This window comes from Callospermophilus lateralis, unplaced genomic scaffold (genome assembly GCF_048772815.1).
Source record: "Callospermophilus lateralis isolate mCalLat2 unplaced genomic scaffold, mCalLat2.hap1 Scaffold_137, whole genome shotgun sequence".
Classification (NCBI taxonomy): Eukaryota; Metazoa; Chordata; class Mammalia; order Rodentia; family Sciuridae; genus Callospermophilus; species Callospermophilus lateralis.
The window spans coordinates 41,008-185,186 of NW_027512527.1; the positions used below are offsets into that span (position 1 = coordinate 41,008).

The 144,179-nt window shown below is 35.0% G+C and overlaps 1 protein-coding gene and 1 pseudogene across 1 annotated transcript; both read left to right on the top strand.

Moving 5' to 3' along the window:
• Window positions 1-36,891: 36,891 nt before the first annotated feature.
• On the top strand, window positions 36,892-86,514 carry LOC143387461 (integrin beta-6-like). The gene is made up of 9 exons (XM_076841863.2): window positions 36,892-37,131; window positions 58,372-58,461; window positions 62,126-62,260; window positions 62,465-62,879; window positions 68,714-68,936; window positions 71,301-71,456; window positions 72,474-72,501; window positions 80,447-80,647; window positions 86,416-86,514. Exons 1-9 carry the CDS (start codon window positions 36,892-36,894, stop codon window positions 86,512-86,514), a joined length of 1,587 nt encoding a protein of 528 aa, XP_076697978.2.
• A 20,153-nt stretch (window positions 86,515-106,667) lies between these two features.
• Window positions 106,668-108,588, top strand: LOC143387567 (antizyme inhibitor 1 pseudogene; annotated as a pseudogene).
• Window positions 108,589-144,179: the final 35,591 nt, after the last annotated feature.

Below are 144,179 nucleotides of genomic sequence, written 5' to 3' on the forward strand. Positions count from 1 at the left end.
TAAGAGTAGCCAAAGAATCATTTACTTAATCCAGAATTTTTTAAAGTATTTAAATGTTTTTTAAAGTATTTAAAATATTTTTGTTTTGATCCTTTAAGATAAAAGATCTTTAAGTGATAATTATAGATTTCTTGTGTGTTGTCAATTTCTCTTCACATTCTTAATCTCTCCTAGAATAACTCTTCAGTATTCTATTTTAATTTTTTGTGTTTATACCTTATCTATTTATTTTTCAGGTCTAACACAAAGCTATCAATAATCAAATGTCTTTCAATTACTTCTAACTCAGAAATATAAAAACTGAATAATGTCATATATATATATATATATATATATATATATATTCTAATTTATTTAATTGGTATTCTTACCCATCTACTTATCTAACTCAAAACTGTGGGTAAATCTTGCCACTTGTTCTTCAACTTCCTCAACAATTATCTCCCAGGATATATTCAGCTATTATATTTTTCCTAAATAGCTCCCTTCTGTTCACCATTGCTAGTTCTCACTAGGAGGACATTTGCCACCTCTTGACTTTAGTAATTTATTGATAAGTTTTCCTGGTTTTTATCTCAGGCCCCTTTGAATTTTTACCTCATAGGAATAGAATTAAATTAGGCTCTATCTCTGTCTTTAAATTAATAGGCAAAAATCTAATATGTCAGCATGATACAAAACCCTTTAGCTTGATCCCTAACAACCTATCCAGCCTTACCATCTCCATTCTACATCTCCATAATATTTTGTGTATAAGGAATATTGAACCATACAAATATACATGCATAGGATGAAGTTTCAAAACTTGCACTTCCAATAATGCCTTCTTTGTCATCGGAAAGAATTTGTTAACCTGTTTGGGTTAGTCCTCTCAAGACAAAACTCAGGCATTAACTCCTCCAGGAAGTCTTCTGTAAACCTCTGCAGGCAGGTAAAGACATAATCTTCTGTGTTTTCCTATCACATTCTGTGCATTTATCTATCTCAGTGGATGCCATGGTGTATTGTAATTACCTGACTTCCTAGCTATCTAAATCTATAAACTCCTTGAGCATATCTTCCTCACCATTCCCAGTTTCTTGTTTAATCTCAAATTCAAAGATTACTCAGTAGGAATTGGTTTAACTTTTGTTTTGAATTCAGTTTTCTCAACTATGATGTATGGCTAATATTTCTATCTATCTATTATTATTTTTTAAATTTTTTTATTTTTTTAAATTAGTTAAACATGACAGTAGAATGCACTTATATACTTTGATATATCATACATAGATGGGATATAATTTCTCATTTTTCTGAGTATACATATTGTAGAATCACATTGGTCATGCAGTCACATAAATTCATAAAGTAATAATGTCTGTTTCATTCTACTATCTTTCTTACCCACACATCACCTGGCTTCCCCTCCTTTTACTCCCCTCTACCTAATCTAAGGTAATGCTATTCTTTTTTTTCTTTCTTTCTTTTTCTTTTGCCTTTATACATGTAGGTTTTTAAATTGCATTACAGTTCTTAATACACATATATACCACAATTTTTGTATCTCTGTTTATATATAAAGTATGTTGAATCCCAATTCAAGTCTTCATACATGTACATTGTATAATGATGTCCATTGTTTTGTAAAGTAAAATTGATCACGTAAATATTGTGAAAGAAAACTGACAAAAAATATTAGCTTTCCTTCTCATCTCTCATAAACAAATGAAAAAGAAAGCCAAAAGTTACAACGAAAGGGGGAAAACTAGGCACTCAGCTTCCTAGATAGAAGAACAGACTAATAATTTAAAAGAATGCAGGTGGTATATGCTCCCATGGGCACTATGATGTCTCAGGGACAGTAGACAAATGGAAACAGATTATTTTGATACTCCTAACTTTTGTAGTGAGGTTGCAGGTCTCGTGCATCAAGAGCCAACATTCTACATAACTATGATAAGATTGGGTTTTTTAAAGGAGACCAAGAAAGGTTATTCTAAGTCATATAGTTTTTTGGCTATTGGATTTTCTTTCTCTGCTTTCTCTCTTATATGTAGTACCTTCCTATTTCCTGTTATATAATTCAGATCTTGTGTCTCTCAAATTTTTAGATTTTGATTATATTTTTTAGATTTTGATTGTATTTTTAGATCTTGATTATATTTATTTTACTTTTGGTTCTATTTTATTTTTAATTGACAAAAATTATATGAGCAAATTATATATACATATAATGTATAATATATAATATTATAATATATAACATATATTATAATATATAATATACATAAATTATAAATATATAATTTAGGAAGTACAATGTGATATTCTAATTCATGTATACATGTATACATGGTGGCATGATCAAATCAGGCTAATTAACACATTTATCACCAGTCATATTTATTTTTTTGTAGTAAGAACATTTAAGATCCATATTAGTTATTTTGAAATACAAACAAAAATATTATTAACCGTAATCACCATGCTGTGCAATAGAATAATAGAATTATTTTGTCTAACTGAAACTTTTTATGTTTTCCCCACCCAGCCCCAATCCCCAGTTTCTAGCAACCAATCACCTTTGACTCTCAGCTTTTATGGGTCTGGGATTTGGAGATTCTATACCTTAGCGGACTCATTTGGTATCTGTCTCTGTGCTTGGGTGAGGAAGAATTGCTTCAAACAACTTTTTTTTTTAAGTTTTTTGTTTTTTTAGTTGTAGATGAACACAATACTATTATTTATTTATCTTTGTGTGGTGCTGAGGATCAAACCCAGGGCCTCACAAATGCTAGGTGAGTGCTCCACCACTGAGCCATAACCGCAGCTCCTCAAACAACTTTTAATGTGTATCATCCTTAGCCTTGGAGGATCACATCTGGAGTTTTCCTCAGCGTTGGAAATCACATTCTAAGAGGAATCAAGAGTAACAAGAATATATGCGAGTAAATATGCCTAGAGTAAAAAATTAAATCACTTTATTCACTAATTTCATAAATGTATTTCCTTTCTTTTTTATAAAAATATTGAACAGGATGGAATCAAGAACTGAGCCATGCAGGTGCCGATTCAGAGACCATTTTCCTGGTCTGATAACTTTTCTTAATATTCTTGATAACAGATTTTTAAAAATACTTACTAATTAACATGATTAGTAGTAAATCTTGCCCATTCTCCTCCATGTACATTTTTTTCCTACAGTTATATCATGAAAAAACTTAATCCTATATTAAATCCCATTAATAGCTGAAGTGCCGTTTATTATTTTTAATCAGTAATCTTTTTGAAATAAAAGAATAAAAATGTCTTATTATATGAAGATAGTTAGCTTGCTTACTTACTAAATCATTCTTGAATATCAGATATATGCTTTTCACTGATATGGATACTGATGACATAAAAATTTGGTCTTTTTTCTCAACTTGTCCTATTCATGCAGCACTCAATTACATACAGAGTAATTGTTTCTGGGAAAAGCATTATAAATTAAAAAATAAAAACAACAACATTTTACCCATTGCAAATAAAAGCAAATGAGATAATTATTTTAGATAAGTTAGGGAAATTTGAAAATCTAAGTGATAATAACTAAATACTACTGCATGCACACAGGTACACATACAGGAACATGAGCACACACACACACACAGGATAGGGAGAATGAGCAGTCGAGTTGGTGCTGGGAAAACATAGTGTTGAGCATCTGTCTTAGACTTGTCTTATTGATAGTTGAGTATTAATTGTCTAGTATCTTCTTTTTCATGTAAGGCTTTATGAACTTTTAAAATAACAAAAAGAAATTAGCAGTGTTATGTAACATTCAGATGTTAATATGATCAGCATATGTGGACCTTTTTTGGTAAAGAATTTTCTCACTTTCCCATTTTTAGCTCATCTTATTATCCATGAATTTTCAAAGTTTGTGTGAAATGAGTTATAATAGTAGTAAATAATTACCTGCAACTTTAACATCCATTTAAATCAATAGATCATTATTTTGGAATTTTAAAGACTATGTATAAATATTTCATCAAGATACTGAATATATTTCTAATACCTTAAATTTAATAATTCTGTATTTTTAAATCATCTTGGTAAAAACTGGGGTTTCAATTTGTAAGACATTGGGAAGTAAGCAAAAGCAAGTAGAGAAACAGAGAAATATAATTTTTTGTTTCTAAAAAAATTTTACCAATAACATGAAGACATATGTCTTTTTATAAGACAACATAGGCGGGTACACCACTACAGTTTAAAAACATCGAAGAACATTTGTTATTAGCATGTTTTTTGAAATTGTTTGAAGAAATTGCATACAGTTGTCTGTATGAGGAAAAATAAAATTTCCTCTTCTATTTTCACCTGAAAATTAGATTCTCATATCATTCTGAACATAAAATGAATTGTTATTAATTTTTCTTGCTTTAGAAAATTATATTATTTTTTTGTAAATCAACAAAAAAAAAACAGGAGCCAAGGAAGATTAGTGCTAAATAAGTAAGCCAGTTATCTTACATTAAGTTTGTATTTTAATTAGTTTCCATTTAGTAGATGTTTCAAGCTATAAAAAACTTTTTCTCCATGTAATTACATTCAGCTTTGTTTTTACAGAAATTTAAGTGCACCTTTCTCCTTAGTGTTTCCCTAGTTACAAATGTTATCAAACCATTGCCCTTTAAGCAACCACTGAAAAATTGGCAACACTCCAACCTAATTTTGAACGTTTTAATTATTTTCTAATAATGTGAAAAGAGTTACTATTTCTGAATTAAAGGGAATATAGGTTCTATATCTAAAATGTGCTTTAGTGAGGCATCTAAACCTGGAGTCAAGGGAACTGAGAGCAAAAACTTGCCACAAGCAACAGAAACTGAAGCAACAAAATCAGGATTTTCTAGGAGGGGAGAACTCATCTCCAATTTGCTTGTTATTAACACACCCAAGATATAATACATTTCCAAACATTCTCTGGATTTTTATCTGATTGCTCCCACCTTTTATATTGATTTAATTCCTACTCTCAAGAGAAAGGGTTTTCTCAGCCATCATTGTTATTACCCATCATGATTTTGAAATTTTATAAACAATTTCATTTTATAAGCAATGGTATTGCTACAGGTTGTAAAGAAAGGCAAAATTAAATGAGATCAAGATAGCAATCATGACAATCATATAAGGACACAATCTAAGTTCCATTACTCCTAGGGTAGAGTAACATCAGTTACTAAAGATACAGAATTTACTATTTTTGTCTAAAATAAAATCACGTTTCAGAGTAATATATACTTCTCCCAAATAGTCATTCTTGTAAAATAAAAAGACAAGATAGAATTTTAAACACCTTTAAAGCTTGAAATAATACCCCCGTTTTAAAAAATATTTTGGAATGATCACTACCAGTGTTAATTATAATTTTAACATCACTGTTAAAAATGGATGTACATGAAATTTTTTTAGTTTTTACCAAGAAATGCCATTTAATATTAGTAATCAGATACTCTACTCATTTTGAAATGTTTTTATTATTGCTTTATAGTTATATATAATAGTGGGGCTCATTTTGACATAATCATATATTCATGGCATATAATTTGCTCCACTTCAGTCCCCAGTACTTCCTCTTTCCATCCCCCTTTCCCTTTCCTCTATTCTATTGATATATAGACTTTAAATTAGTGCTTTAGAGATAAATATAAATGTGAAATTCACTGTGATATATTCATGCATGTACACAGCAAAATGCAGTTGATTTCATTCTACACTTCCTCTCTTTTCTCCTCTCCCCCTCCCTCAATTCCCTTTCTCTGCTCCACTGATCTCCCTTCTGGTTTCATGGGATTTCTCCGTCCCCCATTCTTTCCTTATTTTGATCTAGCTTCTGCAGTGTTTTTAAAAGTTGGAACTGCATTAGTTGAATATAATTAAACTATAAATAAACATACCTAAACTGAATGTTAAGAGAAAATGCAGTTTCTTAAAATGAAATGATGTCAGAAAAACAAAGATTATAAATGAGGAGATTGATATTATTCCTAAAAACAAAGCAATATAATTGAGTTTGAAAATTGCCAGAATAAAGATAATTCTCATTTCTGATGTGAGAGTGGAAGAGACCAAGGAAAGGAGTACTTGTTCCATTTGTTTGAATGGTAAGTAGTCTTAGTCCTCCTTGAGACCACCATCAAAATGTAGTTATTTGATTGTAGCACAGGAAAATGAAACAATGATTTTACTATTAGAAAATGTGACTATATTAAATATATTCAAATAAAATCATAACCAAAAAAATATGTTCCAGAAAAAAAATAACTTTCATATAAGCATGGTGACTGGTTCCAGTTTTTCTATGAATATTTTCTTGCTTCTTGCTCATTCCCTTTTACCATCTGCTAGAACTCGCTATCAGGAAACTGGCAGAAGTAGCCATTTTTTTTTTCTATACAGTTAACATTTTAATTGTGTATAAAGGATAAATAAGACTTAAATAGAAAGATTAGGGGATAGAGTAGTTGAATGGAGATCAGAAAAAGCATCATGAGAAAATGTATTAATTGAATCAAGACAACATTCTGTAAAAGTAAACAAAAAGTAAATTATAAAGGTAGAAAATAAAACCATGTGGAGAGGTTGACATTTTTTAAGATGAAAATTTAAGTAGAAAAAACTGAAACATTAAGGTATTCTCTTCACTAAATATAATTACTGTGAATAGCCAAAGAATGCCATCATTAGATTTATTGACAGGTACATAAACATATTCTACATTTATTTTGACTTATAACTGTTACTAGGTAATCCCAAAATTTCTTAATTAACATTCAAAATTCATAGACCATTAAGATTAAAGTTGAAAAACTATTGTAATTTTACTTTTATATTATGTTAACAAATCTTTGACTTTAAATAAATACTTCATAGGTATTGTAAGGAACTGGAGATGAATTTGCATTCTAGCTCTTCCATTTGCTAGCTAATTGTTTTGAGACCATTATGTAACATTTGTGAGATTCTGTGTCCTTTATCTGTATAATTATAATAATATCACACTTTGTAATGCTTCCAAGTTCCCAACATTCTTGCTTAGGCACAAAAGCAGAATTCCCATGAAGCTAATTAAGAACTTCAAAGGAATCTTTCTCTAAAATTACTCCCACAAAAAGTGTTCACAAATTATATATTTTTGTAAAATTTTTGTAAGTAGAAAAACTTGTATTTTTTCATAATAAGAATTCTTAAATTTATGTTTCAGTTTGAGAATTAATATGGTTTTTATTGCAGTCTTATTATAGCAATATGTTTCCTATTTTGCTAATCTGTGTTATTTATGTTTTTTGAGTATGAAATGCTATCTTGTTATGGTGGTGGTGTGGTCAATGGTTTTGTGTCTTCCTATTTTGCAGGGGGTTGGATACCCTGTCATATCATGTCTAATTCTTGGACATTTGAGTTATCTTTTCTGTGATTTTCTTGTTCAGAACCTCTGAATCTTTTCTCCTTTGAGTGTCAGCATTAGAGTTAATAAAATCTTGGTGCAAATTATCCATTTATGATAGTTACATTATCTTTTATAATCTAAGAGTTATGATTTATCTTTATGGAATCAAATGTATTGATTTTGAAAACTAAACTATCTTTTTCTTACTGTTTTACATGTGTTATTTATGTTTTCTGTGTAGAAATCTTTTTTAGGTTTGTGCATTTATAATATTCTTCCAATATTGGACTTATTTCTTCATCATTTCTTTTTTCTTTTGATATATTATCAATAGACATTTTAATACTGATAGATAAGAAGTGTATATATTTCTGGTACATGTGGTTTTGAGATATGAGTGAATATGGTGGGTGGTAATTCTCCGTAGTATTTTTACACACCTGAAATAAACCTTTATTTTAAATTTTATTTTCAAGAGTGGATGGGAAACCACTCTGGGAGATGGAGCCAGTGCTTTCCTTTGGTGCAGAGGGATGATGTGCTTTCTGTCCAGGATAATAATAAATGTCTTCTTCTGGATAAAAGGTTGGTTACATGTGTTGTGGGGGGCCTTCTTAGAAGATCAGAAGCTTTCTTACTTGGGTATCCATTCTTGTAATGCATCCTACTGCTTATACATACTTCGTTCTATGAGACACATTGTTCTGCAGAACTGGGTAGCAGAGAATTGCTACAGTGATATTTTTCTATTGCTATGGTAGTAAATAATAAACTGTCTTCCCTTTTTGACCCAGAAGCTTCTTGCCTACTGAGAGTTCTATTCATTTCTATTTTTAATATTTTGAGACCTGGTTGTTTGATATATTCATATTTGAAATAAATAATTTGAGTTGATTGATTCTGTTATTTTTTAAATGACTTTTTATCTCTTGCAATTTTTTTCATCTTTTTTTTCTGTTTAGATATAACACCATATAGTTGACTTTTTAATCAAGCACAATCATTTTATTTATTTTTATATTAGTATATTAATACTGTTGACTTTGAATACAATCAATTTTTTATTTAACTAATGATGTTACTTTTTTGCCTGTTTTTCTTTTATTTTATCAAATTTTAAATTATGTCTTTATTTTACAAATACAGGATAAAAATGGCTATCTTTTGACTGGTACATTGAGTAGAATACCTCATTAAGTTAAATCTGCCATTTTACTTTCTGCTTTTTTATATTTCATTTTATTCTTTTATGCATTTTTTGAAAAATTTGATCATTTTGATATTAATCTTTTCATCTATAATATTTTAAAAATAACATTTGGGTGTTTACATGAAAAATTACTATAAGTGATTTAATGAAATCCATTTAACTTAGTTCTTTTAACACTCTCAACAATACAAGAACTTCAAAATGCTTTAATTTTTTGTTGCTTTCTTTTTAATTCTATGGTGGTCAGTTATTTTAATTATTCACAATTTTTAAATGCATACAAGACATTAATATTATTGTTAAATATGCTCTGTTAATTTAGATCTACCAAAAGGTTAAATATTTGTCATTATTCCTTTCTAATTTCCAGTCTTCTACATAAGATCATTTTCCCTCTACCTTAAGTATTCCTGAAACATCTTTGTTAGTATTAATCCTTTAGTGACAAATTCCCCTAATTTTTATACATCTGAAAAGACCTTTATTTTATCTTCATTTATGCAGTACATTTTCACTGGGAACAGCATCCTATGCCCATGCCTTGTAACAGTTGAAAATTAAATTGTATTTTCTATTTCCAAAATTTCTGTAGAAAAATCAGCTCTTGGTTCTGTATTTTTACTTGTTGATAATTGGTACATTTATTCATTCCTACTTGCTTTTAAGATTTTCTTTTTATTTTTGGTGTGCCTATGGTTTACATAGGAGTTTTCTTTTTATTCATTTTGCTTGAGTCTTATTGTACTTTTTGAATCCGTGTTTAATGTGTTTATCATTTGTGGAAGATCATCTGCTATTTTCTTTCTTGTGTGGCTGACACATTTTTTTTCTTTTTTTGTACTTCCCTTGTGAGACTCCATGTTACAGGTCACATTAAGTATGGTGTAACACATCTTGTATGCCTCTTCTGTGCCTCAGTGTATTTTCCATTGATTCCACCCCCATCACAGCCTCTAAGGAACCATCTTCAATTTCATTAATCTTTTTATTTTTTTAAAAAAAAACTTTAGAGGGAGGGAAAATATTCTGTGAAATCTGTTACTAAACTAATAATTCACTGACTTGTTTGATTTAGTTAATACTTCTGTTCGTATTTTTTAAATGAAAGTATTCTTTGCTGAATTTCTATGTTTTATGCATTATAGTCAACATATTAGTTACTCTTATTATAAAGGATGCATCTGGTATTTCAATATCTGGACTGCTCTGGGTTTGTTTTTATTATCAGTTTTCTTTCTTTTTCCAATTTATTCTTAGTTCTCTGTTGAGTCTTTCCTAGGACACCACTGAAAAACCAGAGTACTTAATAAGGATGTCCTCCTTAGACCCCTGAGCTCCTCTTTTTGTCTTATGCAAGTGTGATAATGCCTGTTCTGCTCAGCTTATGAGCAATTGCTAAGGCAAAGGCAGATATTTGATTTGGATTAGAAATAATCAGTCTTGACATATCTGCTATCTCTTTGCACACTTATACCTGAAATCTGTAAAAAGTATAACCACATTCTAAAAGAGAAAAAGAGAACAATGAGTTATGCTTGAAACTTGGATTAGCTTTCCTTCAAAGATACAGTTTTAGAAATGTTGTCTTAGGTTTGGCATGATTCTATTAATTATACATTTTATTTCTATTATTATCATCATAACTCCAACATGCAAAACCACTATTGCTTGTAAAATGTTTTAACAACAATCTTATAGGGGGTAATACAAATGTAAAAATGGGGAAAAATCTGGAACAGTCTATATTACTACCTCAACTCATACAGATTTTTTTAAAAGAATAAATTTGCTTTTGACCTAGTTCTTAATAAAGTGAAAATTGCCTCTTGCTGCTCTGTGCATTTTACTGGAAAGATACTCAAATATTCAAAACACAGCATTGTTTCCTTGGTTCCCAAAAAGGAAGTAATGTGATAGACCCATATAATGTTAAAGATAAAATCAGAAAACATAAAGCATATTTTTAAAATTTCTCTTTTAATACAGAATATGCAACTGTATTTACACAAACCATCTCCTGCAGAAGTTTTCCTTAAACTATATGATAAGGATTTGCCAGAAGTCTCCAACCATAAGAAACTACTTTAGATGCTCAATAAATACCTGCTGAAATAATAAATGACAAATGGACACAGAGTATTGAATGTCAGCCACCAATGTCTAAGACTACATTATTATTGAAAGGAAAGTCAAAATAATTAACCATCACATATTGTAATTTCTAGTGGCTGACTGTATCTTGGTCAATACGCTTATAAGTCAATGATTAAATATCAGTGTAACAACAAACTCTTATAGAAAGTTTTAGTATCCAATAGTGAGCAAGACCATGTTATTCATGAATATTGATAGAGTGAAAATATTAAATAAGACCTTCCATTGTATTAATTAGCAAAACAGATTTGAGATTATAGACCACTAACATGCAGTATTAATGAAACATTGGCATGATCTGAAACACTTCTTCAGGCAATACCTCAGGCTCAAAAGCAGTGGCTGGAGTGTCAGCACTGTGTATCAAGAGCGGATTCATTCCAAAGTGGATAGACACCAAAGTACACTTTTCTTTGACTTTCTGTTCATAGAGTAGCCTTATTAGTCTTTGATAATTTTACAAAAAAAAAAAAAGCCGACACAATAGTTATGATACCTTTGCAAACTTAGAAAGCTATCTGCCATAGTTAACAATACACCTTATCTATGTGCCATATGTACTGCTGCGACCTGTAGTACCATATGAGGAATTATGTTTTCTCTGGACAGAGGTTGCTTCTCAAAAGTATTCTGCCTGCATATTTAACAGTGCATAGTGGTAGACTTTGGTTCTGATTCCAGCCCAACTATGCACTAGCTATGTGAATTCACAAAGCTCAGAAAGGAAGTATATGATCTTTCTTGTCAAAATTTTAAATTTCCAGTTTCTCTTTTCAGTACAGACTATGAATGTGCACTCATATTTCCTTATTTTTATGATAGCACAAATATTTTTCACGGGCATGTGTTTGTATTCCTTTTAGATTGGCCAGTGATCACTATAGAACTCTAGTAACACTGAATTAATGAATGAAAAATGGACATAGAGTATTGAATGCTAGCCATTGATGTCTGAGACTACATTATTATTGAAAGGAAAGTCAAAATAGTTAACCACCACATAGTGTTATTTCCAGTGGCTGCCTTTATCTTAGTCAATATTTTTATAGTTAAAGACTAAATGTCAATGCAATTTTATGTACCTAAATATCTGCAGATTCCTAAACAATTCCTCAGGGGATGTGTTTTGTTCTGTCAATGCTGAAACATGTCCTTGTTCTCATTCTACCCTATAATATTGCAGTTTATCAGATTTCTTATTTTTTTCTAACTTTAAGAAAAATTTATGGGCTGTGATCAGGGACGAGACATTGAGAGATCAGAGGAAACACAAATGTTGCTATTTAACAATGCTTTAGTAATAATTTCTTAAATCTTGTCAGCATTTGGAAAAATTTTAAAACCATTATTTGTACTGTACAAAATGTGGTAAATTAAGAACAAAAAACAATGAATATATTTAGATATACTCATAGCAGTTAACATTGTAGTGTATAATTATTGGGAAAAATGATATAAACTATGAAGTAAATTGCTGTGTTACTTATAAGAAAGTCACAGTTTTGGTTACATTCAAATATTGAGAAATCATCAGTAATAATGTTAATGCAAATGTAGGATAGAAATGAAAGATCAGATACTTTCATTTCATTTACAAATAAATTTCTTTCTTTTTCTCCCAGTTATCTTCTGGGCCTGCGTCATAGCTATGAGCAGCATTATAATTGTGGGAAATAGTAATGCTAATGCATTTTTTTCTTGATTTTATGAGGACAGTAAGGAGAAAAGGAAGTGATCATTTTTAAAACATTGATTTGAATAATTTTAAAACTTTTAAATTGCTTTCTAATAAAAAATCAAGCTATAGATTAGTCTGTTAATCCAATAAAATTAAATTATAATGGAAAATAAGGTTTCTGTTATTATTGATAATCTTATCTCACTGATATTAATCTAACTCACATGACCATTTCATGACAGCATTCACATAAACTTCAAGGCTTAGCAATTGATATTGATCATGGAAAGGCCAATTTAGCTACAGTGATTTGTACTGACTGCTAAAATAGTTGAAATCCTGTACTAGTCATGAATCTGATCAATTTTGCCTCTCTTCAGGCATAAAAAAAAAGATGAGCTTGTCAGTATTTTTGAAATAATAGGAAGCCAATGACATCTTGATATTTTGGAGTAAAAATAAATAAAATTTAATAATACTATTTAAGTCTTGTTTTCGTCATCAATTTTCACCTTATTCCACATCACTTTACTTTTATAAATCACAGCTTCTAGCATACAGAGATATTGCAAGTATCAGTCTAGCATCTCATGAAGATCCCCCCATGAGCCAAAATTCCAGATTCCTATTTGGAAAATATTAATGAAAAAAATATCTTCTTGATGTATATGTGCACATGCATGTTTCTTTCTGGTATTACATGGAAGAAGAAAAGAACTTCCACATAGCAATCGTGGTAGTGTTGTTGGTAGAGCTCTCAAGAACTGAATCTGGCCTAGAGATCATTATTCTGCTCTGTCCATGCCAGGAGGTCTTGGAGCTCAGATAGAGTTCTACAGGAAATAAGGAAGGTGACAAAATTATTTAGGAATGAGGTAGATATGAATGTTAATTAAGCCAGAGGAATCTTAGACTAAGATCCCATGTGACTTCAAGATACCATCTGATCAGTATGGTTAGAAGTACAAAATATCATCAGTTCTGTAGCATTTTTATATCATATTGAAATCTTGGTAACTTCACATTTGCTTTTCCTTTCAGTTTCTCAGTGTTGTTTAACTGACAACTTTTGGAAGCAGTAAAGTGGTGGTAGAAGTTAGCTGTGAAATACAAAGAGCTCCACAGCCATTCTCAAGAAAAGGGGAGCTCTGAGACACAGGGAAATACCAAAATTGAAGTTTTGAGGAATAAAGCAAGGAAACCATCCATCTTGAGAGCAAGGAAACCATCTATTTCTAACCAAAAAACATCCAACAAGCCTAGAAAGAAAAGACACGGGACATATCAAGATAAAAATACACACAAAACTAATGAATCATCAGGGAAACTGCAAAATGAAAAGGGAACAAATCACAACCTCAAAACTAATTTCCAGATACAAGATGCTATATATAGATGATTAGGTGGAGCACTTGGAAGTCATGCACTCCTTCCTTTCAGAGGACAGCATTCTGGTTTTTTTTTAATTTCTTATAACTTTATTTATTTACTTATTTGCTTTTATTTGGTGCCACAGGATCGAACCCAGGGCCTTGCACATGCGAAGCAAGTGCTCTACCACTGAGCTATAACCCTGGGCCTGCATTCTGGTTTTTCAGGAAAGGAATTAGGGAAAGTTTGGTGTGTTCCATCAACACTCACTGATTTGAAAGGATTTGTGAAGGATGCAAAAGTGGCCACAGAATAAATGGACTATGTCAAACCTGGAGTTCCTTCTCACACCATGGAAAAGCAGAATTTACCAGTTCAGGAGGCCTCTAAGGTAAAACATCAGATGGTTTATTGCCATTTTTCCTCTAAAGCATGTTCCTAAAAGCAGCAAGGTTTTACTTCAAGATAGAATATTACTGTCTAGTCCAGAGGAGTGCGGTCTGGAGACAAGAGCTCACCACCAACAGGATAATCTACTTATTCTGGGAGAAATCAATGAAGCTGAATTCAATCTCTCCAATGACAATTTTACTTTATGGACTTATTTATTATAGCTATTATTATTTGCAGATATCATGATCATGTGCATTTAAAATACAGGAATATAAGATATGGAAATTAATGAATATTTCTTGGTTGAGGTTAAAGGCAAAATAAAAGCATAATCATAAAGAATTTAAAAAATTTTCACCAATAATAGCATAGAAATATACATATAAGATATTGTGTTGTTTTATAGTAATTGTAATGATAGATCTGGAAATATCTTTTAATAAAAATTTGCATGAAAAGAAAGTATATACATTTCTTCCAAGGAAGAAGAAAAGAATAAATATAAATATGTTTTATTTGCCAGTTACACATATTGTAACTGGCAAATAAAACATATTCTAAACTGGGTTTTGTGGCACATGCCTGTGATTCCAGCAATTTGGGAGGCTAAGGCAGGAGGATACATATGTCTATTATCTCCTAAACAAGAGATATATATTGCTAAATGGAAATTAAACTTTTGGATAATAGGTTTGGGAATATAGATCAGATCTCTTGCCAAATATGTGTAAAGTCCTCAGAGAGAGAGAGAGCAAAAAGAGAATTTTAAATTACCTTAATTTGACAAAAATTCAAATTGTTTTCATTTTTGTACTATATAATTATTTGAGACATCATCTACAAAATAAAACATGTCAAAATGCCTACAAAGTTTAATACAAAAAATAGTAGAGGAGAATTGACCTTGTTAAATTTTGAGGCATTTAAAACATTTATTTTACACAAGTCAGCCAGATGAAAAGTAGACTCATAAATAAAACTAAGTATAGAAAAGACTTGAATATATTTGAAATCTTAGGAAATAGGAGTTTTTCAGGATAGTGGGATGTTGAGAAATAAGTCAATAAATTTCACCTAGATAAGTGATTTACCATATGTAAGTTAAAAAGTTATACCCTTTTCCTGTGTCACATGGAATATTCCCAGATAATGTCAAAGATATAATTTTTTAAAAATAAATAATTTCTATAATTGTGGTTGAAAAATAAGATACAAAACTCAGAACAGAAGAAATTTTTATTATCTTTTCATTCTAAACCATTCCCTTCCATAATCTTTAGCTTTACCAAGAATGACAGCAATAATCTTTCTATGGAACTTAATAAAATCTAATAATTAAAAGACAGATTCCTATCTCTTATATGTAAAGATTTCTTAAAATGTAAAAAATAAATAAATAAAAGCACATGTTCAATCTCATTTTTAAAAAACAAAATATTGCTTTATAGTAGATGTGGAAGTATTCAAAACATTGACACAGCAGTGATATTGAAAAGAAACTTATATTTTTTTAATGCCATTCAAGATAGCCATTATGCTTATGTGGTTATTGAGATTTTGACATGTGAGAGTTGTGACTAAATAACTAAATTTTAATATTGTTTAATTTTTATTAATTAAATGTTAAATGTGAACAGTACTCTATAGCTATTTCTACTTTACTGAACAGGGCAATTTTAATGTTTGTAATATCAGATTTTCAGTAAGAGTTAAACATACTATTGTTCAAGACATTTGGCCATGTGCCCCAAATTTTCTAAGTATATTCTGGTCTGAACCTTTCACAAGTAAATTTTTATTGTATGAAAATAGAATGGAAAGTACAAAAGCTTATATACTAGAAGATTGATTATTGGGTTGGAAAAATTGGAGGTCATATAAACATCCAAAGTAGAGAAAACTTTAAATTGATCTGGTTCAACCAAGTCATAGTGGTGTCCACATAACATAATTTCCATTTTTTTTTCTGTCCTGAGTCATTGTCCTCCAGTTTTGATACACCAGGATGCAGTGACTAAGGGGCAATGTCCAGAAAAATCATGTTATCTTTTATTTTATTCTGGAAACCACTCTGCTATTATTCATAACTCCTAAATGAATTCTTCTTCTGAATGAAAGCCAATCATAAATATGACTAAGTGATTATGATCTAAGTAATAACTAAAATTTGTAAGCTTTTATGTACATAATAAAGCAGTGAAATTCTGAATTTCATCATATCATGACATTAGACAAAAATTTTTATTTCTTTTCTGCCACTGAGTTCTAAATTCATTAAGAGTTTCTTAATTGCATTCCCCATCATTAGAGTACACGTAGTAGTCACACAATATGTGTTGAGTTGCATAAATAATGATATATTCCCTTAGAGACTGCTTGTGTTTCAATGATCACCTAATTTCATGGGTAAACATTTCTATACATCTGACCAATTACTTACTCAAATCTTATATGATATGAGTATATGTGGTCATTGGACATTTGATGTTGGAATTGTGACTCATAGGTATGAAAAGAGAGTGATATATTTAAACATTTATTAAAACATTAAATGAATTAAATCAATGCCTTATTCTAAATCTTGGCTTATATATCTTCTTAATTATCATGAACCATGCTTGGCCTTATGTTTATGAGAATAACAATAATTTTAAGAACATGCATTGCTCAAAAGTAAATATATAAGACAAAGAGAATGTAGGCTTCATTAACATTGCAAAATTTTATAATCTATTCTGATAATTTACCAGTAATTGCTTGTACAGTTTTATTGGTTAAGGTATACATCAGTCTATCAAAAAATTTCACTTGATGTTTTACTTGTGGGTTGCACATCCTTAAAACAGAAAAAAAGTATCTCTTACAAAATTCTTATATCTTTGGAAATATTTGTAAAAAAAAACCCCTATTTTTAAATTAGTTTAAAAACTAATTTTTAAATAAGTTTTAAATGTTTTACTTGCCTTTCTTACCTGCTGATATTTTAATAACACTAATATTTGTAACCACATTGAAGTCATCAGAAAAATATGCCTTTTTTCAGAGGGAAAAACAGACAAAACAAAGACAAAATTAAAATGTAAGAAACATGAAGAAAGAAATCAGGCAAATCATTTTAGAACAGCTGCCACAGAAGGTTGAATGGAGCTCCCTCAGAGGGAGATTTAGACCGTTCATTTCATCTCCTCTTTTATTTTCTTTATATGTTTTCAACAACAGATGGATTAGGACTAGCTGTGTCCCCATGCATGAATGTTTTATATAGGAATGTGATACTCATTTTGGTGTGGTACAACTGAGCCTGCCAGGTGTTCTTTAAAGTGACTTTTAAGTTTGACTTTTAAGTTGTCATGTTCTTGCCTATAATCGGAATCTGGGGTTATGAAAGGAAAAAATCACTTTCCCTTGAAATTCAGTCTTGCCCTTGAACTCACTGTCTAAAGACTTATTGTTACCAGAATGTTGGCCTCGCTTCCCCATTCCCTTAAAAATTTAAAGAATTTAACTCTTAAAAGTATCAGGGAACCAGTATTGCCTCTTCACAAAACTGAAGTTGCTGGGGGAACTAACTAGCCAGCATTGTGTATTCTTTCTAAATGTACAGTTTCATAGTCACCAATGTAGTAACAATTTGATATTTTCAAAATAGATGTCCTTTTAAGTATTTCCCTTCCTAGAGCCTTTTATTTTTTTATTTTTACCTTCATTTTGTTTATTTATTTATTTTTGTATGTGGTGCTGAGGATGGAACCCAGTGCCTTACATGTTCCAGGTAAGCGCTGTATTGCTAAGCCACAACCCCAGTCTCCTAGTGCTTTTTATAACACTGTTTTTATTGATTATTTTGGAGGTCAATGGTGGTATTGTTTTTTCTGTTTGTGACTGAGAGTCACATTGTTTTTTATATTGTTTTCCTAATAAATTTATATCTAATTTGTTCCAAATAATTATCTTAGCTCCCACTTTTAAAAGGTTGTTATCTGAAAAAACAAAAACAAAAAGCAAAACAGCTTTATTTTTGACTTTCAGAACTCAGAAATTTTTCAGAACTTGGAAGGAGCACAGTGGAACTGTAGCTTAAATAAGTCAAATGGAGTTTAATCTGAGAATCTCTTGCCCAGGTATAGTAGAGTCTTCATGATAAAACCCAAACACCTGGGAAGTCATTCCATATGGTCCTTCACTATCTGTTGTGGAACTCAGTTATTGACAACTTACATGGTCACAAGTATTTTCAGCTGCACTCTATCTTAAATGTTATCTTTAGCTTATATTAAAAGGTTTACACATATAAACAGTCAACTGCTAAATCTTTTATTTTGCTTCCCTGTTATGCTTTTGCCTGGATAGTTTTAACTCTTGTATTTAGGCATCTCTAGTAGTGTGCATATTGTGGCATATACATCCTAAGGTGATGTCCAGAAAATCCTATCCTTGAATATGATTGAAACCTGCAACTTGCTTCTACCCAACAGAACATACCAGTGGCAGTGGAGAGCCAGTTCCTTGATATCATTGCTTTATATGACAGAGACTGTGATGCCCTTGATTGTGTTTCATTGTACAAGACTCTGTGAGCCCACCACTGGGAGATACATTCTCCTGATGACCTTGAGTGGGCACATCATCTCAGGGAACACAGTGAGTGTCTTTCCAACCTGATAGAGCCTTCTATCTGACACTAAGAAGCAGGTACTTCAGTCATAGGATCAAAAGGAAATGAATTCTGGCACTAACCTAAATATGCTTGGAAGCAGATTGTTGTGTAGTCATCCTCCCAGTGAAAAGATAGTCAAAATGATACCTCAGCCTTGCAAGACGTGAGAAGAATTCAGCCAGATCCTGTTCAGATCTCACAAGTCTGGGAATTAATGTTTGTATTTTATTAAGGTAGCTAAGTCTCTGGAAATTTCTTGTACAATGAGACAAAACTAATAAAAAAATTACACCATTTTCCATATGACACTGAGCATATTTCACTAGGTTTTTCAATACTTTGACATTTTTATTGGAATCATATGTAAGATACAAGTTATTTTTACATAAGTATTGGGGATTTTTCTTAAATCCTAAACTACATTTTTTTGATTCTAGTGATTTCTTTAGTAAAAAAAAATTTAGTTGATCAGATGATTATGTCATCTTTTCATATTAATGTATTGAAATTATTTATTAGATTAATAATATTAAATAAATACATCATTCTTACATAGAGTGCAAAAAAGTCATATTGTGTCACTCTTAAAATATATGACCAAAGTCAGTTAACTCATATTTCACTTTATTATTTTTGCATTTAATTGGAAAATATCATTAGTAAATACTATTGTTTTTCTTAACTTGGCCAGTTTTAGTATCTATTGAACTAAATTACTGTTTTTTTTTTTTAATATTAAAGCACAGCTATTGTAACATAAGAATTAACTTCTTTTAACATTTGATTTAATTGTAAAAGGTTACCTTACAACATCTAATCCCATTGCTTTTCTTTCAGAAAATTTAACATTCTTTGTTTATTTAACTCTTGTTTTTATATCTGATCAGATTTGATTAATTACAATTTGTTATGGTTTGAATGTGATGTGTCTCCCAAAAGCTCATGTGTGAGACAATTCAAGAAAGGTTAGAGGAAAAATAATTGGGTTATGATAGCCTTAACCCAATCAGTGAATTAATCCCCTTGATGAGTTTAATTCAGCTGGAGGAGATGGGGTATGGGGGTATGTCTTTAGGGAATATATTTTTTTTAACTGGTGAGTGGATTCTCTCTGCCACTGATCATGATGTGAGCTGCTTCCCTTGGCCATGATGTTCTGCCTCAGTTAAAGCCCCAAGGCATGTAGGCAACTGTCCTATGGACTGAGACCTCTGAAACCGTGAATCCCCAAATAAACTTCCTCCTCTGTGTGGTTCTGGTCAGAACTTTTAGTCACAGCAGCAAAAAGCTGACTAAAATTATAGAAAAATGTTAACTTAATGGAGAGTATCAACTATATTAGAATAGATATAAATTGCAATCCTTTTTTTTATTTGAAAACTTCTCCATATTTGAGAATATGTTGACTGATTTATTTATATTTCATATATTTTGGCTTTCTTCTTTTTTCATTTAAATACATTGTCTCAGTTTTTTCTTTCTTTGAGTGTGTGAGCATATGTATTTAAAAAGCAGATTGCTTGAACTGTATTTAACCTTTTCTATTTATTTCCTGTCTTTAAATTTATGCATATTAATAGTTTCTCTCTCTTTTGCTTGTTTATAATGATTAATATCTGCTTTTTTTTTGGTAGTGGCAATTAGATCCAGGGGCTCTTCACCTCTGAGTTGCACCCCCAGCATCCCCAGTCCTTTTTTAAAAAAATTATTTTAGTTTAAATTTTTATGATGAGACAGGGCCTTGCTAAGTTGCTAAGGCTAGCCTTGAACTTGCAATCCTCCTGACTCAGCCTCCATAGTCACTGGGATTACAGATATGTGCTACCACATGAAGCCTGATTAATTACATATTTGATTGCTACCTAAAGAATGCTTATAACCTTGAATTAATAGAAACATAATGAATTTTTAGCTAACTTTAATTAATCTCAAATTTTATTGCATTGTATTTTATTTGTTGTGATTTGCAGACTGTAGCTGACAATGCTAAATGTGCATTCATGCAGATTTACTTTAATTGACTGACTTTGGGATGTGATGAACCATTTCTTCTGACTATAAAACCATATTTTTTTTCTTTTTAGAGATCTTTGTTTCTATTTGAATTTTAGCTATACCTTTCTTCCAATTGTCTGACATTTTGGCACGTTAATTAATTGTTTTCTGATTCTCTAGTACCCTTTCTTGAAAATGAATCTTATTTAGTCCTGTGTTTGTATTTTTGTAATCTTTCCTTTGGTTCCTATAAGAATGACTTCAAGTGGCACTTCGCACAAAAACGACATTTTTTTATTTATTTGATTTTTCCTCTCATATTATTTATGATATTCTCTATCACTACTACCATTAAGTATTGGTGACTAGTTTATTCCCACTTCTCATAGTGATAGATCAGCTGGTTAGAACAGACTCTCCTGTGGAGATTAAAGCCCCCCAAAGAACTTCCAAGTCACTAAGGACAAGGACATGGAGTGATTGGAAGCACCAGAAAAAATACCAAGGAATAGGATCAACTCTTTTCTTCCTGTAAGTTGCTGATTTTGGAACAAATGACTAAGAGCAGATGTTTTGATTGACAAATAGATCTGCACAGAGAAGAATATGGGCTTAGTGTCAGTCAAGTAGGACAAACCCTGGCAAAAAAACAAAAATAAACAAACAAACAAAACAACCAAAAAAAAAAAAACCAAAAAAACAAAAACAAAAACAAAACAAGACTTTCTGTTGGTAGCTTAAAAACCAAACAAATGAGAGTGAATATTAAATAGATCATCGTTCAAAAGAACTGAAACTCAACTTTATATTATCTCAATCCCTGACAGAATTAAGAGACTATGCGTTTGATAAAGCCGTAAGAAATGTTAAGAGCAGCATTATTTTTAGTAGCCCAATTCATTGCTTACAGGTCAATATGAAATAGTTAATAATCAAAAGTCATTATGCCAATATCATCTAAAAGCAAAGATTGCAATACGATTTCTATATTGCCAAAAAATAAAGGCTTAAAATGAGACCTAACTTCTAGTCTCCATTTTGTATTGAGAATTTAAGGATAACTCTTATTTTGGGCATCATCAGACCCTACAGGAATATTGTTTCATCTACCACTGATCAGAAGACCCTTCCTAGCTGTTTTAATTTGCTTCAATTTCTTTGTATTTGGCATGCGGGAGGCTTAGTCTATCTTTGAACAAGTCTGTCTTTACAATCATAATTCTCTTGTTTTTTTTTTTTTTTTCTTGTTTTACATTAAATGGCAAGAGTTCTAAATCCAAATGGCTTGGACTCAAATCTCAGATCTAATACTTACTAGTTGTTTGACCTTAGACATAATATATAAGATTACTGTTTCAATTTCTTCATCTGAAAACTGAGGATGATCATCAAATTTACCATATAAAGTTGCTGCAAGGTTTGAAACAGATATATGTGTAATGTGTTTAAAGTTATACCTCATATATACTGTCATTTGTGTGTTAGTCATTAATAATAACTAATATTGTTATTTAACTATTAGTCTGTTAGTCTATTCCCTTTGATCAGAGGTGTCTTAGCCATTTTGTATTGCTCTTAGATTCCCCCTGAGCCAGTTTCCTTTGTAGTTTCCACTATAAATCTGTTCCTTCTTTTTATTCTTATTATAATGTGAATGGGTGAAAAATACACATGTCTCTCTGTCATATTTTTCTCCTCACCTTTTTATTAGGTACTTAGTGTGGAGCATAAGAACAGTTGGAATGTGGAAAGAAAATATACAGAAATAATTTTTCCTATAATGAAAATCAGTAGTTTTATTTTACACTATAATGGATGAAGTTTTTAACTAATCTGTGGAATGTGATTAAACTTCCTTATAAATCACAGATAGCATAACACAGATAGAAATCCTAAGTTCTAGTGTTCTACAGCACAGAGGGATGATACAGTTCACAGTAGCTATCATCTATTTTATAAAGATCTAGAACAGCTTGAAGGATCCAGAAATAAAGAAATGATATGGAGATGGAAATATTAGTTATTTTGATTTGATCAGTACATCTTGTATTCATGTATTGAAATACCACACCATACTCCATAAATATGTGTACAGATACTACATGTTAATCATATGTAAATACATACAATATGCATAATTTTTTTGGAATGAGGTCCATGAATTTCAGCGTGTGCTGGAGAAGTCCTCACACAGTGCCAGTCCAGTCCCTCCTAACAACTCCTTTTTCACTATCTTTCCAAAAATCATACATCCATCTTTGGTGGCCTGAGCAGTATCCACCTGGTTAATTGGGACAATGTGGTATTGTCCTGGTGTGATGATTAAACAACATTACTTTCCCATCTCAAAACTGTCTGAGCTTGGATGATATTGATTTGTTCACACTAGTCAAAGTGAAATCTCCAACTCATTGTCTTCTAAGTCCAATAAAACCTAGTTGGAAGAAGAAACAGGGTTTCCTACTTTCTTATTGTTACTTGGATTTTTTTTTTAATTTGTTTCTTTCTCCTTCCCAGAACTTTTGAGTCAGTGTCACTTCCCTATCTTACTGCAACTCTGTCTGCATACTCTGAAGAGAGTTCCTCCTTATGATCTAGCAGGAGACATCAGCATTGCAAATGTAGTATTACAGGTATGTACACATTTTTAAATAAATTCTCAAACATTTACAATATTTCACTGTGATTAGGATACTGTTTAACTTTTACTATATTCTTACTCTTAAAAACATTGTCTCTTAGATCTGATATCTTTAATAAAGATGCATGTATAGAAATTTTGAGAATTAGAATTTTTATCGACAGGATATAGTTTGTTTGCTACAAAACTTTTTGAAAAAATAAATTTTAACAATGATCTGAATCACACATTAGTTGACTTACATTCATCATACTAGGGCCAACTTTGAAATTTTGTGATATCACCATAGAGAATATGAGAAATATATCTTTTCTAGCTGAGAAATGTCAGAAGTCAGTAAACATTAAAATAGAAGACACTATGATGTCAGTAAGAAACAGGTCAGAAGTTCCCTTAATAAAGAAAATATATTTTATAGTACATTATTTCAATATTTAAAAATAAGTGGGGAATAGTGTTATAAAAGGAGATTGAAGCAATGCCACTGATAGAGATGTAAAAGATTTACAATGTTGAAAAATTAAAACTTGTGTTAAGAATAAAGAATGGAAAACACATCTGATTTTGTAGCCAATGATTTTGTTGAACATTTGTAGAATTGATTTTAGGGAAAAGATGACTTTTTATTCCTACCTTGTAGCTTGAAATGACTTCATCACTAAGCCATGTGATGAAAGTACTTTCATAAGATGCATTCAAAAATAGCAGCTCTTACAAAAATATAAGAACCAGTAATGGAGAATGTAGTACACAACACAGCTGTCCCAGTTCTCATTTCTGGCTCTCAAAGAGATATGGAATATATGCTTTCTATCCCCCAAATAATGATCAGTGTGCATTTAAGATTTAGGCACCAATTGAAGGTAGTATAACAAAGTGAGGAAATCAAACACTTACAATATTGAAATAAAAGAATATATAAGTGACTATTTTAGATCAGTAATAGTTAGAATTTAGTTAAATAGCATTTAACAAATACAGTATCCTCTACCGAGTTAACTAGACAAGACTCAAAACGACAGAAGGAGGCAGAATCTATATTTGAACCTAAAATATACAGCCCAGGAGAACATCCTGTCAAATATAAGATGACAGATAATTTCTCTTCCACCAAGTGAATGTAGTAATGAGTTTAAATCTGACTGAAATAGGGCCATATCCCAAAATAGTTATAAAATCTGTAGCAAGAAATGGGGGCAGCAACAATATCTTATACCTGCTATTTAACAGAAAACTGGATCTACAATGTTATACTAATGAACTGCTAAACCTCTTTTTATTTCTAAAGTATAATTTTATAAGTGTATATTTTAAAGATTTATTTTCTACCTAAAACATAATAATTCTAAAGAATAAATATAAATAACCTAAAATATTTGTTCTCATATATGATATACATTAATTTTAAATTTCTTCCTATTTGAAACTGCTCAAGTTTTTCATGTTTAGAAAGGTTTTTTCAATTGCCAACTAAAAGAGATGCCTTTTGAAAATTGAATATGCCCATTCATTTAGTAGAACTTAATGATTACCATTATTTGGGTTGATCTGCATTAGGTTCTTATTGTTAGGGTTTTACATAAATCTTTATAAGAACAAAATTATTAGTTTTGTTTTTATAAGAACTCAGACCACATTACTAAATGCATTACATATCTAGTTTTGCAAATACTTCCAGAGGATTTTTGTTTGGAATTAATTCAATTTCTTCCCTTTAGGCATCTATTTGAGCTCTTAGTCAGGAAGGACATTTCGACGCTGTTCTTTCATAAGACTGGTTCAGTCTCACCCTTTTCCTCTGTTAATCCCACATTGATTTGTGTCCATTCATGATGGAATGACTCTTTGTAATAAGTGAAAGATTTGCTGTGGAGATCTTAGTATTTTAAGCTATAATTGCTCAATATTTTTAAAACATTAGGTAAAGACTGGGTCCAGAATGTTGGTCAGTTTCTTCTTCCTCCTTTTGTACTTACTTCATTCTTCTTCCTTCTTCTTTGTTCTTTCTTCCTTCTTCTTCTTCTTTTAGCAATATTTCATTCTTTCTATTTTCTTTTTAAAAAAGCAGAACTAAGAAAAATGCTAGAGATTAGGAAAATGCAGGCTATCAACCAACATTTGCACTTTAATTATGCAGTGCAGCTGCTTGGGAATGTATTCATCTCCAGGATTCAGCATTATATATGGGCTAACTAGCTAATTTGGCTATTTTTTTTTCAGAGAAGATAATTTTTGACCTGATGGGTATTTACACAGTCTTCACCTGCTGTAAATATTAAGCAAACAATAAAATTACATCCATGCTGTGATTACTCTTGAATTTTTAACATGTGATATTAACCAATTAATTCATATTTAGATGCCAAATAAGGTAGGGTGCCTCCATGTGTAATATGTTTACCATAATTCACTCTGGGAATCAGAATTGGTCAATAAAGATCAGAAGAAATTAATGAATTACCTGCTACTTTTCTTTACATATATGTTCACTAAGTATAATAGCTATCGATTGTCTGTCTTATATATGGCAGTAGCATTTATTCATGTATTATTTCTAATTCTAGCAATTTTTAAAATTAATTTCTATTATGTTTTTATGAGAGAACTGAGAGATAGTGGGATTAAGTGACTCCAACTCCCTTATTCATTTGACAAGTATCAGTTACCCCGTTTATATCAGGAACGTTAATTGGTGCTGGATACATGGTAGGCCCTGGCCCTTCTGGAGCTCCAATTGTAATATTGTATGTGATTGTATCAACAAAAGTGAGTCCATCTCTATCCCTGCTCTTCTCTAATTTAATTTTTCTAGTTTAATTTTTCTAGTTATATACCAATTTCCAGTTGGGTGCAGTTTACTAGGTGGTCAAGTTTAAGTTTGTAAATAATCAGTTTATGCACCTGTAAAATGAGTATTGCATTATAAAGATTTCATGAGATTTGATGGAGTTAATGAACCTTCATCATTTAGTAAGTAACTGGCCCATTATCATGCTCAATAAAATAAAAATGTATATCTTCTGAAATCCTATATAATTTTGGAGACCATGAAACCTAGCTTATTGTACAATCTTGAATGGAGTGTATTCCTCAACTTACACTGTGTTCCCTAATGGGCTCTGAAACTTCCAGAGCCCAGTAGAAAAACTTTCTAATTTCAAGTATATACCATGAATGTAACAAAGCAATTCCATTGAAGCCCCACTTGTCAAAAGCTGTTTATGTGGCCATTCCATAACTGCAGAAAATTTGATAAATATAGTCTAAAAATTAGAAACTATGTGAGATTTGAAAATAGCTGCAATCTAACCACTGAGCTTGCCATAGTTTCATAAGTGCTGGCAGAAAACAAGAGACTATGGAAAAAGACAAAGTATTTTATTACATGTAGCAGAGCAGCAGCATAGCCTAATGCACATGTTCACTTTTCTCCTTTCCCAACCCCCTGGGCTCACATAGATTTGGGTCCAGGTGGATGCCATGTACACAGTGGGTCCTGGTCACAGCTGAGGAAACCTGAGCTTAGGACACTCCATGCCTTTTAAGGGGACTTGCAGCAGGCCAGCACAAAGATTGCCCTGGAGGAAGACATTACTTTTATTATCTTGGGAAACAAATCTGTCCTTTATTTGGAGGGAGATACTATGTCTATTTTCTAGTTATTGGCTACACAAACATCTGGACACTGAAAAATAATATAAATAATTATCACATGCCTCACCTCATTTTACTTTTTAAATTTTGCACTTTCATTAGGACACAAAATGTTATCCTGGAACAAAAGATGTTCATAAATATGTACATGTAAGAAACATGGCAAATTGTATTTTGGGGAATTATGTGTTCAACAAAAAAATAAGGATCATCTGATTAAAATGCTAAGGAAGATTGGAAAAGTTGTTCTTGGGGAAAACTGATAGAAAATGCCATGTCCCAACAAGAAGGTTTAAGTCATGTCTGTATAAATCTGTTTCAGAAAAAATTGATCTTTTTATTGTATATATTTCTCCAGTTCTTGCATGCATTCCTACTTTTGCATCAGACTTTATGTCTTTTCCTAATTTGGAATTTCTATCTAAGGATCATGTACCAAATACCTGCAAGTTCCCAGAAAGTTCAATATTTAGGTTTAGAAAATCATAATAAATGAAATATAGGCTTATTATCTGTCTGAAGCAATATAATTTGGTCAATAGAATTTGCTTAGATGCACAATTAGAAATTATTTCAATTGTGGTCTCTAGTTCTGGTCTATTCATGCCTTTCCTTGACAGTCATTTGCATGCTGGATCTTTTTACAGTTAAGACCTACATATCTCATTTCCATTTTGTTGTTGTTGTTCAGTTTCTTTGTACACATTATCTCCTAACAAAATTCATTCTTACCTCTGCCTGTTCCTGATGAGGGAGCTTGGACAAACCTATTCCCTTTACATATGCAGCTGGTGCAGCTCTTATTTGACAACATAGTAAGGAAGTTGTGGGCTCCATTTGGACAATACTTAAAAATTGAAACCTGTTTCTTCCATATGTATTTAAGGTTTGTTCACTATTTCCTATTTATCATTTAATTTATTGACAAAACATCTTTCTAGATTATGTGCTATATATTCTAATTTCTGTGCCTCTTCCTAGGTCACATTTTATTGGTTCAACCCTTTCTTCTGGTGTAGCTGACTATTTCTGACTCTGGGCTCTTCTTCTCTTTTCTTCTAGTATGGTCTCAGTTTCTCCTGCTCTCCTGCTCCTACCAACTCACACCTTTGACGTTTTGAAAGAATATCTAGACACTGAAAAATAATATGAATAATTCTCACATGCCCCACCTTATTTTACTTTTTAAATTTTGCACTTTCATTAGGACACAAAATTTGAAGTCAGATTGAATAACATTTCAGAGAAAAATGTAATTTTTTAAGTGTTTTTTGATAAACTTGGAATAGGAAAATATTTAAGAGAAAAATAAGCCTATAGCTTTGGGCTCTACGAAAAGATATGCTACTGGGAGTATTAGATTCCCCAGTCTTAGATAGGAGCAAGTGACATGCCCATTGGGAAAGAGGTGGGGCTCCTCCTTCCACCCTTTTCACCATTTGTTCCAAATATTTCTGTGTAAGCCCTGCAGGTAAGACAAAAACTGGATGGTTTGTAAGAAAAACTGGAAAGAAAAAGAAATGGGAGCCTTTAATTACTTCAATAGGAAAATACATATTTTAATTTGTTTATCCAAAAGTTTACAAAGCAGTTTTAATGTAGCATATATCTATAAATACAGTAAAATAGGCATGACCATCATTAAGGGATTAAATTAAGAACAATGGAGTTCTGACATCTTCATGTTACTTATGGAAAGAAGATGGATTTTCAAATCAAAGCAGGTTGTCAAGAAGTATATTACTCAAAAAGGAACTCAAGGAATGGGACTCCCTGATGCCAGCCAGCTGGAACAATGTTGCTCTAGATTTGAACAATGGCTGAAGATATTGCTCTGACTGGGCAAGAGACTCAATCTTGTGGTTCTGACTATTTGAACCACTTTCAATCACACTACTCTTTGTTTCTGTTTTATTTGGCTCAGAACAAACTCCAGTTAATTTCCCTTTAGGTTTAAATAAAATTTTGTCTATGTAAGCTTTCGACTGCTTGTTATTATTTTGCATTGTAAATTTATAATGAAATTTTAAAAGAAAGCATGTATATTAATGTATTTTTAAAAAATCGAGCCAACTCAAATCTCTTTTCTTAGCAACTCAAGTATGTTTCAATATAAAAAAAAAAACTCAGAACGTTGTGGAAACCTGAGTATTAATTTAATGAAACTAACAAAATATACCTTTGAAATACTTTGACTTAATACTATTTAAAAGTAGAAAAGATTTATTTTAGCTCCTGGTTTCAGAGGTTTTAGTCCATGGTCACTTAGACCTTGCTTTGGGCCTCTGGTAAGATCACGGCCTGTAGCAACGGTGACAGAGGTCTGTTCACCATACAGTGGTCAGGGCAGAGAAAGAAGAGGGGGTTAGGGTTCCAGTATAACCTTCCAGAGCACACCTTGATGTTCCAACTTCCTTTCACTAAGACCCATCCCCCAAACCTGCTAACACTGCAATCAGCTGGGGATCAAGCCTTTGACACATAGGCCATTGGAAAAACATTTAAGATCTAACCATAACATGGATATAGGAAAATTTAACTGTTTTAAAAATCAAAAATTTGGGAAATTATTCAAAATGCTAATAATTTCTAATTCATTATTTTAAATATAGATGTTGCTATATTGTGTAAACATTTAGGACCTGGGTGTATTCATCTTACTTTGGGTAATTCATGACAGGTGAGTTAACTTCTGAATAGTGTAATCTTTTAAAATTTAATATGTATTACTTTAAAACTAAACTTCTGCATGGTTAAAATTAGACTCATCCTTAATCTATAATTTATCCATGGTACTACAGTACTCCATCAAGGGGCTAATTATTTCATTTCTAGTGGCTGGTCAGGAGCAGATGTATAAATTCTTAGCTAGAGGGTAGAAATTAGATTGTTCATTTTATTTACTTAATATTTCCACATACTAAACAAGCCTCTTCTTTGAAATCCTTTGAGGGCACATGCACAAATAAATTCAATCTAAATGACATTTAATCTACAAAACTAATTTAAAATCCTTCCCCTCTAGTAGGAAGATTGAGGCAGAGACAAAGAGCTAAAAAATTATCCTCCTACACTGGCACAGGACGGTTGTTCTTGGTGGTGGTATACTGAGGAGGTGGGGAGCCCTGTACACTCTTATTTGAGCTTGCATCTGCAGTTTTCTTTAGCCCCTCCTCATTACCTGGGTGGCGAAATTCTGTAATTCTCTGACCATACACCTCCAGCTTAATCTATCTTTGCCAGACTCTTGCTGGAAAAGTTTAGACTGACTAATAACCATAATGACTCTCCTTGAGCAATTGTTGCACATATTTCTATTTACCACCTGCTAACATTGTCATTAAACCTTTGAGGATCTCCTCAAAAGAGAAGCTGACTTTTCCCCCTAGGAGATACTTTGGTATAGGCAAAAGTGTTGTGTCAGTGAACTTGCCCAAACAAGTAAGCTTTACACACACAGACAATGCACCAGTATTTTGGGGAGTGAATTTTTCTTTTGCTTTCTGTATTTTCCTCCCTCCCTCCCTTTCTTCTTTTATTTTTTCTTATTCTATAAATAAACAAATTAAAAATCCAAATAATATAACTATTCTTCATTTAAAAATATTTATTGAGTACTTACCATGTGCAGTGCTGGACAGTAAAGGTACCAGTAGTGAATACAACATGGTATTTCCTGTGTACAGAGAATGAGGAAGAAAAATGACTAAATAATTATATTAACTTTCATCATTCATGTGGGGCCATTTAATAAGTAATAAATTAGGCTCTTTATAATATTAATGTGCCATTTATATTCAAGAAAGAAAGCCATTGCTTTGCTTTTGTGTTGCCAGTACACATAATTCAACAGGAGAACTGAGGCACAAATGTGAAGTTTTAACCTGTAAGAATATTTAATTATGTACAGTTTCTGAATTAATAGCAGGATTTCAGTAAGTGACAGTATGGCAGTAAACAGTAGCTATTTTGATTTCTCCAGAGCTGTGTAGCACTCTGCAGCACGATCTCCCACTAAGCCACTGTACCACCTTCCCATCGTGTATGACAGACCAGAAGCTTCAATAGTAAACTTACTGTTGTTGGTAGCTAGCTAGCACTCAAAAGAACGTCCAAAATCCTTCTATGATTGAAAAACAACTGATAAATCTATCTTTGGGTATGACTAAAAGACCTGGATATTATCTAATTTTTACTTTAATGAAAAATATATTAAGCATAATTAGGCAGAAATGCTGTATGTGTCTGATGTGAGAGTTGGAACTGGTATCTGAACAAAATGAACATCTAATCAGATTCATTCATGATGAGTTTTCTTTCTTTAATGGAAGAGGAAATTTTCTCCAGTAGGTAGATAAATTGTCTTAATTTTCCATTTCACTTTGCCTATTTAGACATACCTATGTTTGTAATACCCTGGCAGTTTTGGGAGTGCAAAAATCCTATCTTTCTTTTATTAATTTCTTATAATTTTAAGCATGACAGCCCTTTCTACAAGAGAATATTTAATAAAAATATATCTGTCTGAATCTAGATCCTATGAGGTCTCTGTGGCAAAAGGTAAAGAATCTGCAGTGCAGACTCCTTACTGATTTGTGTATGTCCTGTCTCCTGTTTCCATCGCTGCTTTAGGATTTCCACACTCACAGCATTAGTAAGAAAAAAAGCATAGCACTGGGCATTCAACCAAAGCTCACGTGCTATTATTGCAGCTGAACCTCCTGTGAAAAATGATTTTTTTTTTAACCTCAGCGCAGATGCTTAAATTGTCAAGCTGTCTTTTTACATTGGTTGATTACTTATGCTCTTTAAATTTAATTGTAACAAGGGCTGGGATGTGGTTCAGTGGCAAAGCATCTGCCTTGAATTGGAAGAGCCCTGGGTTTGACCCCCAGTTCCAAAAAAGACAAAAAAAAAAAAAAGAACCCCACCCCAAAAAATAAGATTAAATTTATTTGTAACAATATGTATAATCATCAATGGTGTGTGACTATTTATTTATTTATTCATTTATTAAGGTAGAAAAATAACTTATTGAGTGAGATGATGTTACTTTTGTATTGAATCAACCTCTTTAACTTCATGCACTAAGCTCATAATGACTGTTTTCCTTTGACCTTTATGTTTAGCCATGTAACCAGTTTTCTTAGGAGGAAACAAAAAGCAATCAGTAAAACTGTACATCTCCCTGCTCTGTATGAACTAAATTTCTTTTCTAATTAAAATACGGTGTCTCATAGATTTCTTCAGATGAGAAAAGTGTTAGAAAAACTCCATTTAGAATATAAAACTGAGAAAATGTGACTCATTTAGTGAGGCATTTTTCACCCCAGTAATCTTTATATGATGTCAGAAACCAATAAAAAGATGACTTGCTATTCATTTCATATTGGGATAAATATTAAAATAATCTTTCAGGTCTTCTTAAAGTAACACATTAATTAGCTTCAAACACACACACACACACACACACACACACACACACACACACACCTTGAAGAATCACAGGTGTCTGCCAAGCTCTACCCTCTGAAGTTTTCAAAGGCATTCAATGATGTCAGCTTTAACTTCTAAGGTCATTGTATACCTACTAGGAAGGAATAGTTGGTTGAATTATAAAATGACAAAAAATTGTATTATGTTTCTCAAAAATCTTAATGAAATCTTTCTGGCAATTTGACAATTTTTCAAGATGTTTCATTTTTCAAGATGAAATTCTTTAGACTGATTTATATGCTATTTCATTGCTGGAACACAGGACCCCTCTCTGCATTTTAGTCTGCCATTACTGATTTGGAGAATCTTTCCATCTTTTTATTGTCTGATGTAGTTCTTTTTTTATCTTTACAGAAATGACTTGTGATACTATATTCTAATTAATAAAAACTCAAAGACAAGACCTTTGCTTAAATGGATTTTTTTTTTGCTTTTTTACCTTGTTCATTTTTAATAATCCTCTGGGCAGAATTGGTTTACTTCCCATGTTTTCATACATTTCTTTATCCTGCTTTCCCACTTTGAAACTCTTACTTAAGGAAATAGCCACCTTTTGGTTATAAAGAATCTTGTAACATAATCATTCAATACTGACACTGTGCACTGATTCTTCTTTCCTGTTCTTATAAATTACTGACTAATTCTTTAGGTCCTAATCAGCTTTTCTTAATTTTTCTACTTGACTTTATATAAAAAGCACTGCTGCCTAGCTGTACAACTAAATTATATTTTTCATCATAGTGTATCATTTTATATTCTTAAATGCAAACAGTAAATGAGATTTCTATTGTTTTTATTCAGACAAAATGACCATAACATTTCTATTTTATAAATATCCATCTCATTATTGTTATTCTTTCTTTTGACCCACATAATATTCTTCTCATTTACAATTTCTTGAGAATCTGCTTATTTGACATGCACATAGAGTAAAATAAACCTGTAAAATTTAAAAATATCAATCCTTTACAATTAATAATAAGTCATAAAGTTGAAAAACTACAATCTTATTTTTGCTCTGTGAGTCATCCTTATCAGCAACTGAACGGTTATGGTCCAAGAATAAAGTAATTTTCAGTATGAAAATACAAAGCTTGTTTCTTTACTGTCTTTCATTCACTATAATGTGTGATTATTGAAGTGGAGACACCTTCCTACTCTGCTCTCAGGGGTTTCTCTCTTATTGGAAAGGGGGAAAAGTACATAACAAAAAGAAGAAAGGATCTTTTGTCTTACTTTGTTCTGTGGACATTACTCTGATACTCATCACAGAATGAGAGCCAGTAACACCTTACTTACAAAGAAAAGAGAGGCAGCTGAGCTACAAACATCCCTATGTGACATGCAATTGAGACCGGCACTTGTGAATAATTTCATGAACGAATCCTCTTTCTCATGCAGTTATTTAAAAAGCCAAGACTTTTACTTCATTCTAATAAATGAATGGAATGCCTGCTATTGTAAGTTGATGACCATGCTGCTGAGATACCAGGGTGAGTCAAGGAGCAGATGTAGTTGAGATGGAGTGGATGCATAAACCCATTTCTGACCCCCTAACTGTGTTAATGGGATCTGTCATTGGTCATATGACCTATATGTTCTTAAGCCATTAAAGTGCCAATGTCAGTGGATTCTGGCTTAGCTAGAGGCTTCTGCAAGACTTCCATAGAAAGCAAGTACTCAACCAGGCAAATTATGCAAATTTGCTTATATATGCTTTTGTTTTTCTTAATATCTCTATAAGTTCAAATCTTCTTTTGCTTAATGGTAATACTGAAAGTGTTTATAGATTTCTTTTAGGGATAAATAAGGTAATAAGGGAGTTCTTCCTAGGATATATAAGACATTGGGAATATTATTAATATTATCTAAAATATGGATTGAAATTAGAAATAGATGATTTTTGTGTGACATTTCAATTAAGGAGAAAATATAAGAAATTTCTACCCAGGATTATGGTATTATCATTGTCCCAAAATTTATCCCACACTTTACTTTTTTGTTGTTGTTGTGGTTTAATTTGCTTATATTTGTTACTTTCCTACTGTGTCACTGATACTATTTCATTAGAAATAAAATGTCAAATTTAAAAAATCTCCTAAAAGCATGAATTATATTTGTTAATATTCCATTCTATTCTGCTTTAACCTGAATAAACTTTACATATTTCACACAAAATATATTTTACAAAAATGACTGGTGATACTGTATTCTAATTAATAAAATCCTAAAGTCAAGACCTTTGCTTAAATGGATGTTTTCTACTTTATTACCTTGTACATATTTATGTATATCTAGAATCATATTACACTTTCAAATATATGTGTTTGTGTTTAGATATCTTTAATAACTCATTTCTACTAACATACTTTACTAATTTACCTTAGTATTATTCATACTTTTATAAATTTAATTAATTTCTGGTATATATAGCTTTTTTGTGTGTGATACTAGGGATTGAACTACCTCCTCAACCCCTATTATGTTTTATTTTGAGAGATAGGCCTCACTCATTTTCTGAGGCTGGCCTCAAACTTGTGATTTTCCTGCCTCAGCCTCATGAGTCAGTGGCATTACAGGCTCTCTAAAATATACTTTAAAAATAAGATATGCCTAAGCATAATGAAAGAGGGAATTAAAACAAGAGAAAAGATGCAGTAATTCTATGAACAACTGGATGCCACTTAATTAAATAACTCAAATAAAATAAATTCCTAGAAAAGCAAAAATTATTCAAGAAAATATAGAATGTTTGAATAGACCCACAAAAACAAACAGATTGAATTAAAAATTTTAAAGTTTTCCACAAGTAAAAGCCTATGTCCAGATGACTTTATTGATAAATTCTTTTAAATATTTAAGTAAGAGTTCATGCCAATTTTTCATGTATATCTGAAATAAATAAATAAATAAATAAAAATAAAAAGAAAGAAAGCAAAGATGAGGAAAAGATACTTTCTAACTCATTCTGTGAGACCAGTATTATTATGATCCCAAAAGGCTCAGCGTTACAGGCAATGCGATGCTTTTATAAAAACAGACATATACATGCAGCCTATGCTGGAACACCCGAATAAAGTGTATATTAACCAAACTGAAGGGAGAAACTGACAGCAATACAACAATAGCAGGGGATTTCAATAACCCACTTTCAACAAAGTATAGATCATCCAGGCAGAAAATCAATAGTGAAACAGTGAACTTGACTAACACTATAGACAAAGTGGATCTCACAGACATATTCAGAACATTCCCACCAACAGCAGCAGATTACATAACATCTCAAACACTCTGGAAATATTCTACAGGGTCAGGCATATGTTGGGTTGCAAGCAAAACTTAAGAAATTTCAGAGGATAGAAATTGAAAAGAGGAACACTTTGGAAAGTTCACAAACACATGGAAATCAATGATACGCTACTACTCAACCAGTATTTTAGATAGATTAAAATATATATGGAGGCAGATAAAATAAAAAGACAATATTCTCAAACTTATGAGATGCAGCAAAAATTGTTAGAACTAATAAATGGATTCAGTAATATTCCCTCAAAGAATATCAATACACTAAAACCAGTTGCATTTCTTTTCAATAAGAATCTGAAAAAGAATTTAAGAAAATAATTCCACTTACATAGCATAAAAAGGAGTAGAATACTTAGGAACAGGAGAGTTTCAAGATGGCAGAACAGAGGGAGGCAGCTTTCTGTGTTGCTCTGTGATCCAGATCTCATCTAGTCAAAATACTGCAACTCTGAGAGTGTTAGAGGACCCCTAACAGCTACTTTCTGCAGAAATCATGAGCACTGTGACCCCAGGTAGGGCTCTAGGCCTTGGTGTTTGAGCAGGACCCAAAGCCTGAAGTTTTCAGTTTAGGCAAGACTTGGCGAGCACCTCAGCAGAATCACCTATCAACCACATCTGCAGATCATCAAGACTTCACTCCACTCCCACACAGGTCACTCAGCTGCTACCTACCCATAGTCCAACACCATTGCCTGGCTCCCCCTCCTCACCAGACACTCGGGTGCTGAAAACAGACCATCGCCATCTTGGCTCAACAATCTCACCATATTAGGTGGGGGCAGCTCCCAGATTGGATCTCCAGGGGCTGGTGTATTTTTGCAGAAATCACCAACACTGTAACCACCCGTGCAGAAATCAGAGTCTCTGAGCTTGAGTAGTCTCTGGACTCCGAACCCAAAGCCCGCAGTTCTAGCTCATGCATGGCTCCCAAGCAGCTTTGCAGAAACACCTATGGACAGCTCTGCAGAACTCCATACTGTGCTCTGCTCCCACACAGGTCACTCGCAACTACCTACCCACAGCACAAAGCCATCACCCAGCTCCCTCCACATCATCAGACACCCAGGCTCTAGAAGCAGACCGACTCCATCTTGGGAAAACTTCCTTGACATTTTGTGGTTGGCGTGGCTATCAGATCAAATCACCATTTGACCAGGTAACTTATTTCCAATTCCTCCCCCTTCCCCAATGGCATTAACTTGGCACAGTGACCACCCAACACAGGAACAGCTCTCAGTTGGACAGGAGTGCAGTGTGAACAGGGCACCGCCTACCTGGTGTTAGCCTGGAAGTGAGAGGTCCCGCAATTGGGACCTGATAAATAAGAGAGGGGAGGGGACTAAAGTCTAGAGCATAACAGAGAGATCAAGATTTGGGAAATCTCCAGGCAATAGAGGGAGACATTACCCGTGGCTCAAGCCAGATGAGTGGTCACAAAAACAAAACAAAAACAACAACAACAAAAAAAATCTGTGAGGCACTATTTCCCTGCTGGGACTGGTGGGAGGCACTCCCTGATTCCAGATACTCCACACCAGGTCCAGTCTTCACACCCTGGTTGCCTACACCATCCTGAGGGCAGAGACACCTACTGAATGGGCCAACCCCACCTACTGAGTGAGAAGAGAAAGAAATGGATTTCTAAGAGTCTTTTTTCTACTTCTTCTTTTTCTTCTACCCTTCTATCCTCTGGCCATCACATCCCCAACATATGTATGAAACTTTGAATGAAATAGGACTTTGAGGACTGAGTCACCTGAATAATATAATGTAGAGAAATTGCATAAGCCCTTTTTTGTTTTCTTTCTTTTTCTTCTCTTTTTTTTCTTTCTTTCTTTCCTTTTTTCTCTTTCTTCTTCCTTCACCCTCCAAATTATACTATTTTAACATCCTGTATTTTTCTAAAACCATATATGTGTTTGTTTTATGTACTGCACTGTCTTCCCACATAATTGTCTACCCCAAATTACCTTCTATGTATTCTCCTGCTACTAACCCTCTTCACTAGATTCGTCCTTCATATTTCCTAAGATATATTAACTATATACCCTCACATCTTCTCCCCTCAACATATTGTCCTACACCTGACCCCCAGTTCATTGTCCACTGGCAGAAACTGTGAACAATTTTATGAAACCACTGATTATATTTTAAATAATAATAGAATCCAACATTTCTGGACATTAAGACTAAACTCTAAATGTCTTAACAACAACAATTTGTTTATAGGTGATGTATTGTTGATATTGGGATCTGTTAACATTGTCCTTCCCCACAAAGGAGAGATCTTGGAACCCTATAAGAGCTGTATAAATCTATAGGGTAAAACAATAAAACACCAGATCCACAGAGCTAGAAAGGAAGACACATGAGCAACATGAAAATATAAGGGAATAAAGTACCACAAGCAAATCAAAACAACACATCATTAGAAGCATTGGCAGCTATAGCAGAAAAAATGACAGAGAAAGATTTCAGGATATACATGGCTTAAATGTTTTGGGATCACAAAGAAGACATAAGAGAACAAACACAGGCAATGAAAGATCACTTCGACAATGAGCTACATAAACAAATCCATGAAGCAAAAGATCACCTCAACAGGGAGATAGAGGTTATACAAAAACCCAAACAGAAATCCTTGAAATGAAAGAAAGAAAAAACAAAATAAAAAACTCAAAGCATCACCAACAGAGTACACCACTAAAAAGATAGGACATTAGACAATAAAGATAAAGTAAATCATCTTGAAATGAACATAGGCCATATAGCAAAAATGATAAAAAACCACGAGCAGAACATTCAAGAAATATGGATAGAATAAAAAGACCAAATTTAAGAGTTATTGGGATAGAAGAAGGCATAGAGGTCCAAAACAAAGAAATGAACAATATATTCAATGAAATAATATCAGGAAAACATGAAGAATGAATTGGAAATCCAAATTCAAGAAGCCTACAGGATGCTGAATGTACAAAATCAAAACATACCCACACCCAGTCACATTATAATGAAAATGCCCAACATACAGAATAAGGAGAGAATTTTAAAAGCCACAAGAGAAAGGAATCCGATTACATATAAGGGAAAACCAATTAGGATAATGGCAGATTTTTCAAAACAGACTCTGAAAGCTAGAAAATCCTGGAACAACATATATCAAGTGCTGAAAGATAACGGGTGCCAACCAAGAATCTTGTATCCAGCAAAATTAAGCTTTAGATTTGAAGATGAAATAAAAACCTTCCACGATAAACAAAAGTTAAAAGAATTTATAGCTAGGAAACCAGCACTATAAAACATCCTTCCAAAATATTTCATGAAGAGGAAATGAAAAACAGCAATGAAAATTAGCAGAGGGAGGTAGTACACTAAAGTAAAAACTAATCAAAGAGGAAAACCAATTCAAGTAAAATAACAAAAATAAACAAATATGGCTGGAAATACAAACCTTGTCTCAATAGTAACCTAAATGTTAATGTCTTAAACACACCAATAAAAAGATATAGGCTAGCAGATTGGATTTAAAAAAGACCCCAAAATATGCTGCGTTCAGGAGACTCATCTGATAGAAAAAGACATACACAGACTGAAGGTGAAATGTTGGGAAAAATCATACCACTCACATGAACTGCAAATGCAAGCAGGGGTTTCCATACTCATCTCAAATAAAGTAGACTTAAAGCCAAAGTTAATCAAAAGGGATAAAGATGGACTTTGCATACTGCTCAAGTAAACCATACACCAACAAGACATAACAATCATAAATATATATGCCCCAAACAATGGTGCAGCTATGTTCATCAAATAAACTCTTCTCATGTTCAAGAGTAAAATTGAACACAACACAATAATCTTGGATGACTTTAACACACCTCTCTCACCACTGGATAGATCTTCCAAATGAAAGTTGAATAAACTATAGAACTCAATAACACAATCAATAACTTAGTCTTAACTTACATATATAGAATATTTCAACCTGCATCAAGCAGATACACTTTCTTCTCAGCAGCATATGGATCCTTCTGTAAAATAGACCATATATTTTGCCATTAAGCAACTCTAAGCAAATAAAAAAAGTAGAGATACTACCATGCATTTTATCAGAACATAATGGAATGAAATTGGAAATTAATGACAAAATAAAAAAATAAAAATTTCTCCATCACCTGGAGACTAAAAAATAAGCTACTGAATGAACAATGGGTCACAGAAGACATCAAGGAGGAGATTTAAATATTTCTAGAGGTAAATGAGAACATAGACACAACATATCAAAATCTCTGAGACACTATGAAAGCAATACTAAGAGGAAAATTCATTGCATGGAGTTCATGCCTTAAAAGAATAAAAAGTCAACAAATAAATGACCTCACACTATATCTCAAAGCCCTAGAAAAAGAAGAACAAACCAGCAACAAAAGCAGTAGAAGGCAAGAAATCATTAAAATTAGAGCTGAAATCAATGAGATAGAAACAAAAGAAATAATTGAAAAAATTGATTAAAAAAGTTGGTTCTTTGAAAAAATAAATAAAATTGACAGACCCTGGGCCACGCTAACAAAAAGAAGAGAGAGAGAACTCAAATTACCAGCATACATGATAGAAAAAGTAATATCACAACAGACACTACAGAAATACAGAGGATAATTAGAAATTATTTTGAAATCTTATACTCCAAAAAATTGAAGACATTGACAAATTTCTGAAGTCATACGATTTGCCCAGATTGAGTCAGGAAGATATACTCAATTTAAACAGACCAATATCAAGTGAGGAAATAGAAGAAGCCATCAAAAGCTTACCAACCAAGAGATGCCCAGGACTGGATGGACAAACACCTGAGTTCTACAAGACTTTTAAAGAAGAACTAATAACAATGCTCTTCAATTTATTTGAGGAAATAGAAAAAGAGGCAGTAATTCCAAACTCATTCTATGAGGCCAATAGCACCCTGATCCCCAAACCAGGCATAGACACATCAAAGAAAGAAAACGTCAGACCAATAACTCTAATGAACATAGATGCAAAAATTCTCAATAAAATTCTGGAAAATCGAATACAAAAACATATCAAAAAAGATTGTGCACCATAATTAAGTGGGATTCATCCCAGGGATGCAAGTTTTGTTCAACATATAGAATATTGAATTAATAAATATAATTCATCACATCAATAGACTTAAATATAAGAATCATATGATCATCTCAATACATTCAGAAAAAGAATTTGACAAAATACAGCACCCTTTTATGTTCAAAACACTATAAAAACTAGGAATAACAGGAATATATCTCAATATTACAAATGCTATCTAAGCGAAGCCTCAGGGCAACATCATTCTAAATGAAGAAAAATTGAAGGCATTTTTTCTAACAACTGGAACAAGACAGGGATGCCCTCATTCATCACTTCTATTCAACATAGTTCTTGAAATACTTGCCAGAGCAATTAGATGAAAGAAATCAAAGGGATATATATAGGAAAAGAACTTAAATTAGCAATATTTGTTGATAATGATTCTATACCTAAAAGACCCAAAAAAACTCCACCAGAAAGCTTCTAGAACTTATAAATGAATTCAGCAAAGCAGCAGTTTATAAAATAAACACCCATAAATCAAAGGCATTTCTGTATATCAGTGACAAACCCTGTGAGAAGGAAATGAGGAAAACTACCCCATTCACAATAACCTCAAAAAAAAAAAAAAGATACTTGGGAATCAACAAAAGAGGTGAAAGATCTATACAATGAAAACTATAGAACCCTAAAGAGAGAAATCAAATAAGACTTCAAAAGATGAAAACATCTAACTTGCTCTTTGATAGGCAGAATTAATACAATCAAATGACCATGCTACCAAAAGCACTATGAAGATTTAATGCAATTCTGATCAAAATCCTGATGGCATTCCTCATACAAATTGAAAATGCAATTATGAAATTCATCTGGAAAAATAAGAGATCCAGAATAGCTAAAGCAATCCTTAGCAGGAAGAATAAAGCAGATAGCATCCCTAAACCAGTCCATAAACTATACTACTGAGCAATAGTAACAAAAACAGCATGGTATTGGCACCAAAAAAGACTGGTAAACCAATGGTAAAGAATAGAGGATACAGTGACTAACCCACAAAATCACAATTATCTTCTTTTAGACAAAGGTGCCAAGAAGAAAAGATAGCATTTTCAACAAATGGTACTGGGAAAATTGGAAATCCATATGCAACAAAATTAAATTAAACTCATATCTCTCACCATGCACAAAACTCAACTCAAAATGGATCGAGGACCTGGGAATTAAACCAGAGACTCTGCATCTAATAGAAGAAAAAAGTAGGCCCTAATCTCCATCATGTGAGATTAGGCCCCAACTTCCTTAATAGGACTCCTATAGAGCAAGAATTAAAATCAAGAATCAATAAATGGGATGGAATCAAACTAAAAAGGTTTTTCTCAGCAAAAGAAACAATCTGTGAGGTGAACAGAGAGCCTACATCCTGGGAGAAAATCTTTACCCCTCACACATCAAATAGAGCACTAGTCTATAGGGTATATAAAGAACTCAAAAATCTAAGCAATGAAAAAACAAATAACCCAATCAACAAATGGGTCAAAGACCTGAACAGACACTTCTCAGAAGAGGATATACAATCAATCAATCAACAAATATATGAAAAAATGCTCATGATCTCTAGCAATTAGAGAAATGCAAATCAAAACTACTCTAAGATATCATCTCATTCCAGTCAGAATGGCAGTTATTATGAAGACAAACAACAATAAGTGTTGGCGAGGATGCAGGGAAAAAGGTACATTCATACATTGCTGGTGGGACTGCAAAATTGGTACAGCCAATATGGAGATTCCTTAAAAATCTAGGAATGGAACCACCATTTGACCCAGCTATCCCCTCTCCTCATACTATATCCAAAGGACTTAAAAACAGAATACCTCAAGGACACAGCCACATCAATTATAGCAGCAAAATTCACAATAGCTAAACTGTGGAGCCAACCTAGATGACCTTCAGTGGATGAATGGATAAAAAGATTGTGGTATATATACACAATGGAATTGTACTCAACAATAAAAGAGAATAAAATCACTCAATTTGCAGGTAAATGGATGGCATTGGAGAAGATAATGTTAAGTGAATATAGCCAATCCCCCAAAACAAATGCTGAATGTTTTCTCTGATATAAAGAGGATGACTCATAGTGGCATAGGGAGGGGGATCATGGGAGGAATAGATGAATTCTAGATAGGGAAGAGGGGAGAGAGAAAAGGAGAAGGCAGGGGATTAGCAAGGATGGTGGAATATGATGGATATAATTATCCAAAGTACATGTATGAAAACACGAATTGGGTGTCCACCTAATTTATATACAAACAGAGATATGAACAATTGTGCTCTATGTGAAATAAGAATTGTAATACATTCCACTGTTATGTATTTAAAAAAATAAAATCAATTAAAACAAAAGGAAGTACTGGGGAATGAATTAGAACAAATTATATATTTTATGCTTTTATAATTATGTCATAATGAATCCTATTTTATATAAAAATAAAAAGAACCAATAAAAATTTAATAATAATATTAAAATAAAAATGGACAAAGACAAAAAAGTACTTAGGAATAAAGTTAAAATGGAGAAAAATCTTTACATTGATGAGTATAACATTGATAAAGGAAATTGTAGAGCACACAAAGATATCTCAAGTTCGTGAACTGGGAAAATTAACCCTGTTAAAATGATAATCTTCTCTTATACTATAAGCAAAAATTCAAGGTGAATTAAAGACAAATGTAAATTCTGGAACCTTGAAAATTCTAACAGAACATATAAGGAACAAACTCCTTGGCCTCAATCTTGTCAATTTTTTTTTTGTATATCATATCAAAAGCACAGTCAACAGAAGAAAAATAAACAGCAGGACCTCAAATTAAAAATCTTTTCCTGAGCAGAATGATAATACCTCAAGAAATAATAGCAAGCCTCAATAAATTAAATGGTATCGATTTTTAAAAAAGCTTTTGCATAGCACAGGAAACAATTAACATAATAAAGAAAAGATCAACAGAATGGGGAAAAAAATCTATGCCAGTTACCTCTTTGACAGAGGATTAATGTCCAGAATGTAAAAAAACTAAACAACAACAACAACAACAAAAACCTTAACGGTAATAAAACAACCCTATCAATAAAGGAGAAAATGAACTGAACATAAATTTTCAGGAAGTACAAATGGCCAACAACTATATGAAAAATGTTCAATACCTTTAGTCACCAGGGAAATGCAGCATCAAAACTATAAAGATATTCCACCTGAGTCCAGCTGGAATGGTAACCATCAAGAATACAAACAACAGTAAATGCTGGTGAGAACGTAGGGGAAAAAGTAACTCTTACATACTATTGGTTGGAATATAAGTTAGCACAGCCATTATGGATATCAATATGGAAGGTCCTTAAAAAGCTGAAAATAGAGCTACCATGTAATCAAGCAATACTTCTAGTTTTTTACCACAAGGATTAAAGTCAGCAAATTTAGATTCTTTCATATCCATGTTTATCACAGAACAACTCACAAGGCCAAGTTATGGAACTAACCTAGGTCCTTAGATAGATGAATGGAAATGAAAAGTTGGTCTATATACATGGGAGTTTTATTAACCATAAAGAAAATGAAATTATGTCATTCATAAGAAAATAAATGGAACTGGAGACCATATAATTTTGAGCTTAATAAGTCAAGACTTAGAAAGGAATTATTATGTTTTCTCTTATATGTGGAAGGTACAGGGAACAAATAGGGGGGAAAAAGGTTGTCTTTTCCATTTATGTAACCATGTATTGATTTGGTTATTTGTTTTTTAATATTAACTTAGTTTCGTTCTTTGTATATTTGCTGTTAGCCCTCTGTTAGAGGAGTAGCTGGCAAAAGATTTTCTCCCATTCTGTGGGTTGTCTCTTCGCTCTGTTAATTGTTTCCCTTGCAGTGCAGAGGCTTTTTAATTCGATGCTATCCTGTTTGTTGATTCTAGTTCTTATTCTCTGAGCTACAGGGGTTCTATTCAGGAAATCCTTGACTGTGACTGTATGTTGAAATGCTCCCCCAATATGCAAAGATTCTAGTTTTATTTTTAGGTCTTTTATCCAATTTGAGTTGACTTTTGCAGGGTGGGAGAACAAGTATCAGTTCTCTCTTCTCTTTTAGATGGATTCTAGGAGAAGAAAGCAAGGAAATCACTTAGTGTTTGCATTATGGAACCTAAAAATACATCATATCAAAGCTCTTACCTTGGGCATTTTCTATAAGAATGTAGGCTAAATTTAGAGCTAAAAGAAGGGAACATTTTCTTTCTGAAAATACTGGAGTTTTATGCATATCTTCTCAGATAAGGTAGCAGAGGAAGCTCCTCTGCACCCCTGGAGCAGGGCTGGGTCTCCACAATGATGCCCAGTGGCAGGAAAAGGGATGTGGGTAGACAGATCAGACTTGAGGGCTCAACCCTGTAGCTTTAGACCTCGGACCTGCATTCCCCTTCCTGTTTTGTTGGGTTATTTCAGAATTGCCTCGAACAGAAAACTTGAACTTACTGTGAGGCTTCAAGGAATTCACTGAAAAAGTGAAATACTGCTAACTCAATGTATACCCTGAGTTCATGGAGATTATTCATTCTGGTTATAGAAACAAAATATATATTTTTAAATGTCTAATTCAAGTAAAATAATAGATGAAAAATATATTGTAAGCAGTAATCATTTTAACAAGGGGAAGTTTAAAAGACAGTATTCTTTCTTATTTCACTTAAAACCCTATTATTAATCATTTTTTCCCTCAACTTCTTCACCAAGTTTACATGAAGCAGATAGTTTCATCCTGAAGAAGAGTGATATAAAAAAGGACTTAGCTCACAGTTATTGTTTTAATTGTTTGTATTTGGATGGACTCTACCACTGTTTCTTGTTCTTAAGAAATATGAACTAGAAATAGGCTGGGTGTGTAATAAGAGATACTCTAGAAACTGAGGCCGGAGGAAGCACAACCTTGAGGCCAGCTTCGGCAACTTAGTGAGGTCCTGCCTCAAAATAAAAATCAAAAAGATCTGGGGATGTAGTTCAGTGGTAAAGCAAACCTCAATTCAATCCTCAGTACAAAAAAAAAGTTATTGACTATTATAAGCAAATCTCTATAACTCAGGAACTAATAATTAATAATTTTGTCCAGATTTTTCCATAAAAGCTATGTATGTAGCCCTTTTTAAATTTTTTATTTTGATACATGCTATCGCTAAATTACTAAGGATGGCCTTAAATTTGAAATGCTCCTGCTTTAGCCCCCCAAATTGCTAGAATTATGTGTACACTACCAAACCTGGTATCTCTTGGAGCTGAGTTTTAACTCTTCATGCTTGGGATCTCAAAATGTAGGATTTAATTTTTTTTTACAATTTAAAATTAAATATGATTTTAAAATGTTTAAAAGTAACTACTTCGTAGCCAAAAAAATTAAAAACCTTACAGTTCAGCCATTCAGTATCACTAGAGCACTGTGTGTATTAACACCACCTACAGTAGTTTCTAGGATGTGGAAAAATTACATATCTGAAAACTGATGCAAAAGACATAAATTTAAATATAGCTCTTCAATTCTTCTTTAGGAATATTTTGTAGCAACAACTTTATGATGCTCATGCCGATAATTAAGAATTTATATTAAGAATATTTTTGAAAATATTTGGTGTCAAATATAAAGTACTATATTTGACTAATTGCATGTTTGTGTGCTGTTCCTCAGAATATTCTCTATTTTCCACACGAAAATCTAATCATATTCTCAGCTTTCAGCCCTGAGTTTGCAATTTTAAAGGGCCTTCAAAATGTGGATATTTTTTCTCAGAAAACCACTTCCTAAATAGAGTCATTTCAGCTGCAAATTACCTATTATGAACAAATGAATACACCCTTTTGAGCAAATGATGAGCTCCATAGAAATAGATATTTCTAAGTAAGAATATTTGCTTTATACAACATGTAAGCACCACCATCAAATTACATGTGTATATATAATACTTTTTCATATCTAATTTCTTTTTCTATACTTAAAATTTACTTTCATTGGAGGTCAATGCCCAAATTTGCTTTGTATGTGGGTTCCAAAAAGAGATGTGTGTCTAATTCATTATTCTAGAATATTGTATCATTTCATAGTTCACAGAGTAACGAATTTGATATTATAGCTCAAGAAACCATAATTCCTTTCAGGTTGTAGCTTTGACTTCTTTGTGACTTGTCTGTTGAGATATTTCAAACTCTTTCAGTCTTTTGCTATGATTTATGAAGTGTATAGAGCATTGACATATCATGTGCAATATTAATTATATTTTGATACAGACTAAAATACTATTGAGATAATAATGCCTGTTTTAAGTTTGAAACAAATGAAATAATAAAATACAAAATGTATTAGGAAAAATGTTACATAAGTGTTACATTTTTTAACTTGTAAAAAATTAGTAAAGCTGTATGTATAGAAACTGAGCTGTAGAGGCCATTTGAGAGTGTGTGTGTGTGTGTGTGTGTGTGTGTGTGCGTGAGTGCATGCAAGTGTGCAAGAATGTGTGCACATGTGTTTCTAGACAAAGGAAGTGTTTTATAAAATCAAATCATTTGCGGTGACAAAGTAGCCCCTTCAAATACTGCCTGACTTTGGCCAATTTATTTGATGATTCTCTTCTTCAGACTGTTAATTCTTAAAACATTAAGAATAGTACCTGTTTTTTACAGTTGTATTAAGACTTAAGCAGTATAAATATTTCCAAACGCATGTTTTTATGGAAACCTACATTTTAATACAGAAATACAACATCTGTGCATCTCCATACTTTTCTCAAGTAAAGGATCTCAAAAGTGGTGAATATTCCATTTCATGGAAATTAGTGATGAAAGGAAATGAGCTACCAAGCCATGGAGAGACAGGGAGGAACCTCAATCCTTCCAAAGAAGATTCCCCTTCCTTTTATCTCAATTGTCACTGCCTAAGTTGGACTTTCCTTGGACTATAGGAATATCCTTCTAATAAGCTGTTAACTGGTCTGTCTTCAAAGAATCTTTCACCAAATAGGTAGAAATCAGATTACTTATTTAAAAATACTGTAATGATTTTCCCTTAATATTGAGCACAATAGCTACAATTATTAACAATGTATTATTTTCTCAATGATCTGGCTCAAACCCATGTGTTCAACTTTTTTTTCCCTTTCTTCCCTGCTTCTTAAATCCCATATGTCAGCCAAAGCTCAAAAGTTTCATTCTTTTCTTAATATTTATTCTGTACTTTCAAATGTCTATTTCACAACAACAGATTGACATTCATTTGGAATGATTTTCTCCAACACTCGATCTGATCTGTTGAATCCAACCATTCCTAAAAAACTTATTGAAATTCTCCTAGCAATATCTGGTTCCAGTCCATGTCCTCCCAGCTCAGTCCTTAGTGCCCACACCATCTTCCCTTACAGCGCTGCTGTCTCTGGAGGCTAACATCATATATTGGTGAAGTATCATGTTCCTCCTGATACCTTCTCTGAACCTCCTCCTAAACATCCTGTGTGTACCACTATCTTGTTATCCTCTATTTTGGTGCCCTCCCTTAGAAGACTGAACTCTTTGAAAAGAAGAAATTACTATTTATCTCCTTGTTGAGGGGAGGAGATGTACCTTTTGGCCCACTTTTTGGTCACTAGTCTCATGGGCAGGATTGGGGGGAGGAGAGAACATGATAACAAAGGGAATCTAAAATCTATAAAAGGGGAAGGACATCTCTGCTTCCTCTGGCACCAACTTCCAACTTGGACCCTCTCCTCTGCCTCTGTGGAGGAGGAGGAATCTCTCTCTGTTTTATCCTTAAAATAAAATTTTTTCTCCTTCTCTTCTCCGGTGCTCAATCTTTACACTGGGACTTGGCCCTGATTCTCATCACTAGTATCATCTCCCTAGTGCTTGAATCTCAGTGCTTGTACCTGGCACACAGTAATAACTCAGTAAGTTTTACTGGATGTGTTATTTTAGCTGTATTTTTAAAATTTGTTAATTTCTAAATTTTAATTTTATTAAACCTTTATTTAAAAGCAGGTGAATATTTGCCTATCGTTCTTTGGATAAACTAACAATAATGCGACATTTGACCTGAATTTGTCCCTGATTACCACTCCAGTTAAAATTCTTACCACTTTCAGTTTCTCTTATTGAGTCATATCATACTGTTCATGTCTTTATTTGATCCAGAAATTACTATTTGAAGTTACTATTACATTTGTTAAGGACAATGTTCCTGTTTATATTTCTGAATGTAGGCTGGGAATTGTTTCCTAACCCCCTGTCCATCTCCATCTAAGTTATTATTTTACCTCCACATGCACCAAAAGTACCTTAGGTTATCTTACCCTAAGATAGCATTTACCTTTATTCTGTAAATGTTAATTTACTTCTCTTTAACTTGATACCTTCTTGAAGCTTGGTCCTCAATGAAGTTGCATACATCTCAAGCAATTTCATGTAAATTAGCTTATTATTGTATTATTACTAGACTCTATCATAGTGCCTGATAAACACAGGGTGTTGAATAATAATTAAATGAATGGCAGCAATTCAAAGATTTCATATATTGTAGATAAAAAAGAAATCCAAAGAGAGAACACAAATGAAAAATAATAAGCTCCCTGAGTATGAAATCCACTGGGCACATGTCTTTTTTATCTTTGTATTTACCTCAAAGAACCCAGTACACAGAAGATGCTAAATAATTATTTTTAGACTTGAATCAGAATGACTATTCCATCAATAGAGAAAACTCAAGTACACCTTGGAAATAAAAGAGGATTCTAGCTGCTGTTTCCCTTGCAGGTTTGACTGGAGCTTTGATCAACTATCTAAGGGGAGGTGCAGTCACAGGAGTAGTGCAATTAAAGGCCCCAGGCAAGAATTCAAGGCTTCCAGTTCCTGGCCCTGCAATGATACTAGGTTATGTTTCATGGTTTCAAGTTCTATGAACAATAGAGCCATAAACAGGGTCAGCATAAGACCTCACAAGGCTTGAACAGATTGTGTCCCCAGAAAACTTGAGCCTGGAAAATACAGCTAGAGGATCCATTAGATGACTATATGATCTAAAATCAGCTTTCAACTTCTTTTAATTTTCTCCTTGCTATTTCTGAACATCAAACATGCAGGAGTCCTGCCATCCTGTTTTCTGATCTACACATTTACATGCATGATACATTTTATTTCTAATCTTAAACTTGCTGTTCCTTCTTTCTACTTGTCTCTCCTTGAATTACTCTGCCTCCCCCACCCACCCCAGAAAGATATAGTTATTTTGTCTTAACTTCTATGCTTTCTGGCTTTCATGTTTCCTATCCTCACTTTCTTTAGTACATTCTTTTTTTAAACTCTATTGGTGCTTAAAGCACCCTCTTTCCTCAAAGGCTGGGGAATAGCTGGAGGCCCTGAACAAGAGAGATATCATAGAATGATACCTTTACAGACTGCATCACAAGGTAAAATGTGTGTGTGTGTGTGTGTGTGTAATGAGCTAGAGAACATATGTCTATCTTTTCTATAATTGCTATTTTCAAGACATTTATGGTTTGAATTGCAATTTGTATGGTTTTTCCAACCACAGGAATGACTGGTGCAGACCTCTGATACACAGAAGCTTGAGGTGAGTGCAGATGATATACAGCATGCACCACTGTAAGGGTGGTCCTATCTTCAGTGAAATTTAATTGGAATATGGGTCTTCTTGTGTTCATGTTGTTAGGTATCATTAAATTAGAGCTACTAGAGTCCAGCAATATAGAACTTACTGATATACACATAGAGACCATGCAGAACAATCTGTCAGATTAAACCATCAATGTCCTCCTTACTTTTTGACTAACAGAAACCTCTGTGGAAATGACACTTCATTTTCTCTAAAATGGTTGCTTTGAAAATGATCTCAACAGTGAATTTTGTGTGATGAAATGATGGCTTTAATGCTCATATGTATGTTTCACAAGGGACCACGTTGTTCACAAGAATCTTCTCTCTTTAAAGAAGAGGGTTTTCTCAGGTTCACACTGAATTTATCAAGAAGTCAAAGTAAGCAGCACCAGCATATGAATCTTTATCTTCTTGGGAGAAAATCTGAACTCGTTCATAGTGTTCTCTAAAACAAAGAGTCAAACAAATATATATTTTCCACGTGCTATTTTTGCTCATTTGTTTGAAGAGCTTGCCCAATAGAGTGCAAATTAATTGAGGGTAAGTATTTTCTCTGCATATTAATATAACTAATTCCCAATAATAGCTGAATAAAAACAAAATCATATGTATATATGTAAAGAGCCATTATAAAAAACTATCATGAAAAATTAATAATCTGTATACCTTACTTTTTAGGGAGCTGCTGAAAATACTTCTGTACCTATAGTAGAAAATGTTCAAAGGCAAGGAGTGGTGTATAGATCTGAGCTCTATTTATATCTATAGGAATTATATAATACTGCATATGTAAATCTTTAATTTTGGTTATCAGTTGAAGCGTATCTTTATGCATGTAATAATTTCTCAAAAACTAAAAGTCAAGAATTGACTTTAAAGATGCATTTACTTTGCATTCTTCCTTAGTATCTACACGAATTTTAATATATTACTCATTGCGCACTATTGCAATACAAATTTTGGAAAGTTACTTAGAGAAATGTAAAAAAATATTCTGATTTCCCCTGATCTTACATTTACAATATTCATCAACTAGATTATTAAAGGGTTCTGCTGTTTTTTCTATTTACTTATAATAGCTAATCATAAATATCATAGGCTGTCATTACTGGACACTGGACACCTGCATTACCTTTCACACCCACACATTAATCCCACCCAGTAGATAACTGTTATTGCCACTGTATAACCCAGTCTCAACTGCCTGAATATCTCTTCTATATTACTTTTCAGGTAATATTCAGTTTTACTGTCTTGACTTTCCATTTTATAATTCTCTTCCTCCAGTGATTCTGAAGCAGGTGGGAGTGAGTGCCTATGTAAGAGGCCACTTGTGCTGCTAACTACTGTCTTCTCTGGAATTCTTTCCCTTTTCTATCACAGATTATGGCTGTTCTTATACTTCTGCCTCACTGATTCTTTCTGAGATCACTCACAGGTGATTGTATGCAGCCTGTTTTTACTAACAGAGACAGGGAGAAGCTTCTTCTAGAATTGCAAACCATTTACACTTTACCTGCCTATCAAAGTCCTCTGTCCTTCCTGCTGCCAGCAATTTCTCACTGACCACTGATTTCTTTAGGCTCCCTACTCCTTTCAAGGAACTGCTCTGTTTTCCTATGATTTTCTTTCTTTTTCAAAATTATCTTTCTCTCTTCCAGCCTGTGAAGTATCAATTGAATACTTATTTAATGACACAAACGTTTTTTGTTCTTATTTGAATCTTTGCAAAGTTTGTTCATTCATACTAGTGTCTTCAGTTTATTGATAAGCTTATCAAGATTTTTTGTTTTGTAAAATAAAATAAAATAATTCAGAAAAACTTATCAAGACATTTTATTTTGTAAAAAAAAATTGTTACTTGGAGAGAAATGCTGCCTCTGCCTTTAACTTTTTTCTTCCATTTTTGTGATGATGAAACTGCTGTAGATGCAAGTGGCAGAGCCTGGTTGATAACAAGCAATTCCCCACACTTTGTGTACCCTATGGAAATAGTCATCCTTGCTATTAGTGACAGGGTCCTTAGTAATCTGGGAGCTAATCATTTTGCTTTATATAGGACAAAGACTGGCTAAACATTTCCCTCAGCTTTACCGAAATTAAAGCAGGTTTCTTCCTGATACTAGGTGATTGGTCTCCCTTTTATTACCACATTTATAGTAGAAATCATTTTGTTGTATATTCTTTCTCCTCTTTTCTAAGATATAAATCTTATACCATTCTCTTGGGAGTTTCACAAACAAGGAATGTCTTTCTTAAGGACCTGGGAACTGCTACTTTAAAATGTAATCCTTAAAAATGATGGAGCCTCATTCTCCCAGTCTCTGGAGGAACATAGGGACCTAAGTGTGAATCTCAGAGACATAGAAACACAGATTGTTAAATCACATTGACCAACTTCTTCCTTAATGTTCTCCAGCAAGTTTCCACTGGATGATCTCAGTGCTTACAAATGCTCACACTTTTTTAATTTTTATTTTTTTCAGCAGAGTTGAGGTCAACCTCTCTCCCCCTATTGCAACAGTCTTGAATGTTATCTTCCTTACCTCTTTAATCTCTCTCCAGTGTGATGTATCTTTGATGTATCTCAAGCTCAAGTATCATTGCATTGCTGAAAATGAAAAAGTGCATGTTTGATATCATAAACACTTTCAAAAGCTTTGTTCCTAGAGAATTGTACTGGAGAGGTAAAACACTTCTAGTGATTAACCAGTCAGTGCTGCTTTTCCATTCTAATGAAGAAAACATACCTTGTGAAGATTGGGTTTTAATGGCATAATGTGTCCTTTAGTAAGACATGGTTAAGGGTAAACATCATTGTCTTTTGAAAGAAGGAGTCATTTATATGGTGCTTGGATTATTTTGCAAACTGCTAATAGTTTTCAAGTTATTTGTACTGAGTTCTCAAGTATTTTGATTTGATTTTATTTTTTGTGTAAAATAGAATCTGCTTCTTAATATTTGAAAAATGAACTTTTATCAGATATTCTATACTTTGGATTCTCTCTGGAAATGGTATCCAAATGCTTTCTGTACTATCTAAAATGTTTTGGAACAATCTCTATTATCCAGTCAGTTTTGAGATAGCTGCTGACAGCAACAACGAAAACAAAACAAAATACTTTCCTATTCTATTGAATTAGAATCTATTTCTGGAGACCTGTTTCTGTGCGAAATAAAGCTATCAATCCATCAGTTTATCCATATGTATTTTCCTTTCAGCTAGTGTCAGGCAATAGAAATCCAAAGCTTTCTGCTAATGGGTTCTTTAGTAAAAGTTTGTCTACCTGCAGTGCTAATCTCTAGCTTTAAATTCAGGATGAGATCTACTTTATTTGGAATTTGTTTCCTTCTGTGTCTTTTCTATTTTTATTTTAACAATGTGATGGAAAAATATAAATAATCCTGTTATGACAGCATGCTCTCATATCTACTTTGTGTCTACAGGGCCTCTTTTAAATCACACTTCACAGCAGTCTTATTCTGAAACTATTTTAGCTCTATGATTAGTGAGAATCAAAAATACCAGAATGAATTATACAATCAGGTTCTTCCAGTATGTGTGTGTATGTATACACATGTCTTGTTTTGTGTATAACTACTTATCTATAGAGCAATATACCCCTCTAAAGATAGACATTCTTATTTTCATGTTTTCTCCCTTGATTGATTTGTGTGGGTTATTAATTAATAATCTTTAATTGCATCTTCCAGATATAAACCTGAATTGTTTAATAAATTATGGCTGATTAAATTTTACCATTTTGAAATATTAGAAATTTGAAGTCATTTAACTTGGATTCATGAAATGAGATAGACTGGTATTGTATTCTTTTACTATTTTAATTTTTCTGGATTAGGCACTCTATCAGGGACTAAAGTTTCAAAGACTGAAGAAACATACTCTTCTCCTTGACTTCTAACAGCAGAGGTTCTCTACCCTCTCTGAAGATTAGTGTCACCCGAAGAGCTTTGAAACCACACTGTATCCCATCCCAGTATGGTATCCAGTGTAGTTATTGAAGATATTGATTGGCTCAAATCTATAAGCTCTCCAAATGATTTTTTTGGTTGCATATACTTTATTTTTTTATTTGTACTTTTTAGAAATACATGACAGTAGAGTATATTTTGACATATTATATATACATGGAGTATAACTTGTTCTAATTGGGATCCCATTTTTGTGGTTGTACATGATGTGGAGTTACAAAGGAGAATGAAGGGAAGGGAAAGGAATATGGGAAGAGAGTAGAATGAATGAGACAAAACTCTTCAAATGATTTCAATGTGCATCCATTATTAGACCCACCATCCTACACTCTAAAAGAGATAACCAGTCATCGTATGTGGTTGGAACCTTGAACAAAGTTACATAGGCAATGTGGGGGATAGAAGATACACATTAAGGTTAATTCAATCCTCATTATTATTTTTTTGTTGCTGTTGTTTGGTTAATTTTTCAAAATTTGTTTTTATCAAAATGTACACTTCTGGATCAGAGTGGCAACTTGGAATACACATTTTACACCTTTTTTCCTTCCAAAGATGGCACTGAGATGACATTAATGGAATTAAAAAATCACCTACAAAGAAAAAAACTTAAACTGGCTTCAAATATTTAGGAACAACAGTGGACTTCAGAGGAGGGCAATGGAATATCACTTCCACATTTTTTATGTATTGACTGATGAGTTTATGCCCAGCAGAATTCTTAATCATATGTGGAGAAACAATTATGAACTTTTTGGACATTTACACATTCATAATGGTTACTTACCATGCATCCTATCTGATCATGTAACTAGAAAATAAGGGTATGTGTTTTTTGTCTAAATATTTTTATTAGTTATGGATAGACCTTTTTATTTATTTGTTTATATGTTGTGCTGAGAATCAAACCCAGTTTCACACATGCTAGGCAAGCACTCTACAACTGAGCCATGACCCTACCCCCTAAGGGCATGTGATTTAAAAGTGAATTTAAACTAGTAAACCAATGAAGGAAAATACAGAATGAAATTGGAGCACATGTTAAAGCATAAAGGACGAGTCAAAAGAATTGCACTAGAAAGATGATCTTCATGAATTTGAATAGTATGATAATGCAGTCTGAAACTATAGAGTCTATGAATAAATAAAAGAGATCAAGTTTTTACTAGAAGCACTTCAAGAAAAGCAAAACTTTCTAAGAAGTGAATTAAACTAGCACAACTTTTGAGATTACAATAACATATATTTTAATACTAATATGTATTTTGATACTCCCAAAGCATGACCAATATCTCAAATTTTAAAATCTATAAAGAGGATAGGATCTCACATTTACAATTGAATGAAATTAACCTTGACAATATAAAAATAAAAATACACATGATAGAATGGAATAGAAAAACAAGAGCAAAAATTAGGAGGTAAGTAACACTCATATATAGATATCATAATGCTTAGAGTTACAAATATTGCATTCATAAGGAAACAATAAATAAATGGGCTAAGGAACTTCACAGAAGAAGAAATACAATCAATCAACAAACATGAAAAAAATTCAATCATCTCTAGCAATTAGAGAATTGAAAACCAAAACTACTCTAAGATTTCATCTCACTCCAGTCAGAATGGGAGCTATCAAGAATCCAAGCAACAAAGGGGTTGGTGAGGATGTGGGGGGGAAAAGGCACACTCATGCGTTCATGATGGGACTGCAAATTGGTGCAATCACTCTGGAAAGCAGTATGGAAATCCCTGACAAAAACTTGGAGTGGGACCACCATTTGACCTGGCTATCCCACTCCTTGGTTTATACCCAAAGGAAAACAGCATACTATAGTGACACAGCCACATAATGTTTATAGCAGCTCAATTCAAACTAAGGAACCAATCTTCCCTGAAGAATGGATGAAAAAATGTGTAACATATACACAATGGAATATTACTCATCCTTAAAGCAGTGCCACCCACATCCCGCATGGGCAAGGGAGTAGGTAACCTTGGGAGGTATGGGCAGACTGTGAAATAAAGTTATGAAAGTAGTATTCCGAATTAAACACAGAAAACCAGACTTATTTTAGAAGCAAGGGTGTGATGGATTGAGCTGATCAGAGGATTCTGACTTCTAACAAACAAAAGCCTGCACTTGCTTTATTTACAGAGGTACAGATCAAAGGGGATTGGTAGGTATAAGGTTTCGGTGTAGCAGGAGATCTTGGGTAAACAGGTTGTTTGTGCTTGGCAGGTTACTGACCATCTCCAGCTGCTGTGTTTAAACTTGGAGCTGTGAGCTATGTCAGGGTACCAGCATAATCTGGTGGTTCTTGAATCGGGGAATTTCACCCAGGAGTTCCTGGAAGAGCGTCTCCCTGCCTTAATGGTTCCAACATTGCCCATAGTTCACATATGGCCCCTAACAAAGAAATGAAATTATGCTATTTACAGGTCAATGGATGGAACTAGAGATTATCATGATAAGTGAAATAAGCCAATCCCCAAAGCCAAATATTTTATCTGATAAGTGGATGCTGATTCATAGTTGGGGGGAGGTAGGGAAGAATGAAGGAACTTTGGATTGTGCAGAGTGGAGTGGGGAGGGGTAGGGCTGTGGAAATGGGAAGGATGGTAGAATGCGCCAGACATTATTACCCTATATACATGTATGATTACATTACTGTTGTGACTCAGCACCATGAACAGCCAGAGAAATAAGAAGCTATGCTCCATTTGTGTACAATGTGTCAAAATGAATTCTATTGCCATATATAACTAATTAGATCAAATAAAAAATATTGCATTTATACTACAGAATAAGAAATGAAAATACAAGCAATATTTTTTAAATTTAACAAAACTAAGCAATGAAACATTCTATTTTGTAGGATACAAAAGATGGACTGAGTTTGGTTGGCCACACCATAACAAAAAATTTAACTTTGCTCAAGAAGAGAATAAAGGCAAAAATAGCAGTATAAACATTGTACTTAAAAATATCCAGTAAACACCCAGGGCAGTGGTTCCTTTGCCCATTTCTGCAGCAACTCCTATTCCTAATAGGATGGCTAAAGTGAGAAATACAGGTTCCCAGCAGAACTGGGTTGTATGCCCTCCTATTTGATCTTTAAATGGACCTGCGTCAAGATAGAGCACTCTGGGAAACATCTGCAACATTACATAATTAATCACATCTGTTGACCATTTCATGAAAACATAAACAATGTTTAACAAGGTTCCTAAATGAGAAGGAAGTTCCTGGATGTGTGCTCAAAATTTTTTTGGACAACAGATGCTATAGGAGTGGAAGTTATTATATAAATGTTATTATTATTATTTGAGACTTGACTCCTGTCGTGATACAAATCACAGCCCTAGACAAAGGCAACCACAAACCCTAGGTTTCCCAGTAGCAACTCTGGCCAATCCATTTCCCACAGAGCCCAGTAAGCAGCAGCATGTAGGGGCACCAGTTTCGGGAGAAACACCCCTTTATTATCAGGAGTCTGTTTTCACCAGCCAGTTAAATAGAGGTGATCACAGTCTGAGAGCTGAACCCCACACTTATCACTTCTCAATTACGGAGAACAGAGATTGACTGACTTTTGTTGTTGCTGCTGCTGCTATTTACAGAATTATGCAAAACTTATTCCTGGAGCCACAGTGGGACTGCTTCAGAAGGACTCTGGAAACATTCTCCAGCTCATTATCTCAGCTTATGAAGTATGTATGATACTTTGTAAGAAGTTGGCTTCTTGTTTTGTATTTCTTTAGTATTCACAAACTCAGATGTGTTTTAGGCAATGAACTGCATTCTCATTTGTTGGTAAGAGTCTTGATCCAAAGAAAATCTCTTTGTATGAATGTAGCCAAAATATTAAAATTGGTTTACTTCATTTGAAAAGTGGAGCATCAGGTAGAAAATCACAAACCTGGACAGAAAGTTGAGATAGTTGAGGTTGTTTTCATAATAACCCACAGCAGCACTGTTCCCAGCAAAATTTTTAAGTTGACTAGAAAGACTCCATGAGTCATACAATCAAGCTCTCTTCGGTCTCCAAAAAGAAAAAAAAAAATCTACTTGTAAATTGCCATTGATTGAAGAAGTTATGTAGGGAACCAACTCCAGGGGTTTAATGAGACAAGATCATTTATTCAAGCAAGAATACAGACTCTTGGCTACACACCAAAATACCAAAAGCACACCTGCATGCCACATTCAAGGCTCTCAACTTTAGTGAACCAGGGAAATTTCTATTGGTTTAACAAGTATGTAGGTAATTTTTTTGTGTGTGTGTGTGTGTGTGCCTTGACGGTGAGTTAGTACTGAGGACAGAATTCCTCCCTTAAAATGGGATATATACCTACAGGGTTATTGTTTTCCTGTTTTGCCCCCATTTTCTAACTCAGTCAACCATGCCCAGTTGCCAAATCTTCTTTATTTTGGTTCCTAAATATCATTCCCCTTTATTTGCTTTTAATGTAAAAAAAAAAAAAAAGCAAAACACCACAAAGAGGTAGATGAAGCTCTAAATTAGGACGGGCATAGAAAAAGTAAATTTTTAGGAAGCAGTAAAGCTCTAGCATTTGCTTTAAGCAGCGTTTCCATAATAATGAACGAATAAAATTATCCTATTTTTGGATGTTTTAAAATTGCAAATAAATGACCCTAGTGAGTATACAATACTCAGCATATACTGAACCAGTGTTCCCTAACTAATGACATATCAGAATCATCTGAGAAGATTTTTTAAAAAACAGGCATACTCAGATTCCTTTGTTTCTAACTTTGAAGAAGTTGAGGGGAAGGTGGAAGCTACACATTTTGGAAAAAAACAACCTCCACAATGATTTTTCTGAAAAAAAAAAACACCTCCATTTCACCCCACCAATTTTGAAACTCACTTGAAGGGGAAGGAAGCAACAAATTCCTTTTCAAATATTTCATTTCCTCAGAGAATAAAATAAAGATGTGTCCATTTAAATTCTAACAGGATGGGTTTTTTCTCACTGATTATCCTCAGAAATTTCTGTTTTCTTAGCTCACATCAAAAATTAATCACCACATTAGCTCATGCTTGAAATTCTTTCAGACAGGAAAGCACATCAACAAAACACTATAAAAATCTTCCTCCCTCTCATGCAGTAATTAAAGTTTTAATGTGTAGAATCAAATAAAATTACAAAGCAATCCTTCACTGGATTATAGCATTCTCTGTTTTCTTTAACCCAATACTTTCCAAAGTGTTGGCCACTAACATCTCCAAAGAAATCAAGCAAATTAAAAAACAGTGAATAGTCAAAAATATTTCCCCCTCCCGCCTGACGAGTCTATCCATGTCCCTGCTTGCTCTGCCAGAGGTTACGTCCCGCTTTATGGTCCCAAGTCACCACATAAGTTACAGTGCAGTTGAACTCAAAGCATTAAACATTTGAATTGAATCTGTGTCCTCATTTTACTCTCCCCAAAATACCAGTAAGTATCCATTATTCTTCTACTGAACAATCTTGGTCTAGAGTTATTGGAACTTTATGATTCAGGGTGAATGAAGTATGTGATCAATCATGACAAAAGCAGAAACTATTTTTCTACTATGTTATTTTTAAATGTATTCTAAAAAAGACTTTAAAATATAGAGACCTACAGACTGAATTTCTTTTTCAGTATATAAAAAAAGGAAAGACTATATTGAGAGAAAACATAAAATCCATCTGTTTGACTTCTTATAGGGCAGAGGCAGATGTGTTTATAGTTTGTGGCTATAAACATTAGCTGAGTATTTTATGGTGCCATATTGATATTTTTTAAAATTTTAAATACTGGGTGTATACTCATCTGCCTATCTCTTACTAATTTCCTCCCTTTCCAAACCACATAATAAAGGCTCCTGAAATACCAGTGATCCAAAGTACAAGCTCCTCTACTGGAATTCAAACCCTGGGAAGGAATCCACTGGTTTATTTTGGTTGTCCTGACTCCTAGGAGATGTTCAATCAGCAAATGAATGAAATAATAAAAGATACAAATTAACATGTATGCCCTTTCCTTGGGAAATTTACACTAAAATATTCCTGGTCAAATTTGCAATGATTCTCAATCATACCAATGCTGAGACTTCCTTCAGTTAGGTCAGATGATGTCACTTACTGATCCTCATTATGGATGTCACCTATAGACACATCCCTCATTTCTCATTTAGCTCCTGGAGATTCACTATGCATCTCCAATGCTACTTTTGTCTTGATGATTTCAAAATAAACAGAATTTGGAGAAGGTAGGGTCATCTGATTCTGAAGTTAGCAAAATTAAGTTTGAAGCTAAATATGCTTATAAAATGCTATCAATGAAATGAGTATATGAACTCAAAACCTTTTAGATGAATTGAAGTTTAAGTTACTTCATAATATTTTTAAATTCATTTTATTCTGTTTTTTATCTTTAATAATTTGGTTTTATCCCCCAAAATATGTACATTGATGTTGTAAGTTTATAAGAAATAGGAAAAGTAAAAATGATAAGCTTCTGAGAACAGAAATCCAGTCTCATCCTAGACTTGACTCTACATTAAATGTACAATAGGCACTCAATGAATTCTAATAATGACTTTAAGGCAGTTTCCCCTACATTTTGCACCTCTAAATCTTGGATCAATTTGTTAATTCATGGTGCCTTACAACCACTGCATGCCAGGTGGAAGTCATGACATGGTTTTATTGACAGTTGTGATCACTGTCACTTCAACTCCTAGAATGCATTGTTGCTATGTAAGTGCTAAGTTTAATTGCCATTTTAAATATCTTTGAAAACTTTGTCCTATGAGTTGATATCAAGATGAAAGTTATTATGTATGCAGAAATGTACCAAAACAGAGCAGCAGGGTGTAAATCTGATATCAGTGAAGCAAATATTTCTCGTTGGAGGAATGGCTGTAATTCTGAATTTCTTACCAAATCGACAGTTACTGTATGGGACCTAAGAAATGAAGGCACTTACAAGTAAAGGAAACTGTTATAATATTTTATTATCAAGATACAAGCAAAAAAATTTGTCTTTTATATGCCAAACTATGCAATGCAGGAGAATTTGCTAAATGCTTCAGAATGGATGGAATTATTTTCAGAGCTTTGATAGACTAATGACTATCATAGGTTGTGCAGAACCACATGAGTTATTTTTATCATAGTTTATCATGTGATAATAGCATATCTTATGATTAATGGTGTCTTAAATTCAATATTGATTGTCATTTCCTTGCTTGATTAATTATATGGTAAATTTCTTTTAGATCCAATTTAATTTTATTCATTTATAGTTTAATGACTCGGTTTCCTCTTCTGGTTGTACTTTCTGTTGTGACTTATTTAACCCTTTATGTCTTAATTCAAGGAACTGCAGTCTGAGGTGGAACTGGAGGTATTAGGAGACACCAAAGGACTCAACCTGTCCTTCACAACTGTCTGTAACAATGGCACCCTCTTCCCACACCAAAAGAAATGCTTGCACATGAAGGTGGGAGACATAGTAAGTAGATGGACAATGCAGCTGTATGAAAAAAATATTCAGATGGTCAGAGGTTAGCTTAGCATACTGGAGCTGGGCTCCTTTCAAGAATTTCAAAGATTTCCTAATAGACACTTTTGGCAAAGCTGATTTTCACACGACCTTGTTTCACCTCCTGCAGGTTGGTGGTCGGAGGAAGTAGATAATTGGTATTTTCTTTTCCAGGCTTCATTCAACGTGACTGTGAGTATACCCAACTGTGAGAGAAGCAGGCGCATTATCATAAAGGCTGTGGGGCTGGGGGACACCCTGGAAATACTCATCAGTCCGGAGTGCCACTGTGACTGTCAGAAAGAAGTGGAAGTTAACAGCTCCAAATGCCACAATGGAAATGGCTCCTTCCAGTGTGGGGTGTGTGCCTGCATCCCTGGCCACATGGGCCCTAACTGCGAGTGTGGCAAGGACATGCTGAGCACAGATTCCTGCAAGGAGGCCCCCAATCACCCCTCATGCAGTGGAAGGGGCAACTGCTACTGTGGGCAGTGCATCTGCCACCTGTCTCCCTATGGAAACATTTATGGGCCTTACTGCCAGTGTGACAATTTCTCCTGCGTGAGACACAAAGGGCTGCTCTGTGGAGGTAGGCCACATATAAAGGCATCTCACTGCTATTCAAATATCAGAAAGGGGCTTTGCATCTTTTCTACCTTCAAAGATTCCTGGTCATAGTGGGTGTTCTATAAATATTTAATGATCAATTTGGTGGGTTAATCTTTAGATTTAGGATTACTGAATCTTCTCTCGCATTTTTCTTCTGGCTTTTTCTAATCTGTAGTTATCACCCAGGGTCCTCAAAATTGCCTGTGATCTGAATTCCATTATCTTCCAGAATTTTCTGGACCAAGCTGATGGGTGTGACCCAACTCTTAAATGCCTATTGCTTTGCGAAAATAAAAATTAGACTGCTAAAGGGGCATGCTTCCAAGGACAAGGAGCACAAGGACACTAAATGGACTCTCATAGCCCCCACTCATTCCATAGATTTCTATTAAGTACCTACTATGTGATATGTATTAGGTTAGGCAATAGGTCTAACAACAATGAGTAAGAACATAAATGAGAAGCCTATGGAAAGGATGAAAATAGAAAATTTCTTAAGAAATGAAGAAAAGTTTAAAATAGAAATATTTACATTTTAATATTATGTATAGATGTAAAGTAACTAGAATTTAAGAATTCATTGCCTGACTATTATAAAATCATTCTGATATTTATACACATGTATTTAAGAATGGTTGATGCAGACAAGATTACAAATATCTTAATATATTTTAAAATAATATAAATTTCTACTACAAATGGAATCTTAACTGATGGTTGAATGTAAGCTCTAATGTCTGAGTTTTTCACAGTATGCAAGCAAATGGCTCTTCAAAACAGACAGCCATTATCTCTACAGAAAACTAGGCAAGTTGGATTTTCAAACCACAGCGTTAGGAACATATAAAAGAGACCAATTTTCAGGGAGGAAAAACACCTGAAAGAAAGGAAGCCACAGAGAATTCCAAGCTTTTTGAATATCATTTGATACCCCTAGGAATCCACTACCTTTCATTTCTCTGCTGCAGCTATGGCTACAAATGGGATCTTCTGAGAAAATCCACTTTCTCTCACCCCTGTCCACAATACAGAATGAAAAACTTAGAAACTTTGTTTCCTAAGCTTATTTTTGTCTTTCCTTTTTTGGCACAGGATAAAGGGGCAGGGGTACTGTCAAACCCAGGACTTTGAGCATTTGAGGCAAGCACTTCACCACTGAGCGACATCCCAGCCCCTTATTTCCAGATTTTATGGGTGTGCTTCCAAGTCCATAAACTGTCTTCACTTTATGCAGACAAGACACAACCTGGAAGCAAAAAGAAGCTACCCAAAGGCTGTCACCACATCCTAGAAAGAATATATCTGACAGAATTCCACACTGCATTTCTAATACAAGTCTTTAAAAATATATATAAACATTTAAAATAGTTACAATTACTTTCCAAAATATGCTAAACGTAATATAATCTAATAGCTATACTAACACCAGCTATACATCACCCTTAAAGTCCTGGATCTAAGGAATACAAAACAGCATAAATTGCTCATGTGCTCTGTAGCACTGTGCTCCCTGACTGCCTTTCATCTTATTTTATATACAGGGGAAAATGGAATAAATGCAAAAACAGTTGACCTGCTCTGTTCGTTGTAGTTACGAAGATCTGACAATAGCAACTTTTTTTTTAATCAAATACAGCAGTTGCTAAAGAAATTCTCTTTAAAGAAAAATACAATGATTTCTTCAGCTAAGCTCAAAAATTTCACCAATGTTCATTTCCTTCATCCTCTGGAGTACATTATGATCCTCAGCCACAACTGTTTCTATGAAGCTATTTTGTTGATTAGTAACATCACAAAAGATGAATAGTAATTTTATCTTTTAAATGTCTAATGAAAGTAAATACAGCCAAGTGCTCTGGTGCACACCTGTAATCCCAGTGGCTCAGGAAGCTGAGGCAGGAGGATAGCAAGCTCAAAGATAGCCTCAGCAAAAGCAAGGCAACTCAGCAAAAGCAACTCAGTGAGACCTTGTCTCTAAGTAAAATACAAAATAGGGCTGGGGATGTGACTCAGTGACTGAGTGCCCCTGAGTTCAATCCCTGGTACAATCCCCCCCTCAAAAAAAAGTAAGTACAATTCTTCAAGTTTGCCAAGTAGTTTTGGAGTATCTACTATGTGCCTGGCACTGTGCTTAGAGAAGGGATAAAAATCTCTGCTCTGAGGAGACACTGCTGCTGCTGTTGCTGCTGCTGATATTTTCAAAGCAGACCATATATGCCCCAGCCTCACAACTTGGGCTGATCTCACTTATTTTACCACTAATACACTTGGCAATGTGCTCCTTTTCTGAAGGGCTATTATCACAATGTTCCTTTTCATGCAACTTCTTTCGTCCATCTGCAAGCACTCAGGCATACAGGGCTCCATTGATTTTTTTTCTTGCCCAAATTCCATTAGTCTCTTATATTTTGATTTTTAAGAGACTGGAAGCAGTAACAGAAAAATGGGATTAGAGAAAATACTTCCTGCCATTATTCACTTATACTTGTTTGTCAATGACTTTCAGAAGAAACTAGCTCTCTAAAAAGATCTTGGTGATTTTTCTGAATCTTTAGTTACCATCTTGCCTCTAAATAAAACTTCTATAGGAAGGTGCTGCTACTGTTGTTGCTGCATGAACACGTGCGTTAAATAATTGGTTGCTTGGATATCAATTAGCAACTTCAGTGACCAGGCTGACGGTTCTGGAAGGTCAGCAGAAAGGAAGGTTTCTAAATTTGAAAGGAGTGCTTTGTTTTTGCTGTGATGGTTCTTTTTTCCTTCTCCAGAATGGGTTTTCTAAATTTCTGCAAGTAATTCTTACATATATAATACTCTTGGGCATTCTTGAAACATTTGGAAATGCACATTTCATTTTGTAATATGTATAGATTATATTAATTATTCAGATTAAATTGTAATTTCAAAATTTCTCCCCATTGTGAATGTAAGTTTCCTCTTTTGCTAAGGAAGAAATCAAAAAGTATTATAATTCTGAAGATCACTTACATATGAAACTTAAATTGGCTCAAAATAATTAATTATTCTTAGCTTTGAGTTAATTGGCTCAATTATGAATTGCATAGGTTATGAGATACAGTTGGAATGTCTTAATGTCATAGATCCAGATAAATTTTAAATCATCTTTTGTTAGAGGAGTGTGCCCTCCTTAGTATATGTAGAGACAGAGAGAGAGAGCAAGAACAAGTTAACATACACACAGATACTATATATACACACACACACACACATATACATATAGAATATGGATGTACCTGTTCCTACAGCAGCAATGGCAGGAAGTATTTCCTCTAATGCCATACATACATATAATATATATATATATATATATATATATATATATATATATATATATATATATATACATGTATAAACATATAACACACACACACACACACACACCAGGAACCCAATTTCAAAACCTTTGTGGTTATCTTTGTTATTTTTGTGTGTATGATTTTGACTGGGCAGAGATTAAGCCGAGGACTCACCTACTCTCAATCCCTTAGGCTCAATCATGAGGAGAGAAAAGTAATCAGCTACAACAGCAAAGTTTGCAAGGATCCCTTACTCCACAGTGAACTTGGCAGTGCCTCTTACAAGTAGAAGCATGTTTCACTTGTGATTTTTATTTTTTGTACAGTTTTCAGTAAAGGTATAAGAGTTTTAATACTGATGAATACTTTTGCTTACAGGTTCTTGCTACTGGATAGTTTTAAGGAATAACGCTGATAACTAGCACTTATGTAGTGCTTAGTGCTGGGCCAGGCACTGTTATAAACACTGTTAGACACCATCTTAGGTAATACTAAGTTTTGCTGGAAGATCAAAACTTGTGGGGCAAAATGCCTGAGTGCACAGTTTTTACTTCTTAAGAAAGTATCAGTTAGGAGACTTTGTAGATAAATGTTATTTGTTTGGAACATCAAATGCCTATTTTAGTATACTGGGCATGGCAGGCACCCCAAAATGTAAGGAGTGGACACACACCATTATCTTAAACACATTTATCATCTCAGAGTATTTCATATACTTTTACGTGGCCAGATCTATAAGGGACTTGCAAGATTAGATGAGACGTTTGTCCACAGCTGGTTTCCGCGTGCCTCCTCCTTGGAATTGTGTCTGCCCCAGGCTTCTGCAGCCACCTTGCTCCTGCTCCCTCAGTCTCTCCTCTGATGGCCTTTTAAATGCCAATGCTCTCCAGAGCTTTTCTCACTCTCCCTGCTCTCCCTAGATGACCTGGTTCACAGTGGCCTCTACCACTGCCTTTCCCTCATGGATGCCCAACCCCAAACTTCAGGCTCATATTCAGCCACCTTTAAGGATGTCCTACAGGCCCCTCAAACTCAACAGACCCAGAGCTCTTTTTCCTCTTCCGCTTTAGATCCAATTATTCATTCCATAATGAAGCACTACCATGTGCCAGGTGTTGGGACACAGCAGTGACCATGAGCTGGCTTCCCTTCCAGGTCAGTGGAGAGCCACATCACTCACTAGCTCCTAGCCTTATCACCTGGGGAGGGTGCCGTTCCTCTTTGGTTCTCCTTACATGGATCCTGGTAACTTCGCACCTTACCCTGAGCACAGCAGCCCTCACTCTTCCCACTGACACTATCATTGTTGTTCAGCCCACTGTTCATGGAAATTCTCTCAAATGGTTTTTCTGTCCTGGTTTGACTCTCTACTGATGACAGGACATATCTAGACACACGTGGATCTGTTCAGGGCTCTACCCTTCTTAAAATTTCATAACCTCCAGGATCAAAGCTCTTACTGTAGTGCTCAGCCATCTCACACTCTGACTTCTGGTATTTTGTTGACCTTTCCATCCTTCCCTCTATCACATCCTACAAGCAGCGTTGGCTCCTGCCATATGAGACTGCTACAGTTGTTAAGCAAGCCACATGATTCTACACTTTCAGCATTTGTCTTTTTCTTTGCCTGAAATGTAGGTAAAACTCTTCTTTCATCTTCTACCTTCCTTCAGTCCAGGTATCACTTCCTTTGGAAACTTTCCTAAATTTCCAGTTTAATTGGGAAATTTTTGCCCTGTATCCAATACACTGTTTTGTATTTAGTAATAGTAGTATCTATTTGCCTGCCTCCTGTACTAAATTATAAATTCAATGACTTTGTCTTATTTGATTCTCTATCCTCAGGTGTAATATAACCTTTGGCACACAGTATATGCTCAAAGTTTGTTATAAAACATTGAACTTGTCCAACTCTCATTCTATGCCCATGGGACAGCTAACTGGTGAATGCAGAAGTAGGAGATTCACACTGTATCTCATCCTACCAAAATCATTGGAAGTAGATTTGTTCCCTCTGTTTTTTTAGATGAGGCTTTCATCATCAATCAGCTTGATGATGTAGAAGGGTGGGCATTCATTCAAACCTGTCTTGCATCTCCATCTTATGTCATATTAATTAGAGGCAAAAAATCAAAATAACAATTAAGTATATATACATATGTACATATGTGCACCAAGTAGCTGCTATAGGTTTGCCTGGATTCTCTCATTTCATCTGGTTATTAATTCTCTCTTCTATAACATCAGGTAATCAAGTGGATCTTCAGTTAGGAGACCAGATCAATAAGCATATGCAGTTAGCAAAACATATTAATAAAATGTCTACACTTACACACACACACACACACACACACACACACACACACACACTTTTTTCTCATTTTGTTCTTCAGTCTTTTTGCTAGTATTTAAAGGCAAAGAGAAAAGATGCCCTTCCCCGCAAGCCTACAGATGGCTTTGACCATGGGTAGCAGAGAACCGAATGCGTGTTTTACAGATAACGGAGACTGTGACTGTGGCGAGTGCGTGTGCAGGACCGGCTGGACTGGTGAATACTATAACTTCACAACCAGCACGGACTCGTGTGTCTCTGAAGACGGAGTGCTGTGCAGCGGGCGTGGGGACTGCATTTGCGGCAAGTGTGTTTGCACAAACCCCGGAGCCTCGGGTCCCACCTGTGAACGATGTCCTACCTGCGGTGACCCCTGTAACTCAAAGCGGTAATGTCTCTATCGCTTTAGTCCCCTTTGTGGAAAACGTTCCTCACAATCAAAGTTCTAAAGACATTTTATCAACTCAGACCTCAGAATGTCTTTGCCGGGTTTGGTCTCCAGGCATCCATCGAAACAAAAACCCACAGGGCCCCTGTGATCCTCAGCCTGGAACAACAGTCAGTCTCTGCCTGGAGGCTTTCTCAGCCCTGATTATTCAGAATCACAAAGTTAACATTTCTGCCTGAGACAACAGGGGGAAGTGGAGCTGATGTCCCACACTGATAACATCTGATGGCCTGTCAGTTACAATACCAGCCACACAGAAGGAAAGCCCTGGAGGCATCCTGCTGACACCCACAGGCAGTCAGTACCTTTTCAGGGGAAACAGACAAGCTTCTTTCTTATCTAGAAGTTCATAGCCTGACCTTGTGGGATTCTTCATATCAGCAGAATCAGGGAGGCAAAGAGGCCCAGAAAGAAGATCTTAGCTTTCCATTCTGCCTCCATGCTCTTTGGCACCTTTTTGTCCTTGTCATTGTAGGTAGCTATTGTGTATTGTATTTTTTAAGACTATAAGAACATTTTCTTATTTTCCAGTAAGAAAACTGTTTCTTTGGTTAGCAACTACCTTCTTCATGGAATTGGGGCAAAATTTGTCAGTCAAGTGAAGCAAGTTTCCCAGAAGGCTGTTAGGGTGTTTCTTAAGAGGTTGGTTGTCACTACTTCTGATACCCCAAAATGGTGACATTTGCATATCCAATGAAAATGGAGTGAGAAAATCAATTTTTTACTCATTGATAACTCACCGTTTAGGTGTCAAAACTTCTCTGTCAGTATCCCTGGAAATCTAAGACAAGTGCCAAAGCATGGGCGCATGAGCAGAATTATTTGAATAGGATCCAATGTAAAGTGTCCCTTCGTGGTGTTCCTTTCATTATTTTTCTATTTCATCTCCTCTGTTAACGTGGTTCAATCCTAAATCTGACTTGGAAGATATGAAATTTATACTCAAGTAGTTCCAATTTGGGAATCAGAGTGATCTTGATGTTTACATTAGATGAGTCTATTCTTCCATTTATCCGTGTGTGTTTGCTTGTCTAGTAGATATTAAGTGCCTACTGTATGCCAAGAATGGTGTTAAGTCAGGGACATGCAGGAAAGACTGAAATAGTTATAGTTTCTACCTTTACAGGTGCTGATAGACCAGTGGGCAAGATAGAGGTTTATAAAGTAATGACGGTGATGTCTGGATTGCCAGTTTCAGGAGGGGATACAAAAGGTGCTGGCAGTGGGGAGGGGCATTGGTCCAGCTGGTGCAGTCATCAGTGAGATGCACAAAGGAGACTTTAAGGGCTTCCACCATCTCCCCCAGACCCCCACCAAGCCACTCCAAATAAATACGTAATCTAGGAAAATGCAATACACTTGCAGAGCAAAAGCGACTTCACAACAAGATTTACAGCCCCACTCCAAATACGTCACCACTCCTAAGTTTTTCTGTAGAGGAATTCTAGTCCCCCCACTACAAGGGAACTCTCTAGACTAATGTTAGGAAGGTTTGGTTTTAGGAGATGCAGCTTCAGCTGAGCTTACCAAGCACTTATAAGAGTGCACATTTCCATGTCTGGGGGGAAGGATGCAGCGCCATGTATCCCCACGGTGAGAAGGCTTTTGTTGTTTTGGATTACTCCAAGCACCATCTATTTGCAAAATGATTTGCAGCACAAGATTAATTCAGGGTCTAATTTTACTTTGTTCCCTAGACATCTTTAAGGTAGCTTAATTTCCTTATGTCCTTGCAAATACACTTTTCTGTAAATTAATGCAATCTTTTATTAAAAAGCTTGAATTAATGAGGATCCAGACTTAATCCTAAGCTTTTAAAAATGCTCCTATCGACGCTTGAATTTATTTAAAAGCATAACAGAAGAGAGAATTATTAAAATAATCATATGTGGCATATATGAAGACTATGAATCATTCTTGGGATTCTGGTTAAGATATAGATTAAATTCAGAACTTTGCCTAGTCTCTAATCATATTTATAAATGTAAGCTTTCCCTGGAAAAAGTAAAATGAAAATATAGCTAAATCAAATATCAATAAGAAGCAATCGCTACAGAAAATTGAGTATAGCAGCAATTATCAGGGATGGCTCAGGGAACATTGATTACTGGGTGGAATTCAGAATAATTCAGCATCCTCTTGGATATTGCCTAACTATCTTTCCAAAAGTGACAAAAGGCCAGTGTCATTAGAAAGATACTCTTGTAGCATAATCTACAACCAGAGCATAAAGCAATATTCTAGCTACACATCTATTTCCACCAACATGAACTGATAAACTCCATTAATTCTTTCTGTCTGCAGGAGCTGCATCGAGTGCCACCTGTCTGCAGATCCCAAGGCCCAAGAAGATTGTGTGGACAAATGCAAACTAGCGGGCACAACTATCAGTGAGGAGGAAGGTGCTGCTTGTCTTAAATGGCTTTCATTTCCTTTGCGTGGTTCTCCAGAGACAGAAATGCTATAAATCAAGAGACTTTCTGGCCTGACCCCATTTGTACCAGGGCATTAGATCACTTCAATTCTTTGTTTAAAAGTGAGTGCATTCTATAAGGCTGAAAACTCCGTGGCTTGGGATTTAAAATCTCAATTTAAAGTCATGGCTGTTTTATTGGACTTCAGCTCTATCGGCAAGAGTGTCAGCATTTCACCTCTGCTTAACAAATGCCATTGTGGAGAATTCCAGAAAGAATTTTCCAAACTAGAAAGAAAGAAAGTTGAAGAAATGACCAAATGTTAAGCCCCCAAACTGTAAATTGCCCTCAATCATCTGATTGCCTTATTTCAAGATAAGATAAAGGCAGCAGTAAAATGGTTTTCCTGATTGTAGCTCCCAGATGCTGGGCAGGTTCTGGTCAATGGCCATTTTTCCTCCTCCTCTCAAAAGCATTCACTTCCCCTCCCCCACATATGGTACACCCTTAATTTCCTTTTCCCCACCCCCAAAATTCAGAAGTTCCTGTCATCTGTAACTGCTAAGCAAATTGTACTCTTGCTTTCATCTGTTATTTTAAATACAGTTACAATAAGATTCTTCATAATGGCAAATATTTCAATCAGTTGCATTTTAGCTAGGAAGGCCATTTTAAAAAATAATTTGTGGACTTTAAAACAAAGAAGATGACTGATTCTGCATAAAGGGACAATCTAGGAGAATTTGGTTTTGTATCATCACAACCCTGCATTTTCATGCTGCTCAGGTAGAATTGCTACTCTGCATGCAATAGCAATGTGACCAAGATCTATCTCAGGTGAAGGGAAATAATCAAGACAATAATTTATGACACTGTAGGATATGTATTTTGAATAGATGGAATTAGAATACGGAAATTAGTTCATTTTCAAAATGGAATAATATAATGACATTTATTTCTTTTGAAAATTACTTGCCTTGTCTCAAAATTGAGAGTTCTGACTGCACAGTTGAATTACCCTATGTGCAGGGATGTGATTAGTGCTCATAAGACCCCTCATCAGTGCTTTTCTGGTGACCAAAGATAAACATGCCAAATAGCAGTAAATGGGACACAATGGTGTGTAACTTAAACAAATACCAAAGTTAAGAACATTAAAGCACTGAGCGAAGCAGCATTTGTGGGCTGTCCACATTAGTAACTAGTACTGAGTCTCAGCATTTCCTTCTAGGTTCATTTCACAGCAAACAGTGGAAATATTTACCAGATGTCTCTTAGAAATGAGAAAAAATTGCAGAAAATGCCTACAAATGACTAGAACTGAATTCACTAGCAACATGGGAAATCAAATGTGCTGAAGGAAAAAGGGATAGAGCCTTAGAAACATGTAAATTGTGATGGCTTCCACAGGGTCGTTACAATGTTAAGTACACAGTTTTCTGAGTAGATTGTCAAATGCTTGGATTTCAGAGGAAGGTCAGTCTTGAGAGGCATTTAGAATATTTACATTATTCTTTTTGTGTATTTGGCCCAGTTATCTTCAAGAGAGGGGGATTCAGGTATTTCCAACTTGGGGGTTGAAAATAATAATTGGATTATTAATAGTATTTAATCTGGATGGACTTGAGAGAAAAAAAGGTATTTGTCAGACTGTAAATTAAAGAGCCACTTTGCCAATGAGCCTTTTTTATAAGCCATGTTTTGAATGAACCAGTTTTGTTATTGCTCACACCTCGTTGAACGGATCACATCATATTTGCTCTTTCACAGGGACTTTTAGCAACCCATCTTTCCCCCACTAGGACATGGAGAATAAAATAAAATAAGCATAACTTTACTAAGTGTGTGAATTGATCCTAAATTGTGCTGTCAGTGACTTGGGCAGGCACATCTAAGAACATGTGATTTAATCTCACTCTTCCTTTTACTGAGTCATGTTAATTTACCCCAATATCCATGTACTCGTAGAGTGTTTCTTGGAACACTAGCTCTGAAAACATTCAATGGAGAAAAGCACCCATGGTCATATAAATGTTAGAGATGGGAAATTATTTTTTCCCTTTTTTGCCAGACTTTTGAGAGTTGTTGTGCACATTAAATTAAATATGTGTGTGAATCACCAGGAGGGACAAAGGGAGGGATTCCTAAACATGTTTGACGACAGAATCACATTTTTTCCCTTGAGAAACTGTTTCCACTGAGAATTGCTAATTGATTCCTAAACTGAGGGCTTAAAGCACGTGGTTGTCTTGCCTCAGTGGTACAGACAGTTTCCATTTCCACATCCTTCCTGGACCTTTTAGCCCCAACCTCATCATTCCCATTCTCACATTTCTTCCTTCTCTGAGAATGATTTCCTTGAGCCACCAGGAGATCACATTTTCACTGTATTATTCTAGAGCAGCCATGTGGGCACTCACAAAGGAGAGTAAAAAAGAAAGGGCCATTTTTTATGAACAACAAAAGAAAACCTTAACAGCTAATTATGCAAATCTTTCATTGCACATTTGATAATACTTTCTCAATACCCAAACACTACAAATAAGGCTATGTGTAGAGCCATAACAGTTAGGAAAAGGAGTGGTGAAGTAATTAAAGCAAGATGGGAGTTGTGACTCAAAGGTCATACTGGCAGTTCCATTAAAACTGATGTAATCCTGTTCAAGGAAAGTAAGCCACCCTGTGCTTCAGTGCAGCTATTTAAAAGAAAATTAAAAAGTAGGATTAATATTACTGAAATGGGTATGATAAGCCATCCCACACATTTCCTACCTGAGAACAGAATGTTTCATTAAGTGTATTCAAGGGAGCAGGATCGGCCCGCATGGCCAGGGCACAGAGGGAAGGAAGACAACATGGCACTAAGAAAAATCACATTCCTGGAGACTTTAGGAATCCCAGGTGATTGGAGGGATGAGGTAGGCAGCTGTGGGTGAAGACCCTCAAAGTGATCGAAGTATGAATTGTATATGCAGTTTCATTTGCAATCAAACACATGAAATGACAGATTTCACTAATCACATGTTGCCCAGAGGTTCCCAAACCTTCTAATCAGAATCATCTCATTAAACTGCTTATTAAACCACACACTCAAAATCCAAGTGCCCATGTGTATACCAGCCCTTCACATGCAGCCCTGTGCATACCCCCCACCTGGGGGGCGGGGCAAGTCCTCAGAATCCATCTTTTCAAAAACCCCAGGTGATTTAGACAGTCATAAACATTTGGAAATGACCAATCTAGAATGGTTTATAATTAGATTTCTTCATATTCCTATGTAAATAATGTTTTAAATGAGTTCAAAAACAGTTTATTCTCTTCATTCTCTTGTCTAAAATCTTAATTATAATGCTAAATGTTTACCAGTCCTGTTTTCATGAATAATACAAGGCACACTTCTCACAGACTTTGCCACATTCTTATCTTACAAATTACATGGAAAGACAACAAACAATGACCTATATTTCTATCTTTCCATAGCTGTAGCACTTTTGTACCCCAATGGGCTATTATTTTTCTTTGTAAGGAGCAGGGAAACACAGGCAGATTCTGTTTCATTAACACCTTGTTGTTTTTAAGCTAATGAGAGAAGTTATAAATGTGTCCAAGATTATTTGGAGTGGTCTCAATTTTATTATTCTGACTCATTGTGTCAAACACACTAATATCTAACCATATGTCCCAGAAGTTTGGGTTAAGAGCAAATGTTCATTCTACTTCAGGTTTCTGAAAAACAGTGTTTGTAATAGTATCATTGAAAAGTCTCCGATTTAGAAGGTAGGGTAACTACAAGGCAACTTTAGGGTTTGTTGTTGTTTTTTTTTTATTTTTAATTCAGAAAAGGCTACATCTTGGCAGAGGAGCTGAACCACTAAAATTTGTAATAAACAGATTGAAGATTAGCCTTTTACTTTATTTTCAATTTCTGTTGTGATACAATATACTGTCATTCTGGGTTTCTTTAAGTCTCTAGTTTACCCTTATCCTGTTGGACCCTGAGCTACCTAACACTGCGGTCTCTGTTTCCTAATATTAATTTATTTTTACTGTTGTGACAATACTTGGCCAGCAAGCTTGACTACACCATTGTAAAGAAGGCCCCTTTAAAAGTATCAGTATCCATTTGGACTGTGCAGCAATGTAATCTAGACATCCTCCCAGATGCTCTCAGCAAAGAGGAACATATAGCCCCCTCATTACCATAATCAGGGCCATTCTATTCCCAAGACAGCTGTGGGCACCTGCCTTGCAGGTGACAGCTGCATTAAATCAGACCTCATCAGACTTCGTCCACAACCTCTTCTTCCCCACAAAAAATCCCAGAGCCTGAGTTCTGGTCCAGGTCTCAGCAGCAGGCCAGGCAATAAAACAGAGGTTCGTTTGCTGTCTGTGCTTGCTCTTCAATGTGCTGACAGAATTTAAGTTAGTCCTGAATGTGAAACCAAGGTCAAATTGGTATCACTTAAGAGCCTAATAACCAAAACAATACAATCATAACCAGAAAGTAAGTTCAACACATCACAATGCGATCAAGAAAACATGATCAGAAAAATACTACATTGCTGAGCTGAGGGGAAGGGAGAGAGAGAAGTCAGCACCATTTGAGAGGATGAGTGTGAACTTGATTTTGAAGCTCAGGTAGGCAGAATGCTCCTGGAGACTTGCTCTTGAAAAATCCCGTGTAAATCACCTTCCTTGAAATGCATACACAACATGCAGCTTGCATCGTTCAGTTAAGGAGACTTAAGGTGAATCCTGCTGAACAAGGATGAATTATTTTCTAATACAAAAACCCTGCTTCCTCATTATCTATTTCATAAAGTCAAATTCTCCAATTACACCCCTAACCTTCTGATTGTGACTGTGACAGTGGCTTTAGCGGTTATCTTGAAATCAAAGCCATCCTGTGTGATATAAATTCTATTGGAAACACACATCCCCAAAAATAAATTTCCAGAACTGGCCCTGACCCTGTTTTTTTTTTTTTTTTCAAAGAGAGAGTGGAGAGACAGAGAGAGTGAGAGAGAACCTTCTTTCTTTTTAATATCTATTTCTTTTTCAGTTTTTCGGCAGGCACAACATCTCCGTTCGTATGTGGTGCCAAGGATCGAACCCAGGCCGCACACATGCCAGGCGAGCGTGCCACCGCCCAAGCCACATCCCCAGGCCCTGACCCTGTTTTTAATTCAAAGGTTTTGTATCATACTGGTTTGATGTGTTGTGCGTGTGTGTGTGTGTGTGTGTGTGTGTGTGTGTGTGTGTGAGAGAGAGAGAGAAAACTGTCGGCTATTCTTTTATTCTTCGACAAAATATGAGTGGCACATCAACACGCCATCCTTCAGAGCACACACAGATGCCCTGATGCATTTTATTATAGTATTGTATTTATCTCTGTGCTTTTGTAGTGGGGAAAGTGAAGGGGAAAAATTATCTTCCTGAGGCATCACACGAGTCCCCTGATGGCTCTAATGATGCCTCTTCCTTCACACAAGCCCTATTTCCTTGGTAGGCCTGGTGCTTACAGACGCCCTGAGGGCAGAGCCCACCCCGGAAGTCAGAAGTCCCTCCCTTCCCACAGCTTTCAGACCTGAAAATCTGGAAGGACAATTGGAAGTCTGGATAGAAAAGAGACAAAATGAGCACCTAGGAAGGGGAAGGGAGGTTAATGCTTCCCACATTTTCCAAGCAAATGGGAAAAAGGAGCCAGTGAGGCCCCACCAGAACTTTTGTGGACACAGGCAGAACTTCTTCATCTTCTTACCTCTGTAGAAATTTTCAGAGCCTAAAAGCACATCACAGTCAAGGAATGAGAGTGGAAGAGCTTTCCTTGCTAGAAGGTGCCAACTACTGCTGATGTTGAACCTGTAGGTTCCAGCGTGGAGGATCCAGATCCTTGTGGTTTAGAGGAAGAAAAGGGAGAAGACTGCATTTGCTATAACATCAGTACTACTACTAGTAATATAAGAGCAACTCTAGCTTATGGAGCCCTTACCAATACCAAATGCAAGCTGTCATTCCATATATTTTACATGTATTAATTCACTTAATATGTATAAACTACATTCACCGTACAAGGCAGGTACTTTTGTTGTATAGACAAGGAAACTGAGGCATAGAGACATAAATAATTTGCTGCATCTTGCACTAATTAAGCACCAGAGCTGGTTGAGGAGTTCCAACTGTTTGGCTTGGAGCCCGTGCTCTTAACCACTGTACTATACTGCCTCCCACTGGCTGTATGATCATAACAAACATGTGAATCACAAAAAATGTTAGATCAGCATATCCAACCTAAATGTTTTCAGAACCATATATATAATTTAAAAAATTTCAGTAACCACATGAAAAAGTAAAAGACACATGAAATAAATTTTGCTTTTATCCAAATACTAGCACTTCAACATGAAATCAATATAAAAATTATTAATGAGAAATTTTACATGTTTTCAGAATATGTGTTCAAAATCAGTGTTTATTTTACACCAATAGCACAACTTAACTTGGAAAAGCCATATTCCGAGTGCTCAATAGTCACATGTGTTATCAGATTAGTCCAAGCAACAGCATTGAACACTCAGCACCCTAGAATTAGGTGCAGCATCGACCTGGACTCTATAGGAAACATCACACAATGATGGAGGTGACTCTCACTCCCACCCAGAAATCTAACTTCAGTCTGAGTATCAAAAGAAATGTCAAAGAAAGTATAAAAAGTGAAGATCTCTGTTCTGTAATATTTGCTTTGATACTTGAACCAAAATCTTTGAGAAATACACAGTGTCCAGTGGATTTAAGTTCTTAAAATAATTATCTCTGCTAAGTCATTCCTCTTCCCACTTTATTCCCTTCTGGGGAGTCCTCCTAATTTACTTTCTGTCTTAGCAAGCTTCATCCTGCTTTGAGAGGCAATGCACAATGCCCCACTCTAACCCATTTCTTAACCAAACTATAGCAATATGGGTTATATTTTTCATTGATATAAGCCCTTTTGCTTTCTTTTCAGGAACTGAGCTAACCTATTAGAGACCAGAACAGGGTCTTTAGATCTTTGTTCTGTAGTAGCTATGTCATTAGCAACTTTTGTTATTTCTTCCCTATCTTCTTATATGGTTTCTACAAAGAACAAAAGGCCAGGCATGCATCATTAGGCCCCTTTTGATTCAGATCAGTTATAGAGCCCACCTGAAAAGCAGCATGGCCAGTTATATATACATGAAACTCTCCTCTATGTGTATAATTCTCCTTATCAAAGAGCAATAAGAGTTAGGATAAACTAAACATGAATAGCTTCCTCCCCCAGATACCATGGATTTTGTCTCTCTTCTTGCAGAGGGTTGCAGATATTTAATGATCATTTTTATATGGTATTTTTTTCCATGAAAGCAAAAGGAGAGCTTAATTATAACATTTCATTAAGAAATGTATCATCTCCTAGGCATAGTGCAAGGATGATTAGTCATTTTGCTGTCAATGAAGGGAGTTACTGGATAATTGCAAAATTATATTAATACTCTCAATAGAGTCAAAATAACATTTCATGAACTCTTCAAGTTGAGAGGACCATACAGAACATCTAATTTCTCTAACTTCCCTGAGGATAAAAATCATTAGGAACACCCTTAATAAAAAAAAAAGTCTGTGGCCTCATCCAAGACCCATTGAATCAAAATCTCAGGCGAAGAGCCTAGGAAGTTGTAGGTTTAATAAACATGAGCACTTCAGCTTATTACCATCATCAGGAAAGTTGAGGGAACAGTGAGCTTTGTTTTGCAGATGAGATCGAAGAACATGACTTGATTCTCACAGCTGCTGTTCATCAGATGGGAATCAAACCCAACCCTCCCCACTGTAGGCCAGAAACTTTCCAGGAAAGCAGAGCATTACTTTAGAAGCACAACCAAACAACAACAAGAAAGCCATGTCTTCTATCTGTAAAAAAGGAAGTCGCAGCAAATAGTAACCTTTCAGGGGATAGGTTTTATATAATTTTATAATATAATCTCCTAGACTGCTCTTAATTCAGGAAGATCGATGAAAAGGTGTCTGCAAGCATTACACACACACACACACACACACACACACACACACACACTCCATTTCTACTTTTTCATGTACTCAGAAGAGACCATCTTTAGTGATTAGGCTATAGTTTCTTTTTCATGGTGCTTGAAATATTCTATATGCACTAATTGTCACTCTTCTGGATTCTAATTAGCTCTTTTCAAGTCAGCCATCAAGTATATGGTCCTCCTTGGTACCTGCAAGGTGATTGGTTCCAGATCCCTTGCAGATACTAAAATCTGCAGGTGTGTAAGCCCTCTTATGTAAAATGGGATAATATTTGCATATAACCTAAGCACATCTTCCCATATGCTTTAAATCATCCTTGATTACGTATAGTACTTAATACAATGTAAATTCTACCCATTTTTTTGTTGTTGTTGTTACAATGCTTAGGGCATAGTAGCAAGGAAGAAAAGCCCTTTTATGTTCAAAACAGACACAAATTTTCCCCAGTATTTTCAATCCATAGTTGGTTGAATCTTGAACATGCAGAATCCAAGAGCATAAAAAACTGTATACTGGGGCTGGCGATATAGCTCAGTTGGTAGAGTGCTTGTCTCGCATGCATAAGGCTCTGGATTCAATCCCCAGCAACACACACACACACACACACACACACACACACACACACACACACCAAAAAAAACCCACTTTATATTTATTTACTTTGAATGACCAAACACTTTCTTTTGTCGTTTGCTCTTCTTTAAAGAAATAGAGAGTTATCCTTCAACAAATAACTTGCTTTTTAAAATTTCAGGAAGACCAAAAAGGTGTCAATATTTGCCCTCTATTGTAAGAAATGTATGAAAGGAAAACCCAGTGAAAAAATGTCTTTCCATGATTTGGGGACTGAGCTCAGTGGTAGAGTGATTGCCTAGTATGTTCAAGTGTTCAAGGCCCTGAGTTCAATCCCCATCACAACAACAACCACAACAAAGCTTTTCTACATCAAAACATTGATAGTGCCAGCTGCTTCTTATTATAATTTCATTTGTTTCCACAGACTGTCCAAAACCTCCAAACATTCCTATGATCATGTTGGGGGTTTCACTGGCTATTCTTCCCATTGGAGTTGTCCTCCTGTGCATTTGGAAGCTGCTGGTGTCATTTTATGATCACAAAGAAGTTGCCAAATTTGAAGCAGAACGATCAAAGGACAAGTGGCAAACGGTATGTCGAAACTCAGGGCTACTCTTGGTGCAGTGGTCCAGGCAGAAAGGATGGGAGAGGGACTCCACTTTCTTCTGTCTAAAAAAGAGTTTAGGTGTCACATTTTTCCCTACTGCCCTTGTCACAATCCCAATAGTTTTGGTTTCTATTCTGCTTTGGGAGCAAACCTCTTAATCCATTATCTGGCCACAAGTGTCCCTCATGACATGCATTGCTTCTCAGTGCAGTGGGTATCTCCACCACTCAGAAGAGTCCTGTGAAATTCCTCATACAGCAAATTAGGGACATCATGGAGGTATATTCTATTCAGTGCCTCTTCACCACCAGGAGGATCCCTTGGGCTCCATTTAATAACACATGGGTGCTGGATCTACATATTTCCATGAATTAGTTATGCTATAGCTAATGGAATAATGTTAGTGAATAGTCTGACAGTTCATGCCAATTTTCACGGAAATACTTGTTACTCATATAATTGGTTACAAAGCAAAGTTGAGAAGACTTTTTAAACACCAGGCAGTTTTTCTGAATAACATAAATTTTAAACAGCTACCTGAAAAAAAAGTATCAACCTTCAAATATATGTACTCAATGGGCATAATTTGTGTCTTCTCTTCACAACAGGCAAACAGAAAACAGGACTACAATTTTATGTGTTTCTATTCCACAGGAGGATAATTACATTTCTAGAGACCCCTAGAAACAATTTCATGGTTTTAATTTAATCTCTCTATCTCTAATGGTTTGTCTAGCTATCTAATAGCAATTATCTTACATTGCTGAGTCTCAAAACAGTGACATCACTGGAGAAATACAGGCAAACACAATGCTCCTTTGGGCTCATCTGCCCAAATAAATTGATGCTAACGCTGTTTTCTCTGAGCCTATACAATATTTTCAATTTCTAAAGCAAACAGAATTTTCCCTTTTGCATAATTTTATCTCAATAAGGAATATCTATATATTAGGCAGTTATATTTTAAACTAATCATAATATATGATGCACAACCAAGGACAATGAAAATTTTTATCTACTTTATCTTCCCATTAAAAATGCCTTTGGATACAATAACCAAATGTGATGTATGGATCTTCTTTGGATCCTAATTTGCACAGTCCAACTATAAAATATGTATTTTAAAACAACTGGGAAAAAGATAAATAACACTAGATATTAGAATAATAGCAAGGAAATATGCTTAACTTGATCAAATACCATTAGGCATGATGTCTTTACTAGAAAATATCCATCCTTTTTAGAGATGCAAACTGAAGTATACAAGGGCGAAAAGAAATGAAGGCTGGGATCTTTTTTGAAATAATTCAGCCTAAACAGAGGGTGGGAGGGAGAGATAGTAAAAGTAGTTTGGGCAAAATCTTGATAACTGTTGGATCTGGTAATGGGTCTTTGGAGGTTTGTTAAATAACTTTCCTCTTGGCATATGTATGGATTTTTCACAACTGAACAAAACCCTTCAGGAAAGTAAACTATGGAATAATTGATCCATCCCTAAGAATGTAAAACGTGACCTGATGGTTTATCTTGGTGACTTAGAACATAGTGATAATGAGGCCAAAGTTGTGGGATAGTTAACTTTGCCTGATACAATGGCCACAGATATCAATCTTAACTTTCACCAACTGCCAAGTAAATGCCTGGCAATGGTCAGAAGGGTGAGCAGGCAAAACAATGTGGATAAGTCAGCACAAAGAGCAATAGCAGCAAATAGTTGGACAACTATCAGCCCTGTAAAGTAGTCTTGGTGTCCCCATTTTGAAGATATGTAAACTGAAGCTGAGAACGATTAAGGGGCTTCCCAAACCTAGCTGCAGGTGGAACCCTAATCATTAGTTGTTCTTCCAAACACAACCTTTTGTTGATCCTCCTGGAAATAACAAGAAAGTGTTTCACAAACAGGCAGTTGGGCAGTTACATGATGCCTATATACCAACCAGCATGTTTTAATGTTCTTATACCAAGGCATGAGTGCTGGCAAATGATTAATATCTTTAAAATAACATTTTAATTAACAGTTAATTTCCCTCAAAACATAAATTGTTCTCCCTCTGGATGTAGAACATGACTGCAATTCAAATACCAAATTTTTGCTGTTTCTTCAACTAAAATGGGACAAAAACATGCATTAAACAGATAAAAACATAAATGAAAAACTATCATTCCCTGTTCTGTCGAGTTTCCTTGAATAACAAATGTGTGATGTTCCTGACTAGATAATGATGGAAATAATTATTCACTTGGATGCAAAAGAGGTTTAAATCAAATAATTCAGTTCAAATTTCTCTAATATATCCTCCTAGAAAAAAAACTAGTGTTCCTCAGTGCATACATTTAAATATCTTCAATTTAATTCAATTTTTATATAAAACCTATTTTTTCCCCAAGAATTTGACTGATTTTTAAAACCGGGGGACAAAAGGGTCAGTAGGGTCTCCTGTATCCATAGGGCCCCATTGGACTCTTAAGGTGACAAAAGTTAGGACAGGAAAGTCTTCACTCTTGCTTCCTGAAACTTTTTATCATAGCTGTGAAGAAAGGTTACCTTTTTATTATACTTATAAGCCCCCTTGCATATTCCTTATGAAAACACAAATGGAAGATATTTAAATTCATCTTTGATGAGACATTTTTTTCTAGGATAACAAGTCATTAATTTGAGGCAAAATAAATGTACAGGCTGACATTTCTTGCAGTCATGGATTGATTTTGCACTGTGATAAGCAAATCAGGTCTGCTTTTGGCAGTTAGGTGATCATTAAGAAAGCTGTGGGTCATGGCAGAATTTTCTTATTACCATTTTTTTCCAAGCTTGAAAAAAATGTGTCATTGCTTTTGCAGAATACACAGCCTAAACTAGAACCCCAATATTCCTTGGGGGAAAATCAGCCTGGTCACTCCAGATGATTAGGAGAAAACTGTCTAAATGATGGAGTGGAGACTCTCCCGAAATGGGGAGGACCCCAGTCTACATTTCAGTTGGAACTCCAGGCAGGGCCACTGCAGCCTGCACAGCACAAATGCAGGCACATCTGGTGCTGATGCCCCTATTTGCACCCATTCTCCTGGGCTCTGAGCATCAGCTGAGGTCAAGAACTGCCCCATTATACACACCTCTGACTGCAACAGGGACTTGCTTGTGCTCCACCTTTATACTTCCTCCTCAACCTCCTTCAGTAATGGAGTCCACTTTACCCATCATCCACCCCCCAAAAAATATCACAGACCTAATTTTTTGTTGTTGATGTTGTTTTAAAATACAGAATAAAAACTGCACAAAATTAAACATTCAACTAAATATCTATAAAATAACATTATTCCATCAATTGAAATTCAAATCCCCCCCACCTTTATAGCAGAAAAAATTCTAGTTAATGTGGAATGTGGATGCATTTTAATATGTTCAAGATGACATGGGGTAGGACCTACAAACAAGCGCTTGGCCCTACGAAGGTCTGGCCCTGCTCATAGTCTATTTATTCTTCCAGAATCCTTTTTCTATTCATTAAGTTTCCTTCCTTCAGCAGAGGCTCTGCCCTTCATTTCCAGCCTGCACCTCTTAGGTTTTCTACCTTGCCTCTTTAGCCAGGTCCTTTGTTCTTCTGTAACCAAGTAGATACTAGTGTTCTAAACATCAAAGAATTCCATGCATGATTTTTGTTTCCAAATGATACTCTACCATCATCAGAGACCACATCAATCTGCCATTCACCCTCAAAAATTCTAAGGTTTTCAGAAATAAGGACTTGAGATCCTTCAGAATTATCCAGGCTGAGCTCAGAAGTAGGAACAATACAGCAACCTGACCTTCACCCTCATCCACCAGCAGCCAAGCTACCTTTTCCTATTTGCCCTCAACAGAGAGATAGCATCTATCTCCAAAGGCACTGTGTCAGAGGTTGAGCCACTGGGTATGGGTCTGACTACTGCTCACAAAGAAGGCCCTGTAGCAAGTCCAAAGGCAATGTGTAGAAGAGGTCAGGGAATGTTTTTGTTTTGCTCAGTTCTTCTGACAGCTGAAAGAATGTTCTGAGATAGCCCTGCACAGTGGCACATGCCTGTAATCTCAGCAGCTCAGGAGGCTGAGGCAGGAGGATGGCAAGTTCAAAGTCAGCCTCAGCAATTTCGAGGTGCTAAGCAGTCAGTGAGACCCTGATTCTAAACAAAACACAAAATAGGGCTGGGCATGTGGCTCAGTGGTTGAGTGCTCCTGAGTTCAATCCCTGGTACTGGAAAAAAAGAAAAGAAAAGAAATGTTCTGAGATAGCAAATACAATCTTCTTTTTTTTTTAATTTATGTCTACAAAATATGACTATCTCTACAATTCATGGAATAAAGAGACCAATGTAACTCAGAGATAGTATCTGGACTTCACACATATGGGTTTGGGAATGTTAAGACTTGCAAAGCCCTATCAGAAAATATCTTTATAACTTTCTTCAGGATCTAAATGAAAAGAAACTTCCAAATTTGAAGAAAAGTTATAAGTAAGAACTAATAAGAAGAGGCAGCATGCATTGAACAGTTAGTATGTTTAGACACAGTGCAATAGGATCTTATCTCATGGACGGAGTAGGAAATTTGTTAATCCTTCTTTAATAGATGAGCACACCAAGGCCTAAGGTTGCTTAAGTAAAGTCACCTGGTAGGCTGGGTTTGAACACAGACTGTCTGATGCCAAAGCCTGTGTGTCAACCTTGGAAATTAGGAGAGAAGACACTGTACCTCACAGAGATCCCTTGCTCCTGCCTAGGACAGCTCACAGGCTTGGTCCTCTGATCCTCTGGTTACAGCACCACTGCTGCAAACACATCTTCAGCCTCAACAGCACAGCTGTGTTCTCTGGGCATGGACTCTCAATCTCCCAATGGCCCAAGGGGCCAAGCCATTTTGTGCTGTCTGCCTTCAGACCACCACTCACTTGTGAACCCAGGTTTTACATACCAATAACTTGCAGTCATCTGCTTTACACTCAGTTTTGTCTAGTAAGCATATGCCAGAAAGTTCTTCTGCTCTCCAGAGAAAGTGTTAGCTGTCCAGGGGATCTGTCTGTGCTCCTTCCAAGCAGCTAGCTGCTCCTCCTTCTCAGTTTTGATCTCATTTACACAACGTTATCGCGCCCTGTCTGATAGCTCACCACCAGCAGCTTCAAGACAGATACTATGTCATTCATATGTTATGTTTCTATCAGTTTCACTTTTCCCACTGTTCACATTACCTTACCTCTCACTTTTGGTTCACCAATTGGTGTTCATTCTGCCCGTTCAATGCATATTGAATACCTGTTATCAGCTGAACACTGTTTTCACTGGGTAAAACAGGCAACAGAACATGTAAACATGTTTCCTATCCATAAATCAGTGTGTTTCCAATGAGGGTAAGATTTTTAGAATGCCCATGTGGAGGGCTCGGTGTATAGCTCAGCAGTCAAGCGCTTGCCTAGCCTGCTCGAGTCCCTGGGTCACACACACACTGACCCCCTCCCCTTACACACACAGAATACCCATGTGGGACTAGTTTCACCTATTAGAAAAAAAAGCAAAGCTATAGAGCAACCTGAAGTGGCACTGCCATAAATTTGAAAATGCTAAGAGTATGAAATATCAAATGAATCAAAATTATTCCAATAGCTTCCAAGATTGAAATTGACTCTCATCTTCCAATTTGAACTATAATAAAAATACCTAGAAATATTAAAATAGTATCCTAACAAAGTGTGCAGACTTTCATCTGAACTTTTTTTTCTTTTAGGGAACAAATCCACTGTACAGAGGCTCCACTAGTACTTTTAAAAATGTAACCTATAAACATAGGGAAAAACAAAAAGTGGATCTCACCACAGAAGGCTAGAACCACTTGACATGTGGGAAAAGTTGGCTTTACTGATGTGAAATGTTAATGCACTATTTTATTTTCCTTTCTCTGTTGCTTCAAGAAGAGGTTGGCCTAATATAATAATAGGTCATTTGGAGATCAGCCATTCTCTGTATGAAGGTGAGACACTATGTTGACAGGTTCAAAGTAATCAAGAAGAGGAATTTCCTTAGCATAGAGGTGACTTTGGGGATCATTTGAGGAATACTAACTCTGTTGCATTAATGTTTCAAATAATCATCAAAATGATTCATGGGGGCCTGATTTGCATTTGAAAAATGTTGAAAATTAGAATCACTTTTGTTTCAGGAGTACAGCTACCTAAAGTCTTTGTCCTAGCAAAGTTACAAAGTCCATACGCTTATATTGTGTACCCACACTTGCAGTAGGTAAATCCATCCTAAAGGAAGTTTTATTTTAAAGCAGGAGAATTGAGATTCTGATTTCACTTCAGTTGAAAGGATTCATTTCTTCCACAGATATCCCAAATTGTAAGATTGATCATTTCTGTGAATTTGTATGCACCTGTAAGTCAGGTACACAGACACTTTGCTTTACAAATGAGGAGGAAGTAATTTATAAATTAAGTCACTAATAAAACCAAAAATAATAACCCTACCATTTAGCTTATTTTTAAATTACCTGGAAAATAATCTATGCTCAGTTTCCTTCTTGTCCTTGAGTTTTCTAACTGTTACTTCTCCCTTATTTCTCAATCATCTTACTCAGTATCAGAGTCTCCTAAACCTGTAATTGTCACATGAGAGTTTTCATTTCTTTTTGAAAAAATTACCTTAAATGGTTATCTTCTTCAAAGAGAGTTCCAGAAATATAAAAGGAACATGGGGTAAATAGAACAAATGTTTAAATGGCTGTAAATCAAGCACAATGAGAGTACACAACTCCCTCATGAATTGCAGATTTTTAAATCTATGTTCTTTTCCCATCTGCATAACCCAACGTGCACATTTCAGCTACGTGTGGTTGATGCACACCACACATTTAAGAAGTAAGATTTTACTTACAAAATACACGGGGACAATTAGGGGTCCATCGGTTGATTGGCAAGATGGCCTCTGTAGGATGTTATTCCTTATGGTTTCTGCTGTGTCAGAAAGCACTTTCATCTTATTTGATCCTTGCAAGGAAACAAAGGCTCAGAGGATGAGTTAGAAGAACTGGGATCGGAATTCACATCCTTTTACTCCAAGGCATTTCCTCCTTCCACTGCATGGGACTGCCTCTTTTGTTGTTAAAATGATAGAAACTCTGTATTAGTTAAGCAATAAAATTTGTTTGAAATGTACTAAACAAATAGCAGTTACAGCATGGAATCCAGGTGAGTTGTACTTTTGTGCAATGTTTATTAGCTTTGATTAAACTGTAATGAGAAGTCTTTTAGAGTTTCTTACATAGTGGAGGCTTCATGGTTGTCCATTGAATTGCCAGTGTAATCTCCAAGTTTCTTCAGTCCTAGCAGATTGATGTGTGTACATTTGATCACTTGGAGACCCCCCCAAATCCCAGTTTTTAAACAACTCAGGTAAATCATACATTTAGGGAGGACTGGGCTCTATGAGAAGTATTACTGAACAATCTCCTTGGACATCTGAAGGACTGATGTGCCACTCCGTTATTGATGGGGACGTCTAGAGCAACCTGCAGTGGCACTGCCAGTGACGCGGCAGTAGCAGTCCCCTGTACATGAGACTGCTTGTGCTGTTTTGTACAATTACTGAAATGAGATTTTTAGAAAATAGAAGTTTCCTTTGTGTGTGTTTTAGGGAAGAATCTGCTCATTCTTTAAATGTGGTTTTGACCCAAGGCAGGACCTTGAAAAGGCCAAAACATTAACAGTAGTACTTCTATTCATTGAAGAGTTATGTTACATGAAGATAAAATGGTTGTTTTGTAAGTTGTTGTATTTTGTGTTGACATAAATAAACGTGGTAATTTAAACAAAGACACTTGGATGATGATTCTTTTCATTCACTCAGCAAGAAATCTGAATTTCTGGATATTCCTGTGACCTACTCTGACTGCCTTGTTGATCTCATTCTAGGACCAAGAAAAAGAGCAGGAAGAGGCAGCCACAGAAGGCGGGGGCATCAGGAAATGGAGTAATTGCTGCCCAGTGACAATACTTACACCATTAGCCTTTGGCTGGACATGACTCCATGTTTGTAAAATCAAATTCTTTAGGGTTAGTGTTCTGGGCTGAAATATGTCTCTCCCCAAGATCACTCCCCACACAACTCATGAAGTGTTAATCGCTATTATCTTAGTTTTGACTGTATAACTGGAATAGGGTCTTTAAAGAGATAATTAAGTTAAAATTAAGTCCTAGCATTGGGCCTTCATCCAATATGACTAGAGTTCTCACAAGAAGGAGACAATAGGCCATAAACAGGTAGAGAGGGACCAGATGAAGACACAGGGAGAAGATGGCCACTGCAGACCAAAGGAGAGAGAGTTCAGAAGAAACCATCCATTTGGATACCTCAATCTCTGACTCAATGGCCTCTAGAATTGTGAGTAAATAAATTTCTGTTATTTAAATCACCCAGTCTATGGTACTCTGTTGTGGCAGTCACAGCAAATTAATGCAATCAATGCTGTTTTTCTGGGCATCCATTGGGTAGATTCCATGGTGCTATGCCCACTTTCTGCATCAGGAAAATTAAGTACAGAGAGACCAAATGCTCACAAGGGAAGTCAGTTGTTGTTTTGTTTGGTTTGCTTTTTTGGAAAGGCCCATTCCTTACTAAAGTACAAGGTGAAGTCAAGAGCACTTACTCTCTGAAACAAACTGTTTCTTGTGAACTAAAGGCCAAGAGTCTAGAAATTTAGAACCTGCTCTCATTTTGAAAATTAGCTTCGATTAAATTGTAATGAAAAGGCTTACAGAGCTCATTACATATCGGAGGCTTCATGGTTGTCCATTGAATTGCCAGTGTAATTTCAAAGTTTCTTCAGTCCTACCAGATTGATGTGTGTGTACTTTTCAGAAAGTTACTTTACATTTTAATTTTTCCATCTGTGAGATGGTGGCAATGTCCATCTCTTCTAGCACCTATAATAATCTCTGACACACAGGGTCTCAATAAATTTATTCAACAGATATTTATTATCTACGATAGGCCAGACATTGTTCTTACAATTATGGGAAGATTGAACACTGAACAAAACAAGCAATCTCTGTGCTTCCAAATGAGGGAGATGATAATAAATATGTAAGTAGACAACATCAGAGTACTAGACTCAGTTTCTGCATGTCCCCCACCCACTTGCTGCCCCCCAGGAATATCCCTGGAGCAGCCCCAACTCCCACAGTCCTCTTGATAGTAAACTCCCAGCTTCTACCTCACCCCTCACAGGTGGAGGAGCTGTAGGAGTTCCTGTGCCCCAGTGCAGAGTGGCTTTGCTGGTTGCTGTGCCAGTGGACTAGTAGTACAACAAGAAATGCAAGGGAATTAGCAGCCCAAGGAAGGAACACGGATCCTTAAGAGACAGAGTGGGAAGGAACCAGCAAATGAGTAGGAGCTGAGCCACCAGCACTCATCAGCTTCCTAATGCATCATTAAATATTTGCTTCCCCTCATTCCCTGCTTCCCTACCCTTTCTCCCTGGGATGGCCCCTCCCAATCATGCATTAAAATACAACTTTTCTTCAGGTTCTTGTTTTACAGGGCCCCTAAGCTAAGACTTTCTAGCAGTCCTAAGAGCTATGCAGAAGGTAGAGCTAGATAGGACACTCCACAGGGCCCTGGAGAACAAGCCCTAGAGTTGAAACCTGGGCAGGAACCTGCATAAGGAAGGGAGTGAGCAAATACAAGGGCCCCAAGAGGGCAACATGGTCATATGTAAAGAAGAGCAAGAAAGTCAAATGGGGGATAAGGAATAAATATGTGCTAAATATTGAATCTGATGATTAAACTGAGCCATTAAAACAAAATACCACTTTTTAGACATGGTGCTCTGAGTTTCTGGGAAGAAAGCCTTTATAGTTCCTAGTACCATTGCTCAGTGATTGTGCTCACAGGGGCGTGGATGAAATTAATTGCCAAGTGTGTTGCTAGAAAACATTCTAGTGTTTTTATTTAGACACAATACTTAACACATAAGGTGACCTGATCCCTATTTACACTTGCATTAAGTAATTGATTATCAAATGTTATGTGACATCCTCAGAAAATGTTAACAACTAAGCCTTCAGAGCCTCTTCTTTCCTTTACACCCAGAAAAGAAAATGTTAAAGTTTTTTTGGTTTGGGGGGTAGTGGAGAGTGTTTTGGTCATGATGACTCTTCAGTCAGATACTCTTTTCTTGTAAAGGATGCGGGTGAAAAAGAAAAATCAAAATCTCAAAAGAAGAATGAATGTTAGCCTGATGTGAACAGAAAAGCACTGAGCCAGTGAGGAGAGAGAAAAGATACAAGAGTCTATGGGAGAGGAGTCAGGAAGCTCTGGGGATAAGAAGGTAGAAAGTTCAGGCAGCAAAAGATAAAGGGGTGATCTTGAGAGTGAGACCTCTGGGGAGAGAGGGGGCTGGCTGTTAAAGTCTGCTCCTCCTTCCAGAGCTGCTGTTCCCTGGCCACCACAGCCTGCCGGAGCTAGCTTCAAAGCAAAAGTGACAAGGCCCAGCTTGAAGGGAGTTTCAGCTATGAGAGTCCATTTGGTGGACTTAATCTGGCTCAGGTTTCCCCTTCAAGATCCTTCAACACCAGAAACAATTGTGTCCTACTCTCGCAAAACCCTGCAAGTAGTATGTATCAGACCCAGAATCCTCCTTGCTTTAATTTATTTTTTTCTCCTTCACCTCATAGAAAATGCAATAGATTGTGTTGTCATCATCTGCAAAAAGTTGGGGTCTACATTAATGAACAAGCATAAGAAAAATGTATAATGGAAGAGGATATGCCTATTGTTTTCTTTTAAATTCAGAAAATAAATCAATATTGGTTTTGTTCAAATAAATATGAAGAAAACTTGTGATAAATGTAAGCTTTTTCTATATCACTTATATTTTAAAGAATACTAGGAAAGTCCACACAGGATTAGTAATAATTCATGAAACAAAACAGAGAAATTATTTACTAATATATTGCCAAATGTATTTAATTTAGAAATGGGTTGCTCATAAACTCCCTCAGTTTTGGAATAGGAAAAATGCTGCCTCTGTAAAAGAGAAATAGTTAATATTTGTTAAGGTTCCTGTCTTAGTCAGCTTTGTGTCACCATGATGTAACACCTGAGACAGGCTACTTATGAGGAAAATGACAGTTCATTTCTCCTCATAGGTTTGAGGATTCAAGTCCAAGATGAATGGCCCTAGAGGTTGCAGCCTCTGGTGAATATGGCATGTCATTGCAAAACTTCATGTCCAAGAAGGTGTTCACACCATGCGATGGGAAGCATAGAGACACTGATAGCCAGGAGTCTCCTACAGTCCTCTTTGAGGGCAAACTGATGACCTAATCCTCCCACTAGACTTCACTCTTACAGGTCCATAGCACCACTAATACTGTACCTTAAGGACAAAGCCTTTATGTTTGGACTTTGATGGGACACTTATCCATGCCATAGCAGTTCCTTTTACTTGCAAATGATAAAAGACCAACTCAAATAAACTTTAATTAAACAGCAAAAGAATAGGTAAGAGGCATACAGGGTAGTAACTTTCAAATAATGGGTGCAGTTGGGCTCATTTTCAGCTGAATCTCCAATATCTAACAGCATCACCCATTTGGATCTGCCTTGATTTTCTCTTTCAGTTTCTCAGTTTCTTGTCACAGTTTCTGTCATTGTGTTGACATATCCTTCAGCTTTTTTATATAACAAATCACCATGTATGCTAGAACTCTGAACTTACCTTCAATAATGCAATAGGAAAGAAAGAAAAACTGTACCTCTAACTCAAGATCAGGAAATTCCAGACAACTCTGAGTAGCCAAGCCAGGATCTCAGACCCAGTTTGCAGCAACAGAAAATAGGATTTGTAGACACACTAGAAAAACATAATTTCTACAAATATTACCCATAATCTTCTGCTTTATCTGATGGCATGTTTTTTTTCTCTTGCTTGCATTTTGACATAAATGGATTATTCAAAGTTTTTATATTTCTACAGGGATGAGTTAGCTTTAATTCTCACTGGAGAATTATCTTCTCATTTTTGATTTCTCAATTGGTTTCTCTCAAAATTAGGATTAGGAAAAATATATAAATTTCCCAAGAAATGCTGAGAAGGGGATCCTCATATACATAACTCGAATTTCTCCCAAATCCTTTAAATACCTTATAACAAATAAAAATCTTGACTCTGAAACATCAACTGACTTTTGACATAATAAACTTATGAAACAATCTAGTAGTTGCTCTCCCTTCCTCTTCTCTAATAACCTCTTCCTACATTTCCTAATGGCTGTCTCTGAGGGGCAGAGATGGCTATTTAGGGTAATGGAGACTCAACAGGAAAGCTTATTCATGATGGATAGCTTCTCCATCCTAATGATAAAACAGTGTGTGTATTTGATATCATTCTCTATACAAAATTAATTTCTGCTAGGACAGAGGTACTCAATGTGATAATTGACTTTTGTAAAACATGGAAAGTGCAACAGGAATAGAACCTAGAGTAAATTTTAAATTTTTAAAGGAATATAATAGATATTTAGATATTACTGACATTATCCTTTTCTTTTTTTTCTGCTTTTTTCCTCTTTAATATTAGAGGACACCAGACTCTAAATGTCTTGATTAAAACAGTTATTCTAACTTTTTGTGACATTTTTTTAAAAAAATAGTTTTAAGGCTGGGGATGTAGTTTAGTTTAAGATAGATCATTTTTGTATCATGTGTGTGGCTCTGGATTTCAATCCCCAATGTTTTCAAGAAGTTATTTTTTAAAAAATCTGTCCTTTCTCCCACAATAATTACCATTCCAGGATACATTTTATATTATTCAGTTATTATGAGTTTTGTACATAAAATCTTTTTTGGCTTTCCAAATAATTAATGTTTGATGATTTCTTTACACACACACACACACACACACACACACACACACACACATCACATCACATCATATTACATTCAAATAATGTGTTTCTTATTCTTTCTTTCTTTGTTTTTAAGCCATTCTCTTTTTAAAACTCAGATCTGGGAATCTACAATCCAAAATCCGGGTATGATTACCTAGACAAACTAGTATTCCACAGGGAATGTAAAACCTACATGGTCTCGATTTTTATTCTTGATTAAGAGTTAATTACCATTTAAAATTCTTTTTTTAATCTTTTCTGGAATGCAGGCTTTCCCAAGAGCCCAAATGTTTTAGAGTTATTATTCCATAGGTCAACTCTATGCCTTCCTCCCATGGAGTTAAATTGGCAGCCAGGACACAGGCTGACAGCACACAATGCTACAGTGGACTGAAAGGTTATATAATCAATCAACAGCCTGTTGGAAAAGGTCAGTAATATTACAATTATTAAAAAATACATTTTCTTTGGGGACTTGAAATAAAGATCTTCAATGAAGAACTAATGAAGCTAAAGTTTGCACTTCTATGTTTAACACATTCCAGGTGGTACCTGACCTTCATAAATTGTACAGTGCCTCAGAATCTTCATGAAAATGTTAATTTCCTAGAACTGTAGTGGAGCTGTGATGCTGGTATGATTTTCTGTGCTTTGGGGTTTATTAGAGTTCTGTATTAAAGCATGTTTTTCCTCTTTGATTCAGAAAATTTCATTTAAACTAATTTTTTTTCTTTAGAGCATGAAAATTAGGAGTTTTCTGGATCTCATTTTTCTAGAGTTTTTTTTTTTTTTAATTTGAAACCAGGTTGAAAGAGGTGGAAAGAAACCCTGCAATATAGGCCTCTATAGACTAATGACTCATCTCTATCTCCTTAAGATTCAGAATATCTGGAGGTCAAGAAAAGAAGTGAGGGTTGATGTTTTTGCATTGTCCTCCTGCTGTTTGTTTTGGATCAGAGTTTACAAGATTGAATGCCAAGTTTTGGAAGTTGGAATCCAATTTTTATTTTTAACTACAACAGCAAATCCTTATATATTCTAACCTACAGTAAGGTTAGAATTTGGTTAGCAATGAGTTATTTTTATTTCAAAATAGCTAAAAAAGATGAGTTTGAACATTTTTTTCCTATAAAGAAATGATGAATGCATGAAGTAATATGGAAATGCTAACTATAATGTTTGAATCAGTATACAGTGTTTATAGGTATTGTAGTGTCAAATTGTACTGTATAACATATATATATATATATATATATATATATATATATATATATATATATATAATTATATCAATTTTAAAAAGAAAATATAATGGGGTAAAAGTTTGGAAGACCTTTATATAAATGATCAGTATGACCTTGCAGATTAGTATCATATCATAATACTGGAAACAATTTTTGATTTTTTTTAATGGGACATATATACACTGTCAGTTTTATTATATGTAAAAAGATGCTAAAGCACAAAGTATTTTTTATTGGTTGCTCAAGACAATACAATGATCTTGACATGTCATACATTTGATTCAAATGGGGTATGCATTCTTATTTTTCGACATGTGCAGATTGCAGGATCACATTGGTTATACAGCCACATTTATACATACAGCAATACTAGTGTCTGTTGTATTCTGCTGCCCTTCCTAGTCCCCCTCCCCTCCCCTCACCTCCCATTACCTCTCTCTACCCAATCTACTGTGACACATATCTCTCTCTCTCTCTTTTTTTTTTCTTAGAAGGAGATTACCACTAAATAGGGAGGAGAGGTGGGAGAGAATGGGAGGGAGAAGGGGAATTGCACAGAAGATGTAAGGAGACCCTCATTGTTATACAAAATTACATATATGATGGTGTGAGCGGGGAGGAAAAAAGCACAAAGTATTTTTATTCTATAGTTCATAATTTGATGCTTTATTCATGAAGCAAATATGGGAAGAGCAAAACATATTTACAAGGTAACTCAGAGTGTAAATTTCTTAATAAATATTTCCTGGAAATACAACAGAATAGTTAGAGACAATTCTACTAAGCATATTCCATAAAGAACAAGGTAAAATATTGGAACCTGCTTTTGTAACCACATAAATAGCAAGAGAGGAATCAATTATTCTGGGCCTACATCCCTTCCTTCACAAAAGAAAGCAATGAATTCTTTTATAGTGAGGCAAAATAAGGACAGGGGTGATAACTAGTCAATCAGACAGGAATAAATCATACTTGTTTGAAATAATTTTAGAAAAAAAATTCAATAGTAGTTAAAAGAACATAAAAGTCTAGTACCCAGGTGATAAAATGCCAAAAGTATGGTATCAATTTAAAATAAATAGAAAGGAAACTATAGCTTATAGACACCCCAAACTCAAGCTAATACTAGAAATAGCAAGGGAAAAAACACATTAAAACAATTATCCTAACTCTGATCTATATTAAAAATAAGTAATGGCACAGAAGATATGGAAGAGTCAGTCTGAATTTTAAGAATGAAAACTAAAATGTATAAGGTAAAAAATGCACTGAATGGAATTAATGGCTGATTAGATAGTGTGGAATTTGTCTTTAAAGATTAATGTACTTGAAGACATAGCAATATAAACTGTCCAAAATGAACAGAGTAAGAAAGGAACTTTAGAAAATGAAAAGGTTATCAATCACATCTGGGAAAACTTCAAATATCCTATACATATGTGAACGGAATCATTGTGGGGGTTCCAAGATCAAAATACACAAATATTAGAGAAATAATGACTTTGAAAAATATTTTATTAAAACTATAAATCAACAGATTCAGTGATCCCCTAGCAGAAGAAACATGACAAAATCTCAACCAGTGCATGTCAAATATTACTCAAGAACAATGACAAACAGAAAAATGTCAGAAATCCCTTGAGATAAAAGAACACAGTGACATATGATCAAAGACAAAGATGACTGAAGATTTCTCATCAGATAAAAAGTCATAAGACAGTAAAGAAGTATTTTTAAAGTATTGAAAACAAAAAGAAACAAATAAGACCTCCTTAACTTATAATTAATTCTATACTTACAAAAAAATGTCTTGGGAAAATTAAGTCAAAAGGAAGACTTTGAAATATACAAAAGATTTTTAAAAATCTGTCACCAGATGGGCACTACTAGAAATCCTTTAGTAGAAGGTGAAGAATATAGCAACATGGAGTTACATAGGAATTATACACACTGGATATGGTAACTATGTGGTTAATGCAAAAGTTATTATAGTTACTATTCCAATATCTTAAAAAGAAACCTGGGTAGTATGAGCCAAGACATGTAGGTGAGTCTCTAGAAATGTGAAAAGAAAAGAAACTTGACTTCCTTGGATACTCAAGAAGCCACACAGTCATGTCTGCATGTTGATTCTAGAACTTCTGACCTACAACCACACAACATTGTATTTGTGTCCCTGAGTTATTTTATAATTTGTTACAGCATCAATAGAAAACTAATACAAAGACCAAGTGAGGTTTATATCAGAATTGAACAATATAAAGTTTTAGAATCATCCAATTTAATGTTTCATATTAACAAACTGAAAAATTAAACCATATGATTATCTTAGTAGATGTAGAGAATGCATGAGACAAAGATCACGTTTATTGCTGATTAAGAACAAAACAACATACAAAAATCCTCTTAGCCAACTATGACTAGAAAGGAGTTTTGATCTGATAAAGTAGATCTATAGAAAACTTACAGGAAGCATTATACTTAAAGATAAAAGAGAGTACTTTTCCCATAAGATCACAAGTATAACAAATTTGTAAGATACAAGATACATGTACAAAAATCAATTATATCACTATATATATATACGATAAGCAATTAGAAATTGAAATTTGAAATACCATATGCACTAGCTTCACATATACAAAATGCTTGGAAATAAGTATGACAAAATGTGTGAAAATTTTGTACCAAACTCATTTTGAAATGTTGATTAAAATAACTTAAGAAGTGCAACAGAAATTCAATCTTATACTTGGTCCTCATAGTCCAAAACAAAAATGATATTATTGTATCAATTCTTTCCAAATAGTTCTATAAATTCAGTGCAATCTCAATTTAAACCTTAGTGGAATTTTTGCATAAAATGAGTAATTGTTCTAAAAAAAAAAAAAATATATATATATATATATATATATGAATGACTGAGAATAACCAAAATAAATTTTAAAAATCTTTTTCTCTCAGCTTATCTATGTTCTGTGAATGAAAAGATTTCCTCCTTTATATGACTGAATAGTATCCCATCATGTATATATACTATATTTTCTTAATCTGTCCATCAGTGATGGACATTGGGTTTATCCCATATTTAGCCATTGTAAATAATGTTTCAGTAAACATGGAGCACAGCTTTTTTTTCTCAATATACTGTTTTCATTTCCTTTTGATACATACTCATTTTATTATATAAAACAATCCAGGCACAGAAATACAAGTAACACAACGTGAATTCATTCATTTGTGGAATCTAAAAAAGTTGATTTTATGAAAGTAGAAAATAGAATGATGATAACTAGAGACTGGGAAAAGTGGCAGGAAGGAGGAGATGAGGTAGGATCGAATACATAAGTATAAAACTATAGGTAGCAGAAAGCAGTTCTAGTGTTCTATTTCAGAGTAGGATAGCTATAGTTAACAACAGTACCTTGTGTATTTCAAAAATGATGAGAGAATTTGAATGTTCTCACCATAAAGAAGTGGTAAAATATTTGAGATGATTATATGCTTGAATTTGATCATTACACATTATGTATGTATCAAAATATGATATGATGCACATAAATCTGTCTACTATGTGTCAATTAAAATTATGTGGGAAAAGAGTAAAGTTGGTGGGTTAATGATGTGTTTCAATAATTATTATGAAGCTACTATAATAAAAAGTAATGCTCTGGTACAGTGATGGAAAAAAAGAGTGAACAGAATGGAGAATCCAGAATTAGACTCACTTATATAAACAGCTGATTTCTGAGGAAAGTCCAAAGGCAAACCCTCAGTGTAGAAAGAGCAGTCTTTAAGGCTGGTGCTGTAACAATTGAACAATCATATGCAAGTCACTAAACTTTGAATTGTCATTTATACCATACAAAACAATTCATTCCAATCTAGCATGTATCTAAAACGCAAACTGAAGAAGTACCAGCAAAGAGATAATAAATTGAGAACTATTCAAGTTAAAGATGTGATCACTCACAATTGAAAAAATACAAAAACAAAAGAACTTCCAAGAATCAAGGTGGACTAGTATAAAGAAAATCATCCTTAGATTTCTTCCCGTGAAACGGAGAACATCAAGAGAAAGAAAGACATCATAGAGAAAGATAGAGGCTCACTCAAAAGCCATGGAGTAGCAGATGTCTTCTCAGCAACAATAGAATCCAGCAGACAATGAAGTGATGCTTTCAAATTACAAGAGAAATTATTATGACCCTACCATTTTTATTGAACTGAACTCTTTCAAGATATTGTGACATAAATTTTTTTAGACAACATGATTTTTTATCCAGATAGATCAGTAATGAGAAAAGCATTACAAAAGAAAATTACAACATGGAAGGAAGTTAAGGCATTCAAGACAGAGCATTGGACACAGAAAACAATATGTATTTGGACAAATATAATTATTGTTAAATGTGAATTTAAAACAAATTTATGTGTTTACCATAAAAATGGTAGAACCAGGTGCTGGGGCTGTAGCTCAGTGTCAGAGCGCTCGCCTAGCCTATGGGAGGCACTGGGTTCAATCCTCCTCATTACATCAATATAAAATAAATAAAACAAAGGTATTGTGTCCATCTACAACTAAATTTTTTTTTTAAAAAAAGGGTAGAACCATCTCTGATGACACTGGAAAGATGAATGGGGCTTTTGTGCAATGGATAAAGTAGGATTATATGCTTATCACATTTAAAAGGAAAATAGAAATTCTAAATAATTTTAAAAATTTTATTGACATGGGCTGGGGATGTGGCTCAAGCGGTAGCGTTCGCCTGGCATGCGTGCGGCCCGGGTTCAATCCTCGGTACCACATACAAACAAAGATGTTGTGTCCGCAGAAAAACTAAAAAAAATAAATATTAAAAATTCTCTCTCTCTCTCTCTCTCTCTCTCTCTCTCTCTCTCTCTTTAAAAAAATTTTACTGACATAAAATTATTCATATTTATGGGGTACAGTGTGATACACATGTGTACAACATGAACTGATTAATTAGGGTAATTATACCTTCATCTCCTTATTCAACCATCTTCTTATCATTTCTTTGAGCTCTTTTATGGTTCTTCATAAAATAAGTAGTAGGGTATTGTGAACTATAATCACACTACTATGCTGTGGAACAAAGTAAAGATAATTTTTGTTGTTATTTTTCAATTACTACTAGTATCATTGCACATAAGAAAAAAAATTCAAACACTAGTGATTTTCAAAAAGCGTAATTAAATTTTTGTCATGGTAGACCAAGGTGCAGTCACTGCAAGATTACTAGGGTGGCTCAGCAATCATTTATTTCAAGCTTTCAGCACTGAAAGTTCAAGTTCATGTTCAAAGTCTAAGATAGTTGGTGGAGTTCTGGATTTCTGACTGGAAGAAAAAGAACATGTAAAATCTCAAAACCAAACCACTCTTTCAGACAAATGTGTTTCCTTAAAGATTACCAATAAGCATTTTGCTTACATCTATCTCACTTAGAAATGATCACCTATGGTTGCAAGTGAGGCAAGAATAGGCAATGTTCTATCCAGTATGAGCCATAAAATAATGCTTTATCCTGTGTTGTTAACAATTGGAGAACTCAAGAGTAGATTTTGTTGACCTCAGAACAAATCCCAGTTAATTGCTTACATAGGATTGATATTTTTAACTGAAATTCTTATTTTTCTTTCTGAATGCAGTTCTTTACAAAAAGGGCAAAAGTAAGTCAAAAGAGAAAGAAGTAAGCTTTTTCCATTTTGGAATAGAGGGAAAAGGCCCTAAATTTCCTGATGTAGTGACTTATAAATAGTGAGAATTCAGTAAATATTGTATAATCTACTGAATAATTTCTTATATCACATATTCTTGCTAAACACTGAAAATTTGATCAGTGTTTAGCAATTATAGACTCATGCTACTGTGCAAATCCCTTTACATTTGGGATTCTCTAACATGGTGGCAAGAGATTTGGAAAATACAAAATGATTTCCTGTAAAATAAAGTTTTTCCTTTTCAAACCATTCAAGAGAAAAAATATATTTAATTTAATAAAATTTTAATATTTATGTTTCTTGTATTCCTTTCCATCTCTTTTTGAAAGAAAAATGATGTATAAATTCAGTTTGAACAGTTTTAATTCTGCTATAACATGACATTTCCCTTATAATAACTTGAACTGGTGCAGAGAACATAAAAGCCACAATATAGTTATATATAACTAATAGGATCCCTTTCCTTTGTTCCTTGGTTTACAAATCTTCCTGACTTAGCAGTGGCACCCAAATGCAATTCTCCAAACCCTGCTGACAAGTCTTAGGAATTCAGTTCAGAAGAAATACTGTCTAGTGCATATATGTTCCTTTCAACCAGAGGATTTTGAGCAAGCCTCTGAGGGGTTTGCTGTAATACACTTGTTCCTCTTGGGTAGATCAGTTCTTCAAGAAAATATTCCAAAGGATAGCTGCAGTAAACAGCTGAGAATATACTAGCAGCAAGGTTGATAGAATGCTATCAAATAAGCAAGAATTTTTTAAGACATAAGAGCAAAGACAAAAAAAAAAAAAGAAAAACTAAGAGAAATATTATAAACCCCACTTAATTTTCCAGTTGGCAAGCCAAAGATCATTCCATGAAATGCATCTAAAAATTTTTTCTGTTAAACTCTTTTTAATCTAAAAGAACTTTCTAGGAAAATCAACGTTTTCGTCATTTGTCCTTCATAATTCATAGGTGTTGGTATTGCAAAATAACAGAGACACTTACAAATATTACTGAATACCTCAATATGTCCACATATTTTAAGGATTTTTTCTTGGCTCATTCTACCTTCCTTTGTGTATTTATAAGCGAGCAGTCAGCATTTGGAGCTTAAAGGGTGTCTGTGTTGCTAGCAATTAAACTATTTTTCCTGTTTCAAACTCAGTCTTCCATATTCTACTTTGTAATGCTGGGGTTAGGAGTCTGCCAACCATACTTCCCTTTTTCCAGCTGTTTCCCTTTAGATTCTGCCAATGAGGACACTAGGAAGAGACAGAAAACACAGAAGGAAGGAAGTCACCCTTCTTTTCATTCACTACCTTTTCTTCCTTTTCAGGTTTCCATTTTTTTTTCCTAGTGTCATCCTGGCAGGTAAAATTTGTTCAGTAGCAGCACTTAGTTCCAGTTTGTTTTGTAAAAGTACTTGTAGGGCTCATTTCATTGTGGGCTCTCAATGCCATCAGTCCCAGCCAACTGACACCCCTCCACTGTCCACAGGCTAGCTCCAGGTCCCTCTCTGAGCTTGGAAACACCCTCGTGGAGCAGTGCATCCTCCTTAAGGTCTGTGTTCAGTTTCAGGAATCCTTTGCCAGTTTTCCAAGTTTTAATAACTGCAATTTTGCCCCGTTGTCTTCAGCATGAAGGATCGTACTAACTTCCAGTAGTTGTTAATTGTGTGATATCTCACTGGTTCTTTCTGCAATTTCAGTATTTTGAAACCTTGAACACGATTCATTATTTTAAATGATCTCTCCTAAAATAACTGATGTGTTTTTTTTCCTTCTAATTACACTCCGTCTAGTGCTCTTTGTTATCCTCAACCATAGAATAATTGCCCTCTTTGTGGAAGTAAATCTTTTTATTTAGAGATTAAATTGATGTGTAAGACTAATTCATTCTTTCAAAATATTTATTTGGTATCTAACAGATATATATATATATATATATATATATATATATATATATATATATATATATATATATATTGCTTCTGGCACTACAAGGAATTCAGAAAGTTATTAGGCATAAATTCACCTGTGAGTATTTAGGAAATTTTAAATTGTGGAACCTGGATATGTTTATAATAGTTAAAAGACATTAACTTCTTTGTGAATATTACATAGAATGAGTTTTACAGCAATTTATAGTAAAGAAATTATTATTTTTGAAAATTAGAAAACACAAAGAATTTTAATAGAGAATACATAGTAGTAACTTAGATTTTAAAAGTGTATCTATAAGGAACAATTATAAAGTATATTCACAAAGAGATATTGAAATATGACATTATAAGGGAGAAAAGAAAATTAAAGGAAGAGAATATCAAAAGCACTCAAAACATGTATACTACATCAATATTTGGTAGGAATAGTGGGTTTATAAAATGTAGTAGCAGGAAAGAAACTCCATGAAGCATATTGGGGTGAGATAGTGTAAGATCTTGAGAGATTATTTAGTGATCAGAGGGTCTTGTTTTGCTTTTTTTTCTCCAGGTAACACAGTGAATTCCAAAGATAGTTGATGGCTTACAAGGACTGATCTAAAATATCTTGAGAATTGACTTGATATGGAGAAGACTGAAGAACAGAAAAGCACTTGGAAATATGGGTAAAATAACTAAAAACTTCTTCTCATACAGGGAAATTCGTGTGTTGGGGGCTGTCAGAAATTAGTCATTTAGAGGCTTGTGTTCTCAGCATCTGAGGGAATAAATATAACATTTATTGTGATGGAAACACATAAAGAAGAGGTGTGTGTATGTGTGTGTGTGTGTGTGTGTGTGTGTGTGTGTGTGTGTGTGTTATGGAGACTTGAGTTCATTTTTGTACCCAGAAAACTTTTGATATTCTATCCCTCTCTTGTGATGAAGACGAACTTTATCATATAAGGTTAAAAATAAACCTTCCATGAAATCATGGAGGCAAGATGGCGTGTTGTAGAAGCAAAGGTGTGTATGTTATGCAGGAAGGATTAACTGAACCATGATATCAAAAGACACTGCGATAAGATATGAACTGAAAAAGTATAAATTTCCAATGTATAGATAATTGACAACTTTTTGAAGGGAAATTTTGGTGCAAAATATGGGGGTCTAAAACCTGATTGGAGGGTGTCAAGTCATAATTTCAGAAATGGATTAGACTTAGCCAGTGCAAACAACACCTTTGAGCATTTTTGCTGTGAAAGGCTTTAGTGAAATGGGACAGTGAGAGAGGTTCAGTTACATTGAAGTGTAACTGAGAAAAATTAGCCTTTACAGAGGGAACTAAGAAAGTTTTTGATAAACAAAAGAATGAAAATAATTTCAGTAAAAGGGCCTTAAATAAGTGATAGTAGATTTACTGATGAGAAAGAAGGTATCCGTAGATAAGAACAAAAATAATTTATTCATAGTGATATAAAGAAAAAAAATTGGGGGGCACAGAAGCATATATTTTGGCAGATTACTTACTAGGTATACATAAAAGTTCTCTTCTGGGTTCTTCTGATTTATCAGTAAAACAGTAGTCATTGTGAGCACTTAAGAGAGTTATTTTTAGAATTTTACAAAGAGATGATAATTGTTTCATTATGAGATTTAGAGGATGAATCAATTTTAAAAAGGCTTTTAATTGCCAAGGGGCACTCAAGATTTTCTTAATTTTTATTGACTATATATCAGTAGTACATATAAATGCTTTTGTTTTGTTTCATTTTGTTTTTCCAAATTTTCACCTGCTTTCAGTATAGACTGAGAATAAATTGATTTAATTGGCTAGGGTTTTGCCAGATACACACAATGGAGAGATGTGGGAATTATGGAAGTTGAGGAAAAATGTGAGGGATGATAGAACAGGCAACCTAAGTGAAGAAAAGAAGTAACTAAGTATTAGAAGCAGAGAATAGAAGGGTTCATTGTAGATCTCACTGGGGTAATTGGATTGTTGGATGTGTTAGTACAAGGAGTGAAGTGAAGAAGTATAAATTGATAGTCAACAAGAAGGATGCTTGACACTGAGATTTTGGATGTAGCACCATTATTATTAATTAAAATATATGCATTGTGACCTTAGGAGTCAAGTAGAATGGGTGACAAAATCATGAAAATAGAGGAATTCAAAGGACTGAGAGTCTAATGTGTTGGATTATTTTTTTGAGTATCTAATTTTGATGATAGGAATAATATTGAAAATGAAGGCAATAATCCAGAAAAAATTTTCAGTAAATTAGTTATGTAAACTTTTTAAATCTATTTAATGCTATTTTTTTTTCAGATATTTGTGCTTTGTGTTTGTGATTTTGCTATTTAAAATGGTATTCAATTTCTGTTCAGTCTTGATGAGGAGGCTGTGATGTGCTTTACAAAGAAAATATGTGTTAGAAAAGCTTTTTTTTTTTCACACATGAGATACAGTCCTGTTGGTCACAATGGGTCAAATATATATACTAGTAGGGTGTCTTCATACAGAAACACATATAAAATAAAACCATGTGTTGATCAGTTGATGAAAATGTTGTGACTAGAGGGCTTGCAGGAAACTACCCATGCATATTGCTGGAGCAATAGCTCATTATTTGCTAATTCAGTGTTGAATGGGACTCTATAGAAAATAACAACCAAAAATAATAAGTGAAATTTATGTGGGTGTGTGTGTGTGTATACACACACAGAGAACAAAAATGAATTCAGAAAAATATGTGGTTATATTAAAAACAGTTCCTTAATTTTTGAATCTTTTAAAAGAAATATATGACTGGGGCAAAAATAAGAGCATTATATGGTAATATATATGTAAGTTTTATGTATGAAAATAATAGCATAGTAATTGAGAAAATGAAAATTTACTGTTTTAGGTTTTCATATCAAAGGGGTAACATTATAACAATATTTGAAGACAGACTGTAACAAAATGAAACTGTATACTTTAACCATTAGAACAGACACTATGAAAAAATACAGTATAAATAATAAATCTATAATAATGATAAAAATGAAAAAAATCAAATCTATCAATTTGAAAGAAAAAGAGAAAGGTACAGGAAACAAGAACATATAAGACTAAAAGAAAACAAACAGCAATGTGAAATTTTTAAACCCTCCATGACAATGAATAGCTTAAAACTAAATTAACTAGGTATGCCAATTAAAAGGCAGAAATATGCAATGCAAAAATCTGAAGGAATTTGAAGGTGAAATAAAGATGCACCACCTCATTCTCAATGATTAATAGAACAATATAAGCCAATTTTACCTAATTTATATCTGTAGAATACTTAACCCAACAATAGCAGAATACATATTTTTTGCAAGTGAAATTGGAACATTTATCAAAATTAACCAAATATGAAGATACATGATATATCTCTATAAATTTTAAATGGCTGAAATTATACAAAGTTAACATTCTAAGTACAAAATACAGTTTAGTTAAAAAATAAACAAGATATGTGGAAAATCTACAAATATTTGGAAATTATACAAAGTACTTTCATATAATTTATGCATGAAAGATAAATTATAAGGAAAGTTAGAAAATACTTTGAACTGAAGGAAAATAAAATTAGCCATATCTCCACACTCTTTGGCTCTCCTCGCGGCTGAAGCGTTTCCTTTTTTTCACCCTGTTGTCGCCTTCTCTGCTTCTTCTTTTCCTTTCTCGTTCTGCTGCTCTGCGGTGTGACGAGGCCAAATCCTCTCCCCACCCAGCCCGTGACTTTTTCCTTTTACCCGCGCTGCTCCATTTCTCTCTGGCCGCCGCTGCCACTGCTGCTCAGCTGGTGTCGGTGCCGCGCTTTTCTCCCCACGTCGTCCCCGCAGCCTATGGCCCAGGCCGCCTTGGGTATTTCTGCTCAAGGTAACCACATCCCTCTTTAAAAATTCCGCCGAAAAAGAGAAGACGCTTTACCCGACTCTTTGGGCCGTTATCTCACGGCGAACTTTCTGACCAAGTATACAACTACCCAGAAGGCCTAGGAGAAGTGCTGTATAGAGAGCAGTTCGACTTTAACGCCGAGCCACCTTGGGAACCTAGCTGATGATAGGGGGGTTCCATCTCCTAACTTGTCCATGGAGGTCTTCACTTCAGAAATCCAAGATTCATATTCATCCAGCTTGGTGTCGAGTGGGCTGTTGCTGCCAGAATTATCTTGTGATTATTTGAAAGATGTATCAGTTTCTTCTGAAGTACAATCAACTGTAGAAGCCTTTGTAGCAGTTTGTTGCATATTCTAAGGACCCAGACATAGGCTTGGTGGCCCGTCTCTTGTTTTTCCTGGTTTATGACTTTCGGCTTTGTGGAATACGGCTGAGATGAAAGGATTTATTGACGATGCAAACTACTCTGTTGGCCTGTTGGATGAAGGAACAAACCTTGGAAATGTTATTGATAACTATGTTTATGAACATACTCTTACAGGGAAAAATGCATTTTTCGTGGGGGATCTTGGAAAGATTGTGAAGAAACACAGTCAATGGCAGAATGTAGTGGCTCAGATAAAGCCATTTTACACAGTGAAGTGCAACTCTACTCCAGCTGTACTTGAGATCTTGGCAGCTCTTGGAATTGGATTTGCTTGTTCCAGTAAAAATGAAATGGCTTTACTGCAGGAATTGGGTGTATCTCCAGAAAATAACATTTACATAAGTCCTTGCAAGAAAGTTTCTCAGATAAAGTATGCAGCAAAAATTGGAGTAAATATCATGACATGTGACAGTGAGATTGAATTGAAGAAAATCGCACGTAATCATCCAAATGCCAAGGTCTTACTACATATTGCAACAGAAGATACTATTGGAGGTGAAGAGGGTAGCATGAAGTTTGGCACTACACTGAAGAACTGTAGGGATCTCTTGGAATGTGCTAAGAAACTTGATGTCCAAATAATTGGGGTCAAATTTCATGTTTCAATTGCTTGCAAAAAATCTCAAGTATACGTACATGCTCTATCTGATGCTCGATGGGTATTTGACATGGCTGGAGAATTTGGTTTTACAATGAACATGTTAGACATTGGTGGAGGTTTTACAGGAACTGAATTTCAATTGGAAGAGGTTAATCATGTTATCAGCCCTCTGTTGGATATCTACTTTCCTGAAGGCTCTGGCATTAAGATAATTTCAGAACCTGGAAGCTACTATGTGTCTTCTGCATTTACACTTGCAGTTAATATCATTGCAAAGAAAGTTGTTGAAAATGATAAATTTTCCTCTGGAGGAAAAACCGGGAGTGATGAACCAGCTTTTATGTATTATATGAATGATGGTGTTTATGGTTCTTTTGCAAGTAAACTATCTGAGGAGTTAAATTCCATTCCAGAGGTTCACAAGAAATACAAGGAAGATGAGCCTCTCTTTACAAGCAGCCTTTGGGGTCCATCCTGTGATGAGCTTGATCAGATTGTGGAAAACTGTCTACTTCCTGAGCTGAATGTGGGTGATTGGCTTATCTTTGATAACATGGGAGCAGATTCTTTCCATGAACCATCTGCTTTTAATGATTTTCAGAGGCCAGCTATTTATTACATGATGTCATTCAGTGATTGGTATGAGATGCAAGATGCTAGAATTACTTCAGACACAATGATGAAGAACTTCTTCTTTGTGCCTTCTTGCATTCAGCTGAGCCAAGAAGACAGCTTTTCCACTAAAGCTTAAACAGGCATTCACGCTTCTTTAGATCTGAAGTTAGCAGGTTAAGCTTGTCTGGTCTACATTCCGGTGAAAAAAAATTAAACAATCTTATTCTGTTAATTCTCTTGGAAACAAAAATTAATAGTAATAGCTATTTGGGACCAGACGAAATCAGCTTTCATTTATAATTCATTTTGGGGGTAATGGGAGATTTAGATAATGTATCCATATTTAAACTTAACAGTTTGAACAGCCCCTTAAGTGTTTAAAATAAAATATGCAACAAAATGGATGACTTAGTGGAGATGGAAGCCCACTAATTGGGTTCCCCATTAAACCGTTTACATACCAAGTACACAGTTTTTATACTAAGGATTCGTGTTAAAAAGTCTTGTAAAGTTAATGTCTTTCACCCAGATATATCAGATGTCAGTGGAAGGCAAACGTGACTTCATTAGATACATTTAGTGTATTTAGAATGTGTAAATTTGTGCTTTGAACTGTAGTTTAATAAATGTAAAATTGCATCATAGTATTTGTTGTATTTGACCTAATGTAACCCTTGTATGATTGCAATAAAATTTTGTGTAGATTTAAAAAAAAAATTAGCCATATCAAAAATTTTTAATGTAGTTAAATTAGTGATTAGAGGGAAATGTATAGCATTAAACACATATTTAAATATAATGAATATTTATTACCCAAAAAAGTAAATGATAGAATAAGAAATAACTGTATAGGTGGAAATAAGTGCAGTAAAAAATGAATCAATAGAACAAATCAATAAAACTAGAAGATGCTTGTTTAAGAAGATGAAGTAAATGAATAAACCATTAGTTTAACTAATTAGGAAATTAAAAAGAAAACATAGAGAACAGGCAAAAATTGCCAATATCGTGGACATGTATCATCCCTGGGCATTAGATAGATCTTATAAAGACAATACCATATAGGGATATTTTTAACAATTTTATTTCAATGCATTTGACAATCTAAATAAAATGTACAATATCCACTTCAGACATATTTCACTTAAGAACAACTGGATAAACAAAAAAATCCACATTGATAAAAGAAACAGAATTGGCAGTCAAAACCTTCCCATAATTAAAATCTCCATCTCAGAAGGCTTCACTAGTGAATTCTACCAAATGTGAAACAATGAAATAACAGAAATTTTATTATACCAAATATATAATAATGAAATAACAGAAATTTTATTATAAACATTTTTTACAAAATTGAAGAGGAAAGAACATTAATAAATGTATGAGGCCAACAAAGAATTTAGATTTCAATTTGTAAAAAATGGCTATCATTAACATACAAACAAGTTCTTAATAAAATTTTAGCATACCAATTCAAACAAAATGCAAAAGTAATATTATGATATGCATACTGTTTTAATCATTTAAATAAACTTCCATAACTTAATGATTGTATTATAGTGGCACCCCTCCTCCATAAAAAAGTCTTAACTGGGATTCTCCAGAAATCTTCACCATGGCTGATTTTAGGACTGTCAGCAAAAGAATCTCTACAAAAGAGCTCAATGTAGATAAAGTTCCTATTTTCATGTTACCCTATTTTACTTGGCTACTGGCAAGGAAGAAATCAGCACTCCAGAATTATTGCCTGCAAGGTTGTGGTCTCTGAATATACAGTTGTATGATAAAATTGGGGATTCCCCTGTTTTTTTTTTTTGCCAGAAGTATGTTGATATATGATTAGATTGGGTCTGGCAGCCAAATAAAATAAAAGGTTACATAACAAATTTACAAGCTATCTTAGTTCTTTCAAGAAAGATTTCAGGCAGTTATGTTTGTTTGCTCTCTTTGCTGTTTTAATGGAGACATAACTAAAATGGAACCATGGGGGAGGTTCATAAGTGTCGTGAAAATATTAACAGTCCCTTTGGAGTCCCAAGGTCCCAGGGGCTACAGTGAAAAAAAATATATTTTTTCTTAGGTATTTGGATTATATTATCTGCCAATAATATTCCAGAGTAGAGATAAACAGGGTCACTTGAGGAAACCAACCTGATCTTTAGCTAACTTCTTGAATAAGTTACTCTATATAGAGATATAACAAAGTGAAGAATTTTATTTACCAGAATTCATCCTTGAGAATTCTCTATTTGAATTTCTCCTGAGACAACCAGGCTGAGTGTTAGAAGAAATGCAATTCCCGGGGCACTCTGAGAGTCTTGATTATTACAGATTGGGGGAGACTGAGGCAGGAAGGCTGCTGGTTCCTTCAGCCCTAGGAGACCAACTTGGTGCAGCTGGGAACCAGGACTATAAATATGAACAGCTGCTTTTAAGGAGTAGAGCTGCAGAGGGACACTAGGGAAAGCAGAAAGCCAAGATTCCAAACAGGGTGGACGACCCAGGGTGTTTCAGGGAGACAGCTGAAAGTAATTGCCTAATGGGAGTCTCAAGGCACCTGCAGTTTGTTAGAGAATTGGAGAGAAATAGAAAAGGAATTCTTTTGGTGGGATTCCTGCTGTGGGTTAAGAATTGGATCCTCATTAATGTTCATTGAAAGCTAAAAGTAAACGCAGGAATTGTTTCTTAATTACTCTTGCTAGACTATGGTATCTTTAAAGTGTGACCATATAAGAAATGGGCCATATGGGAACCCCTGTTTATTGTTGCATTACATAAAAAATAAAGAAAAGAAGTTCAATCATAAAACCATGGACAATAGAGAGATACTCTGGAAAACATTTGCAGTGCTCATCTGAGCACTGTCTGGTAGACTAGTAGGCCTAAAGATTCAACTCATCTGAATTATTGATATTAAGAATCTTAGCTTGGGCTGGGAGTATAGCTTAGTGGTAGCATTTGCCTTGCATTCATGAAGCCCCAGATCCCACCCGAGCACCAAAACCAAAAACGGAAACAGAAACAAAAACTTAACTTGATATCAGTAGGAATTTAAATTATCTACCTATTTTTTTCTGGTTCTGTGAAATCTCCTACTCAGCTTTGTGTTGCATGCTCTCTGGAAAATAATGCATTGGATGAAGAACTCAAGATTTCAGTGCACTTCGCATTTGTAATTCTTATTGCACAATAATAAATGAATTTTATGATTTTATACTTCAGTGTCCATGACCTCAGTTAATGTGAATCTTTGTTTGATTGAACAATGTGTGTCCTAAGGTTTCTGAGCTTAAAAGGCTAAGTAATTTACACTTGACCTTGGAAAATTTAAAACTGGCCCTATGAGGGCTCTTAAGACACTGCCAGTCTCCCAAACTTCATTGTGGCACATTCATCTTTCCTCTTCAAACTAGCCTAATTGACATGTCAGTCAGACCTATTTAGGGAAGAAGACACACAAACATACATGAACAAGCACACACATTTAATCTTCATAAACAAGGGGGAGACCAGGGTGCAGAGGACAGAGGCATAATAACCCATCTCATCACAAAGCACATCCCATTGTCAGCTGTGTTCTAACATGGTAAGCTTCCCTTCCCTGGCATTATGCAAGGATAACTTGTTAGTTGCAGAGCAGGCTGAACGAATGTTTAGCTGCAGGATAGCCTGGACACTGGACCCCCATCCATCTGGTTCCTTATTGCTTGTTTGCCTCAAGGCTGAACACTCAACCCCACTCAAGGCTGAGCACTCCACCCCCACATGTCTTGTGCAAGGGAAATCCACATCTGGGCCCTGCCTGGTTTGCCTGAAGGGAGAAGATGACACCCTTAGTATGATCTTATCACTGTACACCAACAAGGCAGCTTGCAGACCCAGAGACTCCATTAGATTTTGGTTATAAACACTCTCTCCTGCCAGGCTCCCTTTTTATTCTCTCACTTTCATTCTCTCTCTCCCTCTCTTTTTTCTCTCTTTCCTCTCTCTCTTTTTCCTTTCTCTCTCTTTCCTCCCCCCCCCTCTCTCTTTCTTCTTTCTCCTGTCAATCAGACACCGCCACAAAAAAGATCTCTTGGTCACTCTGAGTGTTGTAGTCACTTTCCTTTCAGGACTGACTGGTCTCTGGCAATGATAGCACTTTAACTCTGAGACTTATTTTTATCTTATTTTTTTTTTTGATAGTGGGGATTGAACCCAAGGATGCTTAACCACTAAGTTGCATCCTCATTCCTTTTTTAGATTTATTTTGAGACAGGATCTTGCTAAATTGCTTAGGGCCTCACTAAGTTGCTGAGGCTGGCTTGTGGTTCTTTTAGCTTCAGCCTCCTGAGTTGCTGGGATGATAGGCATTTGCTTTATCATTTTTTTTTAAGCTGAAATGAAAAAAAAAAGTTCAGTCTTTTGCACAATCGTTACATATGAATGCTCACTTTTCACTTAGTAGTCAATACTGTTGTTATAATTATTTTGACATTGTATTATATAATCAAGTATAAGATTTATAGCCACAACAGACACGGTGAATGTCCATATTTAATACTCTGTGACTCTATGAGAATATGAGACTCATAATGCTCAAATACCTGATTTATGGACATTAATGAATAACTTTACTAGGTCAACAATATGTGTACTCTGTTCTTAATATAACCTCATCTAAGTCCTTAGGAGTCATTCAAAGTCCTGTGCAATCCATACCCAGACATCTTTCTAGCTTCATCTCCTATGTCTCTCCTGCTCACTCCCTCTCTTTGGACATATCAGCTTCCTTGTTGCATGATCACATGTCAGGTTCTGGGCAGTTGTTCTTCCCTTCTGAACTATGCCCACTCCTCTGCTGTCTGCTCAGCCTGCTCTCTCTGGCCTTCTATTTTGCGTTCAGCTTAGGGAGTCCTTCCTGACCTTTTCATATTATCTTGTCAACCTTTCATTATTGTTACTCTCCTTACCCTTATTTAGTTGGCTTCGTAATGTTTTTCTAATATTAACACAGCATGTCTGTTTTGTTATGGCATATCTTTCTATTAGTTCTTCTTACTAGAGTATAAGTTCCATTAAAGCAGAAACTTTGTTTTGGTCATTGACCCTAATGCCCTATGCCTACAAAAATGCCCAACATATAGGAGGCACTCTTTAAATATTTGTTAATCTTTCTGCTATTGCTTGTAATATCCATTCTACCTGGGATTCTTTCCGTATTCCTTACTGTCTTTATTTCCTCTAACTGGCTACCTCCTCATTCATGTTTAAAAAGAAATGCAAATATGGTTTCCACCTTCCTAGGAGTAAGATATAGTTAGATGTCCTCAAATTATTTCTATTAATATTTGTGTCTCTCTTTATCATCACTTTAATGTATTAGGGTATGATATTCTCTATGCCTATTGCTTTGTGTTACAGAAAGCTGAAACCATATGTATCTCTACTGAATAATCTCTGCTAAATGCTCTGCTAAGCATTATGCACTCTGCCTGAATTACCTTATCTAATCATCACAAGAAGCCAATTAGCCAGCAACTCTGTTAGCGTTATGATTTTATCAAAGAAAAAAATTGAGTTAAGTCACAAGATTAAGTCACAAGATTGGGTTAAGTCACAAGACACCAAAGATCATGTATTTTTTGTTATTGAAAATGATGCCTTTTGGAATTGTTCTCTGTAGTTTCAGCACAAAGTGTATCCTTGTTAAATAATAGTTGATGAATAAGTGAATGTGCCAATGAGAGAACCAACCTACAAACCCAATCTTTCTTTCCTAACTTGTGAAGTTGCTGTGTAGAAGTATATCCTTCTGATTGGGAAGAGTGAAGATGAGATAAATAAAGTGTTTTTAGAAGGAGGGGAATTCCCTCTGGGAAACAATGCAGAACCCAGTTATAAGAGTTAGGCCTTACAGATAGAGGCTGGCTAGAAAACAAATTAATTCCTTGATGGCACTGGTGTGGCTTAGAATTTTTTAAATTTCTTTTCCTCCCAAGCTCCCTCTCCCTATTCCACAGTGAATCAACCTCCCCATATCAAAGAAAACATTCAGCATTTGTTTTTTTGGGATTGGCTAACTTTACTTAGCATTATCTTCTCTAACTCCATCCATTTATCTGCAAATGCCATGATTTTATTCTCTTTTACTGCTGAATAATATTCTATTGTGTATATATGTCACAAAAAATAATTTCTTAAAACTTCTTGAGATCAGAATTGATTCCAGTGTCTTAAGGAAAGAAAAACTAGAGCCAGCCAGGGTAGTATATGTCTGTAATCTAGTGTATTGGGAAGCTTAGGCAGGAGGATTGCAAGTGCAAGGCCAAACTCAGCAGTTTAGTGAGATGCTATCTCAAAATAAATGATAATAATAATAATAATAATAATAATAATAATAATAATAATAAAAAGTGCTGCGGAAGATGTAACTTTGTGGGAGAGCACCCCTGTGTTCAATTTCTAGTAATGCAAAAAAAAAAAAAGAGTTAAACTGCATAAATCTAAATACTACTTTAACAGTCAATTGTGACTTGCAAAATTTCTTATAATTACTTAATCTCTCTGTGGTTCAGATTTCTCACTTGTGAAATGAAATAATAGCACCTACCCCATCTAGTGTCTGTGGTGACTGAACAAGTCATTCTATATGAAAAGCTAAACTTACTGCCTATTCACCTAAGCATTGCAAATTGTAATCTACAATTACATTTCCCAAGCAGTTAAGAGTCAAGCGTGCCCAGCTATTGAAATAGGCAAGTTTCTCATTCTTACCATTGCTACTGTCTCTGAACCAAAATTTAAAAATTAACACTCTAGGTCATACTGAAAAAAAGTGAATTCTGTGCACCTATGAAGTAGCCTAGGCTTCACTATGATAAAAATGCATCAAAATATGAGGATTTCTACTTAGAAATTTAATGGTGTGAGATATTTAGAGCAGAGTTGTTTTATGATTTTTTTTCTGGAAAAAATCTCTTTTGACTTTGCTGTGACTAAGAACACCAGGTCAAAATGTTCTGAGGTGGGTTCCCAAAATAACTATGGACTCACATAGGCGATGTGCTTGCTGAAGGAAGTGAAAGCTTGGCTCCTGAGGTTGCCAGGCAACAAGTCATGTACTTGGCATGGAGGTTAGTTTCCTGGAAGCATTAGCAGAAGCAACTCAGACACGCTCGACTCTGCAGGTGCATACAGATCGTATAGATTGGACTTTTAAGCCATTTTCTGATATTAAAGAAGATTCTAATATGAATGCTTTGAAAATACAGCTATCAATCATCCTCTGGATCTAGTCTCATTTCTATAAAAAACAATAGATGGGTGAATTAAACAAGACATTTTACAATAATAATGCAGTTGCTTGGTAGAAATTAGATGCCCTTTTCTATGCTATTTACAACAACTGTGTGTCAGATCCTTTCCCACCCCCACTTCCCAAAGTCAATCAATCAATTGATCAGTCAGCAAGTCTATGATTCTATAATAACGTGAATTTTTTAGGTGTTATAAGACATGCATGAAAGATGATTCCTATACTCTAAGTATTTTACTATTGTTTGTGAGAGTTAATTTAAGAATGTTGCAAGCTGCTTTTGATTCACATGATATTAAAAAGACCAGTGGGTTACAGGGCTTAGGTTGAAGGGAGAAGTGTTAGGTGGAGCATAAAGGATTTTTAATGCAATTAAGCTATTCTGTATATACTGTTCTGAATACTAGGATAATAGTCATCATTGTACATTTGTTAAAGCCCATGGTACAACATCCAGAGTGAACTCTAGTGTAAAAACTATGGAATTTGAGTGATAATGAGGAGGGGTCAATGCAGGCTCCTTGATTTTTAACAAATACCACCTTTGGTGGAGGATGTCGATAGTGGAAGAGCAGAGGGCTGACAAGACCAAACAGTTCTGTTGTGAACCACCTAAGTCCTCTAAAACTAAAGTTTGTTTTTAAAAAATGAGAAATACTACTGTTAATACTTGTATCTATGAAGAAAAAAAAGCAGGACAAGGAGAACCTAGGGTGAGATTGCTGTTTCAGATGTGGTTAGGAAGGTACCTGCAAGGGAATGTATGCTATATGAGCAGAAACATGAAGGAAAGGAGAGAACCATGGAGATCTCTGAGGGAAAAACCTTCCACACAGAAGAGACAGGATGTGTGATCACAGAAGATATTTGGCAAAAAAATTATAAGTGCACTAACCAAAGTTACTAGCCAAAGAGTAGATGTGGTAATGACAGACACATAAAACAAGTTAGAAACAGAATCTCAAACCTCAGAATATTTTAAAAAGAAATGGCCATGTACTCAATCTTTTACTCGTGTTTTCATTCACTTTAGCCAATGAGTAATGTCTCAGTCCATTTGGGCTGCTATAACAAAAAGGAACAAAAAGTGGGTGCTCATAAAAAGCAAAAATTCATTTCTAACAGTTCTGGAGGCTGGGAAGTTCAAGGTCAAGGTGGCAGCAGATTTGGTAGGGATGACTTCTCCCTATCCTCAGATAGTGGAAGAAGTAAGACAGCTCTATGGGGCCTCTTTTTAAAGTTTTTAATTGACAAATAATAATTATACATATTTATGGGGTACAGAATCAAAATTTGATACATGTATAAAATGCTGAATGATAAAATCAGGGTAATTAGCATTTTCATTTCTTCATCATTTGTCATTTCTTTGTCTGAACAGGGAAGCCTGCAGACACCTTTCTTCTGGTTGCTTATAAAATGTGAGAACCTGGTATCAACTCCAGTCACTCTACTGTGCTGTAGAAGGCCAAAGTTTTTTTCTTCTTATCTAACAATTTTTTGATATTCCTAAAAGGAGGCAGGTAATGGGGCCTTTTTATAGGGGCACTAACCTCATTCATGAGCATTCTGACCTCATTACCTAAGCATCTCCCAAAAACTCCTGACCACTAATATTGTCACCTTGGTAATTAGGTTTCAACATATGGATTTTAAGGGGACACCAACATTTAGACCAGATTTTGGAGACAGTTGTTTAAAATCAGACATATTTATTTATTAATATTTATGCATCAACTTCTATGTACCAGTCACTACATTTCCCTACTTATGCACTTCTCATGGCCTAAATAATTATGGACTCTCATTTATCCTGGTCCAGGCAATAAATTCTGGACAAGCATTTGGCATCCCCACGTCCAGCATTTATTGCCTAGACTGTTGCAGTACCTTTCTTCATGGTCTCATCCACTTTGTTCTCACCTGTACTAATGCAATCTCTCCTGATCCATAATACATTTTCCTGTGGTGGAAAAAATCTATCCCATAATACTAACCTGAACACTTAAAATAACTATAATCCACCAAAATGAACTGAATTTCTGAATGCTTGATGGCTTTATGAATTAATGTATTCAAATTATCTAAAAATTAAAAATAAAGCAAAATATAGACTATGTAAAAGTTTAATACTATGCTGGAGAATTTTTCATCATTTTATGCAAGGGCCAACTCCCTTGGAGATTGTAAATATGCTCAACATATTATTTACTATTGATTATTCCTCATTTATTTTACAATTCATAAAGCTATAGGTTAACTTTTAGAATAACAATAAAACAAGATGACTTTATTTCTTTAACCAGGAAAGATAATTTTAAAGTTTATGATTTTATTGCAGTCTAAGATACAAAGAAGTTTATTTTAAATTTAATGTAAGAATTTTACATTAGCATTCCTAGTTCATTGATTATATAAAATCCTATCTTTTTTCTTTTAACATTTAAAATTAATTTATTTTAAACTAATATATAAAAACATAAAAGTTGCATGTTAATGGACTACAATGTGATATATTCAATACATGTACACAATTCTTTTATATATTTCTTTTACATAGTTTTGAATTAGTTTTCTCAAATTGCTGGTTCCCTCATTAATGAATTAAATAAAAATCCGACAAATTATCACTATATAAGAATTATGTTTTTAATATTTTGAGAACTGCATTGGACACATGATTGCATTTATGATATCAGATTCAACTAGCTAAGATCAGAATTAAAAGAAACTTTTTATATAAAATTCTGAATAGTATCTATGTCTGAGACAAGTTCCACAAATGTATTCAAACACTTTACAATCACACTTGCAAAATATCCTTCTGGTAGTTAGAAATGCTTTGAAATTCAATTGTGTTTAGTTTGAATTAGAATTTCCTAGGAAATGTGAATTCTAATAGGATTTTCAAAGATTTGGGGAAAGGCTGATTTAGATTTATGAACAGGTAACATTTATCTGTAGTATCTTGACTGCTTTGTATGAGAGCTCAGCCTGGAGGTGATCCACAATGAGTACCTTTATATATAACACAAATAGAGGGTAAAGAGTTTTAAATTCTGCAATTTAACATGTAATGTCAACCATCTGGATGTTGATAGCAAATTTGTGCTCTTGAAGTAAGCAAAGTTATGGTCAAAACCACTTGTAGAAATGATTTTTGAACAGAACTACAGAACAACCTGTATGTCATCGAAAAGACTATGCAATTGAAAACAGAAATATTTACCTCTACATATGGTAGCACAATTCTCACGTTTTAAAATGTTCAGTAAGTTCCTAAGTTTTACAAGGATAAATTGACATCAACTTAAATTAGGGATTTGGTAAAGGAATTAAAATATAAGAATAAGTCAGGAGGATACCACAAATTATGTAAATAGCAAAACTGTACCAATAAGTTGTATTCAGAACAGCATAGTGATTTGACTTACAGCCTAGTCTACTATTATCTGTTGTACCTTGAATAGATTACTTAAAGTTTTTGTTGCTTAATTTTTCTCATATGTATAATGGGGCTAATTGTTACATTTATTTGATAGAATTATGTAAAGGTTCAATTCATTAATAAATATAAAAGACTTAGAAGAAATCCTAGCATAAAATTTGGATAATGTAAGTATAAGCCATCAATTGCACAAAGCAAAGAAAAGAGGAATGATAGGAGCTCAGGAATGTTGCTTCTAGAGATTAGAAAGGAATGTTAAATGGGGCTTACAAAATATTCAAAGCTTTTCTGGTTTAGGGATGACAAGTTCTTCCTGAGGAGTTGTCCACTAGATTTGTAACCTACAAACCATTTCAAACTCATTGAATTCAAAATTTTAAACCTATAGAAAGTCAGAACAGAAAAGATTCTTAGAAAGTGTTTAGTAAACAATCCCCATCTTTAGTTTCTATGAGAATCACTAGGGAAGATTGTTTCAAAATAAAGATGCCTGGGTAATCTCTAAAATCTACTGAACAAGAAATTATGGGCATACTTCTTCAGATTGTTCTGATGCGGGTGATATTTGAGAAGTACTAATCTAGCCCAAATGCCTTCTTTCACATGTTGGAAAACTGAGGTGCAGAGACATTCTATGGTTTTGACAAATTAACATTCCTAATGCCACCTTTGGGGTCAGAACCTGAGCTCTTGTGACTTAAATGTACCTCTCACATATCACCACAAAGAGTGCAGAGGACAAGGGAAGAGTCCTCCATATCCATACCCTGATATGCAGAGGGCTGATTCAGCCACGAGGGTTCTGATTGAGCACACATTATACTTTCCTATTCACCTGTGCCTTGAAAGGACATGTCTGATCTGTTGCCTAGCAATGGCATTGTTCAGGAGTCTTAGGATTTCAGCAAAGGAAAAATTGCCAGGGTGGGGGTTTCAATTACTAACATTACTAAGTACACTCCCAAGATCTCATTTTTGTACCTTTTGCAATAGAATGATACATTTCTACCCTCCCTACTTATGAAGAGAATGCAGGAGCTTTGTAAAGATGACGATTACTCAGTAAAATCTTTACTTACTAAAGATCGCTCCTTTTGTGAGACTGGGGGTAGGAGAGATGATTGAGGTGTCAGAATACACATTGATCTTTTTATATTTTCTTTTTCATTCTCATCAGAAAAATAAGACAGAACCTAGAAAATTGATGCACTTAAGCGCTATTTCTTGCCATCATTTTAAATGTCCCCCACCCTTTATTTTCACTGCATTTGAAATTTCCTCTGCAGGGAATTCCACACGAGGCTCGAGAAGACATCTAGCATCAGTGTGGGGTGAGATTTGCCTTGTGGAAAGTTGCTGGAAAGATGTAATAATTCCACTTTCTGTCGAACAGCCGAGTGCATGTTGCTAAATGTCAAGTGTTTCCACAAACAGGTGGAAAAATGAAGCCATGGAAAGTCTTGTTTATTACCCTACAGTTTCTTAGCCTGTACAGGAAACATAACTTGGTTTGACCATGTGGTACAGAATATTAATAGCACCTCTATCCAGGAGAGATTTATTCTCTCTTTTAACAATAAAAATGTCTACTTTTTCTTCTTCTCATTTTTCTTCCCACAAGTTTTGCTCAGAAGTCATATAGGGAGGATTTACCAAATCAACTTTCAAATTGAGAAAAAGACAGTCTTCCCACAGTTAATTCAGGCACACAATAAATTTTATGTTCTACAAAGATTGATGAAGTTATGGAGCATGGCCATGAACTGTGAATAGAGGCATCCTAAAAATGAGAATTTAATCATTATTATAATAATGGGGGTATTTTCCAAAAAACAAGAGTCAAAATTATATGACACTTCCCTAAGATATCAATTCATATATTCTGCCAATTCTGTCATAATGCTCTAATCTGCTCATCAGTCTGTAATTTCTGGATATTGGTAATAAGGAAATGTCCAAAATTCTGTGGGTTGTACATCATTTTGGGAAAAAAATATTTCTAGAAACCAAAGTATCCTACTACAAGGATCATAATCAATTTTCTGATTTATAGATTATGATATTGAAGCTCAGAAATGTTAATTCAAGCTATAACACCAGAGTTGATACTAGCACCAAGGTCTCCTGTTTCCCTAACAGTTCAATTAAATTAAACAAATCTATGGTGAATTAGGGAGTTCATTTCACCAGGCACTGTGCCAGGCACTAAGCCAAAGTGAAAAACAAAGAACAGGAAAGGCCATTAGCTCAATGAGCTGTGATAGAAGAGCTAAGGGGAGGGTTGGCAGTGGGGCAGGGACGGGGAAGGACTGTGAAGTCAGCATAAACCAGGGGGAGTTAGCCTTTCTTTATCCATGCTTGGCCTTTTCTTGTGTGAGGCAATAGAGGAGTGAAAGTAGCATGGGGTGAAAGGAAAGAGAAAAGTTGAAGGCAATTTCATTGGGGTTAGAATGGCTCCACTGAACAGGACTGAAAGTGAACAAGCACACATTGTTAAGGATTTAGACATTATTCTAATGGCTACTGGGAATTGTTGGGGTGTTTTTGGTGGGGCAGCCATAGTGCTTATTCCATGATTCCACATACAAATTCTGGACACTTGCAAAGTGAAGTGCAGCATGCAGGGCACATGTAGAGTAAGCCGAAAGATTGGAGGGATATAAAATTCAGGTCCTTCTGTTCCCAAATATTTACTGTGTCCACCTGTTACTATTCTCAGAGACCTAGGCTTTATGCTCTCCATTCAGCATGACAAGTTTGATGGCTAGATCCTCTAGGACAGCCATAGATAACAAGATAAAAGGGGGAAAAGAATACAATTAAAGACTTCTGCTATGCTCTGGGGAAAACGTTGTACCCACTTAAGATGCCTGCCATAGACTCCCTTTACTTAAATGTTGTTAGCCAAAGCTTAATTACTCTGCTGGTATCTGGGATGCTATTCAGAACCCCCACTGCTCTAACTCTTTCTTCTACTTTGTACCAGTCAGAACTCAATCTGCAATCTGTACACGTGGAAAAAAAAAAAGAATTCATACCCCACTTGAATCAAATGTATGATATGTCAAGATCATTGTAATGTTTTGAGCAACTAATAAAAAAATAAAAAAACTCAATCTGGAAAAAAAATAGGTTTGTGCTAAAACCCAGCCATGCCAGATGCTCTGCACGGTCCTGCCACTGCCTCTAATTGACAAAGAAGAAAAAAAATCACATACCTAGGTGCCAAATAAAACAATCAACATCAACTCATGTTTTAGGTTAATCAGATATTTGAAATGAATTTTATTAAGCTTTCTTTTTCTTCTTCTTCCATTACAGGAAATGATCCCGCTGGCTCTTTGAATGTTTTGTCAGCCTAAGTACATGCAATATATTGAAGGTCTTGATTTCTAATTATATTTTTTTATCCATCTGGGGAAAATTCATCCTGCACTGAGCACAGTCTGGGCAGCTTTTCCTTCTGCCTTCTTCTGCAATATTTGGCCTCAAAAACATCTAGCATGGAGTCTGGCACAGAAAGAGGACCCAGAATATGTCAGCTCAAACAGAATGTCTTCTTATTCTATTTTCAGGAGAAAAAAAAGTTGTTTGAGATTTCTTGGCAGGTTTCTGGAGTGACTGATGCTAATCACAAGGTAGGACATGGTAAGCTGCCGGTGCTCAGAGGTCTTGCTGACCATTAAATGGTGGAGACGTTGAGGAGTACACAACAGTGATGAGGTGACAGATGATTCATGATGATGCAATTTGTTTTATTTTTCCTAAGATATTGTACAAAACAAAAGGAAAAAATGAAAAGACAGCTTCCCTCTGACCATTTCAGTGAGCATTGGGTTCTGGTCAATGAGCTTCTGATTTGGTTTGGAAAGAAAGTCATTATTGTATAAAGTACAAAAAGAGAAATAAACTTAAAGTCTCTCCTCTGGGTGTTTTGTATTTTCCTTCTCTCAGAAATAATCAGAGGGAAAACCTAGCCAGGATTTAAAATCTCTGTTTCACTTGGAGATGCTAATCAAGGAATGCATTTGAGACTTTCTCTGATGATCAGTTATTCATGAGGGAGAAATCATCATGTATTTTTGTTAAAGGATAAAATTGAAGAAAAAATAAAATAAACAAATTCTAACATCTAGAGGAGTTGCTCACTCTCAGAAAGCAGCATTTAATTAGAATGAAAATTCAAGGCCAGAGCAGCAGCTTTTTATTCTCAAGACTAAGAGTTTATGAGGCTTGAAATTTTGAATTTAAGAACTTAAGAAATTAGGTCTCAAGATTCTTAGTGTAAATTACCCAGTTGCTATGCATTTGTTTTTCAGAACAGGCATAGGGTGGACTTCACAATAATTTGTGGGAAATTTTAGAAAACAAAACAGTGGTTTAAGTTCAGAGTTTTCATCAGTTTCTTGGGTAAAGAAACATGAGTTTAACTAGAGAAAGTCTAACACTGGGATTTAACATCAACCTAAGAAAAAAAAACAAAGCCTGGTCCAAGATCAGAGAAAAGAGACTCGAAGGTCTAATTTGAACTCAGCAATCTGTTCTTATGCTCTGGTCCTGACACCAGGGAGTGGTGGGTGCTCTATTTTAATTGAACTTCACCTTAGTCATTGACAGCTGTAAAATTAAGGTTTTCACTTATATGTAATAAAAGCACCCTGTGACATGATTGATTTCCTTATCCAAAGTTCTGAAAGGGCAAAAACAAAATCAAAGGGTACTCAATAATATAGAACAGGGACACAGGAATGCATGTGTAATGTGTCCTTGTCCAGCACAGACTGGATGGTCTCCCCGGGCATCCTGGGCATCCCTTAGACTTATTCAGGTTCACTCCTTGCATACCCACCCCAGCAGCCTGCTCTTGCTATTCCTCCAGTATGTTGTCTTACCTTTACACCTGTTGCGGCTTCTACCCAAACTGCTCTTCATCTGAATCCACCATTTAAATTTGCAACCTATACCCTCTATCATTCCTACTTTTCTATGTATATGCACCTATCATCATCTAAAATACACACAATTAGCTCATTCATTGTGATTGCTGTTTAATTTCTGTCTTTCCTTTACTGAAATGTTTTTTGTATTAGGGAAAAGATCTTCCTTATTTTGTTAATGAATGTACCCCAGGGGTGCCTAGAAAAGTAGCTCAAAAGTAGAAAAGTAGGGGCTCAACAAAAATTTTGTGATTAATAAAAAATGAATAAATGGATAACAAATGGACTAAAATCTTGGTAGAATAAAATGTGAGAGTTAAAAATCATTTTCATGGGTTTATTTTTAATTTTTTTCACACATTGCTGATTATATTCTCTAGAACTAGTTTGAAAATTAATATCACTCCCTCCTCATCAACACTAACTTTCCTTTGATGGACTTAACATGTGTGTGCGTGTGCATGCATGCACACGTATGTGTGTCAATAGCTGTTGGGTAACATAACATGATTTTTAAATATTTTTGCACTTAATAATTTGTAAAACTAAATAATTTGAAGCTCTTTACCATGAACAAACACTCAATCTCTGTATGCTGCAAAAATATATCTTATCTCAGTGTAAAGTATGCCAGAGTTCTAACACCTAAAATTTCTATATTGCTTAAATCCACTTAGGTGGCCATGCTTAAATAAACCTTCTTCTCAATATGCTGAAAAGAGCTAAGTAAGCTGGGTCACCAGGGCTGACATCCATCTGCACAGGGGACTCCTTCTTCCCTTAGGACACTCCTGGATCTTAGAAAACATGAAACTTCTGTGGGCTCTGGTGAGTCCATATACTTTATATATGTATTTGTGGGGAATACCAGGGATTAAATTCAGGGACACTCAATCACTGAGCCACATCCCCAGCCCTATTTTGTATTTTATTTAGAGACAGGATCTCTGTGAGTGGCTTAGTGCCATAGCTGGGGTTAGCTTTGAACACGCAATCCTCCTACCTCAGCCTCCTGAGCTGCTGGGATTGATTACAGCGTGTGCTACTTTATGTTTTAGTGCTTAATTTCTTTTTAAAATTAAAGTAAAACAAAAGTTCTATGTATTTTCCCCACACCCATAGATCATGTTGATCACCATGTAGGTCGCATGGGTACTTTATCCACTTTTGCTCTAGAGTGGCAAATGTTGCCAAGAAATCAATTGATCAAGCAAGAAAATGATGCGAAATTTTGTCAAGTAATTAATAGATGACTTTGATTCAATTTGATTTGCTCTAATGTTAGGGGCACAGGTGAGATCTTAAGAACTAGTCATGTTAATAAAATGGAAGATAATCAAGTGCTTGAGGAAGGGCAGTGTACTCAACTATGTTTAATGATGTGAACAGGTAGAAGGAGGCAGAGAGAGACCAACACTAGAATATGAAAATGGAAGGTATGAATGATGGTTAGAAGAGCCATTTCATTAAATATGTGCTGTGGACAAAGGGGCAGACCCCACTCCAAACTCATACATTGAAACTCCAACTCCCACTGTGACTTATTTGGAGACAAGTTTTTGATGGAGACAGTTACCACTAAATGAGGTCATAGGCTGAGACTCTATCTGGTAGAGCTGGTGTCCTTACAAAAAGAGAAAGAGACACCAAAGATCTACATCTTTCTTTCTCCTTTTGCACACTCAGAGAAAAGGCCATGTAAGAAAACAGCAAGAAGGCCACAAACTATAAGCCAGGAAGAAAATCTCACTAGAAACCAAATTATCTGACCCCTGGATCATGAACTTCTGACCTCCACTGCAGAACTGTGAGAGCATAAAGTGCCTGCTATTTCAAAATTATGACATTTCATTACGGTAGCCCCAGAAGACCAGCATTGGTAATAAGGACACAGTCTGATTAAAGTAAGTTGAGGAAATAGTAGGTGGTAAGCAAATGCTGACACAAAATTAGGCAACGATTCCTAATTTTACTGGGTGGAAGAGTGAAGATATTGAATGATAGCTGGACAGGTAATTGGGAAAGGGAAGGTCATTGCATACTTACTATGGGCTATATTTTCATAATTTAATGCTTTGGAGAAGAATCCAGTAGAGAGGAAAAATATTGCCACAAAGAGGAAATAATATTAATCATCTTAGGTAAGACAGTATAAAATCCAGAGCAAATGTAGAAGCAGCCATGTGAGATAGGAGCATAGGCTTCTCCTTTTCTTAATGTGGAAAAAAAAGACAAAGTATATGAGTACATGGGTATGTAAACTTGATGGTGTAAAAAAAAAGCAGAGCTGGGCATAGTGCTGCATACCTGAAATGCCAGCAGCTTGGGAGGATAAGGCAGAAGGATTGCAAGTCAGAGCCAGTCTCAGAACCTTAGTGAGGCCCTAACCAATATAGCGAGACCCTGTTTCTAAACAAAAAATAAAAAGAACTGGAGATGTGGCTCAGTGGTTAAGTGCTCCTGGATTTAATTCCTGTTTTTTTTTTTTTTTTTTAAAGAAGCAATACTTTTCTGAGATAGTGTAACTAGGTGTTTAGAAGTGATGTAGAAATAAGATGAAGATATCCTAATGGAAACAGGAATACAGAAAACAAATTTATTTAAATAAAACACTTTTAAAGTATATTCATAGAGAATGAGAGATGTCCATGTCTACAGTTTTACAACTGAAGCTTTAATAAATAAAGGAAATCACTGATAAGAACATCAATTAAGTGTTTAGCTTCAGAAGGGATAGGTAACTTCTTTCTCAAGTTTAAGAAAAAAATTAGAAAAGAATGATTTCAAGATTCAGAAGTTAAAAAAGCAGTGAAAGAAGAAAATTGAGGAAAAGCAAGTTAAAAAAACCTGCTAAAAATAAGTAGTGCAAGGGATAGGGGTGAAGGTTGAAAAAAGTGAGGAAGAACTATAGAAAGTCTTGAGCAATGAGTGTATACTGAATGGAAAATAAGACATTTAGGTTGGCTGAAGATCAGCACTAGTGATTCTAGGTGAGTTAATTTAAACTATATTAAAAATATTTTATTTTCACTATGAGGTAGAAGACCATGAGAAAATGGGTAATTCATTTCCCCTACTGCAGAATTAGAGTGGTGAAAGAAGGCCAGGTGAAAGTAAAGAAGTGAACACAGAAAGTACAAATTCTAGACAGAGAATGTTCTGAAACTGAGGCAGTCCAAGGTGATATGTGGTCAGAATTATGACCATGTGAGTTTTGTTTTGTTTTGTTATTTTTAACAAAGTGTATGAAACAAGGATATGGAGAAGGCAGATACTAATGAGAAATCCAATCAACAAGCTAACATATTTTCTGGTGCCAAGAAGCAATGGGAAGAATTCTCTCACATTTTGAGGAGCTTCAGGAAAACGAGAAGTAACTAAACAAGGAGGTAGAGAAAGTAATTAGGAATGGCTTTAAAATGTTCAATTGCGAACGAATGTGAGGTACTAAAGACACATTGAATGGGGCCAGTAGGGAGACTTGACAAGAGGGAAGTAGTCAATATACTAACAGCATGCAAGGTGCAGAAAAGGGGGGACATGAACATGGAGAGTATCTTAGATCATAGGCACTTGCTCCACAAGAAGGGATTTGGAATCACAGGAAGTGGGAAAATTTAACTTAAAACAACACTCATTTCCTACAACTCTTCTGCGTTTGGGGTATTATTACAACTATAAGTCAATTTATTAATGTAGTTATTTCCAGAAGGATAAGTATTTAAAATATATTGATAGGATATGATATGTACTAATGCTTGGGTTCCCTCAAAATTTATATGTGAAGCCTTTTCCCTGGTGTGTTAACAATTGGAGGTGTTACCTTCAGGATGTCGTTAGGTTGTAAGGGTGGAGACCCTGAGAATGAGATTTGTGCTTTTAAGGAAGACCCATAAAAGAGCTTGCTTCCTCGGACACTGCATTGTGAGGATATGAGGAAAACCAAGATGGGGGCCCTCACCAGTCACAGGATCTGCCTGCATCTTGATTCTGAATTTTTCAATCTCCAGACTGTGAGAAATAAATGCTTGAAAATTAAACCACACAGTTTACAGTATATTTGTTGATTGTATCCAAACTGACAAAGACAATGTGTTGCATGTATTTCAATCTATTGGCACAAATAATGTCCATTAAGACCGAAGGTAAATCATGAATCTGAATATCAAATTAACTGACTGGGAGAACCATCGAATTATAAATGGCAAATCCACCGAAGTTCCTTACTTACTATCATTTTTTTTTATTCCTATTCTCATCATAAAGTAATCTTTTAATACCCTAAAGATACTTTCTGAGTATAGTAAGAACTTCTCTAAGCTTAAATTAAGGCATTTAAAATATTCTTAAAAGATATAGAAATGCTCATAATTTATTTAAGTTGAGCTAATTTATCTACAGTAAGTGGAGCCAGTGAAAACATTTTGAGTTCTATAAATACAATGTGAGAAGTGTGTGTATATATATATATATATATATATATATATATATATATATATATATATATATATATATATATATATATATAATGTTCATGGTTTGCATCTGTCCTCCTTTATTAGAGATCATTCACAACACGATAACCTCCTGTCAGGCTCACATAAGTTATCTCTTTTGGCAATAAAGAACATGTTACTTTAATCTCCCCAAGGCCAGATTTTGTCATAACGAGGACCTTTCTCATGCAGGATGATGAGTACAAAGTGTTCGTGGTGAGTCTCCCCATCAGGTTTGCTAAATCCTCCCAAGATACTAGTTTGCTCAGGGAAGGGGAATTGGAATTTTTATGAAGTAGCTCCCTTTTGATCCTGTCATTTAGAGCCTAAAAAATAAAAACGACCCCTGGACTCCCGAAATCTCACCTATGATGCCTGCAGAGTTTTACTGCTTCATTAAACAACAATAAAGCCCTACTACTTAAAAAAACGATCTCTCGCTCTATCACATCGTGTTTACAGTCTTTGATCACTTTAGATGGAAGAGCTGGCCAGCTGCCAGGAGCAGGGAAATAGCAGGGGTTGGTCCTCTTCTAGCTATGAAAAATATTCTCATGCATAAAGAGAAAAAGAACAACGCCTCAAACTAGGTACTTCTCTACCATGTAAACGTTGTGATTTAACTTGCTAATTTTCAAATTTGTCTTGGGAAAATAAAACACTACCTGGAAACTGTCAGCTTGGAGATAAATCTTATTGTTAGTATTCAAGGCTGTGAGCACACTTCTTAAGATTAGATCTGCTCATTACATGTGCTATGTCTTCTGCATATTCCATGAGCAAAACAAAGCAAGAATATGGCTTTGATGAGCAATGGTCGAGCATGATTCCCATGTGCAAGCATCATCAAAAGGGGTTATTTCCTTAAAACTAATCAGAATCTCTTATGTTGACTTAATGAGGCTGAAGCTTTTACGATAGTCATTCTCTAAATAATGGCAGAGATACTAAGAGAGACTTTTTGAAGGTGGACACTGTCAGAATAGGGAAAGGCTTTCGCCTTTGAAGTGAGCCATGTGTTTTGGGATTATGACAAAATAAATCCTAATGTTGTATATAACTAAAAATAACCATTCAAAATTAATAATCAAATGCTAACAAAAAGAAAAGTCAATAGCCATAAACATCCACTGTGAGCAAAGAAACATCAGAAAATGTGTCTTTTGCTTTGGCCATCAAGCTTTAAGTCTTGTGATCCCATTTTGCAAGGTTATGTGTAGCTAAGGAAAAAATTATAAGTATCCCAACTAAAATATATTTTGGAGCAACGTGGTAATAAATAATATTTAAGGCATGTTTTAAATTATTTTATCTCTCCCATTAGGTTTGAAAGTTCTCAGGTTCTTGATACTAACTGGCATGGCTCCTTGTGGATTTCCCCTTACATCCCACTGTACAAATGTGAATCACCACCATATCACCCTGACATTTACATTTACATCATTGTTTGCATTTGCCAACACAATTTTATCATCTCTTTATTTAGCCCAGTGAAGTAATCACCTCTACCATCATCCTTCAAGATTTCCTGAGTGCTTTCTGCTTTCATGGCCCTCCACAATTTACCCACAGGAGCAGAGACAGAGATGTCATTCTGTTAATCCACTTCACTGATTCTAAGGATAAAGGCCACAAATATAAATTTCTGTGTGTAGCAACACAGTTTGGATGACTTGGTTGAAACTGAAACACAACTAGTAAGGCAATACCATTCTTCACTCCACCATAATACTGTTCATAGCTATTATTATCTATGAAGACAGTAGAGGGAATCTCATCTCTGAAACAATAAGAAAATGCACGTTGCACCCAGTAGAGTGGCTGAAATCCAGAACACTGACAAAACCAAATGCTGGCAAGGGTGTGGAACAGTGGAAGCTCTCCTCCAATACAAAGGGGAACACAAACTGGTACAACCATGGTGGAAAATAGTTGGCAGTTTCTTGCAAAACTAAACATACTCAGATCATAAGATCCAGCAGTTGTGTACTTTGATATCTGCCCAGATGAATTTAAAACTGAGGTCCACACAAAAATATGCACATGGGTGATTTCAGCAGCTTTGTTTATGATTTCTAATACTTGGAAGTAAGCAAGATCTTCTTCAATATGTGAGTGGATAAATAAAATGTGGTATATTTAAATAATGTCACATTATTTATCACTAAAAAGAAGTGATCTATCAAGTCATAAAAAGAGAAAATTTAAATGCATATTACTAACTAAATTTCAACTATGTGACATCATGAAAAAGGCGAAATTATGGAAAAAATGAAAAGATCAGTGGTTGCCAGAGGTTGAGGGGCAGGGAGGGATGAAGAAGCAAAGCACAGGATGGTGAAATTACTCTGTTTGCTACTATATTCTACCATTTGTTAATTCAAATCCATAGAATAGTGATTGAACAATAGTGAGTGAACCCTAAAGTGAATATGGACTTTGGGTGATAATGATGTAGCAAGGAAGGTTGATCAATTGTAACAACATACTCTATGCCTCTATGTGGGCAAGGAGAATATAGAAAATCTCTATACCTTCTAGATTCTGCTGTGTTTCTAAAACTGCTTTTAAAAATATACTAAAAATAAACAAGAAACTAGACAGTCACAGGGACTTCATGAGACCAAACACATAAAAACACTGGGTCAATATGAATAGCATATTTTACAATACATGAACGAACAACTACATGATGCATCCAAGGACAGAAATGCTAAGAAAAAGGATTATTGAAATAATTTATGGAAATAAGAATAATAACTAGTGGAAATACATAAAACCACGAAGTCAATATTTTCTCTGGGGCATATGCTGATCTGAGGCTAGAGCTTTATCTTAATAGACTGCTGGATGAACATGCAGGAACAAAACTGCAAAGAGGGAGGTCAGATAAGAGACCCTTACAGGAAGCTGAGATCCCCCTTGCCATCCTACCAAGAAAAACAAGCAAACATATTAATAACTTGCAAATGAAAACAACAACAAAATTGTTTATTGCCTAGGAAAACAGAAACAGGATTGGTTGCCAATCTCCGTTTTGGGAAAAAAGAGGAGAAGTGAAGAAAAAGAAAAGTGTCTCATAGGAATGTCAACTGCAATCCCACCTATGCTTACTTTGGGTGGTAAATTCATATTATTCATTCCATCCTAACAACACTAAAATAGAATCACCTTAAATTGGATACCTTAAATTGGTCCTGGGTTGCTGGTGTCCTCAGCCACCAGACAGAAGTGAATTCAAATTTTCTTTCAAACAATACACTTTAGATATAGAAACACAGGCAACAACGATAAAGTTTCAGAGGAAATGAGTTTGCAGAATGATAAAAATCATTAGCGATTGCTAAGGAAGAGTTGGCAGGAAAAAAAGATTATAGATGTAGGTACTCAAAAAATTTTATAACCTGACCATATAAATGTGGGCCTAATATTTCTAGGTATTTTAAAGGTATAAGGAAACATGAACTGAAAAGTTTTAAAAAGACAAAAGAGTTTTAATTTAGTAAAATTTGTATAAATAAGTAACATGATAAATTAGCAGATGAGACATGTGAAAGAGACATTTAATGAAGTGAGAGACAGATGGAAATAAATTATCTGGGATGCAATGTTCAAAAGAGAAGAGGCACTTGCCATGGTGATGCACACCTATGATCCCAGCAGCTCAGGGGTTTGAGGCAAGAGGATGGCCAGTTCAAAGCCAGCCTCACCAAAGGTGAGGCACTAAGCAACTCAGGGAAAACCTGTCTCTGAATAAAATATAAAATAGGGCTGGGGATGTGGCTCAGTGTTTGAGTGCCCCTGAGTTTAGTTAAATTCCCAGTACCTGCCTCCCCTCCAAAAAAAAGAGAAGGGGCATATGAAAAAGTGATTATGATAAATGTATGTTGAAGTGACAAAATAGCTTGACTTCAGAATTTGTAGATGGAGAAAAGAAAGAAACTGGAGTGTGTTCATTGAGGCAGTGATGGCTACTTTTACAAATATATCTCATCTTCTTAATAAATTAACACAAAATTAGTAGAAGTATTTTTCATGTGTCATGTTAATTAAATATTCCATATCTACAGATCTTTCACACAATGACCAGAGACTGAGATACCTTCTACCTAACTATGACAGCAAACATGATTGGCATAAAGCCAAAGGGAATACAATGATGAAAGTAGGTAAGGAAATAACACAATAAATGTTCTCCCTCAGAGAAGAGAAAAGGAGACATATGCCAATTACTTACTCCAAAACAAGATATATAGTACACTATGTGAAAACTGGGGCAAAGTTCATTCATGAATGTAGATGATTAGATCTTTAAAAAAAATTAGTAAATCAAATTCAACAATATATAAAAAGGGTAATGCATAATGGCTGTATTAATGTTCTCAGGTATGTAAGGCTGATTTACCATTTGGTAACAATTCGTATAATTAAACACCTTGAAATTTAGTTATGGGTTTCAAGACAAAATGATAAATAAAATAAGCAAGTTATAGAAGAGCACCAGACTTAAGAATATTTGATGTATGGTTTGTAATTCACTAAAGTAATAAGTGTACTTTTTAAGGATGTTTTAAAACTAGTAATATTAAAGCAATAAGCCAGACACAGTGGCACATACCTGCAATCCCAGAGGCTCAGGAGGCCGAGGAAGGAAGATCAAAAGATTGAAGCCAGCCTCACCAACCTAGTGAGGCCCTAAGCAACTTAGGAAGACTCTGTCTCAAAATAAAAAATAAAAAGGACTGGGGATAGGGCTCAGTGCTTAAGTGCCTCAGGGTTCAATCCATGATAAACAAAATTTAGAAATTTAGAGAAATGGTTATCTCTGAAACAAGGGGCTTTAAAAATATTGTCAGTATCCTTCATTTTTATCAGTGATTAACAGCTTAGCTTATTTTAGTTGTAGTCGGACTTTGTACATATCAACACAAATGACCTTTCATACGTAATTGATATTTAATTAAAAAAATAATCTATAAGTGCATAACACTGAAATAATCTCAACTAGGGACAAATTTTCTCAGGGAAAGAACAGTAGAAGAGAAGGCATATAGGGGAAGAGGGGCCAAAGCTGAGTCTTCTTTGCCCAACAAAAAAAAACTAGGTTGTAGCTTCTGGAATCCAAGGATTGAGGACCCTTAGCTGCTTGAATTATTTTTCATAAGAGATTTTGGGAGACACTGAAAATAAGCTAAACACACTGCTCAGGGCCTCTGTGACAACATATGACCCAGAAGTAGAGGACTGAGGACTGAGAGAAGTGAGAACACTGTTTGAGACATTGACCTTTCCTAATGGACACTGTCAATGTCCCAATCACTGTGGAACTCCTTCTGGGTTTCTCACAAACAGCAAAGAAAAATATGTGACCATCAGCACCCGAGAGGCTAACCATAGTGAGTGTCACATGGTGGCTGAGGCTGACACGAGGACTTGGGGACCAGGGAAGTAATTATTTGGGAGTGCCAAAATTAACATCATAAATCACTTAGAAGAAGGTGAGATCCTGCCCTGAAATATCCTAATGAGTCTATTTTTATCCATAGTCATTTAACACAGTTGATATTGTGTATATGCATATAAAAGTGTTTTTCATACATGACCAAAAATACACAGACAATAATCATCTAAAAAATGTGTGGTGTGTGGGTATGTGGGGTGTGTGTGTGTGTGTGTGTGTGTGTGTATACTCTGTAAGATGTTTTGTGGCATTTTGATTTTGAAAGACAGAATCAATTCTATTGAGTTCTCTGAAGATATGTATTCATTAAAAAGAAATTGAAAAAAGGATAAAAACTGTTGCAGAAATTATTTGAAATATTTGCTTAAGAGCTTTGGTACATACTCCATTTCCCAGTTACATTTACATGATTTCTTGTTTTTTTCTTTTGCAGTGTGAGGATGGGCCTAGTGCATCAAGTGCTCTACCACTGGACCATGGCCCTGCCTGGATTCCATTCTTCCGTGACGATGGTGGCTTGCTCAAAGGTCCCTACATGCAGTGCATGCATACCATGCTCCTTGCCTCTGGGTTTCTATCTAGCACCTAAGGACAAGGTAGAGACTTGTCCAGGAGCCACTTGGATTTCCTTAAATTTCAACACATTTGATTGTTTATTAGTTGACTCAGTTGTTTTGCCAATTCCTCAAAACTCCTGTGACTGAGATACTGCAGTCAGATTTAATTGCAGGAAATAGTTGCAACTAGAAATTCACTTACTAGAACACGCAAACACACAAAGACTGATGGGGGGGAAATGTTTCTACAGTGATGATTTCAACAAAAATGCTCTGGTGTTTGTTGATGTCCTTACTATTAAGCCAGTCTAAGTCAGTTCCCTGTTTTAGCTTGCCTAAAAATGAAGCATACAGTTAAACCTGCTTACCAAGCATATTCCACAGACTTATTATTATATTTTTAAATTAGCTTTTCCTCTTTCACTTTCAAATGGATCAAAAAGCAAAAAGCAACATCCATCAGATGAGGTCATCTCAGCAGGAAGCCCAATTAACTCAAAATAAAATCTCAAATGGTAGATGAACCAGAACTCAGACTAAGCCTCCCCCAGGGTACTATGACCAAGCTGTGCATTAAAAGGTTTTAATATGATCATTTCCCATCCTCTTAAGTTCTGTCACCTTTTTTTAACAATATGTTATTGTCCTTAATGTATAAACTATTAGATAAATGTATCTAATAGCTTATATTAGGTTATCTAATAGCTTGTTTTACACATATATATGCATGTGTGTGTGTCTATATAAATGGATGACCTGTAGACTTTTCAGTGTTTATGATTGATTTGTTCACAGTTATGTAGACAGCAACATCTGCTTTTGCCTCCTTTGCAGGTAACAAAGACTACTAGGCTTTATCTTTTTTAATTTGACATTTCACAGCTATTTGCCAGAATGTTTTTGAAAGAGTGGGTCAGGGAGGACAGAAGAGGGGAGTGAAAAAGAAAGGAGTGGGAGAGAAACAGAGACAAAGAAAGATGGATAGAGGGAGGGAGAGGAAAAGACAGACACACAGAGAGAAACAGAATGAGAGAGAACGTAATTATACAGCAGATGCCAGGAGTGGTATTTATTCACCAAAACTGCACGGATCATTCATTAAAATCTCAGTTTTAATTAGCAAACACCTGTTTTCTGTTTGATTTTACACTGATATCTACTGTCTGCAATTTGCTTTCTTCAGTACAGGCAATTAGATAGCCCTGACAGTAACAGTTAATCTAATTAGTCCAGAGGTGCCCTGGGAGGTAACTATCGACTTGTAGAAATTACAGATATCAGTGATCACAGCTTCATTCACCTGACTGAATATTTGTACACAATTATTATTGGGTATCACCTTTTCTCCTGGCCTTTCCGTTGTGACTTGGGTTCAAAAGGAAGAGTGAACTAATGTGATTTTTTTTGAGCATCTACTATGCACCAGTTACCATGGAAGGTCCACAAAATTGAAAAATGAAGACATTGTAGCCCCAAGCCTAGAAGAGTTTACAGACTGAATCAAGAGACAGATACATAAGCAGATTATTGTATATGTAAGGAGCTCAAAAGCCCAGAGGAGCCAGGATGAATACAAACACTTTCACAAGCCAGAATTCAAATGTTTTTCTAGTAAACTTTGGAAGCTACTGAAGAAACAGGATAATGATACTGACTTTTTTAAATTGAGAAAGTTGTGTTTGTTTTCAATTGGCACAAGTTTGTTTGCAAACATGTAATCTGGTGACTCTCCTGGCATTTTATCATGAAATTTAATGAATCTCTCTGATGTCTCTCTTTAGATAGATGATGACATATAAGATGTTCTCTTTCCTAATTCAGAGCTTCAGCAAAAGCAAGTTGCCACTGAATCCTAGGGTCTAGAAAATATGCATCAAAGAGTATGCATATTTTCATCAGACCTAATTTCATATACACATTTAAAAAATGATGCAGTTAGATGATTTAGAGTGAATATTTCCATAAGTAAAGCAAAGGCCAAAAATGGTACTGATAGAGATGTCTTTTCCTGTGCTTCAGATTTTAGTCTAGTATGCTTGCTTGAAAAGTAGACAGCCCTAAGCTTACATAGCTCCATCCACAGGTTAGATGCAGAAAAGAAAAATGGGGAAAGCAGACTACCTGTCAAACACATGCAGATTGACACACTGGTTTAAGGAGGTATCTTCTATGAAGTACAAAAATTTAAAGGCTGCTGCCTCTGACTTCACGAGCACCATATTATGTTGTTGTAAAAGAGGATGGCAGAGGGACTTTGAATAACAGTACTACAAAAATTAAGTTATGTTCTGCCTAAAACTTTCCAAAGGCTTTTGCTAGAAGACATTTGTCTGTTGGTGTTGAACATGGTAAATAATTGAATTGGAATTTTGTTTATCCTTTATGGAATTGAAATGCATTTAAAGTAGGCTGGGTTTGTACCTTCTCTAAATTATTACCTATTGATAGGTTGGATGATCAATACATTGGAAATCTTCTTGACCACAGATATCGTAGTGGTGATGACAAAATAATCAGTATCATTGAGATAACTGGGATGAACTTCTTTAGATTATTTTGCAAACAATGTATGAATGTTCAATCTCGTGGGAGAAAAGTGAATGAACAGTTGTCCAGAATGTGCTATATGTCCGCAGTCCTTTTTTTTTTTTGAACACAAAGTAGAGTCACATCATTCATGTTTTTTTTTTAACTTAAACATATTTATTAACACAGAGAACACTCAGGATTGCACTCACAGACTACATTTCCTTTGCAGTTGGGTGATGGGATCGTTGGGGTAGTTTTTTTCCAGTTGTTCCAAAAATTGCTTATTGTTTTTATAATAAATAAAAGAGGTAAGAATAATGCACAGAAGCAGGCAGGCTCAAACTTTCAGTCACTGAAAAGTGCTGAGCAAGAGAAGTCTGAAAAAACTAGGGATAAGTACCACCCCCATTGCCTGCAAGGGCAAATGCTTGGCTCTGCCTGAGGCAACTAAGGACAAGTTTGGGTTGAGTACATAAGGTCACTGCACAAATAGCTTTAAAACATCATGCTCTGTTGTTAACTATCAGGGACTACAGGAAAGGTAAACATTTACTTTTTCCAGGAAAGAAAACACATTATTCTGGAATCCTATGGATAAAATCTTCGTGACTGTTGCAAAATTGACATTTTTGTTTTTGTTTCTTTGCAGTACCAGGAATTGAACCCAGGGGTGCTATATAACTGATCTACATCCCCAGCCCTTTAAAACAGTTGTTCTTTTTTTTTTTTTAATTTTAGACAGATTCTTGCTACGTTACCCAGGTTGGCCTCAAAGTTTGGGATCCTCCTTCCTCAGTCTTCATAGTATCTGGGATTACAGGTGTGTAACCACTGTATCTGGCTGAAGGGTTCCTTTTAAATTGTCATTCATGTTTTCATATATGTCCCTATGTGCTTAGGGTAATGATGCCCATCTCACTCCACTGTCTTTCCTAACCCATCTTCCCCTTCCCCTAGAAGTTCCCTCTATCTAAAGTTCATCTATTCCTCCCACAAGTCTCTGCTCCATCCCCATTATGGATCAGCATCCTTATATTAGAAAAGACACTCTGCATTTGGTTTTTTTGGCATTGGATTACTTCACTTAGCAACTCCATCTATTGACCTGAAAATGCCATGATTTTATTCTCTTTTAATGCTTGCTGAGTAACATTCCATTAAGTATATATACCATATTTTCTTTATCCATTCATCTACTGAAGGGTATCTCAGTTGGATCTACAAATTAGCTATTGTGGATTGTACTGTTATGAACATTGATGTGGTTGTGTTCTGTAGTATGCTGTTTTTAAGTCCCTTGGGTATAGATTGAGGAGTGGGATAGCTGGTTCAAATGGTGGTTCCATTCCCACTTTTCCAGAAATCTCCATACTGCTTTCCTTATTGTAGGCCCCTATTTGCAGTCCCACCAGCAATGTAAGAGTGTGCCCTTTTCCCCAAATCCTTGCCAACACTTACTGTTGTTTGTATTCTTAATATCTGCCATTCTGACTGGAGTGAGATGAAATTTTAGAGCAGTTTTGATTTGCATTTCTCTAATTGCTGGAGATGTTAAACATTTTTTCATATATGTGTTGATCATTGTTTGTATATCATTATTGTGTTATTGAGTTCTATAGTTTCTTTGTTCAGCTTTTGTTTAGAAGACCTATCCAGTGGTGAAAGAGGTATGTTAAAGTCACCCAGAATTATTGCACTGTGGTCTATTACCTCTTGAACTTGAGGAGAGTTTTTTTTTTTGATGAACATAGAAGCTCCTTTGTTTGAGGTGTATATACTTATAATTGTTATTATTTGTTGGTGTATGATTACCTTGATAAGTATGAAATGTTCTTCTTTGTTCCTTTTGATTAACTTTGGCTTGAAGTATACTTTATTTGGTATGAGAATGAAAACCCCTGCCTATTTCCATAGTGAGTGACCCATATGGGTCTTTTTAAAAATCCAATCTACATCTATGTCTTTTGATTGGTGAGTTTAAGGCATTAACATTCAGGGTTATCATTTTTTCTAAAGATTATGTATTTAGGAAGCAGCAAATCATTGTTTTGACCAAAGTTTTTTTTACAATATCTGTCTCTAAAGAGCAACTAATAATACTGATATTCATATCAAGCTCTTCATCTTATAGCACATTTTAAAAAATTATGTGAGGTTTCTACTTAGGACAGTGGCTGAATCCATTCTCTTGTTTGATTCTCATGATAATGTTGACATTGTTGGGACAGGTGATATATTCATTCTGTTAAAAGTAAAGAGATAAGCAAGCAGCAAGTCAAGAAAACGTGAGGAGTCTGCTACATACAACTAGACACTACATAGATGAAGATAAATAGTTCCACCAGTAAAGAACTCACAATGTCATGGACAACCAGATTTATCTAAATAGATTATAATATATAATAGAGGATTCGATAGGGACAAGATTGAGAATTTTTTAAAAATATGAAACAGAAATCTATTCCTTAAAACAATAGCACAGCTGGGCACAGTGGATCATGCCTATAATACCAGCAGCTCAGGAGCCTGAGGCAGGAGGATTCCGAGTTCAAAGCCAGCCTCAGCAATCACAAGGCACTAAGCAACTCAGTGAGACCCTGTCTTTAAATAAAATACAAAATAGGGCTAGAAATGTGGTTCAGTACTTGAGTGCCCCTGAGTTCAATCCCAGGTACCCCTCCCCCCCAAAAAAAGAATTCACACATATTGTCATTTCTAAATAAACTGTCACCAATTCAGCATATACCTGTCCTGTGTTTTATTTCTTCAAAATAAACTAACAGGTGAGGGTGTTAGTGGTAGCTTATAGGCATATTAGGCATATTATTTAATTAGTCATAATAAGTTTTGCATAGGTAAGTATTATAAAACTGACGCTCTTAAGGGGAAAACAAAAAAGACCCAATTTGAAGCATTGTCACTATGGTGTAAATTACATGGCAATGAGAAAATATGATTACAATTGGTTCCCAAGAGCAAGTGTGTAGGGATTCTGACTGTGGATATGTACAAGGAAGTGTTCCCCTGGTAAGCAAACTCCCAGGTGGTAATAGGAGCTCTGTTTCCCATCCTTAGAATGCCCTGCAAACTCTCCTAGGATCTAGTAAAATAAATACATATATATGCAATGTCTAAGTGGTATGGCAATGCCCTGCTTGAGAAGCCTCTGTGCTAGAGCCCCATCATCCTCCAACCTTGATTGCAGGCAAATAGTTCCTGGGAGTAAAGGAACTTGCTTGCTAGATAACTACAATGTTTCCTCAAGCTCAGGTGCTCCTGGATCTGCCCACCTAACAGTAACTTCAGACAATGGACTTTCTTGAGAGCTGCACAAAGCTCCTAACATTGCATATTGTAACAGTAGTGTGCAACTGAGAAATAAGCTGCAAAATATTGCTAAGTCTTTAACTTGCCTAGTAATACAGTGAACTATATGTATTAATGATGCCAATGACTTAAAGTAACCTATAGACATAAATAAAGCTGGCAGCTTGGCTATTCTGCCATTTTGCCACTTCTTTTCCTGCCTCTCCATCTTGTCTCTGTGTCTCCCTTCTTATTTTCCTCACTCAAGTGGGAACTGGCTTCATCACACCAATGGCAGAGTCAATAGGGGAGTGAAGAATATTTTTCTTCAACAGCCTGACTCCTTCCTCCCTTCATGACAGCTCATCTTTATTCCCACACTCACTAATACTGGTCTCCTTACATCTGCTTGTTCCCTGGAACACCATTTCCATTAGGAAAGAAATATATCAATCAGTCACCTTTCCTAGATTTATGCTTAACTAATTAGTGAAAAAAAAATAATGGTGAAAATAACCAGGTAGGGAATGTATTTTAAAGACAGAGCCCCATGTCAAGGTTCTTGTAATCATAAAAATCAAGTTATTTTCAGCATTAGCTAGACATCTATGGGAAGCTAGCATCACTGGCTCCTATAGGAAAAATACATTCTTTAAATAATATTTGAGCAGAACAAAGGCACTACACAAAGGAACAATTGCAATGCAGGAAACAAGGTGGATGAAATAATACAAATAAATAAATCCTTGTATTTATCAAAGGCTGTGATGCTACCATGACACTTGCAGGACTCTTAGTTGTTTTTGCAATGATGCCCCTTTGTTATTAATGGTTTAGTCTTACCTAAGTTAAGATTTCTGCTGCAATCTTTCTCTTCAGCCCAGATCATTTTTTTTTTCTTTTTTAGACTTTGGCAGGATACAGAATGTAAATACTCCAAGTGTTGTTATTCTGTTGAGAGATGCTGAGGAGGGGCATATAATGAGCTACTTCTCAATACAGAGAGCTATGAAAGGTTTAGCTTTCTATTTTCCCCCTAGTCTTGTTTATTTGTCAAACAGAAAAAAAACAGCCCTGGCTACTTTCCCATTCAAGTTCAATGACTTGATTTGAATATTGTTTTAAAACTTCATCAGAAAATTATCATTCACTTTTTCCTTTAAGCATATATTTTTAAAAGTTTGCTGAATTTTAAAATATCTTTTTGTTGTATCTCCAGGCTTATTTTTTTCATGAAAATATACACCTTCAATTTTATAGGAGAGACCACTGAGGGATTTATGTTTTGAAATGAGCTCTTCAGCAGGTTATTTATTTAGTAATCATAACAGCAAACACATAGATAGCATTTTCTGTGTGGAAGATATTGTACAAAACACTGTCCATGTGTGAGTTAGCTCACAGATTTCTCATAATTTAATCTGCAGGTAAGTACTACAGTTTCTCCAATGTTACAAATAAGGAAGTCGAGCCACAGAAAATCATAAAGTAGCAAATGGTACAATGATCACTATTTGAATTCAGCACATCTGGCTGTAGAATATATGATTTCAATTCTATCCTATGGCTTTTGGCAAAAAACAAAAATTATGATGTATTATTTGATCTATCATACTGGCAACACCAAAGACAAAGTTGGTTTGAGATTTAGAGTAAGCCACTATAGTCCTAATGAAGAAAGCACAAGATAGATCACCAGTATATAGAACTCAGGAAAAGAGAAAAATCTAAGGAAGAGAATATCCAAAATCACAGTAATATTTGTGGAGGTTAAGTCATTCCATTGACAATCTCTGTGTAATATTGGTATTATTTCCTGGCTTCTTTGACAACAGCTGCCATACCTCCCTGACACCAGAAGGAGGGTGTCTCATTCTAACATTCACATCAAGGTACAGAACATATGATCAATTATTTAAATTCTTCAGTATGATTAATACAAAAGAATGAAAACATATGTTGATAGCAGTTGGATAGATATGTATGTGTATATATATCTACACATACAGAGAGAGAGAGAGAGAGAGAGAGAGAGAGAGAGAGAGAGAGATGTTTGTATTTCCCATGGCTCTCTCCCTGAGGTGATACTAGGCAGTTCAAACAGGCATTCAAGGGATAAAACTGAAAATATGACTAACATGAAAATCAAAGGTAGATCTTAAAGAAATCAATTCAGAGAATAGATCTTGCATTGGAAAGACCTGAACAAACTCATGTTTGGAAAAAATGAATGAAGCAATTACTAAGGTAAAAGTTTGACACTGAGAAGTGAATGCAAAAGGCTAGGCAATGAGGTCAAGAATTCAACCCATGGAAGAGTTGATAGTTAAAAGATGAAGAAAAATACTGTGTGGGAGAGAGCAATTTCTGGAAATGAATGGATACAGGAGAATTGGTAACAGTGGAAACACTGCCAGTCAGTGAGGTCACAGTTGCTTCCCCAGCTCAGACAGTGTTCCATCTGACAAATAGTTGCACGGGACAGGAGCTCATTTGCATTGTCTCATTTTAAAGAAAACATTTGTTGAAATACTGAAATAACTCTATGGGCGAGGATGAACATCGCCTTTTAGAATTTTACTGGTTTAGCTAAAAATATATTTTCTTAACCGTCATTCTACTCTGAAAAGTGTGATGGAAAATGTAACTAGTAAGTTCCAATTAAAAAGCCAAAAGTTCAACACTAAAATGCTGGTATTGAGAGTTACGACAAGGAGAGTTTTGTGTGTGTGCACACATACATGTGCACATGCTGGTGACTCAGTGAATGAATATATCAAACTTAAGAAGTTTTTGAATCTTTTCCTATTGGGTATAAAATTTTATGTGTCACAATAAAATTATTTAAGTTCATTCATAACCTCTAAGAACTCTTCAGAAAGAAATACGAAGAAGCATGTCTGACATCCAAGTTCACATCCTTAAGTCACTGCAGTACTTAGGTACTTGAAATAATTGGTTTTCAAGGACGTCAGTCTGGCTAGTTAGTTTCCTTCTCTCATTTTCTCTCCTTGCAACCTCCCATGGGATGCTCACACTTGAGCAGAATACCTCTCTCCCTGCATTGGAGGAAGGCCTGGGACTTTGTTTTTGTCATCTGTCTAGGGTATCTTCTTTGTGTGTCTGCCCTCTTTGCTTTCAACTTTGCTTCTCTGTTCCTGGTTCTATTCTGTTTCTCTATCATAATCTCTGCCTAACCCTTTGTTGAAATATTAGAATGGTTTCAGGAATAGTAATTGTTAAAAATGGGTTTCTGTATTCATTCACAGATGAGTGAAACAGAAGATAGACAAGCTTCCTTTCATTACCTGACAAATAATCCTCTTGCTGGGCTGTGTTGTGATGTGACATGTTCTAGTGAAAGCAAACATGGGTTTTTGAGTCAGACAGGACTGTGTTTTTTCCTGTTTCTTTCACAATTACACAACTAGCTAGAGGCCAAGTGCATATTATTTATCAAATTATTTATGAGGGTAGGGGGACTGTAGATTGAACCTAGGGTTACTTTGCAACTGAGCTACATCTTCAGACCTTTTTAATTTTTTTTTTTAATTTTGAGACAGAGTCTTAGTAAGTTGCCAAGGCTAGGATGAAACTTCCAATTATTCCGCCAAAGCCTCACAAGTCTCTAGGATTACAGGTGTGCAGCAATATTTCTGGCTTTAAAAAACATTAAAATCTATAATCCATAGAATAAGAATAGTATTATTTAGTTCACATAGTTGATGTAAGTGCTTTACATCAATTTACATAAAGGTGCTGTAAAGTATATAAAAGTTCCATGGATGTTAGCATGTGTTATTGTTTGTATATATTTAACTTTTCTTCATGTCAACTTCTTTCTGGGCTCATTAAACTTCTAAAGCTTGCCTAATAGTTCAGAAATGGCAGCATGTAAAAATGGAACACCAGTCCTGAATCTCATGCTTTTGGGTCAGTTTAGCATTATATCCCTTCTTAAACATCTCCCCATACATTGGCCTCTGAACATGTTTGTAATTTTCCTATTTTCCATGTTGAGTTCATATTTGATGCTTGGATTCATTTTATAACTATAAGGTCAAGTAGTGGGCAAATGGCAGAGCTGGGATTTTGACAC

Bases quoted from the DNA above. Each gene is read 5' to 3' on its own strand.
- LOC143387461 (XM_076841863.2), top strand. From the start codon at position 36,892: ATGCATGGCTCCCAAGCAGCTTTGCAGAAACACCTATGGACAGCTCTG. The intron at 68,937-71,300 runs GTAATGTCTCTA...TTCTGTCTGCAG, and splicing joins GACCCCTGTAACTCAAAGCG to GAGCTGCATCGAGTGCCACC. The intron at 80,648-86,415 runs GTATGTCGAAAC...TTTTTCTTTTAG, and splicing joins CAAAGGACAAGTGGCAAACG to GGAACAAATCCACTGTACAG.